The sequence below is a fragment of the Oncorhynchus nerka genome, linkage group LG14, assembly GCF_034236695.1.
Source record: "Oncorhynchus nerka isolate Pitt River linkage group LG14, Oner_Uvic_2.0, whole genome shotgun sequence".
In the NCBI taxonomy this organism is placed as follows: domain Eukaryota; kingdom Metazoa; phylum Chordata; class Actinopteri; order Salmoniformes; family Salmonidae; genus Oncorhynchus; species Oncorhynchus nerka.
In genome coordinates this window covers 80741448-80885626 of record NC_088409.1, presented here as the reverse complement: position 1 = coordinate 80885626, position 144179 = coordinate 80741448, and the positions used below count along the sequence as shown (strand labels likewise).

The following is a 144179-nucleotide window of genomic DNA, read 5'->3' as shown; positions in this document are numbered from 1 at the left end:
ATACCAGTATTAAACACCACCAACTAACCCTCCACCTCTATACCACTATTAAACACCACCAACTAACCCTCCACCTCTATACCACTATTAAACACCACCAACTAACCTCCACCTCTATACCACTATTAAACACCACCAACTAACCCTCCACCTCTATACCAGTATTAAACACCACCAACTAACCCTCCACCTCTATACCAGTATTAAACACCACCAACTAACCCTCCACCTCTATACCACTATTAAACACCACCAACAACCTCCACCCTATACCTATACCAGTATTAAACACCACCAACTAACCCTCCACCTCTATACCAGTATTAAACACCACCAACTAACCCTCCACTCTATACCACTATACCACCAACTAACCCTCCACCTCTATACCACTATTAAACACCACCAACTAACCCTCCACCTCTATACCAGTATTAAACACCACCAACTAACCCTCCACCTCTATACCAGTATTAAACACCACCAACTAACCCTCCACCTCTATACCACTATTAAACACCACCAACTAACCCTCCACCTCTATACCACTATTAAACACCACCAACTAACCCTCCACCTCTATACCAGTATTAAACACCACCAACTAACCCTCCACCTCTATACCACTATTAAACACCACCAACTAACCCTCCACCTCTATACCACTATTAAACACCACCAACTAACCCTCCACCTCTATACCAGTATTAAACACCACCAACTAACCCTCCACCTCTATACCAGTATTAAACACACTATTAAACACCACCAACTAACCCTCCACCTCTATACCACTATTAAACACCACCAACTAACCCTCCACCTCTATACCACTATTAAACACCACCAACTAACCCTCCACCTCTATACCACTATTAAACACCACCAACTAACCCTCCACCTCTATACCAGTATTAAACACCACCAACTAACCCTCCACCTCTATACCACTATTAAACACCACCAACTAACCCTCCACCTCTATACCACCACCATTAAACACCACCAACTAACACCACCAACTAACCCTCCACTCTATACCACTATTAAACACCACCAACTAACCCTCCACCTCTATACCACTATTAAACACCACCAACTAACCCTCCACCTCTATACCACTATTAAACACCACCAACTAACCCTCCACCTCTATACCACTATTAAACACCACCAACTAACCCTCCACCTCTATACCACTATTAAACACCACCAACTAACCCTCCACCTCTATACCACTATTAAACACCACCAACTAACCCTCCACCTCTATACCACTATTAAACACCACCAACTAACCCTCCACCTCTATACCACTATTAAACACCACCAACTAACCCTCCACCTCTATACCACTATTAAACACCACCAACTAACCCTCCACCTCTATACCCTATTAAACACCACCAACTAACCCTCCACCTCTATACCAGTATTTAAACACCCTCCACCAACTAACCCTCCACTCTCTAGTATTAAACACCACCAACTAACCCTCCACCTCTATACCACTATTAAACACCACCAACTAACCCTCCACCTCTATACCACTATTAAACACCACCAACTAACCCTCCACCTCTATACCACTATTAAACACCACCAACTAACCCTCCACCTCTAACCCTCCACCTCTATACCAGTATTAAACACCACCAACTAACCCTCCACCTCTATACCAGTATTAAACACCACCAACTAACCCTCCTAACCTCCTTATACCAGTATTAAACACCACCAACTAACCCTCCACCTCTATACCAGTATTAAACACCACCAACTAACCCTCCACCTCTATACCAGTATTAAACACCACCAACTAACCCTCCACCTCTATACCACTATTAAACACCACCAACTAACCCTCCACCTCTATACCACTATTAAACACCACCAACTAACCCTCCACCTCTATACCACTATTAAACACCACCAACTAACCCTCCACCTCTATACCACTATTAAACACCACCAACTAACCCTCCACCTCTATACCACTATTAAACACCACCAACTAACCCTCCACCTCTATACCAGTATTAAACACCACCAACTAACCCTCCACCTCTATACCAGTATTAAACACCACCAACTAACCGTCCACCTCTATACCAGTATTAAACACCACCAACTAACGACTCCACCTCTATACCACCAACTAACCGTCCACCTCTATACCAGTATTAAACACCACCAACTAACAACTCCACCTCTATACCAGTATTAAACACCACCAACTAACCCTCCACCTCTATACCAGTATTAAACACCACCAACTAACGACTCCACCTCTATACCACTATTAAACACCACCAACTAACCCTCCACCTCTATACCAGTATTAAACACCACCAACTAACCCTCCACCTCTATACCAGTATTAAACACCACCAACTAACCCTCCACCTCTATACCACTATTAAACACCACCAACTAACCCTCCACCTCTATATCACTATTAAACACCACCAACTAACGACTCCACCTCTATACCAGTATTAAACACCACCAACTAACCCTCCACCTCTATACCAGTATTGAACACCACCAACTAACGACTCCACCTCTATACCACTATTAAACACCACCAACTAACCCTCCACCTCTATACCACTATTAAACACCACCAACTAACCTTCCACCTCTATACCACTATTAAACACCACCAACTAACCCTCCACCTCTATACCACTATTAAACACCACCAACTAACGACTCCACCTCTATACCAGTATTAAACACCACCAACTAACCCTCCACCTCTATACCACTATTAAACACCACCAACTAACCCTCCACCTCTATACCACTATTAAACACCACCAACTAACCCTCCACCTCTATACCAGTATTAAACACCACCAACTAACCCTCCACCTCTATACCACCAACTAACCCTCCACCTCTATACCACTATTAAACACCACCAACTAACCCTCCACCTCTATACCAGTATTAAACACCACCAACTAACCCTCCACCTCTATACCACTATTAAACACCACCAACTAACCCTCCACCTCTATACCACTATTAAACACCACCAACTAACCCTCCACCTCTATACCACTATTAAACACCACCAACTAACCCTCCACCTCTATACCAGTATTAAACACCACCAACTAACCCTCCACCTCTATACCACTATTAAACACCACCAACTAACCCTCCACCTCTATACCACTATTAAACACCACCAACTAACCCTCCACCTCTATACCACTATTAAACACCACCAACTAACCCTCCACCTCTATACCACTATTAAACACCACCAACTAACCCTCCACCTCTATACCAGTATTAAACACCACCAACTAACCCTCCACCTCTATACCACTATTAAACACCACCAACTAACCCTCCACCTCTATACCACTATTAAACACCACCAACTAACCCTCCACCTCTATACCACTATTAAACACCACCAACTAACCCTCCACCTCTATACCAGTATTAAACACCACCAACTAACCCTCCACCTCTATACCACTATTAAACACCACCAACTAACCCTCCACCTCTATACCAGTATTAAACACCACCAACTAACCCTCCACTATACCACTATTAAACACCACCAACTAACCCTCCACCTCTATACCAGTATTAAACACCACCAACTAACCCTCCACCTCTATACCACTATTAAACACCACCAACTAACCCTATCTATACCACTATTAAACACCACCAACTAACCCTCCACCTCTATACCACTATTAAACACCACCAACTAACCCTCCACCTCTATACCACCACTATTAAACACCACCAACTAACCCTCCACCTCTATACCAGTATTAAACACCACCAACTAACCCTCCACCTCTATACCACTATTAAACACCACAACTAACCTCCACCTTATCTATACCACTATTAAACACCACCAACTAACCCTCCACCTCTATACCAGTATTAAACACCACCAACTAAACCTATACCACTATTAAACACCACCAACTAACCCTCCACCTCTATACCAGTATTAAACACCACCAACTAACCCTCCACCTCTATACCAGTATTAAACACCACCAACTAACCCTCCACCTCTATACCACTATTAAACACCACCAACTAACCCTCCACCTCTATACCAGTATTAAACACCACCAACTAACCCTCCACCTCTATACCACTATTAAACACCACCAACTAACCCTCCACCTCTATACCACTATTAAACACCACCAACTAACCCTCCACCTCTATACCACTATTAAACACCACCAACTAACCCTCCACCTCTATACCACTATTAAACACCACCAACTAACCCTCCACCTCTATACCACTATTAAACACCACCAACTAACCCTCCACCTCTATACCAGTATTAAACACACCAACCAACCCTCCACCTCTAAATACCACCAACTAACCCTCCACCTCTATACCACTATTAAACACCACCAACTAACCCTCCACCTCTATACCAGTATTAAACACCACCAACTAACCCTCCACCTCTATACCAGTATTAAACACCACCAACTAACCCTCCACCTCTATACCAGTATTAAACACCACCAACTAACCCTCCACCTCTATACCACTATTAAACACCACCAACTAACCCTCCACCTCTATACCACTATTAAACACCACCAAACCTCCACCTCTATACCACTATTAAACACCACCAACTAACCCTCCACCTCTATACCACTATTAAACACCACCAACTAACCCTCCACCTCTATACCACTATTAAACACCACCAACTAACCCTCCACCTCTATACCACTATTAAACACCACCAACTAACCCTCCACCTCTATACCAGTATTAAACACCACCAACTAACCCTCCACCTCTATACCAGTATTAAAACACCAACCAACTACCACCAACCCTCCACCTCTATACCACTATTAAACACCACCAACTAACCCTCCACCTCTATACCAGTATTAAACACCACCAACTAACGACTCCACCTCTATACCAGTATTAAACACCACCAACTAACCCTCCACCTCTATACCAGTATTAAACACCACCAACTAACCCTCCACCTCTATACCAGTATTAAACACCACCAACTAACCCTCCACCTCTATACCACTATTAAACACCACCAACTAACCCTCCACCTCTATACCACTATTAAACACCACCAACTAACCCTCCACCTCTATACCACTATTAAACACCACCAACTAACCCTCCACTCTATACCACTATTAAACACCACCAACTAACCCTCCACCTCTATACCACTATTAAACACCACCAACTAACCCTCCACCTCTATACCAGTATTAAACACCACCAACTAACCCTCCACCTCTATACCAGTATTAAACACCACCAACTAACCCTCCACCTCTATACCAGTATTAAACACCACCAACTAACCCTCCACCTCTATACCACCAACTAACCTCCACCTCTATACCAGTATTAAACACCACCAACTAACGACTCCACCTCTATACCAGTATTAAACACCACCAATAACCTCCACCTCTATACCAGTATTAAACACCACCAACTAACCCTCCACCTCTATACCACTATTAAACACCACCAACTAACCTCCACCTCTATACCACTATTAAACACCACCAACTAACCCTCCACCTCTATACCACTATTAAAAACTAACTCCACCAACATGGTATTAAACACCACCAACTAACCCTCCACCTCTATACCACTATTAAACACCACCAACTAACCCTCCACCTCTATACCAGTATTAAACACCACCAACTAAACCTCCACCTCTATACCAGTATTAAACACCACCAACTAACCCTCCACCTCTATACCATTATTAAACACCACCAACTAACCCTCCACCTCTATACCAGTATTAAACACCACCAACTAACCTCCACCTCCTATTAAACACCACCAACTAACCCTCCACCTCTATACCACTATTAAACACCACCAACTAACCTAAACCTCTATACCAGTATTAAACACCACCAACTAACCCTCCACCTCTATACCACTATTAAACACCACCAACTAACCCTCCACCTCTATACCAGTATTAAACACCACCAACTAACCCTCCACCTCTATACCACTATTAAACACCACCAACTAACCCTCCACCTCTATACCACTATTAAACACCACCAACCAACCCTCCACCTCTATACCAGTATTAAACACCACCAACTAACCCTCCACCTCTATACCAGTATTAAACACCAACTAAACTAACCCTCCACCTCTATACCACTATTAAACACCACCAACTAACCTCCACCTCTATACCACTATTAAACACCACCAACTCCAACCCTCCACCTCTATACCAGTATTAAACACCACCAACTAACCCTCCACCCTATACAGTATTACCACCAACTAACCTCCACCTCTATACCAGTATTAAACACCACCAACTAACCCTCCACCTCTATACCACTATTAAACACCACCAACTAACCCTCCACCTCTATACCACTATTAAACACCACCAACTAACCCTCCACCTCTATACCACTATTAAACACCACCAACTAACCCTCCACCTCTATACCAGTATTAAACTACCAATAAACACCACCAACTAACCCTCCACTATACCAGTATTAAACACCACCAATTAAACACCACCAACTAACCCTCCACCTCTATACCACTATTAAACACCACCAACTAACCCTCCACTCTATACAGTATTAAACACCACCAACTAACCCTCCACCTCTATACCAGTATTAAACACCACCAACTAACCCTCCACCTCTATACCACTATTAAACACCACCAACTAACCCCTCCACCTCTATACCACTATTAAACACCACCAACTAACCCTCCACCTCTATACCAGTATTAAAACACCACCAACTAACCCTCCACCTCTATACCACTATTAAACACCACCAACTAACCCTCCACCTCTATACCACTATTAAACACCACCAACTAACCCTCCACCTCTATACCAGTATTAAACACCACCAACTAACCCTCCACCTCTATACCACTATTAAACACCACCAACTAACCCTCCACCTCTATACCAGTATTAAACACCACCAACTAACCCTCCACCTCTATACCACTATTAAACACCACCAACTAACCCTCCACCTCTATACCAGTATTAAACACCACCAACTAACCCTCCACCTCTATACCACTATTAAACACCACCAACTAACCCTCCACCTCTATACCAGTATTAAACACCACCAACTAACCCTCCACCTCTATACCAGTATTAAACACCACCAACTAACCCTCCACCTCTATACCACTATTAAACACCACCAACTAACCCTCCACCTCTATACCACTATTAAACACCACCAACTAACCCTCCACCTCTATACCAGTATTAAACACCACCAACTAACCCTCCACCTCTATACCAGTATTAAACACCACCAACTAACCTCCACCTCTATACCAGTATTAAACACCACCAACTAACCCTCCACCTCTATACCACTATTAAACACCACCAACTAACCCTCCACCTCTATACCACTATTAAACACCACCAACTAACCCTCCACCTCTATACCACTATTAAACACCACCAACTAACCCTCCACCTCTATACCACTATTAAACACCACCAACTAACCCTCCACCTCTATACCACTATTAAACACCACCAACTAACCCTCCACCTCTATACCAGTATTAAACACCACCAACTAACCCTCCACCTCTATACCACTATTAAACACCACCCAACTCCAACTCTATCCACCATACCCACTATACCACTATTAAACACCACCAACTAACCCTCCACCTCTATACCAGTATTAAACACCACCAACTAACCCTCCACCTCTATACCACTATTAAACACCACCAACTAACCCTCCACCTCTATACCAGTATTAAACACCACCAACTAACCCTCCACCTCTATACCACTATTAAACACCACCAACTAACCCTCCACCTCTATACCACTATTAAACACCACCAACTAACCCTCCACCTCTATACCAGTATTAAACACCACCAACTAACCCTCCACCTCTATACCAGTATTAAACACCACCAACTAACCCTCCACCTCTATACCACTATTAAAACACCACCAACTAACCCCTCCACCTCTATACCACTATTAAACACCACCAACTAACCCTCCACCTCTATACCAGTATTAAACACCACCAACTAACCCTCCACCTCTATACCACTATTAAACACCACCAACTAACCCTCCACCTCTATACCACTATTAAACACCACCAACTAACCCTCCACCTCTATACCAGTATTAAACACCACCAACTAACCCTCCACCTCTATACCACTATTAAACACCACCAACTAACCCTCCACCTCTATACCACTATTAAACACCACCAACTAACCCTCCACCTCTATACCAGTATTAAACACCACCAACTAACCCTCCACCTCTATACCACTATTAAACACCACCAACTAACCCTCCACCTCTATACCAGTATTAAACACCACCAACTAACCCTCCACCTCTATACCAGTATTAAACACCACCAACTAACCCTCCACCTCTATACCACTATTAAACACCACCAACTAACCCTCCACCTCTATACCACTATTAAACACCACCAACTAACCCTCCACCTCTATACCAGTATTAAACACCACCAACTAACCCTCCACCTCTATACCACTATTAAACACCACCAACTAACCCTCCACCTCTATACCAGTATTAAACACCACCAACTAACCCTCCACCTCTATACCAGTATTAAACACCACCAACTAACCCTCCACCTCTATACCTATTAAACACCACCAACCACCAACTAACCCTCCACCTCTATACCACTATTAAACACCACCAACTAACCCTCCACCTCTATACCAGTATTAAACACCACCAACTAACCCCTCCACCTCTATACCACTATTAAACACCACCAACTAACCCTCCACCTCTATACCACTATTAAACACCACCAACTAACCCTCCACCTCTATACCAGTATTAAACACCACCAACTAACCCTCCACCTCTATACCACTATTAAACACCACCAACTAACCCTCCACCTCTATACCACTATTAAACACCACCAACTAACCCTCCACCTCTATACCACTATTAAACACCACCAACTAACCCTCCACCTCTATACCAGTATTAAACACCACCAACTAACCCTCCACCTCTATACCACTATTAAACACCACCAACTAACCCTCCACCTCTATACCACTATTAAACACCACCAACTAACCCTCCACCTCTATACCACTATTAAACACCACCAACTAACCCTCCACCTCTATACCACTATTAAACACCACCAACTAACCCTCCACCTCTATACCAGTATTAAACACCACCAACTAACCCTCCACCTCTATACCACTATTAAACACCACCAACTAACCCTCCACCTCTATACCAGTATTAAACACCACCAACTAACCCTCCACCTCTATACCTACCAGTATTAAACACCACCAACTAACCCTCCACCTCTATACCACTATTAAACACCACCAACTAACCCTCCACCTCTATACCAGTATTAAACACCACCAACTAACCCTCCACTCTATACCACTATTAAACACCACCAACTAACCCTCCACCTCTATACCAGTATTAAACACCACCAACTAACCCTCCACCTCTATACCACTATTAAACACCACCAACTAACCCTCCACCTCTATACCACTATTAAACACCACCAACTAACCCTCCACCTCTATACCAGTATTACCTCTATTAAACACCACCAACTAACCCTCCACCTCTATACCACTATTAAACACCACCAACTAACCCTCCACCTCTATACCAGTATTAAACACCACCAACTAACCCTCCACCTCTATACCAGTATTAAACACCACCAACTAACCCTCCACCTCTATACCAGTATTAAACACCACCAACTAACCTCCACCTCTATACCAGTATTAAACACCACCAACTAACTCTATACCCCTATTAAACTCCACCTCTATACCTATACCAACTAACCTCCACCTCTATACCAGTATTAAACACCACCAACTAACCCTCCACCTCTATACCAGTATTAAACACCACCAACTAACGACTCCACCTCTATACCAGTATTAAACACCACCAACTAACCCTCCACCTCTATACCACTATTAAACACCACCAACTAACCCTCCACCTCTATACCAGTATTAAACACCACCAACTAACCCTCCACCTCTATACCACTATTAAACACCACCAACTAACCCCTCCACCTCTATACCACTATTAAACACCACCAACTAACCCTCCACCTCTATACCAGTATTAAACACCACCAACTAACCTCCACCTCTATACCAGTATTAAACACCACCAACTAACCCTCCACCTCTATACCACTATTAAACACCACCAACTAACCCTCCACCTCTATACCACTATTAAACACCACCAACTAACCCTCCACCTCTATACCAGTATTAAACACCACCAACTAACCTCCACCTCTATACCAGTATTAAACACCACCAACTAACCCTCCACCTCTATACCACTATTAAACACCACCAACTAACCCTCCACCTCTATACCACTATTAAACACCACCAACTAACCCTCCACCTCTATACCACTATTAAACACCACCAACTAACCCTCCACCTCTATACCACTATTAAACACCACCAACTAACCCTCCACCTCTATACCACTATTAAACACCACCAACTAACCCTCCACCTCTATACCACTATTAAACACCACCAACTAACCCTCCACCTCTATACCAGTATTAAACACCACCAACTAACCCTCCACCTCTATACCAGTATTAAACACCACCAACTAACCCTCCACCTCTATACCACCAACCAAACCTCCATTAAACACCACCAACTAACCCTCCACCTCTATACCAGTATTAAACACCACCAACTAACCCTCCACCTCTATACCACTATTAAACACCACCAACTAACCCTCCACCTCTATACCAGTATTAAACACCACCAACTAACCCTCCACCTCTATACCACTATTAAACACCACCAACTAACCCTCCACCTCTATACCAGTATTAAACACCACCAACTAACCCTCCACCTCTATACCACTATTAAACACCACCAACTAACCCTCCACCTCTATACCACTATTAAAAACACCACCTATACCAGTATTAAACACCACCAACTAACCCTCCACCTCTATACCACTATTAAACACCACCAACTAACCCTCCACCTCTATACCAGTATTAAACACCACCAACTAACCCTCCACCTCTATACCCTATACTATTAAACACCACCAACTAACCCTCCACCTCTATACCAGTATTAAACACCACCAACTAACCTCCACCTCTATACCACTATTAAACACCACCAACTAACCCTCCACCTCTATACCAGTATTAAACACCACCAACTAACCCTCCACCTCTATACCACTATTAAACACCACCAACTAACCCTCCACCTCTATACCAGTATTAAACACCACCAACTAACCCTCCACTACCAGTATAAACACCACCAACTAACCCTCCACCTCTATACCACTATTAAACACCACCAACTAACCCTCCACCTCTATACCAGTATTAAACACCACCAACTAACCCTCCACCTCTATACCAGTATTAAACACCACCAACTAACCCTCCACCTCTATACCAGTATTAAACACCACCAACTAACCCTCCACCTCTATACCACTATTAAACACCACCAACTAACCCTCCACCTCTATACCAGTATTAAACACCACCAACTAAACTATACCACCAACTAACCCTCCACCTCTATACCACTATTAAACACCACCAACTAACCCTCCACCTCTATACCAGTATTAAACACCACCAACTAACCCTCCACCTCTATACCAGTATTAAACACCACCAACTAACCCTCCACCTCTATACCAGTATTAAACACCACCAACTAACCCTCCACCTCTATACCACTATTAAACACCACCAACTAACCCTCCACCTCTATACCACTATTAAACACCACCAACTAACCCTCCACCTCTATACCACTATTAAACACCACCAACTAACCCTCCACCTCTATACCACTATTAAACACCACCAACTAACCCTCCACCTCTATACCACTATTAAACACCACCAACTAACCCTCCACCTCTATACCACTATTAAACACCACCAACTAACCCTCCACCTCTATACCAGTATTAAACACCACCAACTAACCCTCCACCTCTATACCAGTATTAAACACCACCAATCCACCTCTATACCAGTATTAAACACCACCAACTAACGACTCCACCTCTATACCACCAACTAACCGTCCACCTCTATACCAGTATTAAACACCACCAACTAACGACTCCACCTCTATACCAGTATTAAACACCACCAACTAACGACTCCACCTCTATACCAGTATTAAACACCACCAACTAACGACTCCACCTCTATACCACTATTAAACACCACCAACTAACCCTCCACCTCTATACCAGTATTAAACACCACCAACTAACCCTCCACCTCTATACCAGTATTAAACACCACCAACTAACCCTCCACCTCTATACCACTATTAAACACCACCAACTAACCCTCCACCTCTATATCACTATTAAACACCACCAACTAACGACTCCACCTCTATACCAGTATTAAACACCACCAACTAACCCTCCACCTCTATACCAGTATTGAACACCACCAACTAACCCTCCACCTCTATACCACTATTAAACACCACCAACTAACCCTCCACCTCTATACCACTATTAAACACCACCAACTAACGACTCCACCTCTATACCAGTATTAAACACCACCAACTAACCCTCCACCTCTATACCAGTATTGAACACCACCAACTAACCCTCCACCTCTATACCACTATTAAACACCACCAACTAACCCTCCACCTCTATACCACTATTAAACACCACCAACTAACCTCCACTCTATACCACTATTAAACACCACCAACTAACCCTCCACCTCTATACCACTATTAAACACCACCAACTAACCCTCCACCTCTATACCACTATTAAACACCACCAACTAACCCTCCACCTCTATACCAGTATTAAACACCACCAACTAACCCTCCACCTCTATACCACTATTAAACACCACCAACTAACCCTCCACCTCTATACCACTATTAAACACCACCAACTAACCCTCCACCTCTATACCACTATTAAACACCACCAACTAACCCTCCACCTCTATACCAGTATTAAACACCACCAACTAACCCTCCACCTCTATACCACTATTAAACACCACCAACTAACCCTCCACCTCTATACCAGTATTAAACACCACCAACTAACCCTCCACCTCTATACCACTATTAAACACCACCAACTAACCCTCCACCTCTATACCACTATTAAACACCACCAACTAACCCTCCACCTCTATACCACTATTAAACACCACCAACTAACCCTCCACCTCTATACCAGTATTAAACACCACCAACTAACCCTCCACCTCTATACCAGTATTAAACACCACCAACTAACCCTCCACCTCTATACCACTATTAAACACCACCAACTAACCCTCCACCTCTATACCACTATTAAACACCACCAACTAACCCTCCACCTCTATACCACTATTAAACACCACCAACTAACCCTCCACCTCTATACCAGTATTAAACACCACCAACTAACCCTCCACCTCTATACCAGTATTAAACACCACCAACTAACCCTCCACCTCTATACCAGTATTAAACACCACCAACTAACCCTCCACCTCTATACCACTATTAAACACCACCAACTAACCCTCCACCTCTATACCAGTATTAAACACCACCAACTAACCCTCCACCTCTATACCAGTATTAAACACCACCAACTAACCCTCCACCTCTATACCAGTATTAAACACCACCAACTAACCCTCCACCTCTATACCAGTATTAAACACCACCAACTCCCTCCAACTATACCTCCACCTCCAATACCACTATTAAACACCACCAACTAACCCTCCACCTCTATACCAGTATTAAACACCACCAACTAACCCTCCACCTCTATACCACTATTAAACACCACCAACTAACCCTCCACCTCTATACCACTATTAAACACCACCAACTAACCCTCCACCTCTATACCAGTATTAAACACCACCAACTAACCCTCCACCTCTATACCACTATTAAACACCACCAACTAACCCTCCACCTCTATACCACTATTAAACACCACCAACTAACCTCCACTATTAACCAACTAACCCTCCACCTCTATACCACTATTAAACACCACCAACTAACCCTCCACCTCTATACCAGTATTAAACACCACCAACTAACCCTCCACCTCTATACCACTATTAAACACCACCAACTAACCTCCACCTCTATACCACTATTAAACACCACCAACTAACCCTCCACCTCTATACCAGTATTAAACACCACCAACTAACCCTCCACCTCTATACCAGTATTAAACACCACCAACTAACCCTCCACCTCTATACCACTATTAAACACCACCAACTAACCCTCCACCTCTATACCAGTATTAAACACCACCAACTAACCCTCCACCTCTATACCACTATTAAACACCACCAACTAACCCTCCACCTCTATACCACTATTAAACACCACCAACTAACCCTCCACCTCTATACCACTATTAAACACCACCAACTAACCCTCCACCTCTATACCACTATTAAACACCACCAACTAACCCTCCACCTCTATACCAGTATTAAACACCACCAACTAACCTCCACCTCTATACCAGTATTAAACACCACCAACTAACCCTCCACCTCTATACCACTATTAAACACCACCAACTAACCCTCCACCTCTATACCACTATTAAACACCACCAACTAACCCTCCACCTCTATACCAGTATTAAACACCACCAACTAACCCTCCACCTCTATACCACTATTAAACACCACAACTAACCCTCCACCTCTATACCACTATTAAACACCACCAACTAACCCTCCACCTCTATACCACTATTAAACACCACCAACTAACCCTCCACCTCTATACCAGTATTAAACACCACCAACTAACCCTCCACCTCTATACCACTATTAAACACCACCAACTAACCCTCCACCTCTATACCACTATTAAACACCACCAACTAACCCTCCACCTCTATACCAGTATTAAACACCACCAACTAACCCTCCACCTCTATACCAGTATTAAACACCACCAACTAACCCTCCACCTCTATACCAGTATTAAACACCACCAACTAACCCTCCACCTCTATACCACTATTAAACACCACCAACTAACCCTCCACCTCTATACCACTATTAAACACCACCAACTAACCCTCCACCTCTATACCAGTATTAAACACCACCAACTAACCCTCCACCTCTATACCACTATTAAACACCACCAACTAACCCTCCACCTCTATACCAGTATTAAACACCACCAACTAACCCTCCACCTCTATACCAGTATTAAACACCACCAACTAACCCTCCACCTCTATACCACTATTAAACACCACCAACTAACCCTCCACCTCTATACCACTATTAAACACCACCAACTAACCCTCCACCTCTATACCACTATTAAACACCACCAACTAACCCTCCACCTCTATACCACTATTAAACACCACCAACTAACCCTCCACCTCTATACCACTATTAAACACCACCAACTAACCCTCCACCTCTATACCACTATTAAACACCACCAACTAACCCTCCACTCTATACCACTATTAAACACCACCAACTAACCCTCCACCTCTATACCACTATTAAACACCACCAACTAACCCTCCACCTCTATACCAGTATTAAACACCACCAACTAACCCTCCACCTCTATACCAGTATTAAACACCACCAACTAACCCTCCACCTCTATACCACTATTAAACACCACCAACTAACCCTCCACCTCTATACCAGTATTAAACACCACCAACTAACCTCCACCTCTATACCAGTATTAAACACCACCAACTAACCCTCCACCTCTATACCACTATTAAACACCACCAACTAACCCTCCACCTCTATACCACTATTAAACACCACCAACTAACCTCCACCTCTATACCAGTATTACACCACCAACTTAACCTCTAAACACCACCAACTAACCCTCCACCTCTATACCAGTATTAAACACCACCAACTAACCCTCCACCTCTATACCAGTATTAAACACCACCAACTAACCCTCCACCTCTATACCACTATTAAACACCACCAACTAACCCTCCACCTCTATACCACTATTAAACACCACCAACTAACCCTCCACCTCTATACCACTATTAAACACCACCAACTAACCCTCCACCTCTATACCACTATTAAACACCACCAACTAACCCTCCACCTCTATACCACTATTAAACACCACCAACTAACCCTCCACCTCTATACCACTATTAAACACCACCAACTAACCCTCCACCTCTATACCACTATTAAACACCACCAACTAACCCTCCACCTCTATACCAGTATTAAACACCACCAACTAACCCTCCACCTCTATACCAGTATTAAACACCACCAACTAACCCTCCACCTCTATACCAGTATTAAACACCACCAACTAACCCTCCACCTCTATACCAGTATTAAACACCACCAACTAACCCTCCATTAAATTAACCACCAACTAACCCTCCACCTCTATACCAGTATTAAACACCACCAACTAACCCTCCACCTCTATACCAGTATTAAACACCACCAACTAACCCTCCACCTCTATACCAGTATTAAACACCACCAACTAACCCTCCACCTCTATACCAGTATTAAACACCACCAACTAACCTCCACCTCTATACCACTATTAAACACCACCAATTAAACCCTCCACCTCTATACCACTATTAAACACCACCAACTAACCCTCCACCAACCCTATACCACTATTAAACACCACCAACTAACCCTCCACCTCTATACCACTATTAAACACCACCAACTAACCCTCCACCTCTATACCAGTATTAAACACCACCAACTAACCCTCCACCTCTATACCACTATTAAACACCACCAACTAACCCTCCACCTCTATACCAGTATTAAACACCACCAACTAACCCTCCACCTCTATACCAGTATTAAACACCACCAACTAACCCTCCACCTCTATACCACTATTAAACACCACCAACTAACCCTCCACCTCTATACCACTATTAAACACCACCAACTAACCCTCCACCTCTATACCACTATTAAACACCACCAACTAACCCTCCACCTCTATACCACTATTAAACACCACCAACTAACCCTCCACCTCTATACCACTATTAAACACCACCAACTAACCCTCCACCTCTATACCAGTATTAAACACCACCAACTAACCCTCCACCTCTATACCAGTATTAAACACCACCAACTAACGACTCCACCTCTATACCAGTATTAAACACCACCAACTAACCCTCCACCTCTATACCAGTATTAAACACCACCAACTAACCTCCACCTCTATACCAGTATTAAACACCACCAACTAACCTCCACCTCTATACCACTATTAAACACCACCAACTAACCTCCACCTCTATACCAGTATTAAACACCACCAACTAACCTCCACCCTATACCACTATTAAACACCACCAACTAACCTTTCCACCTCTATACCAGTATTAAACACCACCAACTAACCCTCCACCTCTATACCACTATTAAACACCACCAACTAACTCCACCTCTATACCACTATTAAACACCACCAACTAAACTATTAAACACCACCAACTAACCCTCCACCTCTATACCACTATTAAACACCACCAACTAACCCTCCACCTCTATACCAGTATTAAACACCACCAACTAACCCTCCACCTCTATACCACTATTAAACACCACCAACTAACCCTCCACCTCTATACCACTATTAAACACCACCAACTAACCCTCCACCTCTATACCAGTATTAAACACCACCAACTAACCCTCCACCTCTATACCAGTATTGAACACCACCAACTAACGACTCCACCTCTATACCACTATTAAACACCACCAACTAACCCTCCACCTCTATACCACTATTAAACACCACCAACTAACCCTCCACCTCTATACCAGTATTAAACACCACCAACTAACCCCCCTCCACTATACCAGTATTAAACACCACCAACTAACCTCCACCTCTATACCACTATTAAACACCACCAACTAACCCTCCACCTCTATACCACTATTAAACACCACCAACTAACCCTCCAACCCTATTAAACACCACCAACTAACCCTCCACCTCTATACCAGTATTAAACACCACCAACTAACCCTCCACCTCTATACCAGTATTAAACACCACCAACTAACCTCCACCTCTATACCAGTATTAAACACCACCAACTAACCCTCCACCTCTATACCACTATTAAACACCACCAACTAACCCTCCACCTCTATACCACTATTAAACACCACCAACTAACCCTCCACCTCTATACCACTATTAAACACCACCAACTAACCCTCCACCTCTATACCACTATTAAACACCACCAACTAACCCTCCACCTCTATACCACTATTAAACACCACCAACTAACCCTCCACCTCTATACCAGTATTAAACACCACCAACTAACCCTCCACCTCTATACCACTATTAAACACCACCAACTAACCCTCCACCTCTATACCACTATTAAACACCACCAACTAACCCTCCACCTCTATACCAGTATTAAACACCACCAACTAACCCTCCACCTCTATACCAGTATTAAACACCACCAACTAACCCTCCACCTCTATACCACTATTAAACACCACCAACTAACCCTCCACCTCTATACCAGTATTAAACACCACCAACTAACCCTCCACCTCTATACCAGTATTAAACACCACCAACTAACCCTCCACCTCTATACCAGTATTAAACACCACCAACTAACCCTCCACCTCTATACCAGTATTAAACACCACCAACTAACCCTCCACCTCTATACCAGTATTAAACACCACCAACTAACCCTCCACCTCTATACCACTATTAAACACCACCAACTAACCCTCCACCTCTATACCATATTAAACACCACCAACTAACCCTCCACCTCTATAAACTATTAAACACCACCAACTAACCCTCCACCTCTATACCACTATTAAACACCACCAACTAACCCTCCACCTCTATACCACTATTAAACACCACCAACTAACCCTCCACCTCTATACCAGTATTAAACACCACCAACTAACCTCCACCTCTATACCACTATTAAACACCACCAACTAACCCTCCACCTCTATACCACTATTAAACACCACCAACTAACCCTCCAACTATACCACTATTAAACACCACCAACTAACCCTCCACTCTATACCACTATTAAACACCACCAACTAACCTCCACTCTATACCAGTATTAAACACCACCAACTAACCCTCCACCTCTATACCACTATTAAACACCACCAACTAACCCTCCACCTCTATACCACTATTAAACACCACCAACTAACCTCCACCTCCACCACCTCTATACCTATACCACTATTAAACACCACCAACTAACCCTCCACCTCTATACCAGTATTAAACACCACCAACTAACCCTCCACCTCTATACCAGTATTAAACACCACCAACTAACCCTCCACCTCTATACCACTATTAAACACCACCAACTAACCCTCCACCTCTATACCAGTATTAAACACCACCAACTAACCCTCCACCTCTATACCAGTATTAAACACCACCAACTAACTCTATACCTCCACCTCTATACCACTATTAAACACCACCAAACTAACCCTCCACCTCTATACCACTATTAAACACCACCAACTAACCCTCCACCCTAAACACCACCAACTAACCCACCTCTATAACTATTAAACACCACCAACTAACCCTCCACCTCTATACCACTATTAAACACCACCAACTAACCCTCCACCTCTATACCAGTATTAAACACCACCAACTAACCCTCCACCTCTATACCAGTATTAAACACCACCAACTAACCCTCCACCTCTATACCAGTATTAAACACCACCAACTAACCCTCCACCTCTATACCACTATTAAACACCACCAACTAACCCTCCACCTCTATACCACTATTAAACACCACCAACTAACCCTCCACCTCTATACCACTATTAAACACCACCAACTAACCCTCCACCTCTATACCACTATTAAACACCACCAACTAACCCTCCACCTCTATACCACTATTAAACACCACCAACTAACCCTCCACCTCTATACCAGTATTAAACACCACCAACTAACCCTCCACCTCTATACCAGTATTAAACACCACCAACTAACCGTCCACCTCTATACCAGTATTAAACACCACCAACTAACGACTCCACCTCTATACCACCAACTAACCGTCCACCTCTATACCAGTATTAAACACCACCAACTAACGACTCCACCTCTATACCAGTATTAAACACCACCAACTAACGACTCCACCTCTATACCAGTATTAAACACCACCAACTAACCCTCCACCTCTATACCAGTATTAAACACCACCAACTAACCCTCCACCTCTATACCAGTATTAAACACCACCAACTAACCCTCCACCTCTATACCAGTATTAAACACCACCAACTAACCCTCCACCTCTATACCACTATTAAACACCACCAACTAACCCTCCACCTCTATACCACTATTAAACACCACCAACTAACCCTCCACCTCTATACCACTATTAAACACCACCAACTAACCCTCCACCTCTATACCAGTATTAAACACCACCAACTAACCCTCCACCTCTATACACCAGTATTAAACACCACCAACTAACCCTCCACCTCTATACCACTATTAAACACCACCAACTAACCCTCCACCTCTATACCACTATTAAACACCACCAACTAACCCTCCACCTCTATACCACTATTAAACACCACCAACTAACCCTCCACCTCTATACCAGTATTAAACACCACCAACTAACCCTCCACCTCTATACCACTATTAAACACCACCAACTAACCCTCCACCTCTATACCAGTATTAAACACCACCAACTAACCCTCCACCTCTATACCACTATTAAACACCACCAACTAACCCTCCACCTCTATACCACTATTAAACACCACCAACTAACCCTCCACCTCTATACCAGTATTAAACACCACCAACTAACCCTCCACCTCTATACCAGTATTAAACACCACCAACTAACTATACCTCCACCTCTATACCAGTATTAAACACCACCAACTAACCCTCCACCTCTATACCACTATTAAACACCACCAACTAACCCTCCACCTCTATACCACTATTAAACACCACCAACTAACCCTCCACTCTATCTATTAAACACCACCAACTAACCCTCCACTCTATACCAGTATTAAACACCACCTAAACTATACCACTATTAAACACCACCAACTAACCCTCCACCTCTATACCACTATTAAACACCACCAACTAACCCTCCACCTCTATACCAGTATTAAACACCACCAACTAACCCTCCACCTCTATACCACTATTAAACACCACCAACTAACCCTCCACCTCTATACCACTATTAAACACCACCAACTAACCCTCCACCTCTATACCACTATTAAACACCACCAACTAACCCTCCACCTCTATACCAGTATTAAACACCACCAACTAACCCTCCACCTCTATACCACTATTAAACACCACCAACTAACCCTCCACCTCTATACCAGTATTAAACACCACCAACTAACCCTCCACCTCTATACCAGTATTAAACACCACCAACTAACCCTCCACCTCTATACCAGTATTAAACACCACCAACTAACCCTCCACCTCTATACCACTATTAAACACCACCAACTAACCCTCCACCTCTATACCAGTATTAAACACCACCAACTAACCCTCCACCTCTATACCAGTATTAAACACCACCAACTAACCCTCCACCTCTATACCACTATTAAACACCACCAACTAACCCTCCACCTCTATACCACTATTAAACACCACCAACTAACCCTCCACCTCTATACCACTATTAAACACCACCAACTAACCCTCCACCTCTATACCAGTATTAAACACCACCAACTAACCCTCCACCTCTATACCACTATTAAACACCACCAACTAACCCTCCACCTCTATACCACTATTAAACACCACCAACTAACCCTCCACCTCTATACCACTATTAAACACCACCAACTAACCCTCCACCTCTATACCACTATTAAACACCACCAACTAACCCTCCACCTCTATACCACTATTAAACACCACCAACTAACCCTCCACCTCTATACCAGTATTAAACACCACCAACTAACCCTCCACCTCTATACCAGTATTAAACACCACCAACTAACCCTCCACCTCTATACCAGTATTAAACACCACCAACTAACCCTCCACTCTATCTATTACCACCAACTAACCCTCCACCTCTATACCAGTATTAAACACCACCAACTAACCCCTCCACCTCTATACCAGTATTAAACACCACAACAACTAACCACTCCACCTCTATACCAGTATTAAACACCACCAACTAACCCTCCACCTCTATACCACTATTAAACACCACCAACTAACCCTCCACCTCTATACCAGTATTAAACACCACCAACTAACCCTCCACCTCTATACCAGTATTAAACACCACCAACTAACCCTCCACCTCTATACCACTATTAAACACCACCAACTAACCCTCCAACTCTATATCACTATTAAACACCACCAACTAACGACTCCACCTCTATACCAGTATTAAACACCACCAACTAACCCTCCACCTCTATACCAGTATTGAACACCACCAACTAACGCCTCCACCTCTATACCACTATTAAACACCACCAACTAACCCTCCACCTCTATACCACTATTAAACACCACCAACTAACCCTCCACCTCTATACCACTATTAAACACCACCAACTAACCCTCCACCTCTATACCACTATTAAACACCACCAACTAACCCTCCACCTCTATACCACTATTAAACACCACCAACTAACCCTCCACCTCTATACCACTATTAAACACCACCAACTAACCCTCCACCTCTATACCACTATTAAACACCACCAACTAACCCTCCACCTCTATACCAGTAATAAACACCACCAACTAAACCTCTATACCAGTATTAAACACCACCAACTAACCCTCCACCTCTATACCAGTATTAAACACCACCAACTAACCCTCCACCTCTATACCAGTATTAAACACCACCAACTAACCCTCCACCTCTATACCAGTATTAAACACCACCAACTAACCCTCCACAATGGCCGTAGACTCTATACCACTATTAAACACCACCAACTAACCCTCCACCTCTATACCACTATTAAACACCACCAACTAACCCTCCACCTCTATACCACTATTAAACACCACCAACTAACCCTCCACCTCTATACCACTATTAAACACCACCAACTAACCCTCCACCTCTATACCACTATTAAACACCACCAACTAACCCTCCACCTCTATACCACTATTAAACACCACCAACTAACCCTCCACCTCTATACCAGTATTAAACACCACCAACTAACCCTCCACCTCTATACCAGTATTAAACACCACCAACTAACCCTCCACCTCTATACCAGTATTAAACACCACCAACTAACCCTCCACTCTATACCTATTAACCACCAACTAACCGTCCACCTCTATACCAGTATTAAACACCACCAACTAACCCTCCACCTCTATACCAGTATTAAACACCACCAACTAACGACTCCACCTCTATACCAGTATTAAACACCACCAACTAACCCTCCACCTCTATACCACTATTAAACACCACCAACTAACCCTCCACCTCTATACCAGTATTAAACACCACCAACTAACCCTCCACCTCTATACCAGTATTAAACACCACCAACTAACCCTCCACCTCTATACCACTATTAAACACCACCAACTAACCCTCCACCTCTATACCACTATTAAACACCACCAACTAACCCTCCACCTCTATACCAGTATTAAACACCACCAACTAACCCTCCACCTCTATACCAGTATTAAACACCACCAACTAACCCTCCACCTCTATACCACTATTAAACACCACCAACTAACCCTCCACCTCTATACCACTATTAAACACCACCAACTAACCCTCCACCTCTATACCACTATTAAACACCACCAACTAACCCTCCACCTCTATATCACTATTAAACACCACCAACTAACGACTCCACCTCTATACCAGTATTAAACACCACCAACTAACCCTCCACCTCTATACCACTATTAAACACCACCAACTAACCCTCCACCTCTATACCACTATTAAACACCACCAACTAACCCTCCACCTCTATACCACTATTAAACACCACCAACTAACCCTCCACCTCTATACCAGTATTAAACACCACCAACTAACCCTCCACCTCTATACCACTATTAAACACCACCAACTAACCCTCCACCTCTATACCACTATTAAACACCACCAACTAACCCTCCACCTCTATACCAGTATTAAACACCACCAACTAACCCTCCACCTCTATACCACTATTAAACACCACCAACTAACCCTCCACCTCTATACCAGTATTAAACACCACCAACTAACCCTCCACCTCTATACCACTATTAAACACCACCAACTAACCCTCCACCTCTATACCAGTATTAAACACCACCAACTAACCCTCCACCTCTATACCAGTATTAAACACCACCAACTAACCCTCCACCTCTATACCACTATTAAACACCACCAACTAACCCTCCACCTCTATACCACTATTAAACACCACCAACTAACCCTCCACCTCTATACCAGTATTAAACACCACCAACTAACCCTCCACCTCTATACCAGTATTAAACACCACCAACTAACCCTCCACCTCTATACCACTATTAAACACCACCAACTAACCCTCCACCTCTATACCACTATTAAACACCACCAACTAACCCTCCACCTCTATACCACTATTAAACACCACCAACTAACCTCCACCTCTATACCACTATTAAACACCACCAACTAACCCTCCACCTCTATACCACTATTAAACACCACCAACTAACCCTCCACCTCTATACCAGTATTAAACACCACCAACTAACCCTCCACCTCTATACCACTATTAAACACCACCAACTAACCCTCCACCTCTATACCACTATTAAACACCACCAACTAACCCTCCACCTCTATACCACTATTAAACACCACCAACTAACCCTCCACCTCTATACCAGTATTAAACACCACCAACTAACCCTCCACCTCTATACCACTATTAAACACCACCAACTAACCCTCCACCTCTATACCACTATTAAACACCACCAACTAACCCTCCACCTCTATACCACTATTAAACACCACCAACTAACCCTCCACCTCTATACCAGTATTAAACACCACCAACTAACCCTCCACCTCTATACCACTATTAAACACCACCAACTAACCCTCCACCTCTATACCACTATTAAACACCACCAACTAACCCTCCACCTCTATACCACTATTAAACACCACCAACTAACCCTCCTATCCACCACCAATAACCACTATTAAATTAAACCACCAACTAACCCTCCACCTCTATACCACTATTAAACACCACCAACTAACCCTCCACCTCTATACCAGTATTAAACACCACCAACTAACCCTCCACCTCTATACCACTATTAAACACCACCAACTAACCCTCCACCTCTATACCAGTATTAAACACCACCAACTAACCCTCCACCTCTATACCAGTATTAAACACCACCAACTAACCTCCACCTCTATACCAGTATTAAACACCACCAACTAACCCTCCACCTCTATACCAGTATTAAACACCACCAACTAACCCTCCACCTCTATACCACTATTAAACACCACCAACTAACCCTCCACCTCTATACCAGTATTAAACACCACCAACTAACCCTCCACTCTATCTATTAAACACCACCAACTAACCCTCCACCTCTATACCACTATTAAACACCACCAACTAACCCTCCACCTCTATACCAGTATTAAACACCACCAACTAACCCTCCACCTCTATACCAGTATTAAACACCACCAACTAACCCTCCACCTCTATATACCAGTATTAAACACCACCAACTAACCCTCCACCTCTATACCACTATTAAACACCACCAACTAACCCTCCACCTCTATACCACTATTAAACACCACCAACTAACCTCCACCTCTATACCACTATTAAACACCACCAACTAACCCTCCACCTCTATACCACTATTAAACACCACCAACTAACCCTCCAACTCTATATCACTATTAAACACCACCAACTAACGACTCCACCTCTATACCAGTATTAAACACCACCAACTAACCCTCCACCTCTATACCAGTATTGAACACCACCAACTAACGCCTCCACCTCTATACCAGTATTAAACACCACCAACTAACAACTATTACCACCAACTAACGACTCCACCTCTATACCAGTATTAAACACCACCAACTAACCCTCCACCTCTATACCAGTATTGAACACCACCAACTAACGACTCCACCTCTATACCACTATTAAACACCACCAACTAACCCTCCACCTCTATACCACTATTAAACACCACCAACTAACCCTCCACCTCTATACCACTATTAAACACCACCAACTAACCCTCCACCTCTATACCAGTATTAAACACCACCAACTAACCCTCCACCTCTATACCACTATTAAACACCACCAACTAACCCTCCACCTCTATACCACTATTAAACACCACCAACTAACCCTCCACCTCTATACCAGTATCTATACCAGTAATAAAAACACCACCAACTAACCCTCCACCTCTATACCACTATTAAACACCACCAACTAACCCTCCACCTCTATACCACTATTAAACACCACCAACTAACCCTCCACCTCTATACCACTATTAAACACCACCAACTAACCCTCCACCTCTATACCACTATTAAACACCACCAACTAACCCTCCACCTCTATACCACTATTAAACACCACCAACTAACCCTCCACCTCTATACCACTATTAAACACCACCAACTAACCCTCCACCTCTATACCAGTATTAAACACCACCAACTAACCCTCCACCTCTATACCAGTATTAAACACCACCAACTAACCCTCCACCTCTATACCACTATTAAACACCACCAACTAACCCTCCACCTCTATACCAGTATTAAACACCACCAACTAACCCTCCACCTCTATACCACTATTAAACACCACCAACTAACCCTCCACCTCTATACCAGTATTAAACACCACCAACTAACCCTCCACCTCTATACCAGTATTAAACACCACCAACTAACCCTCCACCTCTATACCACTATTAAACACCACCAACTAACCCTCCACCTCTATACCAGTATTAAACACCACCAACTAACCCTCCACCTCTATACCAGTATTAAACACCACCAACTAACCCTCCACCTCTATACCACTATTAAACACCACCAACTAACCCTCCACCTCTATACAGTATTAAACTATTAAACTAACTCCACCATACCAGTATTAAACACCTCCAACTAACCCTCCACCTCTATACCACTATTAAAACACCAACCAACACTATTAACCCTCCACCTCTATACCACTATTAAACACCACCAACTAACTATTAAAAACACCACCAACTCCACCTCTATACCACTATTAAACACCACCAACTAACCCTCCACCTCTATACCAGTATTAAACACCACCAACTAACCCTCCACCTCTATACCACTATTAAACACCACCAACTAACCCTCCAACTCTATATCACTATTAAACACCACCAACTAACGACTCCACCTCTATACCAGTATTAAACACCACCAACTAACCCTCCACCTCTATACCACTATTAAACACCACCAACTAACCCTCCACCTCTATACCACTATTAAACACCACCAACTAACCCTCCACCTCTATACCAGTATTAAACACCACCAACTAACCCTCCACCTCTATACCACTATTAAACACCACCAACTAACCCTCCACCTCTATACCAGTATTAAACACCACCAACTAACCCTCCACCTCTATACCAGTATTAAACACCACCAACTAACCCTCCACCTCTATACCAGTATTAAACACCACCAACTAACCCTCCACCTCTATACCACTATTAAACACCACCAACTAACCCTCCACCTCTATACCAGTATTAAACACCACCAACTAACCCTCCACCTCTATACCAGTATTAAACACCACCAACTAACCCTCCACCTCTATACCACTATTAAACACCACCAACTAACCCTCCACCTCTATACCACTATTAAGTATTAAACACCACCAACTAACCCTCCACCTCTATACCAGTATTAAACACCACCAACTAACCCTCCACCTCTATACCAGTATTAAACACCACCAACTAACCCTCCACCTCTATACCACTATTAAACACCACCAACTAACCCTCCACCTCTATACCACTATTAAACACCACCAACTAACCCTCCACCTCTATACCAGTATTAAACACCACCAACTAACCCTCCACCTCTATACCACTATTAAACACCACCAACTAACCCTCCACCTCTATACCACTATTAAACACCACCAACTAACCCTCCACCTCTATACCACTATTAAACACCACCAACTAACCCTCCACCTCTATACCAGTATTAAACACCACCAACTAACCCTCCACCTCTATACCAGTATTAAACACCACCAACTAACCCTCCACCTCTATACCAGTATTAAACACCACCAACTAACCTCCACCTCTATACCAGTATACCAGTATTAAACACCACCAACTAACCCTCCACCTCTATACCAGTATTAAACACCACCAACTAACCCTCCACCTCTATACCACTATTAAACACCACCAACTAACCCTCCACCCTATACCAGTATTAAACACCACCAACTAACCCTCCACCTCTATACCACTATTAAACACCACCAACTAACCCTCCACCTCTATACCACTATTAAACACCACCAACTAACCCTCCACCTCTATACCACTATTAAACACCACCAACTAACCCTCCACCTCTATACCAGTATTAAACACCACCAACTAACCCTCCACCTCTATACCACTATTAAACACCACCAACTAACCCTCCACCTCTATACCACTATTAAACACCACCAACTAACCCTCCACCTCTATACCACTATTAAACACCACCAACTAACCCTCCACCTCTATACCACTATTAAACACCACCAACTAACCCTCCACCTCTATACCACTATTAAACACCACCAACTAACCCTCCACCTCTATACCACTATTAAACACCACCAACTAACCCTCCACCTCTATACCAGTATTAAACACCACCAACTAACCCTCCACCTCTATACCACTATTAAACACCACCAACTAACCCTCCACCTCTATACCAGTATTAAACACCACCAACTAACCCTCCACCTCTATACCAGTATTAAACACCACCAACTAACCCTCCACCTCTATACCAGTATTAAACACCACCAACTAACCCTCCACCTCTATACCAGTATTAAACACCACCAACTAACCCTCCACCTCTATACCACTATTAAACACCACCAACTAACCCTCCACCTCTATCTATTAAACACCACCAACTAACCCTCCACCTCTATACCAGTATTAAACACCACCAACTAACCCTCCACCTCTATACCACTATTAAACACCACCAACTAACCCTCCACCTCTATACCACTATTAAACACCACCAACTAACCCTCCACCTCTATACCACTATTAAACACCACCAACTAACCCTCCACCTCTATACCAGTATTAAACACCACCAACTAACCCTCCACCTCTATACCAGTATTAAACACCACCAACTAACCCTCCACCTCTATACCACTATTAAACACCACCAACTAACCCTCCACTCTATACCACTATTCCACCAACTAACCCTCCACCTCTATACCACTATTAAACACCACCAACTAACCCTCCACCTCTATACCACTATTAAACACCACCAACTACCAAAAACCCTCCACTCTATACCACTATTAAACACCACCAACTAACCCTCCACCTCTATACCACTATTAAACACCACCAACTAACCCTCCACCTCTATACCAGTATTAAACACCACCAACTAACCCTCCACCTCTATACCACTATTAAACACCACCAACTAACCCTCCACCTCTATACCACTATTAAACACCACCAACTAACCCTCCACCTCTATACCACTATTAAACACCACCAACTAACCCTCCACCTCTATACCACTATTAAACACCACCAACTAACCCTCCACCTCTATACCACTATTAAACACCACCAACTAACCCTCCACCTCTATACCACTATTAAACACCACCAACTAACCCTCCACCTCTATACCACTATTAAACACCACCAACTAACCCTCCACCTCTATACCACTATTAAACACCACCAACTAACCCTCCACCTCTATACCAGTATTAAACACCACCAACTAACCCTCCACCTCTATACCACTATTAAACACCACCAACTAACCCTCCACCTCTATACCAGTATTAAACACCACCAACTAACCCTCCACCTCTATACCACTATTAAACACCACCAACTAACCCTCCACCTCTATACCACTATTAAACACCACCAACTAACCCTCCACCTCTATACCACTATTAAACACCACCAACTAACCCTCCACCTCTATACCACTATTAAACACCACCAACTAACCCTCCACCTCTATACCAGTATTAAACACCACCAACTAACCCTCCACCTCTATACCACTATTAAACACCACCAACTAACCCTCCACCTCTATACCAGTATTAAACACCACCAACTAACCCTCCCCCTCTATACCACTATTAAACACCACCAACTAACGACTCCACCTCTATACCACTATTAAACACAACTAAACTAATCCACCTCTATACCACTATTTCATACCAACTAACCATCCACCTCTATACCACCAACTAACTATTTATACCACTATTTCATACCAACTAACCATCCACCTCTATACCACTATTTCATACCAACTATCTATACCACTATTTCATACCAACTAACCCTCCACCTCTATACCACTATTAAACACCACCAACTAACCCTCCACCTCTATACCAGTATTAAACACCACCAACTAACCCTCCACCTCTATACCACTATTAAACACCACCAACTAACCGTCCACCTCTATACCAGTATTAAACACCACCAACTAACCCTCCCCCTCTATACCAGTATTAAACACCACCAACTAACGACTCCACCTCTATACCACCAACTAACCCTCCACCTCTATACCACTATTTCATACCAACTAACCATCCACCTCTATACCACTATTTCATACCAACTAACCCTCCACCTCTATACCACTATTTCATACCAACTAACCCTCCACCTCTATACCACTATTTCATACCAACTAACCCTCCACCTCTATACCAGTATTAAACACCACCAACTAACCCTCCACCTCTATACCACTATTAAACACCACCAACTAACCCTCCACCTCTATACCACTATTAAACACCACCAACTAACCCTCCACCTCTATACCAGTATTAAACACCACCAACTAACCCTCCACCTCTATACCACTATTTCATACCAACTAACCCTCCACCTCTATACCACTATTTCATACCAACTAACCCTCCACCTCTATACCACTATTTCATACCAACTAACCCTCCACCTCTATACCAGTATTAAACACCACCAACTAACCCTCCACCTCTATACCAGTATTAAACACCACCAACTAACCCTCCACCTCTATACCACTATTAAACACCACCAACTAACCCTCCACCTCTATACCACTATTAAACACCACCAACTAACCCTCCACCTCTATACCAGTATTAAACACCACCAACTAACCCTCCACCTCTATACCAGTATTAAACACCACCAACTAACCCTCCACCTCTATACCACTATTTCATACCAACTAACCCTCCACCTCTATACCACTATTTCATACCAACTATCCTTCCATCTGTAGACCACTATTTAATCAAATAAAAATCACCACCCCATTCCACTACTTTGACCCTAACTGATCCTACACCAGGCCAATGGCTTGAAAGGACAGGACTCTTTCGTTCAACACACCTTGTAACTCTTCTGCAGTAAAAACTTGTACACCCAAGTTCTTCTCTGCAACTGCCACCACAACATATTTTATATGATTTACCTTCCATTTCTGCGGTACAGTTGATAACCATGGTAATGAATGCTCAGATGCCAACCTTACTGAAGCACAAATTTGTATCACTATGTATCAGCCTAGGCCTACCCTTGACCCATCATCCTCTTCTCTCTTCACTGCCTCAGCATACAACACCTTCTGTTCTACTCTGACCCTGGCAACCTCAACCCGTTTCTCGCACCGGGCACTTCTGATCCCCAGCAACATGGGCACCCCCACAATTGACAAAGTTTTTCCACAGATACTGCACATTCCTTTGTCCCATGCCCTCATACACACTTCTCACATCTTGGAATCTCCCTCCTACACACTGTTTCAACATGACCATAAGCTTGGCATCTGAAACACCTTAGTGGGTTCGGCACAAATGCTCTCGGGATAACTGACATATCCTAACATGACTTTATCAGGTAAAGGCTGCTTCAAATCTCAAAAGGACAATGTCTTCTCAGTTTCAACACCGGGTCTGTGTCACACCAAACTGTGGGCGTCACAGACACAGGGAATTTTTTATTTTATCCACCTCAACGCCACCCCGGTAAGGCTCGGACTCAGAGGTCTTCACCACACCTGTCACCACAGGTAATTCATTCTCACTCAGTCAGGTTCAATTTCTGAGCCATCAGAGACAGAAGGATACATTTTGTACTTCAACATCTTCTCCTTCTTCCTCGCTGTCCATAATCACGTCTATCTGTTCATGCTCATGCCGTGCCTTCGTCCGCTATACTGCTTTCGGGAACACACACAAAGATGGCCTTTCTTCAATACCCATCTTATCTCAATTTAATAGTCTGCCTATCTCTATCCTGTCCATGCTCACAAAACTTTAGTTCACATGACTCTTGTGCTTCATTGGCAGAATGAGGCGAGGATACTCCTCCATTCGCCTACTAATTAATTGACACTCTCCTCAACCACTAGATCACTTGAGTCGTTTCCAGGTCACGGAGGAGAGGGGATGAAGGAGTCGAGGAGAATACTGTCTTTTTCGCAAATGAGAATCTCCCAGTCGAATGCACATCAAAAGGTACTTTTCAATAATAGAAGGTACCCTTTACATAATATGAATTTACTTTATAGAAAGTAAAAATATAGTTTTGTATATTTGATTGAGACAACAGAAAGGATGTTTATTTAAAAAATAAAAAGTATTGGAAACAAACAGAGTTTAATGCCTATCAAAACATGGGTTTGAGTGGCTAAATTAAGTCAGTGACTTGGAGTGTAACTTTCCAATCTTAAATTGAACATGCAAAATCACCAATAACATGAATTCAAAATGAAATGTACTCCATTTAATATACACATTTGACATTCAGGGTCATTTAAAAAAAAAGGTAGCAAATCATCTAGAAAGGATAATTGAAACAATGGAATGTCTCATTGGCAGAACACTATTATGGACCATAATAAAAGTCAAATCAAATGCAAACATTTAAAAGAAATAGCATCATAATATGTCCACAAATACAAGTCTTTGAGTATGACAGTGTGTATGTTGTTTGTGTGGAAGTGTGGTATAGGTGTGCTTGCATGTGAGCAAGGAAGTGTGTGCTGTGTAAATTAAAAATGTATTATTTTGAAGCTCGGAAGGCACATTCCAGTGAAAGGGATATCTGCAGGCAGGAAAGGCTCAAGGCTGATTGACCTGGCCGATGAAGAGGATTGTACCTGAGGACCAAGGAAACAAGTCATTCTACAGAAAATAGAAGAAAATTAACATAGTCAACATATCAATAAGAAAGAAAAACAAAGACAGAATATGACCAGAGATCAGAATTTGACCTGACATGCGTCCCGATTTATGTCATGTCAATTACACAACAACTAGTGATCTTTGCCAAAGAGGATGCCAGTCTTTAGAATATACTCTAATGGCTTCAAAAAGTAATAGAAAAATGAGAGATTGACAGAGAGACAGCATGATGTACCTGTTGGGTTGTGCCGAATGAGGAAGAGGAAGGGTCGGTCTACGATGATCCAAGGTGGAGAAGACCTGGCCATTAAGATGGCAGCTGGAGAAAAATTAGAAATACAAATGAAAACACTTAAGTCTTCAAACTGCCTGATCTCTAATATTCAGAGAGAATATCCACACAGAATCAAAATCCAATTCACACACACTAAACTAAATACAAACAGAAACAAAAATGACTAAACCAACAACCACTCACTCGTAACAGCTGCTGCTTTAGTTCCATCCTCATTGATCTCAATCTTGGCTTTCTGTAGAGCTTTAGATATATACACAGGCTCTGTACCTAAGGGAAAAGTTGGATGACAAAATATTAGTGCTGTAAAGTTCCATTGATTAAAAACAATGTCTCACTAGGTGGCGCTAAAGGACAACCCAATTATTATGCACACTAATTCTGATCCATTATTTAAGGAAGCCTGCAGAAGATGTTAGTAGTAAAGAACATCTTATGCTTTATCGGCACTTCACACCAGACAGTTAGTCATGAATCATGGCTATTTGGAGATCTCACTGCAGTAAACAGTCCACAATCCTTTCATATATTAGCTCCAGTCATTGTTGTGTCAAGTCAGACAGACCAATGATTGATACACTGTCAGAAAGAAGACATTACAGTTCTATGTGATATTTGATTTATGATCCCAGTGCCACTCACTGAGGTGTCTGAAGTCGGCTTTGCCCTCATCAAATAGGATCGTTATCCCCAGGGCTGAGAGGGAGGCTTGCAGGTCCACTTCGGCCTCAGCAGTAAACCTACACACACACACACACACAATGAGCCTTTCCTTCAACAATTAGTGAAGACTTTTCATACACATAACAAATAGAAAGATTGCACAATGTTGTACCTAGGAGTTAGTCATTTATGTGTGACATTTGATGAGTGTTAGCAGGTGACAGGAAGTGCTTCCTGCCAATAAAAGAGCTAGGAGTGGGTGTGTCTTGTCTTTGACCTGACCCTGCAACAATACCTGGAAGTTACCTGGTCATTGGGATGCAACATTACAGACACGCTTCTCTGTCATGTAGTGGGCAATAACGTCAGCTCTATACAATATATTTTTTACCTGCAATGTGTTTAGAACATTGCTGGATGTCATAAGGTGAAAGCACCAATTTGTAAGTCGCTCTGGATAAGAGCGTCTGCTAAATGACTTAAATGTAAATGTAAAAATTGCACCCTCCTGTACAGGATTCTGGGTAAGGGTTTTTGAACCAGTGAGTGGGTTGTGTTTGGGTCTTACTTGGGCAGCAGCAGGCGGACCTTCCTCTGGTGCAACAGCTTGGTCCAGCTCTGTACCGTGGCTGTGCTGATGTGAGCGATGACATCACCTAGGGGCGTGTCCTCCTCCGATGGCAGGGCGATCAGCATGCTTATGCTGTTGCCGTGATACGGTAGTTCGATGACCTTATAATTCAGCCCTTGGGGTGTGCTGGCCAGACCTAGGAGATGAGGGGTCAGGGGTGAGGGGTATCCATACAGTAGGCTAAGAAGTGTTACTGTATTCATGGTCCACCTGAAATTCTGACATTAATCAACACCTTTGAGGATAGTCATCTTGTGAATAAATACTATATCTCTTATCTATAGTGACATTAATATGTTTGTTTTCTAGTCTAGTTTGGCTTTAGTTGCATAATGAGAAGGATGGAGTTTGTTGGTTCCCAGAAAAATCTGTGGTGGGATGTGGCTAGACAAAGACGCCAAAACCACAGTGATACCGATCCAACAACACAATCATTGACAGGACTATATACAGTCATACTGTGAAACAGCCATAAAACAAGTCATCAAAGCTGAACTCCACATGTTGTCATAAAGCAACAATGTTTCCCATTATTCACAAATATCAAAAGTGATTTAATGTGTCATTTTTGTCTGAGAAGTATACTTGCCTAATGTGTTAAATGTGTTGTTCTGTAACATTTTCTCTGTAAATAGAGGATGGAAATGATTCCCAAGAGCAATGTTTTACTGCAGTAATTTTATTCAAGAGGTTTTCCCAATTTATTCTCAGAAATTAACTAGGTACGTCGGGGAAATAATCCTAGACCGTCCAGAGAGTAGCTATTCTGTGCTAAAACTGTAAGGCATTGATAAATACCCAACTCGACTACTCTTAGGCCGACATGACAAACTCACGTCACATAAATGGCTAAACTACAGTCAAGATGGAATTATGTGGTCTACAGCAGACAGTATATCATTTCACACACAGGTCAGAATATTAGCCCAGTGAGCAGGTCAGAATATTAGCCCAGTGAGCAGGTCAGAATATTAGCCCAGTGAGCAGGTCAGAATATTAGCCCAGTGAGCAGGTCAGAATATTAGCCCAGTGAGCAGGACAGAATATTAGCCCAGTGAGCAGGTCAGAATATTAGCCCAGTGAGCAGGTCAGAATATTAGCCCAGTGAGCAGGTCAGAATATTAGCCCAGTGAGCAGGTCAGAATATTAGCCCAGTGAGCAGGTCAGAATATTAGCCCAGTGAGCAGGACAGAATATTAGCCCAGTGAGCAGGACAGAATATTAGCCCAGTGAGCAGGTCAGAATATTAGCCCAGTGAGCAGGTCAGAATATAGCCCAGTGAGCAGGTTAGCAGTGAGCAGGTCAGAATATTGCCCAGTGAGCAGGTCAGAATATTAGCCCAGTGAGCAGGTCAGAATATTAGCCCAGTGAGCAGGTCAGAATATTAGCCCAGTGAGCAGGTCAGAATATTAGCCCAGTGAGCAGGTCAGAATATTAGCCCAGTGAGCAGCACAGAATATTAGCCCAGTGAGCAGGACAGAATATTAGCCCAGTGAGCAGGACAGAATATTAGCCCAGTGAGCAGGACAGAATATTAGCCCAGTGAGCAGGACAGAAGGGTTCAGAGTGTCTTAGGTCTCAGAGCAGAACTCACCAATTTTGAAGACCGACAGCTGGGACATCATGGGGACCTTGTATGAATTGCCATCTCCTGCGTTGAAGGTTCTCATCTTGGTGTTTTCTGTCTGGAAGCGGGACTTCCATAGGCCTTTAAAGTAGATGGCGTTGACGGCCACCAGGCGGGTCAAAGCGCCATCCAACATGTCTGCCTTGACCAGAGTGGGGATGTGGCCTGTAAATGAGAACACAACAGTCAGAAAAATGTATCATTCCAACACCAGTGACACACTGACCAAAATAAACCTTCAAGTTAGTGACTTCTATTTAATGTAAAATCATCACAATACCTAGTTAAATAAAATCTGGTTCTACATGAATGTAGCTTAATTACATACCATTAGAGATTTATGGTCATGTTTTAATTGACTGTCCAACAGTAACTTTGAATCCATTTGGAGTCTCACCTTTGGTCTGGTTGTTGACCCAGATGTTGATTGTGGCTGCAGCCGCCTGGGTTTCAGTGAAATCCAAGGTCCGGCTCTCACACTGGAAGTTGGCCCTGTTGGAGGACATGAAAGCCTCCTCCATAGGGAAGCCCTGTTGGGAGAACATAGCGTTGGCGATAGTCACGATGTCCTGGTTGGACTTGGCCGTCAGCATCTTGTGGAGCTTTTTCAACATCTTATAAGGGCCTGGAAAGAAGAATTGGGGAATTTTAATGCAATATGTTGTGATTCTCTGAAAACAGTGTCGTTCCTCGGGGAAGGAGTATGACTGGAAGTAAACAGGTACAGTAGCATACGCTCGTGTACCTGTAGACTTCCAGTCATTGCGTTAAACTAGTTAGCATTGGCTCACAAAACTACCACGCAGAGACATAAAAATGGTATCCATGAGTTCATCGGACTGTGGGCAAGTAGAAAAGTGGCTTAATTGCCAGAATCTCACAGTAATCCTTTAATAAGAGACACTGGATGAGGCTATGAAAGGACTAGTATTAAGGGAGTTTTACCATTCTTCTTGTAGCGGAGTGCTGTGAGGAGCTGCCTGCGGGTCTCTCCGTGGGCGCCTGGCAGCAGCATACCCAGGATGGATGCCACGCCATGGGGGGAGAGCACCACGTTCTCCTGGGGTCTGGAGCGGGCCACCTGCTGGAACACCTGGAGACCCAGGTCGGAGCCACGTTCGCCATAGGATGGGGTGGAGGGGGCCTGGGAGATCACCCCCCGGTGGCCACCCAGGGTCACCAGCACACACATGCACAGTAACGAGGGGAGGCCCATCTCAGGTCTCACTCACTGATTGATTGACCCACCTGGAAGAGGGGGAGAGAGAGTAATGGAAGTCATTTGCATGTAGGATTATGACTCACTGTTGTTCACCACAATCCAAACAGAGAGCAGTCTAGCATGTCCTTCTTCCTTATGGTTTTGACAGGAGCTACAAGGTCCTGTGCCCCTATGGCACTGGCTTCAGTATCACCATTGTCAAGTGAAGTGTTAGCCATGCTGTCTAAACATGACTAATAGACACTGTCAGGCCCCAAGACCAGCACCAAGTAGTGCACTACTTATCCTGTTATTGGCACCTTATTGCCAGTCTCTCTATAGTTCATATAAAGTCAGATAACATTTTTAGGAGACCACATTAGCTCTAGCCTCCTTCCTGTGGAAATACTGGCTTTATGAATTCAATTATGCAACAGCTTGCAATAAAACCCAGACAGCCATTGTCTCAGTGCAGAATGAGAAACAGATGTGGTGGGTTAATTATATTATTAAAAAATAGTGGTCTAAGGCACTACATCTCAGTGCTAGAGGTATCACTACAGACCCTGGTTTGATTCCCGGCTGTATCACAACCGGCCGTGATTGGAAATCCCATAGGGCGGTGCACAATTGGCCCAGCATTGTCCAGGTTAGGGTTTGGCCAGGGTAGACTGTCATTGTAAATAAGAATTTGTTCTTAACTGACTTGCCTAATTAAATATAGGTTAAATAAACATAATTAAAACAATTGTAAAGAGTTTGTCTCTGCACAATGGCCTACAGTATATCAACTAAGTTACCATGCTAATCTTTGGAATTCTCTGATGTTCCTTAGGATCTTTAATCCTCTTCACAGTTACTTTATTCTGAAACTGTTAGTGAAAAAAAAGTAGGCTACTGACAGATACAGGAGAAGATAACCCAACACCAAGCCAAATCTTGTCTCAGTCACTCAGTCATAGCCTCCTGCAGCAGAGGAATTTAAGGGTGGTGACAACACACCCCTGCCTCTCCTCCACAAGTTAATTAAACTAACTCCAGTTCAGACATGTACACACTGTAAACTCCTTCAGAGCTGTGTATGTTGGCTAGGAAAATGTAGGCTAAAGCCTGCCTTACTGTAGGCTATTCAAAACAATTGGTTACAAAAATGAAGGATGCTAGTCTGGAAATTTGATTAAAGAAATGAGATGACAAGCAGCCTACTAAATCACCTTGTCATTTACTTTGAGAAACACTATCCATGACTGAAACAAAAAACAAGTATAATTCTGCATTTCAGTTATGGAAATGGGTGTAGGCTTTGCTAACAGTACAGTAACCGTGAAGTCGAGAGAATGAGGATATGACCCAAGTGTTGACCAATAATGATCATTGTTTACAAAGTAGCTATTTAGAATACATCCACTTTGAAGAGTCGCACTAGAAGTTGAATCCATCCTGGCTGGCAACAATGTAGCCTCACATCACTCATCTCTCTCTAACTAACTATACAAAGAACATAATACGTAGGCTAGCCTGAAACATAGTTACATTGCCATATCCTATATACATTTTTAAAGTGTATACCGCGTCTCCATGTGGAGATAGTAGATCCTTACTTGAATAGTTGGGATTTAAAACGGTCCAAAAACGTTATTTGCGCATACAACGTCTCCGGTTAGTAACTCAATACAAATACAACACCAGCCTCTCGAGTTACCAGAAGAGTGAATAGCAAGGCACAAGGTCTCCTTCGATGTTTGTCCCAAAGGTAAAGATTCTGTCTGACACTTAGATTATAATATGGAGGGTTTTGGTGAGTTGAACTCCGCCCTCCCGACAGTGAAACTCGATTCGGGAAAAAACAACGCAGAAAGTGACAACTTGCAAGTGTTTAATACTACTACTATATTAGTAGCCTGCTGTCAACAGGAAGTGACAAAGAATATGTCACGCAACATCGAAAAGTCCTTGTTATTTAACGGTTAAAAATAACTGTCTTATAACTGTTAGCCACCATTTGTGATTTAAAATGGTTCATGTATTTAATTTAGCTTTGTGTATGTGATAGGTGGTGGGTGCCCTATTTAAAAAATGTGCTTAATTGCCTTTACTCATTTTTGTTAATGCACACCCAAGGGAGTGGTGTGTTCTCACCCAGCAATGACATGTCAGACCCAGAAGAGCGTGTTTGTAACATAAAGTTATAAGTAGCCAACTCAAACTTCACCTCTCCCCCACTCAATATGGAGACATTGGAAGACAGCTTGTATTGTAAGTCAATTTCCCCCCGTGGCCCCTGTATGGGTCCCCCAGATAACTGTTGGCAGGACAAAAGGAACACCCAGTGCCTCTGTTCACCTGTGTGCTGCCCAAACACACACACACAAACACACACACACACATACACATGCAGGAGGGGCCCTGCCCTGGCTCAGTTATACCCCCTCCACCATAATAAAAATACATGATTATTTAAGTGTTAGTGAATGTATGGAGAATTGAGTTACAGGAGATTAAATAAGAGGGAAGGTACATGTAATCAAGAGGCAGTGTGCTCAATAAGGGGAGTGGGAGTATGAGGTTATGAAAGCAGGTGAGGGAGGCATCATGTCCTGCTCAAAGGCTGCTGAAACTAGAAGCAGAGCAGATCCTGCAGACTGCACAGTCATGTATGCTGATAACAGATGCTGAACTGTTGGTTATATCTACAGTAAATCAAATCCAATCAAATTTATTTATATAGCCCTTCGTACATCAGCTGATATCTCAAAGTGCTGTACAGAAACCCAGCCTAAAACCCCAAACAGCAAGCAATGCAGGTGTAGAAGTATTTGTCATGTACAAGGGGACAACATTACATTTGTCACGTTCTGACCTTAGTTCCTTTGTTATGTCTTTGTTTTAGTTTGGTCAGGGTGTGGGTAAGGGTGGGTAGTCAGTAGATATTGGAGCCCTTTCTGTCCTTCCCTTTAATAGACCCGTACTGTATATTTACAGGTGTTATTAGAGCCATCTCTGTCCTTCCCCTTTAATAGACCCTTACTCTATATCTACAGTAGATATTGGAGCCCTTTCTGTCCTTCCCTTTAATAGACCCGTACTGTATATTTACAGGTGTTATTAGAGCCATCTCTGTCCTTCCCCTTTAATAGACCCTTACTCTATATCTACAGTAGATATTGGAGCCCTTTCTGTCCTTCCCTTTAATCGACCTGTACTGTATATTTACAGGCGTTATTAGAACCATCTCTGTCCTTCCCCTTTAATAGACCCTTACTCTATATCTACAGTAAATATTGGAGCCCTTTCTGTCCTTCCCTTTAATCGACCTGTACTGTATATTTACAGGCGTTATTAGAACCATCTCTGTCCTTCCCCTTTAATAGACCCTTACTCTATATCTACAATAAATATTGGAGCCCTCTCTGTCCTCCGCTTTAATAGACCCCGGAGACATAGCCTTTGCTTCTCTGCCCAGGTGGAGACTTCTAAACAGCTTGGAAAATTCCAGACAATTACGTCATGGCTTTAGAAGCTTCTGATAAGCTAATTGACATCATTGGAGTCAATTGGAGGTGTACCTATGGATGTATTTCAAGGCCTACCTTCAAACTCAGTGCCTCTTTGCTTGACATCATGGGAAAAACAGCTATGTTAGGATCAGGAGGAAGGGAGGAATTTTGCAGTATCACTGGATCTCAAGCTCTTAAGTACCACATATTCACATACATTCTTGTCCAGGGAAAATATGGTCAGGATGATATACTGTAACAGGCCTTCTGCTGTAGAGTGACTATTTACAGAATGTTTGTGTTTGACACATCATCTTCTGGTCTTTATGGTGGACATAATCATAGTTCTCTTTCTGACATAGTGCCAAGAGAGAGAGCATCTGACAGTCAGACATTGTGAAGTGCACTGACTATCTGGGGAAAAAAACTATTCAGAATGATTGGGAAATACACTTTATTTTGAAAGAATGTACTGTGAGATCCAAGTAAAATCAAATCACATTATCTGATTTATCTTACTTTGTGTTATTTTAGTTGTATTTGTCATGTACAAGGGGACAACATTACATTTGTCACGTTCTGACCTTAGTTCCTTTGTTATGTCTTTGTTTTAGTTTGGTCAGGGTGTGGGTAAGGGTGGGTAGTCTATGTTCTTTTTTCTATGTTGTGTTTATGTGTTTGGCCTGGTATGGTTTTCAATCAGAGGCAGGTGTCGTTCGTTGTCTCTGATTGAGAATCATACTTAGGCAGCCTTTTCCCACCTGTGTTTTGTGGGTGATCATTTTTCCGTGTCAGTGTTTGTTCCACACAGGACTGTGTCGGTTTTCATTTATTGCTCTTGTTCCTTTTGTTTTCTGTGTCCAGTGTTATTTTATTAAAATATATTATGGACACTTACCACGCTACGTTTTGGTCCTCTTCTCCTTCATCCCACGACAGCCGTTACAACATTGATATAATCAATAGTCATTCAATTCTCATAGCACAATCACTATTATACAGCTGTGGTAATTTTCTTGTTGTACACTACTGTTCAAAAGTTTAGGGTCAGTTAGAAATATCCTTGTTTTTCATGAAAACATACATAGGAAATATAGTCAAGTTGTTGACAAGGTTAGAAATAATCATTGTCTTTTAAACTTTGCTTTAGTCAAAGAATCCTCAATTTGCAGCAGTCACAGCCTTGCAGACCTTTGGCTTCTAGTTGTCAATTTGTTGAGGTAATCTGAAGAGATTTCACCCCATGCTTCCTGATGCACCTCCCACAAGTTGGATTGGCTTGATGGGCACTACTTTTTTTTATACTTAGTTTTTATTGTAGGAACATAAAGGAACAACAAAAAAAGATCTGGCAGTTACAGTGCACGTCATACCTTCATCATATTAGTTGCATTGACATCTTTGAATTAGACCTTTTTCAAGTACGAAACCCATTTTTCCCAGTATTCCTGACCTCTCTCTTGTGTTCTTAAAGCAAAGGTCATACGCTCCATGTGTTGTATTTCTTTTACAATGTCTATCCATTGTGTCACTGAGGGAGGGTCTTTTTGTAGCCATTTCCAATTGATAGCCTTTTTACTGGCTGTTGATGTGCACTTCTTATGTACCATATGGTCAAGCTGCTCCCACAACAGCTCAATAGAGTTGAGATCCGGTGACTGTGCTGGCCACTCCATTAACACAGAATACCAGCTAAATAGTTCTTGCATAGTTTGGAGCTGTGCTTTGGGTCATTGTCCTGTTGTAGGAGGAAATTGGCTCCAATTAAGTGGCACCCGCAAGGTATGGCATGGCATTGCAAAACGGAGTGCTAGCCTTCCTTCTTCAAGATCCCTTTACCCTGTACAAATCTCCCACATTACCACGACCAAAGCACCCCCAGAACCATCACATTGCCTCCACCATGCTTCACAGATGGCGTCAAGCACTCCTCCAGCATCTTTTCATTTTTTACTGCGTCTCACGAATGTTCTTCTTTGTGATCCGAACACCTCAAACTTAGATTAGTGTGTCCATAGCACTTTTTTCCAATCTTCCTCTGTCCAGTGTCTGTGTTCTTTTGGCCATCTTAATCTTTTATTTTTATTGGCCAGTCTGAGATATGGCTTTTTCTTTGCAACTCTGCCTAGAAGGCCAGCATCCCGGAGTCGCCTCTTCACTGTTGATGTTGAGACTGGTGTTAACCCGGAGTTACCTCTGCTGCAGTGGATAACTTCATTAGAGTTACCAGCCTCAGATTGCAGAACAAATACATGCTTCAGAGTTCAAGTAACAGACAGTCAACATCAACTGTTCAGAGGAGATTACGTGAATCAGGCCTTCATGGTCAAATTGGTGCAAAGAAACCACTACTAAAAGACACCAATAATAAGAAGAGACTTGCTTTGGCCAATAAACACGAACACTGGACATTTGACGGGTGGAAATCTGTCCTTTGGTCTGATGAGTGCCACTTTGAGATTTTTGGATCCAACTGCTGTGTCTATGTGAGACACAGAATAGGTAAACAGATGATCTCCGCATGTGTGGTTGCCACCTTGAAGCATGGAAGAGGAGGTGTTATGGTGTGGGGGTGCTTTGCTGGTGACACTGTCAGTGATTTATTTAGAATTCAAGGCACACTTAACCAGCATTCTGAAGCGATATGCCATTCCATTGGGTTTGCACTTAGTGGGACTATCATTTGTTTCTCAACAGGACAATGACACAACACACCTCCAGGCTGTGTAAGGGCTATTTTACCAAGAAGAAGAGTGATGGAGTGCTGCATCAGATGACCTGGCCTCCACAATCACCGACCTCAACCCAATTGAGATGGTTTGGGATGAGTTGGACCGCAGAGTGAAGGAAAAGCAGCCAGCAAGTTCTCAGCATATGTGGGAACTCCTTCAAGACTGTTGGAAAAGCATTCCAGGGGAAGCTGGTTGAGAGAATGCCAGGAGTGTGCAAAGCTGTCAAGGCAAAGAGTGGCTACTTTGAATAATCTAAAATATGTTTTGATTTGTTTAACACTTTTTTGATTCCTTGTATTATTTCATAGTTGTCACGCCCTGACCTTAGAGATCCTTGTTATTCTCTATGTTTGCTTAGATCAGAGTGTGATTTGGGTGGGCATTGTTTCTGATTGGGGATCATACTTAGGCAGCCCTTTTTCCCTCCTTCAGTGTGGGATCTTGCATGTAGTTTGCACGACAAAGCTTTTTGTTCATTGTATTGTTTATTGTTTTTTTCTTGATGGAACATTTAAATAAAAGAATGTATGCCTACTACGCTGCACCTTGGTCACCTTCCGACGACAAACGTTACAATAGTTTTGATGTCTTCACTGTTATTCTACAATGTAGAAAATAGTACAAATAAAGAGAAACCCTTGAATGACTAGGTGTCCAAACTTTTGACTGGTTCTGTATATCCCCAGAGAGAGGCTCTACCCCTTCCCCCTCAACACTCCACACCCCTTCTCCCCCAACCCCCGCTCCAGCCACTCTCCCCCTTCACCTCCCCTGCCGTGGTGTCCGCTATAAGATGTGTCCCTGAGGTCCTGAAGGTTGGCGTTGTAGGTGAGGTCTTTAAAACAGGGCTTAAGAAGGTGGATCATGGTTCTGAGGCTAACAAAAGCAGTGAAGCAGTAGTACGGCTCTCCAAAAGAGCCAATGAACATCACCCCACACAGTCTTAATGGTGCAGCTGGTGTACAACACACGCAGCAATGACACAAACATAATGGTTACTTACTGTGGGTGGAAGTCTGTAGAATCTCATTGACTACTGCTATGTATCTCCTTCACTGGTATCATACAGAGCTATACATTTCTACTAAGTATGCTAAACAGCTAAGGTAAACCTGAGTTCTTTAGTTAGTTACATATTTACTACAACTGGGTTCTACACAGGAAGTCTATATTTGTATCTCTGCTATATTAAGTTAATACATGGAAAAAGAGGAACCTTATAAACATTGTTTCATAAGATTACATAATTTCCTTCCTATTTTATGAGCCACACATTGCTTCAATGGTTAGATTACCCCCCCCCCCCCTAATCTGCTTTGATCCCTATTCAAATTCCTCAGTGGTACCAGAACCCCCAGGCCCTATCCATCCCTCTGGGTGCTGGAGTCTACCAATCACTTTATTAGTGTGTTGTTCTGTGGAGACCATACAACAAAACCCCTTTTAAAGCAGCCCTCTGCTCTGAGGGAAGGAAACTGGAGCCTGTTTGAACATGAAGACTCTTTTGTTCCTTATTGGTAATCGCACTCACATCTCCACCAGCAACAGCCCACAGAGTGAATCACCATGGTGACCACAACAAACCTCTGGGGAAATGGTCAGATAGCCCATCTCTAAGCTCTGGTTATGAGAGGGTGCACAGTTTCGGATAGGTGTGCATGAAAGCCCAGTGAACTGGCAGGAGAGCCTATTTTCTAGGCCACAACCCTGGGCCTCTCACATTGGAACAATGGCGGTTTTATTTCCTCCCTTGGGCTTCAGCTTTGAGCTACCTGTCCCATTTCACCCCCAAACTATCCTAACCCTCACTCAAAATAGTTCCTCTCATAGGTCAACCAGGCTCCTTATACCCTGAAATGATACTGTCCACAAACCTCTCTTACCTCCAAATAGTCTATTGTTTTTGTCGTATTGGACTGTGTTCATAATGTTGTCTGCCAGGGCATCTAGGATATACGCCGGTCCTTCTCTGACTGGATCTGCAGTTTGGAACATAAGCTGAGAGACTGAGAGCTGTGTGTTACAGAGACCGAGGGCCACTGCTGATGACAATATAGACATTAGACATCAGCTAGAAAATAAACAAATTCATTGGACCAGGGCCGAAGCAAAAATGACTGGGAGTGAATGGTAGCAGTGCCATCAAAGTGTAAAATGAACACAATCACATTGAATTTCAGCTAACTACTCAGCAAATGCATAGCATAATGGTTTTACTGTCATTCTATTCATATTACACCCTAACCCAGGCAATTTACCAGGTAAACTCATGGGTACACTCGCAATGGCTGCCTGGTATTGTGATAATAATTTCCATGGTAAAATGTTCATTCAAATGATGTTAACTGATGTGGCTCACACAATGGAATGTAACTTCTATAATGTCAGTTGAGTTGAATCAACAAATCACAGCACTTATTGATAGGTACACTTCCTGCTTTTACTTCCTGCTTTGCTCCCCGCAGTCCACCCATTATGCCATCATTGACTTGAATGGGGAATTCCGTTCTATTCATTCTATTTCTATGGCAGCACATGCAGTCAGGAGCAGAGGAGGAGAAAATGTGCCTCTTAATTATAAATACACTACCGTTCAAAAGTTTGGGGTCACTTAGAAATGTCCTTGTTTTTGAAAGAAAATGACATTTTTTGTCCATTAAAATAACATAAAATTGATCAGAAATACAGTGTAGACATTGGTAATGTTGTAAATGACTATTGTAGCTGGAAACGGCTGATTTTTAATGGCATATCTACATAGGCGCACCGAGGCTCATTAACAGCAACCATCACTCCTGTGTTCCAATGGCACGTTGTGTTAGCTAATCCAAGTTTATCATTTTAAAAGGCTAATTGATCATTAGAAAACCCTTATGCAATTATGTTATGGCTTTAGAAGCTTTTGATAGGCTAATTGACATCATTGAGTCAATTGGAGGTGTACCTGTGGATGTATTTCAAGGCCTACCTTCAAACTCAGCGCCTCTGCTTGACATCATGGGAAAATCAAAAGAAATCATTCAAGACCTCATAGAAAAAATTGTAGACCTCCACAAGTCTGGTTCATCCTTGGGAGCAATTTCCAAACACCTGAAGGTACCACGTTCATCTGTACAAACAATAGTACGCAAGTATAAACACCATGGGACCACGCAGTCGTCATAGAACATTGTGAAAAACATAACTGTTTGGCAATAAATACTATTGTTATGTTTGAAGGAAAAGGGGGAGGCTTGCAAGCTGAAGATCACCATCCCAAAGGGAATCACGGGGGTGGCAGCATCATGTTGTGGGGGTGCTTTGCTGCAGAAGGGTCTTGTGCACTTCACAAAATAGATGACATCATGAGGGAGGATAAGTATGTGGATATATTGAAGCAACATCTCAAGACATCAGTCAGGAAGTTAAAGCTTGGTCGCAAATGGGTCTTCCAAATGGACAATGGCTCCAAGCATACTTCCAAAGTTGTGGCAAAATGGCTAAAGGACAACAAAGTCAAGGTATTGGAGTGGCCATCACAAAGCCCTGACCTCAATCCCATAGAACATTCGTGGGCAGAACTGAAAAAGCGTGTGCGAGCAAGGAGGCCTACAAACCTGACTCAGTTATACCAGCTCTGTCAGGAGGAATGGGCCAAAATTCACCCAACGTAATGTGGGAAGTTTGTGGAAGGCTACCTGAAACGTTTGACCCAAGTTAAACAATTTAAAGGTAATGCTACCAAATACTAATTGAGTGTATGTAAACGTCTGACCCACTGGGAATGTGATGAAAAGAATAAAAGCTGAAATAAATCATTCTCTCTACTATTATTCTGACATTTCACATTCTTAAAATAAAGTGGGTATCCTAACTGACCTAAGACAGGGAATTTTTACTAGGATTAAATGTCAGGAATTGGGAATTTTTACTAGGATTAAATGTCAGGAATTGTGAAAAACTGAGTTTAATTGTATTTGTCCAAGGTGTATGTAAACGTCCGACTTAAACTTTATACACACACACGAACACACATGTAAAGCTATTCTAACAGCTATTTTGGTGACCACGGTCATTTGGCTGGCAATTATCATCATCCAAAAGCCCTAGTGTGAGGAACTGTTGTCCAAGTCACAGAGGGTTGTTGTTGTTTGTGTTGTTTGAGTCACCGCCCACAACAGGCCCGGTACCAGCCTCGGGTTTTGAGGTCACATGTTGACTTTGGAGATGACCCATGACAGAGCGCCCCAGACGCTGTCTTTCAGAGGTAGCTGGTGGTTAGAAAACTGGACAGACGGTGACATGGCCTACATGTGTATATTTCTGTGTGTGCGCTTGTACAGTGTGGTCAGGGTGCTGCCCAGACAAATGCATGGTGTGTGTGTTAGTCTGACATCAGTAACCAGACTAATAAAGCAGTCTCAGCCCACCCGTTCACCATATAAAATGACCATACAGTCACTATGACAACCAGGAACAAGCACATAGAGAACATGCAGTAATAAGAGACTGCCCATTAAGCCAAATACCAATGTAACTAAGGACAGCACACACACACCCACATTTGATTCAAATCCTTTCACTGCCATGTCTACAAACACACCAAGAAATTCTACAACAGCGATAAAGATAAGAGTGAAAGAAAAATAAAGAGGTAAAATAAAGAGAACGAGAACATGACGTAAAATGGGAATGAAAGTGTAAAAAAATGTTTAAAAAACAGGGAAAGCAAATTAGAGTCATGAGGTGAGCTAGGAGGGAGATGGGAAGATGGAGAGGGAATGATAAGAGGGATAGGGAAGGATAAGAGGGAGAGAGAAGGATAAGAGGGATAGGGAAGGATAAGAGGGAGAGGGAAGGATAAGATGGAGAGGGAATGATAAGAGGGAGAGGGAAGGATAAGAGGGATAGGGAAGGATAAGAGGGAGAGGGAAGGATAAGAGGGATAGGGAAGGATAAGAGGGAGAAAGAAGGATAAGAGGGAGAGGGAAGGATAAGAGGGAGAGGGAAGGATAAGAGGCAGAGGGAAGAATAAAAGGGAGAGGGAAGGAGAAGAGGGAGGGGGAAGGATAAGAGGGAGGAGGAAGGAGACGAGGGAGGGATGGATTAAGAGGGAGGAGGAAGGATATGAGGGAAGGATAAGAAGGAGGGGGAAGGATAAGAGGGAGGGATTTTTTAAATTTTTTTATTTCACCTTTATTTAACCAGGTAGGCCGGTTGAGAACAAGTTCTCATTTACAACTGCGACCTGGCCAAGATATAGCAAAGCAGCGCGACAAAAACAACACAGAGTTACACATGGGATAAACAAACATACAGTCAATAACACAATAGAAGATCTGTATACAGTGTGTGCAAATTAAGTAAGGAGGTAAGGCAATAAATAGGCCATAGTGGTGAAGTAATTACAATTTATCAATTAACACTGGAGTGATAGATGTGCAGATGAGAATGTGCAAGTAGAAATACTGGTGTGCAAAAGAGCAGAAAAAGAAAAAACAAATATGGGGATAAGGTAGGTAGTAGGTTGGATGGGCTATTTACGGATGGGCTATTTACAGATGGGCTGTGTACAGCTGCAGCGATCGGTAAGCTGCTCTGACAGCTAATGCTTGAAGTTAGTGAGGCAGATAAGTCTCCAACTTCAGTGATTTTTGCAATTCATTCCAGTCATTGGCAGCAGAGAACTGGAAGGAAAGGCGGCCAAAGGAGGTGTTGGCTTTGGGGATGACCAGTGAAATAAACCTGCTGGAGTGTGTGCTGTGGGTGGGTGTTGCTATGGTGACCCGTGAGCTGAAATAAGGCAGAGCTTTACCTAGCAAAGACTTATAGATGACCCGGAGCCAATGGGTATGGCGGCGAATATGTAGCAAGGACCAGCCAACGAGAGCATACAGGTCGCAATGGTGGGTAGTATATGGGGCTTTGGTGACAAAACGGATGGCACTGTGATAGACTGTTACAGGAATTAAATTCCTCTGTTTTAATAACCAATTAAAATTAATCACTCTGTCAATTCATAAGAGGTTGTAAGACCCTTATTGGTATAAAATGGACAGAGACCAGCCTTTGAAATCAACCAGCTGCGTTTATTCTCGTGAGTACTGCCCATTACACATTTTACCACAGGTTATAAACTGAAAATGACGTCATTAGTGTCAGTACTAGCCCATGTCATCTCCGCTGTAGTACAATGGCTGTATGGTTCTCACATGTCTCTCCCTATTTAAGATAATATATGACCGAGCCAAGGTCATGCTTGTGTAGATAAGCCTTCTAGCCAGACTGGCTATAAGTTCATTCATTTCTACCATGGTACAGACAGTCATTGTTCTAATTCTTGATTATATTTACACACATTATATTCAGTACTAGGATTAAAAAGAAAATTCATACATATACAGTAAAATAATAGTATTCTGATTAGTACATATACAGTAACATAATAGTATTCTGATTAGTACATATACAGTAACATAATAGTATTCTGATTAGTCAGTCCTGATTGAAATGTATACATAATTAATCATCATTGATAAAAATTCCCTTAACATAGACTCCATCCAATTTGCTGAGTAGAGTGTTGGAGGCTATTTTGTGAATGACGTCGCCGAAGTCAAGGAATGATGAAGGAGCAGCATGAGGGAAGGCTTTGTTGCGAAATAGGAAGCCGATTCTTGATTTCATTTTGGATTGGAGATGCTCGATATGAGTCTGGAAGGAGAGTTTACAGTCTAGCCAGACACCTAGGTATTTATAGTTGTCCACATATTTTAAGTCAGAACTGTCCAGAATAGTGATGCTAGGCGGGCAGGCAGGTGCGGGCAGCGATCGGTTGAAGAGCATGCATTTAGTTTTACTAATGTTTAAGAGCAGTTGGAGGCCATGGAAGGAGAGTTGTATGGCATCAAAGCTCGTCTGGATGTTTGTTAACACAGAGTCCAAAGAAGGGCCAGATGTATACAGAATGGTGTCGTCTGCGTAGAGGTGGATCAAAGAATCATCCGCAGCAAGAGCAACATAATTGATATATACAGAGAAAAGAGTCGGCCCGAGAATTGAACCCTGTGGCACCCCCATAGAGATTGCCAGAGGTCCGGACAACAGGCCCTCTGATTTGATCATTAGAGAAAAAAATGCTGTTGAGTCTAATAAGAATACATTGATTGACAGAGTAGAAAGCCTGCACAGTACTGTATTTATCGATGCTGGTTGTGATATCGTTTAGGACCTTGAGCATGGCTGAGGTACACCCGTGACCAGCTCTGAAACCGGATTGCATAGCGGAGAAGGTACGGTGGGGTTCGAGATGGTCGGTGATCTGTTTGTTCACTTGGCTTTTCGAAGACTTTAGAAAGGCAGGGCAGGATGGATATAGGTCTGTAACAGTTTGGGTCTAGAGTGTCTCCCCCTTTGAAGAGGGGGATGACCACGGCCGCTTTCCAATCTTTAGGAATCTCAGAAATACGAGAGAGAGTTGAACAGACTAGTAATAGAGGTTGCGACAATGGCGGCGGATAATTTTAGGAAGAGAGGGTCCAGATTGTCAAGCCCGGCTGATTTGCAGGGATCCAGATTCTGCAGCTTTTTCATGACATCAGCTGTCTGCATTTGTGTGAAAGAGAAGCGGGGAGGGCTAGGGCCAGTTGCTGCGGGGGGTGCAGAGCTGTTGGCCGGTGTTGGGGTAACGAGGTGGAAAGCGTGACCAGCCGTAGAGAAATGCTTATTGAAATTCTCGATTATCGTGGATTTATTGGTGGTGACAGTGTTTCCTAGCCTCAGTGTAGTAATGCAAAATTCTGTTTGAAAAAGCTAGCCTTTGCTTTCATAACTGACTGTGTATATTGTTTCCTGACTTCCCTGAAAAGTTGCATATCGCGGGGACTATTCGAAGCTAGTGCAGTGCGCCACATGATGTTTTCGTGCTGGTCAGGGGCAGTCAAGTCTGGAGTGAACCAAGGGCTATATCTGTTCTTAGTTCTGAATTCTTCGAAAGGGGTGTGCTTTTTTAAGATGGTGAGGAAGGCACTTTTGAAGAACAACCAGGCATCCTCTATTGACGGGATGAGGTCAGTATCCTTCCAGGATACCCGGGCCAGGTCGATTAGAAAGGCCTGCTCGCAGAAGTGTTTTAGGGAGCATTTGACAGTGATGAGGGGTGGTCGTTTGACCGCGGACCCATAACGGACGCAGGCAATGAGGCAGTGACCTCTGAGATCCTGGTTGAAAACAGCAGAGGTGTATTTAGAGGGCATGTTGGTCAGGATGATATCTATGAGGGTGCCCATGTTTACGGATTTGGAGTTGTACCTGGTAGGTTCCTTGATAATTTGTGTGAGATTGAGGGCATCTAGCTTAGATTGTAGGACAGCCGGGGTGTTAAGCATATCCAAGTTTAGGTCACCTAACAGTTCTGAAGATAGATGGGGGGCAATCAATAGTGAGAGACTTATTTCTGAAGAGATGGATTTTTAAAAGTAGTAGCTCAAACTGTTTGGGCATAGACTTGGATAGTAGGACAGAACTCTGCAGGCTCTCTCTACAGTAGATTGCAACTCCGCCCCCTTTACCAGTTCTATCTTGACGGAAAATGTTGTAATTGGGGATGGAAATTTCAGAATTTTTGGTGGCCTTCCTAAGCCAGGATTCAGACACGGCTAGGATATCAGGGTTTGCGGAGTATGCTAAAGCAGTGAATAAAGCAAACATAAGGAGGAGGCTTCTGTTGTTAACATGCATGTTAACATGCACCCAAGGCTTTTCCTGTTACAGAAGTCAACAAATGAGAGTGCCTGGGGACACACAGGGCCTGGGTTAACCTCTACATCACCAGAGGAACAGAGGAAGAGTAGGATAAGGGTACGGCTAAAGGCTATAAGAACTGGTCGCCTAGTGCGTTCGGAACAGAGAGTAAAAGAAGCAGACTTCTGGGCGTGGTAGGATAGATTCAGAGCATAATGCACAGACAAGGGCATGGTAGGGTGCGAGTACAGTGGAGGTAAACCTAGGCATTGGGTGACGATGAGAGAGGCTGCATCTCTGGAAGCGCCAGTTTGGCCAGGTGCGGTCTCTGCATATGTGCGGGGTGGGGCAAGGGAGCTAACCGAGACATGTAGAGCGGGACTAGGGGCTCCGCAGCAAAACAAAACAATGAGAGCTACCCTAAACAACCGTATACAAGGCATATTGACAGAGGGAGGCATAAAGCAATCACAGGTGTTGATTGGGAGGGCTAAGACAACAACGGGTAACTGGCGATGAATGGGCAGAAAGGGTCAGTTAGCTACAAACAGGGCCTGAGTTTGAGGCTGGGGCCGATAGATAAACAAAATGAAGTACCGTGTTAATGAACAGTCCAGCAGGCATCAGCTGTGTAGCCGAGTGATCATAGGGTCCAATAAGCAGCAATGGACGAAACAGGGAGCCCCGCGGCAGTCGTCACTACACTAGGCGAGCGGGAGACACGGCGCTCAGAGTGCTAGCAAGTCGTGATGGATCGGCAGGGCTCCATGTCGACAAAGGGTCCAGGCCAATTGGAAAGAGAGGTGTTGTAGTTGGTGTACTTTGTTTGTTAGCCGGGGGAATGGGCCTAGCTCGAGGCTAACTGGTGCTTGCTTCTGGACAAGGATGATAGCCACTCGGTAGCAGCTAGCTAGCTGTGATGATCCGGTGGAATGGTCCAGAGCAGTCCGATATGCTCCGGGTTGATATCGCGCTGTGCAGACTGGCAGATATTATCCGGGCTATCTGAGCTAAAGTGGCTGGTGTCTGTGCTAAAGGTAAAGACTGCTAGCAGTGGCAAACAATGACTAAATAGCTAGTAGCTAGCTTCTGATGGAGGTTCCAGTTATAAGGTAAAAAAAAATAGCATATCTGCACCATGTTGGGTGAGGTGGGTTGCAGGAAGGTATATTTAATTTGAACATGGAAAAAGAGATTGAAATGTATACCGAAAAAAAAAGAAAAAGCTGAATATTTACATGGGACAATAACGGGACAAAAACAAACACGTCTTGCTGCTACGCCATCTTGGATTGAAAGGGAGAGGGAAGGATAACAGGCAAGGATAAGACGGAAGGATAGGAGGGAGAGGGAAGGATAAGAGTTAAAGATAAGAGAGAGGCGGAGGGATAAGAGGGAGGGGAAGGATAAGAGGGAGGGGGAAGGATGAGAGGGAAGAATAAGATGGAGAGGGACTGAATGAAGATGTGGAGAGTGATTCCTTTGTCTGCCTGGAGCACCAATGCCTTTCAGAGAGATTCTAAGAGACAGGAGCGGATGCCATGGCATTCCGACGGATTCTAGAGCGTGTTCGACATTCTGATATCTCAAGCTGCCAATGGAGACCTTGAAGGTCTAGAGGGGTGAGCTGAAACCAGACCCCATCACAGACCAGCACCATCAACACACACTCTTAGGACAGGGCAGCTAGGAGAGGAGTGACTGGATCATTTCCTGGCACTTGACCCCAATTTAATAACACAAGTGGTTGTGCTCAGCCACACCACACACCTGTTCTGTGGTATTCCTTGTCATTCTGTACTATGTAGTGATTTTTCTTACTAGAACTCTTCTGTAATGTACCAGAGAGATGAGAATGACTGAGTGAGGGAGTGAATATGCTTGTGTGCTACAGTATATTGTGAGAGGTGGAGGGAGGGAGAAGCAGGGAAAAGAGGAGTGGTGTAGTACTTGAAGTCTTTGGTGATATTGTTGGGGTCTGATGCACTCCTGCAGGGTGTCAAAAGCCTTCTTTAGAAGGCACTCTGGTTTCTATGAAGACATGGTAACTGTTCCAACACAGAGCCAGTAAGGCATCTCATAACATAGAATGAGTGGATTGTATATATATATATATAACAGCCTCCCAATGTTATACTTAAACAGTGTGTAGGAGTATTGTTCAAATAACCTGAACCTTATTTAGAATATCATAGTGTTCAGAGTTAAACGAGTTTTCCAAGTGTCTCAGTCTCGGCATGGATACGGGCCAGCTCCATTAGTGGTTACCCCAATAATAACCTCATTATTTCAACCTTTATGACTTTGTAAAAAATTATCATCTTTACAGTGGAGAAAGTGAGCCTTGTTTAGACAAGCAAGTGAAAGCACTTAAGGGTAAAAAAACACTCACTAAACCACAATGACTTGATGCTTGTTGGGAAATAGAAACTTGCGTGGACTGGGAGAATTATGACATCAGTGCAGTGTTCCCAACTGAGCTTCTGTGTTTGTGTGTGTTGGTTGATCTTGAAATGTTCCCAGTCTCATCAAAAGAGATCAGTGTGTTTTTATAGATGTCCATGTTCCAAAACACTGTTGCCTTGGTGACACCCTTGTAGTCTTCCTCAATAAACCAGTGAGACAATAGAAGAGAGAAAAGAGAAAGCCAAAGACAACTACCTAGAGAGGACCCTTCACTCTTCCCCATCCACCCACATTCCTCTATCTGCCCTCCAGGGTATAACACTGGCCATTATCCTCAACTCTAATACACATAGTGACCAGTGGAGGCTGCTGAGGGGAGGACGGCTCATACTAATGGCTGGAATGGTATCAACCGTGGTTTCCAGCCATCATTATGAGTCATCCTTCCCTCAGCAGCCTCCACTGATAGTGACAGACTCATTTCCAGTTCATTATTCCATAGCAAGGATATCACTGGGATCTACATTCAGCAAGGTGAAACATTCCAAACACTGAGATCTCCTGAATACTCGCCGGCAGGTAAAGGGCAAGTCCAGGAAACTACGGGCCAATCCAGACTCAACCTTTTGTTATGACTCTCAGCTGTTTATTGAGTGATATACTTACATTAATTTCAGACAAATGTTAAAATGGTTAAGGGACACCCTCCTCCAGGTATCTTGTAATGCCCTGATACTTCCCCAGGCAGAGTGACACACTGGTCATGGAGAGAAAGAGCGATGGGGAGATGGACAAGCCTGAGTACAAGTCAAATTAGAGTGAGAATATACAGATGACAGAGAAAAAGGAGGATTACTGTGTGTGTGTTATTATTACCTGAGAAGTTGACCGTGGTGTGGAGAGGCTCGCTGCTTGCCACAGCAGAATAAATCAGGTGGGAGTACTTGAGTCAGGACCGGGCTGCCAGCGTGCCTAGGTACGATCCCGCCGAATGCCACCCACTTGCTGTTGGTCAAGCCCCGTTGTTTGGTGATGACAGCGCGGAAGTGAGCCAGGTCAGCCAGAGCTTGTTGACTGCTGAGAAACCATAGATTATCTGTGCTCATGTCACTGTAAGGGACAAGACAGACAAGGGGTTAATCAAGTCAGGAGGATGCCAGTCTGAGAGCCTCACTCAGCACTTAGTTGACTATTTATATACTCTGCATGCAATGCCACGTCAATCAATCCCACCAGTTTATTTGAACTAGCCAGATACAAATAATAACAGATATCCATCAGTAAAATTATGTTCAGATTGAGAGAGCACAGGACACTTTGGACAGTGGGCTCACCTTTCAATGGAACACTGCTACCTAGCGGTCAATTTGATGTAGAACAGCCACCATAATAAAGTGATGGAAGCGCAATATACATTCCTAGGTCAAATCTAAACATACATAAAAAACAATCAATAAACTTACGCCGTGGGATAACTGTCGCCGTAGAAACTGTGGTCTACGATAAGATAGTGGGCGCCGAGCTTCTTGGTATAAGGAATCCAGGCCGAACCGGGGTTCATGGTAATCCATTCGACATTGATTGGACCCTCTCCGCCCTCCGCCAATCACCACCAATCCCCCAGCTCTGTAGTGCATCTCACTCACGAGGAATTTCTGGCAATGTATTAAACAATATGTTGTGTTATGCATGAACTAACACACGTGATCACACCTAGACAGTAGACTTAACATCTCACTGGTAATTGATCTCTCCATATACTGCAGTGCAAATAAGAATATAATGAAATGTCAGAACTGACTTGATTCCACACTCGACTGTCTGCACCTTTAAAGTTGTCCAGTTTTTGGGTAATCCATTGCTGCTGAAAGACAGGTTTGCCTTTCCCTCCTGGACATCATTAGAAGATGAAGATCTTTCTCTTTTTTTCTGTTACCTTTAAAAAAAACATCACCAAGGACACACAGACATGCAAAAGTTAAAACTATGAGAGCTTCAAAAGCCATGTTGACGGGCTGGGAAAACGAAGAGGAAATACCATAGAAAACTTTTCAAGTACTCTTATGGAAATAGAAAGGCACGTGATATTTGTAAAATGGTATAGAATCAGTTTGATCCCCTCTGTCGAAGATGCTTGGACCTTCTTTTTTTATATTTTCAGTGGTATTGTTAACAAACATGCCCCCATAAAGAAAATGAGAATTAAAAACAGGTTCAGCCCCTGGTTTGACCGTGATCTTGCAGAGTTACTCCACCTCAAGAATTGCATTTGGTGAAAGGCTTGGTACACGCATACTCAGGCTGACTGGCTTTCGTTCAGGAAAATGAGAAATAAGTGCACTCAGGCTATCCTGAAGGCCAAAGTCAGTTACTTTAAGGAGCAGTTCTCTCTCTGTGGGTCTAACCCCAAGAAGTTCTGGAAAACGTTTAAAGACCTGGAGAATAAACCCTCCACACAGCTGCCCATGTCCCTTAAAGTTGATGATGTGGTTGTTACTGACAAGAAGCACATGGCTGAGCTCTTTAATCACCACTTCATTAAGTCAGGATTCCTATTTGACTCAGCCATGCCTCCTTGCCCGTCCAATATTTCCTCATCTCCCACACCTTCTAATGCGACTGTCCCCGATGCTTCTCCCTCTTTTTCCCCTGCTTCGCTACAAAGTTTCTCCCTGCAGGCAGTCACTGAGTCTGAGGTGCTAGAGGAGCTCCCGAAACTTGACCCCCAAAAAACATCTGGGTCAGATGGTTTAGACACTTTCTTCTTTAAGGTTGCTGTCCCTATCATCGCCAAGCCTATCTCTGACCTTAACCTGTCTCTCTTTTCTGGGGAGGTTCCCATTGCTTGGAAGGCAGCCACGGGTTCGTCCTTTATTTAAAGGAGGAGATCAAGCTGATCCTAACTGTTATAGGCCTATTTCTATTTTTGCCCTGTTTATCAAAAGTGTTGGAAAAACTTGTCAATAATCAACTGACTGGCTTTCTTGATGTCTATAGTATTCCCTCCGGTATGCAATTTGGTTTCCGCTCAGGTTATGAATGTGTCACTGCAAACTTAAAGGTCCTCATTGACGTCACCATTGCCCTTGATTTTAAGCAATGTTGTACTGCTATTTTTATGGACTTGGCCAAAGCTTTTGATACGGTAGACCATTCCATTCTTGTGGGCCGGCAAAGAAATATTGGTGTCTCTGAGGGGTCTTTGCCCTGGTTTGCTAACTACCTCTCTCAAAGAGTGCAGTGTAAAAAGTCAGAAAATCTGCTATCACAACGGTAGTACGCTAAAATGACAAAATACATCAAATCAAATTGTATTGGTCACATACACATGGTTAGCAGATGTGCGAGTGTAGCGAAATGCTTGTGCTTCTAGTTCCGATCGTGCAGTAATATCTAACAAGGAATCTAACAATTTCACAACAACTACCTTACACACAGTGTAAAGGAATGAATAAGAATATGTACATATAAATATATGGATGAGCGATGGCTGTGCGGCATAGGCAAGATGCAGTAGATGGTATAGAATACAGTATATACAGTTGAAGTCGGAAGTTTACATACACCTTAGCCAAATACATTTAAACTCAGTTTTTCACAATTAATGACATTTAATCAAATAAAAAAATCCCTGTCTTAGGTCAGTTAGGATAACCACTTCATTTTAAGAATGTGAAATGTCAGAATAATAGTAGAGAGAATGATTTATTTCAGCTTTTATTTATTTCATCACATTCCCAGTGGGTCAGAAGTATACATACACTCAATTAGTATTCGGTAACATTCCCTTTAAATTGTTTAACTTGGGTCAAATGTTTTGGGTAGCCTTCCACAAGCTTCCCACAATAAGTTGGGTGAATTTTGGCCCATTCCTCCTGACAGAGCTGGTATAACTGAGTCAGGTTTGTAGGCCTCCTTGCTCGCACACGCTTTTTCAGTTCTGCTCACAAACTTTCTATTGGATTGAGGTCAGGGCTTTGTGATGGCCACTCCAATACCTTGACTTTGTTGTCCTTAAGCCATTTTGCCACAACTTTGGAAGTATGCTTGGGGTCATTGTCCATTTGGAAGACCCATTTGCGACCAAGCTTTAACTTCCTGACTGATGTCTTGAGATGTTGCTTCAATAAATCCATGTAATTTTCCTCCTCATGATGCCGTCTATTTTGTGAAGTGCACCAGACCCTCCTACAGCAAAGCACCCCCACAACATGATGCTGCCACCCTCGTGCTTCACGGTTGGGATGGTGTTCTTCAGCTTGCAAGCTTCCCCCTTTATACTCCAAACATAACGATGGTCATTATGACCAAACAGTTCTATTTCTGTTTCATCAGACTAGAGGACATTTCTCCAGAAAGAATGATCTTTGTCCCCATGTGCAGTTGCAAACCGTAGTCTGGCTTTTTATGGGGGTTTTGGAGCAGTGGCTTCTTCCTTGCTGAGTGGTCTTTCAGGTTATGTCGATATAGGACTCATTTTACTGTGGCTATAGATACTTTTGTACTTGTTTCCTCCAGCATCTTTATGAGGTCCTTTGGTGTTGTTCTGGGATTGATTTGCACTTTTCGCAAGAAAGTACATTCATCTCTAGAAGACAGAACACGCCTCCTTCCTGAGTGGAATGACGGCTGCGTGGTCCCATGGTGTTTGTACTTGCATACTATTGTTTGTACAGATGAACTTGGTTCTTTCAGGCATTTGGAAATTGCTCCCAAGGATGAACCAGACTTCTGGAGGTCTACAATTTTTTTGCTGAGGTCTTGGCTGATTTCTTTTGATTTTCCCATGACTTCAAGGAAAGAGGCACTGAGTTTGAAGGTAGGCCTTGAAATACATCCACAGGTGCACCTCCAATTGACTCAAATTATGTCAATTAGCCTTTCTGAAGCTTCTAAAGCCATAACATGATTTTGGGGAATTTTCCAAGCTCTGAAAAGGAACTGTCAACTTAGTGTATGCAAACTTCTGACCCACTGGAATTGTGATGCAGTGAATTATAAGTGAAATAATCTGTCTGTAAACAATTGTTTGAAAAATGGCTTGTGTCATGCACAAAGTAGATGTCCTTACCGACTTGCCGAAACAATAGTTTGTTAACAAGACATTTCTGGAGTGGTTGAAAAACGAGTTTTAATGACTCCAACCTAAATGTATGTAAACTTCCGACTTCAACTGTACATATGAGATGAGTAATGTAGGGTATGTAAACATTATATAAAGTGACATTGTTTAAAGTGACTAGTGATAAATGTATTATATCTCATTTTTATTATTAAAGTGGCTGGAGTTTAACAGTCTGAGGGCCTTGAGATAGAAGCTGTTTTTCAGTCTTTCGGTCCCACCTGTACTGACCTCGCCTTCTGGATGATAACTGGGTGAACATTCAGTGGCTCGGGTGGTTGTTTTCCTTGATTATCTTTTTGGCCTTGTGACATCGGGTGGTGTAGGTGTCCTGGAGGGCAGGCAGTTTGCCCCCGGTGATGCGTTGTGCAGACCTCACTACCCTCTGGAGAACCTTATGGTTGTGGGCGGAGAAGTTGCCGTACCAGTCGGTGATACAGCCCGCCAGGATGCTCTCGATTGTGCATCTGTAGAAGTTTGTGAGTGTTTTCGGGGACAAGACACATTTATTCAGCCTCCTGAGGTTGAAGAGGCGCTGTTGCGCCTTCTTCACCATGCTGTCTGTGTGGGTGGACCATTTCAGTTTGTCCGTGATGTGTATGCCGAGGAACTTCAAACTTTACACCTTCTCTACTACTGTCCCGTCAATGTGGGTTGGGGGGTGCGCACTCTGCAGTTTTCTGAAGTCCACGATCATCTCCTTTGTTTTGTTGATGTTGAGTGTGAGGATATTTTCCTGACACCACACTCCGAGGGCCCTCACCTCCTTCCTGTAGACTGTCTGGTCGTTGTTGGTAATCAAGCCTACCATTGTAGTGTCATCTGCAAACTTGATGATTGACTTGGAGGAGTGTATGGCCACGCAGTCATGGGTGAACAGTGAGTACAGGAAAGGGCTGAGAACACACCCTTGTGGGGCCCCAGTGTTGAGGATCAGCAGGGTGGAGACGTTGTTTCCTACCCTCACCACCTGGGGGCGGCCCGTCAGAAAGTTAATGACCCAGTTGCACAGGGCAGGGTCTCGAGCTTAATGACGGGTTTGAAGGGTACTATGGTGTTAAATGCTGAGCTGTAATCAATGAACAGAATTCTTACATAGGTATTCCTCTTGTCCAGATGGGTTAGGGCAGTCTGCAGTGTGATTGCGATTGCATAGTCTGTTGACCTATTGGGGCGGTAAGCAAATTGTAGTGGGTCTAGGGTGTCAGGTAGGGTGTTGGTGATATAATCCTTGACTAGTCTCTCAAAGTACTTCAGGATGACGGAAGTGAGTGCTACAGTGCGATAGTCGTTTAGCTCAGTTACCTTTGCTTTCTTGGGAACAGGCACAATGGTGACCCTCTTGAAGCATGTGGGAACAGCAGACTGGGATAGGGATTGATTGAATATGTCCGCAAACACACCAGCCAGATGGTCTGCACATGCTCTGAGGACTCGGCTAGGGATGCCGTCTGTCATCGTTTAATTGCTTTACTCATGTTGGCTGCGGTGAAGGAGAGCCCGCAGGTTTTGGTAGCGGGCCGTGTCAGTGGCACTGTATTGTCCTCAAAGCGAGCAAAGAAGTTGCTTAGTTTGTCTGGGAGCAAGAGCTCAGGCAGTAGGAAGTGCTGTCATTCATTTATATGCAGATGATACAGTCTTATACTCAGCTGGCCCCTCCCTGGATTTTGTGTTAAATGTTCTACAACAAAGCTTTCAATGCTTTCTTAATATCAAACAAGCTTTCTCTACCCTTAGCCTTGTTCTGAACACCTCCAAAACAAAGGTCATGTGGTTTGGTAAGTACAAGTACCCCATACAAGTACTTGGGAGTATGGCTAGACGGTACACTGTCCTTCTCTCAGCACATATCAAAGCTGTAGGCTAAGGTTAAATCTACACTTGGTTTTCTCTATCGTAATCGCTCCTCTTTCACTTCAGCTGCCAAACTAACCTTGATTCAGATGACCATCCTACCCATGCTAGATTACGGGGACATAATTTATAGATCAGCAGGTAAGGGTGCTCTCGAGCAGCTAGATGTTCTTTACCATTCTGCCATCAGGTTTGCCACCAATGCTCCTTATAGGACACATCACTGCACTCTATACTCCTCTTTAAACTGGTCGTCTCTGTAAACCCGTTGCAAGACCCCGTTGCAATACCCCCCCCCAACACACACTATCTGAGATATCTACTGCAGCCCTCATCCTCCACATACAACACCCGTTCTGCCAGTCACATTCTGTTAAAGGTCCCCAAAGCACACACATCCCTGGGTCACTCCTCTTTTCAGTTCGCTGCAGCTAGCATGAGCTACAACAAACTCAAACTGGACAGTTTTATCTCAATCTCTTCATTCAAAGACTCAATCATGGACATTCTTACTGACAGTTGTGGCTGCATTGCGTGATGTATTGTTGTCTCTACCTTCTTGCCCTTTGTGCTGTTGTCTGTGCCCAATAATGTTTGTACCATGTTTTGTGCTGCTACCATGTTGTATTGTCATGTGTTGCTGCCTTGCTATCTTGCTGTCTTAGGTATCTCTTTATGTAGTGTTGTCTCTCTTGTCATGATGTCAGATGTGTGTTTTGTCCAATATTTATTTGTTATTTAATATTGATTTTTTAAATCCCAACTCCCATCCCCGCAGGAGGTCTTTTGCCTTTTGGTAGGCCGTCATTGTAAATAAGAATGTGTTGTTAACTGACTTGCCTAGTTAAATACATTTTAAAAAATCACGCGAAAGCTTTTACTTCTTTGTGTATGTGTTGTAGTGGAAATGTCCTGTATTACCAAATCATGAGAGCAAACCACACACCACAGAGTTATCATAAAGTCCATCTTTAATTATATGAGCTCCATCACAACCCTGTGACTCTCAGATCAATTCAGTGTCTATAAATTAATTCTCTGAGAGTGCTTACACATTGCAACAGATCCTTTATAGCAAAGCCACTCCCCCTAGTTGACATGACAAATAACAGATCTTAAGAACATTATACAAAGAAAGATTTTACTTGAGAGAGAGGAGTATCCCATCGCCAGACAGTATTTAGTTATAAATTATCATTCAGTTTGGGCTCCTAAACGAAGCTCTTATCTCGTTCTTGGTACAAAATAGTACCAAGATATTACCTCACCCAATGGTATATATCAATTGTCATTTTAGACACTCCCATCCCAAATACAATTTATCCTGGACAAGCTCACGGAGAGGAGAGTGAGCCTCTAGGTCAAGATAAGGGCAACCTCAGAGGGAACATAGAATGGTTCCAGACACTGCCATCCTCCTCTCCCCGATGGGAAAAGTAGGGAGTGACTGGCACACAGACATTGTGAAGCCAAGAGATAATTGGTTCCCCCTCAATCATCCTTTCACATGGTTTAAAAGATATGTTTACATATGAAGACAAGCTTGACCTCTCCCCTTTCTGTGGCCCAAGTAACTGAACCCTGACAGAGAACAGATAACTGCAAACGGCCAACACTATAGTACAACAAAATACATTCTAAATGACAAGTATCTCACAAGCATATTATGAAAATAAAACATCTTATCTATGTTACCCAACTAATTCTGATTCTGCCACGACAGTGTCAACATTGGATAGTCTGAGTGCTGCCATATATCGTCTTGGGGTTAGGTTAGGGATCGGTGCAATATTATTCCTGCATAGCAGGTGGCAGTAGAACACAACTGTTCTTGAAGAGAGGAAGCAGTGTACCCGGTCTCCGGTTGTTCAGTGTATCCGTAGCCGAATTCCGTGAAACTGCAACCATGGAGGAGGCAAAAAATAAAGAGAAAAAGCAGTCCGAAAAGACAGAGTTAAAGGAGACTAAGCCCACAGGGAAAGACAAGGATAAAAAAGATGAGCAAGAACTGGTGAGTTGGGACACTTCTCAACATCTTGAACAAGGGAAGCAGAGTAGCGTTTTTGCCTGAGTCACTCACTGCATGTTTGAACAGGCCGAAAGCGTTGTCATTCAAAAGAATAGCGAACTGTTTGAGTCCCCTTTAATGGAAAAGTATGACATGGCTGGCTAAGTACGAGATGCCAACAATTACGATTATTATGTCCGACTGAAAGCGAGCTATAAAACTACCTAACGTTAGCATACCTAATGTTGACGTTAGCTTGCTAGCCTAGGGTAACAGTAGGAGCTGGCTGTGCTAGCTAACGTTAACTAACAATTGCTAATGACAGGCCAGAAAGTAACTACCGAAATGTAAAATAAAATTTAGCTAAGTATATAGCTAGCCAAGTTAAAATAATGTAACGTTAACCAGCTAAACAATGTTAGTGTTGCAATGTAAACAACCACAATCAAAATAGCTAACGTTGGCTCTCTGTTCGCTAATGTTGTTAGCTAACTAGCAAACAGTTAGAAAACTTGTTAGCTACCACAGTACAGTCACAGTTTAGTTATACCAATCTTTGGTATAGACAGTAACGTTAGCTAGCTACTAGTGACTTTGGAAGTGTAGCAACCTGCCTGTGGTTCAGATTGTCTCGTTGAGACAGCGTAGCTAGCTAGATTTGACATGATCAGTGATCTTTGATTGCGAGGTGGCTTTAGTTTTTTCGTGTTTGTTTGTTTGTTTAGTTAACTAGCTATTTACATGGAGGGAGTTGTATAACTTATTAGCGAGTACATTAACAATAGCCCATTTTAAACACCATAACAATGTAGGCAAGGTTACATGCATAGTTATCATGGCAACCCTACCATCAGTCGACAATTGTATAGGACCGGTGTACGACAAAATGCTCCCAATATCTAGCTGTTAGCAAATTGCACAGCCTTTTATTGCGAATAATTCCCTGTTGGAAGACCTGTTATTTTTTTGACTGTTTACTGTGCAGGGTTCAGTTATTCAATTGCCCAACATTGCATATTGAATCTGTCATACTGTAATGTCAGTTCCTCTTGTCTCTCTCCAGTCTGATGAGGACAAACAGCTGCAAGAAGAGCTGGAGATGATGGTGGAGAGGCTTGGTGTGAGTACCACTACCACAAGAACTGCCGAGTACCACAATAACTACCAAACCTAAAGTCTGCTTTGCTTTAGACACTGGGACTATACTGCCCTACCAAGCAAAAAGGCTGTAACTAACAAATTTTCTACCAAATGAGCAATATAATTTTTGCTACATTAAATACATGCTTAATCATGTGGACAAGTATCCTGCCTCTATTGTGTTTTGGAGAAAATGGGGGTCATGTTAGCAGTAACTGCATAAAGTTACTGTGAAAGCAAGGTAAATAAAAGCTATTTTTCTTCAATTCCACGCTATGAGAAGTTACTGCCTTTTTGCTTGGTAGGGCAATATAGCTTTTTCAATTCTTATGTATTATACTGTACATAAGGCGTTAGTGGAGAGTCAGTCATTTACATACACTGCGTGAACTTTGGTAGCTATGCATATGAAACAACTTTCTTTGTACACCCCCCTGCCCCCTTTCTCTCTCACCCACCCACAGGAGACAGACACGTCTCTGTACCGGCCTGCTCTAGAGGAGCTGCGCAGGCAGATCCGCTCCTCCACCACCTCCATGACCTCTGTGCCCAAGCCCCTGAAGTTCCTGCGGCCACATTATGGCAAGCTCAAAGAGATCTACGAGGGCATGGTGCCTGGCGAGAACAAGGTGGGAACACCGATTCTATGTCCTTGCTAAATAGCTAACTGTTCAGTGGGGAAAACAGGAGGAAGGAATGGCAAGACTGTCTCAACCACTGTATTGCTTCCTTTCCCTGTCTGCTTTTACTTTATAACCACTGTGCAAAACATTTGGATGGATTTATTTTACAATGTTACTGGAGATACAGAAAAGAAAAACAAGGATATATACCTAGTATTTTGGACATCGTAATTCTGGATGGAACTGGGGATTCATGTTCAGAAGGACCGATCATAACTGTAATTATGGATACGTCTAGCTAACTCATGTCTTTTTGTTTTTGCAGAGTTTCTGTGCGGACGTGGTGTCGGTCTTGGCCATGACAATGAGTGGGGAGCGGGAGTGTCTGAAGTACCGTCTGCTGGGCTCCCAGGAGGAGCTGGCGTCCTGGGGACATGAATACGTCAGGTAGGATACGGGACGCCATTTGAAACGGCTAACATATGGGTGAATCCTACCTTCTACTTAAGTCGAATTTTCACTTTGTCATGCATTGATACCAATGGAAGACTAAGTAAAAATGGGACTTATTTGCCTCATTCATTCCATGCCTGGCAGCAGTAGGCAGTTTGTGTGGTCTGACCTAGGGCTGTGACAATGCCAGTATTTCAACAAACAAAAAAATTAATGGAAAAAATTAAAACACGACGCAGACCGATCTGCTGTGTGTAAAATATTGTGTGCTATAGCTTGGAAAATAAACACATGTGACTCTGGATGACAACATAAGGATGTTTGTTTCCAACATTTGGGCTGTTTTCCTAAAGAAGTTCAATCTTTTATTTTCTTTCAGCGATACTTACGAGTATCGTCCCGGCCCTAGTCTTCTACCCTAAACTCTGGTGTGTTTGTGTGTAGGCACCTGGCGGGCGAGGTGGCCAAGGAGTGGCAGGAGGTTGAGGAGAGTGATAAGACGCAGCAGGAGACTTTGCTGAAGCTGGTGAAGGAGATTGTGCCCTACAACATGGCCCACAACGCTGAGCACGAGGCCTGTGACCTGCTGATGGAGGTCGAGAAGCTGGAGATGCTGGAGCTCTACATAGATGATAATGCATATGCCAAGGTCTGCCTCTACCTCACCAGGTGAGTGGACAACACACACCTTACCATGTGAGGGGCAAACATACACATGTTCAAACACATGTACCACAGTCTGCCTCAACATACCTGTAGTGTGCCAACAGCAGCCTGAAGAGACAAAAGGTTGTTCCTCTCATCAGTATTCCCTAATCCCTCTGTCATCCTCTCTCTCTATGCCAGCTGTGTGAGCTACGTCCCTGAGCCAGAGAACTCTGCCCTGTTGAAGTGTTCCCTTAACATCTTCAGGAAGTTTAACCGTTACCCAGAGGCCCTGAGGCTGGCCCTGATGCTCAACGACGTGGAACTGGTGGAGAACATCTTCACCTCCTGCAAAGACATGTACAGACTGCCACAACACACTCACTGCACTCTCACACTTAATTATCTCACAGCAAAACTTTCGAAAGAAGTGCTACCTACAGGTAACTGCCAACATGAAAGAAACACTTGAGTAAATGAGGGCTACAAAGGATACTGAACAAAAATATAAATTCAATACAATTTCATCATTTTTACTGAGTTCATTTAAGGAAGTCAGTCAATTGAAATAAATAAATTAGGCTCTAATCTATTTCACATGACTGGGCAGGGGCGAAGCCATGGGTGTGCTTGGGAGGGCATGTGCCCACCCACTGGGGAGCCAGGCCCAGCCAATCAGAATGAGTTGTTCCTCACAAAAGGGCTTTATTACAGACAGAAATACTCTTCAGTTTCATCAGCTGTCGTGGTGGCTGGTTGTGGAGGTCCTGGGCTGGTGTGGTTATACATGGTCTGCGGTTGTGAGGCCGGTTGGACGTACTGACAAATTCTCTAAAACAACGGAGGTGGCTTATAGTAAAATGGTTAATCTCTGGCAACAACTCTGGTGGACATTCCTGCAGTTATCATGCCAATTGAACATGTCTCAAAATTTGAGACATCTGTGGCATTGTGTTGTGATGACTGCACATTTTAATGTCCTTTTATTTTCCCAAGCACAAGGTACACTTGTGTAATGATCATGCTGTTTAATCAGCTTCCTGATATGCCACGCCTGTCAAGTGAATGGATTATCTTGGCAAAGGAGAAATGCTCACTAACAGGGAAATAAAGACAATTGTGTACAAAAGTTGAGAAATAAGATTGTGCACATGGAACATTTCTGGGATCTTTTATTTCAGGTCATGAAACATGGGACCAACACTTTACATGTTGCGTATTATAATTTTGTTCAGTATATATTGAAAGCAGGTGCTTCCACACAGGTGTGGTTCCAAAGTTAATTAAGCAATTAAAACATTTCATCATGCTTAGGGTTGCCTATTGTTTTGGCTACCATGGCTAGAAGAGAGCTGTGACTTTGAAAGAGGGGTCTCAAAGGAGCATACGGTGTTTAAAGGGGTGTGTGTCTCAGTCATCAGATCTCAACCAATTGAACATTTTCTTTGAGATTCTAGAGCGGTGCCTGAGATGGTGTTTTCCACCGCCGTCAACAAAACCCCAAATGTTAGATTTTTGTTGTTGTTGAAGAATGGTGTCGCATCCCTTCTATAGAGTTCCAGACACGTGTCAAATCTAGGCCAAGGCGTATTGAAGCTGTTCTGGCAGCTCGTGGTGGCCCAACTCCCAATTAGGAAACTTTATGTTGGTGTTTCCTTTATTTTAGCAGTTCCCTGTACAACCTATAGTGGTAAACAGTATTTTATTTCTAATCGTTATTCACATTTTCTACTGACAGTCATTGGGAATGCATTCAGCAGTGTTTTCCATAGGTAATGATGTGCATGAAGAGTTGATGGTTTAGTGGGTGTTTTCCTGTAGTGTGATCCAGAAGGAGATGGCCTTCATGCTGGGCCGACATGGCATGTTCCTGGAGCTCAACGAGGACGTGGAGGACTACGAGGACCTGACGGAGATCATGTCCAACGTCCAGCTCAACAGCAACTTCCTGGCCCTGGCCCGAGAGGTGAGGAGAGAAAGAGGGAAGATGGGTAGACTACTAGAGAGAGTGGAGGGGGTTGTAAGAGTGAGTGTTTAGAGCAGGACTGAGGAGTGGGTCACTGTTGAAGTCAGTGGATGGAGTGTGACTGACAGTGGGGGCTGAGTGTATGTTAGAGAAAAGGTTTTTAGAGTAGGGCTAAGGAGAGGGGAATATGACCTGTAGAGATGAGTTAGAGGACTGTGCTCTATTTAATATTTTTGAGGGGGAAATGGAGGAGACTTGAAGAAGGTACCAAGAGGAGAGTGAAAGAGTGGGGTAGGGGTCATGTGGGAGAATAATGGTACATAGAGTGAGAGAACAAATGAGGCTAGAGGATAATGAATGGCTGGTATCGTGAATAAACCAATTAGTGAAAGGCATTTAAGCCTGTTAGTGGCTATGACTCAGCACCAGGCAGCTAGTAACGTACTGTTCCCTTTCTTTACAGTTGGACATCATGGAACCCAAAGTCCCAGATGACATCTACAAAACCCACCTGGAGAACAACAGTGAGTTCAGCACCTTCACTTCAGCAGCTCACTAATGTCCTGGTTGTGTTCTATCACACTCCTCTATCCTCATCCTCCTTTTCATCATGCCATTGTCTGTCTGTCAGGGTTTGGAGGAAGTGGTTCCCAGGTGGACTCTGCTCGTATGAACCTGGCCTCCTCATTTGTCAACGGCTTCGTCAACGCAGGGTTTGGACAGGACAAGCTTCTCACAGACGACGGCAACAAATGGCTGTACAAGAACAAAGACCATGGTGAGGGAAACCACACACACACACAGCCTCACATCCCCGTCTTCAAATGGGCCTCGTGGTTCACATTTGTGGGGGTTTGACTGAAAATTGGTTCATGTTTGGTGTTTCGACAGTGAGTACCAGTCTCATGAATCTAGGATGCTTAGCAGCAACTTAATGTATTGCCTTCATTGCTAATTCTTAATTTCAAGCATAGTAACAAAAATAATATATTGCTGTTGTGTAAATGTTGCTAATTCTGTGTTTATCTCCAGGTATGCTGAGTGCTGCAGCCTCTCTGGGGATGATCCTGCTGTGGGATGTGGATGGTGGTCTGACACAGATAGACAAGTACCTCTACTCCTCAGAAGACTACATTAAGGTCAGCACACACACACTCAGCCTCTTACCAAACACCCTGCATTAAAACCTCCTCACCACAACCTTCACAGCATCCAGAAAAGCCCTAAACATCCTATTCATGTAGATATGTCTCCCCCTCTCTTTCTCTTCTCTCTCTCCCTGTAGTCGGGCGCCCTCCTGGCTTGTGGCATAGTAAACTCTGGGGTGAGGAATGAGTGTGACCCGGCCCTGGCCCTGCTGTCAGACTACGTCCTCCACAACAGCAATGTCATGCGGATAGGAGCCATCTTCGGGTAAGGAGAGAAGGAAATGCGTGTTTAGTCCCAAATCAACCCCTAGCCCCTACTGCCTGACACCTCTTGTACATTAAAGATTTGTATTGAGGTTTGTTTAGTCCATTAGCACAGTGTAATCTCTGCCTGTGAAAAGTTCTTGTTTAGGTGGGGTTTGACCCTGACTTTTCTCCTCTATCCCCAGCCTGGGCCTGGCATATGCTGGCTCGAACCGTGAGGACGTCCTCTCTCTGCTGCTGCCTGTCATGGTAGACTCCAAGTCCAGCATGGAGGTACTGTGTGTGTAGTTCCACAGTTTGTCTTCTTAAGTCTATTACACATCCACACTCATTAAACCCAGCTCACTGTCCCATGTTATGTGTCTTGTCACACACTCTCAGGTGGCAGGTGTGACGGCGCTGGCGTGCGGTATGATCGCGGTGGGCTCGTGCAACGGTGACGTCACCTCCACCATCGTCCAGTCCATCATGGAGAAGAGTGAGCTGGAGCTGAAAGACACATACGCCCGCTGGCTGCCCCTGGGCCTGGGCCTCAACCACCTGGGTAAAGGGGAGGCCATTGAGACCACCCTGGCAGCGCTGCAGGTGGTGCCTGAGCCCTTCCGCAGCTTCGCTAACACGCTGGTGGACGTATGTGCCTATGCAGGTCAGTCTCATCGCTCCAGAGTTATCATTTTGTCTCCAATTTTCTGTTAAAATTTGTATTTTATTTACATATTTATTTATACAGGTGATCTCATTGAGATTTACAAGTGATGGCTTTCCTGTATTTATCTCTCTCGGTTTCTCTCCATGCTAGGTTCTGGTAATGTACTGAAGGTGCAGCAGCTGCTCCACATCTGCAGTGAGCACTATGAAGCCAAAGAGAAGGAGGAAGAAAAAGACAAGAAGGATAAGAAGGATAAAGACAAGAAAGAGAGTGCAGCTGACATGGGCTCCCACCAGGTATGCCAGGTGCTTTAAGAGTGTTGGGCCAGTAACCAAAACGTCGCTGGTTTGAATAGGTGAAAAATCTGTTGGTGGCCTTGAGCAAGGCACTTAACCCTAATTGCTCCTGTAAGCCACTCTGGATAAGAGTGCCTGCTAAATGACGACAAATGTAAAATACAATCTAATGAGGGGTTTGAATTGAGATTTGATATTGAACTAATCTGCTCTCTGCTTCCCCCTCCCAGGGTGTGGCTGTCCTGGGTATTGCACTCATTGCTATGGGAGAAGAGATTGGCTCAGAGATGGCACTACGGGCATTTGGACACCTGGTCAGTATAACCTCTGTCTTGTTCACTCCATTTGGCTTCAACACATTTTCAGGACATGTTGGGGGTTGATTTAGCCCCTGTCTCTTTGGCTCAATCCAAACATCCTACATCGAACTGTTTTTCTCTTCATCTCTCCATTGTCTTGCCTTCTCTCCATCTCACTCACTCTCCTAGTTGCGGTATGGAGAGCCTACTCTAAGGCGTGCGGTACCTCTGGCCTTGGCCCTGATCTCTGTGTCGAATCCTCGCCTCAACATCCTGGACACACTCAGCAAGTTTTCCCACGATGCTGACCCAGAGGTCTCCCACAACTCCATCTTTGCCATGGGCATGGTAGGCAGCGGTGAGTGGGCCCCAATCAGTCAGTGTCTTCATTATTATATTGAGACGTTCAAAGTTATTTAGATTTGCCTCACTAAGTTATTACAATGTTCCCCTGTAATTATTCCTTGTCCTTGAATAAGAAAAAGACCTATAACTGTGAATTCACTGTGCCAGATGACATCAAAGTATGAGACCTTCTCCATTGACTGCGACTCAAGCTGTGATTGGTTTCCATGACGACTCACGGCTCCATCTCGCTCTCTCTGCAGGAACAAACAATGCCCGCCTGGCTGCCATGCTGAGGCAGCTGGCTCAGTACCATGCCAAAGACCCCAACAACCTCTTTATGGTCCGACTTGCACAGGTGGGTTGCAGGTGCCGCTCTGGCACTCTAACCTATGTGTTAGAGGGGGAGAGTCTGTGTCTCCTAACCCTTGCTCTGTGCCATGTCTACAGGGTCTGACTCACCTGGGTAAAGGGACATTGACACTGTGTCCATACCACAGTGACAGGCAGCTGATGAGTCAGGTGGCTGTGGCAGGACTACTCACTGTCCTAGTCTCCTTCCTCGATGTCAAGAACAGTAAGCCCTTTTTCCTCATTACTCTTCACCACTCATTTTATTTACTTCTTTCCCCCTCTGTTTTTCCACATCTGATTGTTTAGGATTGGGGTGAAGTCCATTTATGTTGAGTAATTTGAGGAAGTGACCTGAATTTCAATGTATGGATGGAAAATTCCACTTAAAAAAACAACAATTAGCAATTGTTCAACTCCTGAATGGCATTGGCCCTTGCCCAGCTAGTTCCACTACCTTCCTTTCATGTTGGGTAGTAAGTCTTCTAAATGCCTTGACCCAGTTCTAAATATTTGTCTGTTTGTGTTGCCCCCTGCTGTTTCCTGTGTGTGCTGCAGTAATCCTGGGGAAGTCTCACTACGTTCTCTATGGCCTGGTGGCTGCCATGCAGCCCCGTATGCTGGTCACATTCGACGAGGAGCTGAGGCCGCTGCCCGTGTCCGTCAGGGTGGGACAGGTAAGGACTGCTGCTCACACTATGCTCTTAATAAGAGCCTGGAGGATTAACTTCATATTCAAAATACAATGCTAGTTGAGGATGTAGCCTAGATGGTGTGATGAAGGCCAAAACGTCAGCACGATGTGACGTGATGCTTTGCAAGTGAAATGTACTGGAGATTTTAATTTTAATAATGGTTGAACATCTCCAATGCCATGTAATGTCTAGATGTGCAAGTGCTTTTCACTCTCAGGATGAAATGCTATAAGATGATGGCAGAGTGGATTCGACCTCATGGTTTATGTATGTAATTGGTCGATAGGCGGTGGACGTGGTTGGTCAGGCCGGTAAGCCCAAAGCCATCACAGGTTTCCAGACCCACACCACGCCGGTGCTCCTGGCCCATGGAGAGAGGGCAGAGCTGGCCACAGAGGAGTATCTCCCCGTCACCCCCATCCTGGAGGGCTTCGTCATCCTCCGCAAGAACCCCAACTACGATGCTTAGATTGCCCCCTACTGTCCTCCCCTGGTACCCACCCTACTCTCCTTAGTGGTCCCTCATTGGTAGCAGGGGTAGCCCTCCCTGGCTCATTTACACCTCATGTTTTAGTACTTTATTCCATGTCTGAAAAGAGCCAGGAAGGCCTACCCCTCTTTCGCTTGTCAACAGCTTCTCTCCATCCTGTGAAAATATGGGTGTGTTCTGGGTGGCCAAACTGACTGGAGCAGGGAGTGGAAAATGGGACCTCATTCACTGTTTAAATTAGTATACTCTTTGATCTAGGATCAGTTCCACAAATGTATTACGCCATCTCTTTCAGGCTCCACAATAACTGATCTAGGGTCAGCCATCAGGAAGGAAGTCTTCAGCCCCCCTAATTGGTCTTTAGACAAATCACATCAGATATTTTTCAGAGCTGATCTGATTTAGCGAAAAAAGATCTGAATTGGGCTGATGAACAACATAAGCTCAGTCTGCATCAATACTACAACCAGTTTCTCTTTCCCCACCCATGATAACCTCCTTAGAGCATGGAAAATGTGTCTTCATCATCCAGTTTTTTAAAATGTTGTTTTGTTACAGTACTGTAAAAAAGGTTAAAATAAAAGTTTCAGATCCACTTGGTGGAGTTGTCTATCACCAGGTCTGTTTGTCATATGAGGGACAAGTTTCTGAAAGATCTGTCATTATTTATGATGCTTTATAACAGCCTGCAGATCTGGATGGCTAATTATGAAACTGGGCAGGGGCAAGGAGGAACTGAGGTGACACTGGTCATGAACCCTCACTGCAGCAAAGGTATGAATAATTGCTGGACTGCTGGATGTTGCAGACAATGGACACATTTGAAATACACATGTAATGAAAGAATGCATATTAAACACACACATCTTGATAAACTGTTTAGACTGCACAGTCAAGAGTCTGGCTACGCCCATTCAAGTAAAATCAACCGGCTAGTTTGTTTTGTGTGTGTAAATGAATAAGTTTAATATTAGTTTGTGGTTCAGTAGTACATCGTTACCTAAAACGTGTAGCTAAAATCACACCGGCGTCCCTGTCACATGACTGATTAAACCGGAATTTGACTACCGGCTTCCGGGACAGTCCATTCCGTCCGACTGCGGACTGAAGGAGAGAAAGGTAAATGTTAAGGTTTCCAACTATATTCTTAGCTAGTTCAGAACTGTGAGAAACCAATTGACAATCAGCATTCATCCGCGCTTTTTAATGGACTTTAAACCCAGTAGATCGATCTGGGGGATAGAGTAGAGCTCCTTTTCCAGACTGATTTTTCCTCTGCTAGCCCGACCAACCCCCACCCCAAAAAGGGATAGGACACCCCCTTCCTAAATCTTAGGAGGTTATAAACGTTAGCTTACGAAATAGGCAGAAGGTTTCGAAATTTTGAATCACTTTATTAGCTAGCCTATATCCTTCAACATTAAACAAATTTATGGTAAGAATTATTCTATATGCAGCCGGCTTTGGTATTGATTTGAGGTAGTAGCAAGCTAACTTCAGTTGGATTTGTTAACGTTATGAGAAACTGTCCTATGCTTTTCTCGGTTTGTGGGTGAATGATTGCTTGTTTTCGGTAACAAATGTCATGGCATATGTTAGTTTATTCTTGAGGAATGGACATTGAACCCAATCGTTAAAGAATTATAGTTGACGTACCGGTAGTTAGCTGGTACTGGTTAAGGATGCTGCATTTTGTCGCCTTCCAGTCCGCATGGTTGTGTTGTAGCCAGTGTTATCTAGCTGTGTGGTGCTTTCTAGACAACTGGGAACTCAGAAAAAGAGGTCAAGTCATGACGCCAATGCTCTTCAGGTCGGAAAGTCTTAGCCCTAGAAAGTATCCGACTGGATGATTGTTTATAATGGGGTTTCTCAGTTGGGGCTCTTTTTTTTAGTTCCCTGTTGTAATTGAACACGCCAAAGTAGTTTATTTCCGAGTTCCCAGTTGTTTTGAACGTGGCATATAGTCCACATGTATGTGGCGTGTGTAATTTGACAGAGGGATGTGATATTATGGGATCTCAGTTAACTGAGAATACATACTGCTTATGTATGGCCAATGTGGTAGGATCCACATTGGCAAGTTCGGTCCTTGGATCCCATGCGTCATGTTCAGAGGATGACACAGCATGCTACCCTGCGGTTGAAATGGCACTGATGCTGATCCGTTTACTGGTAGTAGTTGCCACAGACGTTGGTTTCCATCTTTTCATTCTTAATCTTTTCGGTATTTGGGAGACCGCTTGCTAGCTGAGGAACGCTCAACTTCGTTCACATATCGGCCTCGATATAAGAGAACGGAGTGGAACGTTCATCACCAACTACCTGCTTGCCTGCATGTAATCATATGCACTTTCGGGTTTGCTGTAAGCGTTGACAATCAAACTAAGCTGAAAACAGTCAAATTAGAGAATCTAAATCCGTTAAGAGAATAGAGGAGAACAAGAAGCCGGCTTCTGCGTGTGCACTGTGCAACACTTACTACGCGCGCTAAAGCCTGAAAACCAACCACGTGGTAACTCAAGTTGGCTTGGGAAAGCGCTGGTTGCAACTAGCTAGTTAACACAGCCACAAAGTCAGAATTGGCTATATCGTTAAGAAAAATGTAACACATCTTAGTTTTTGGTCTTAATATAAGGCTAGAGGTTAGCACTGTGGTTAGGGTAAATTGTATAAATAGGTGGTGTTTATAACTTTGTGGCTGTGGTAACTAGTGACGAGCTAAAAAGCTGTTTGAACAACATGGCGCCGCACAGCGTAGCCATCCTACACGCCTTTTCGTTTCAAGTTATCGGAACTTTGCAGAACTGAGGGTTTGAAAGTTATCCACTATCCGTAGCCTACATGCATGTAGTTAGCAATATTACTGTGTGTATTGTGACAGTCGTCAGGTCTGCTTTTTTTTGTTGTCCTGTGAATTTGTAACTGCATGTTGTGCTTGAATGAAAAATGACCGGTGTGTGGCTTGTACATTACTGCTAAGAGGATCATGTAGCGTAGGAAATAATTAATTTGCCATTCGCTCAGGATGCCCGACAAGTTGTCTTTCTGTTGTAGTAACATCTGCATGAGAGAAGCGATTGCCGATATACGGCGTTTACGGACAAGTGAATTTGGATGAGAACCTGCGCTCAAAATGGATGCCGATTCAGAGTAGCTCATGAGCCTTGAGTCAGGCGAGCCATGATCCCAGATGTGCCCCATTATTAGTACTCAACCAAATGCCTTTTGTTTGAATAGCTTTGTCTTTCATGTTGAATTCGTGGGATTGTGATAATCAGTAACCAATAACTGCTTTAGCCTGCCAAGTGTGCCACCATTGTAATTTAGTAATGTAACCATTATTTAACTAGGTAAGCCAGTAAGAACAAATTCTTATTTACAATGACAGGCAAACCCAGACGACGCCGGGCCAATTGTGTGATACTGCCTGGATTTGACTGTAGAGATGCCTCTTGCACTGAGATGCAGTGCCTTAGACCACTGTGCCACTTGGGGGTACACACCTGTCTGGTCCTGGGTGAAAAGGGTTAGGAAGTCCTGATGTAGAAAATGAGATCACCTGCCTGTGATTTGAATGTTGTTGATAATCCAAATCCAATGTACAGAGAACACTGGAATTCAATTCTGCCCAACAAATGTACAGTTCTTTATCACGTTTGAAATGCTCTCTGGGATGGGATCTGGCTGATGAGTAGTGATACGAATGAGGTCATTGTAGCAAGAATTTTAGGGCAAGACAGACTACAACAATCCAGAGCTAATTGTCCCCCGTAAGGCTTGTTATATATTAAGCTATGGTTTACATAGAAACATGATGTGACTGATGTCTTGTTTCCTTCCTTGCCATCACATACACATTTCTTTGTGTGGCACTGCCATAGGCCTATTGACCTGGCTGATACTGTAAAAGTTTAAAGCATGTATAACTCATAGCAGATGTTTCAAAGGTCGTGCAAGCTAGTGTGTTTGTGCCTATCCATCCAGGCAGTACAGTTCCTTTAAAGCTGACTATCACGTACGCTAAATTGTCTGAGAATCGGAGGCTGGCAATTCAATCGTTAAGCATGTGACATGTCAATGCCACTGTTTAGTAATTGCCTGAACCACTCTTGGGGGTTGAGACTGCATAACAAAACACTGTGAACTTACCCTGACGCTACCGTTTACATAGACGCACAGCTTGAATTATCCACTAGTGCATAGTTACACACGCAAACAAACACTTTTTCAGCCTTGTCAAGGCGACAGTGCTGTGCTCCCACCCTCACTAGGTCATAGTGTCATGTTGGGGTTATGCATCGGTCTCTGTTGAACTTGAACGACCCCACACCCACTTATCCCGTTCTCTCTACTTCCTGTCAGGCCAGCTCAGATGACTGGGCCTGGTTGGTGTGGTCTTGGCTGAGGTTCACATATCTCCCTCCAACCCCCGGTCCCTTGGGCTACCCTGCCAAGTCAGTTCTGCACTGCAGCACTATCGCTGCGGGAGTAGGATACTCTTACTGAGTTGGTTTAGTATATGCGCACACACACACTTAATTAATGCTGCCAGAATAGTAGGTGAATGAGCTACAGTGCCTTTGGAAGGTATTCAGACCCCTTGACCTTTTCCACAGTTTGTTACATTACAGCTTTATTCTGAAATGTATTAATTTAAACAATTCCTCAGCAATCTACACACAATACCCCATAATTGACAATGTGAAAAGCTTCTTTTTTTTTTTTTTTAGAAAAACAGATTTATTATTTACATAAGTATTCAGACCCTTTGCCATGAGACTTGAAATTGAGCTCGGGTGCATCCTGTTTCCATTGATCATCTTTGAGATGTTTTGATTGGAGTCCACCTGTGTTAATTTCAATTGATTGGACATAATTTGGAAAGGCGCACATCTGTCTATATAAGGCCCCACAGCTGACAGTGCATGTCTGCGCAAATACCAAGCCATGACGTCAAAGGAACTGTCCGTTTGGATATATGCTCCTAAAAACCAATGAGGAGATTTGAGAGGCAGGACTGGCAGCGCATTGAGCGTCACAAATAGAACCAAGTTATATTTTAGCGCCCGGCTATTCATTCAAACAGCACTTTCATGTGTTTTGCCAGCAGCTCTTCGTTGTGCGTCAAGCATTGCGCTGTTTATGACTTCAAGCCTATCAACTCCCGAAATTAGGCTGGTGTAACCGATGTGAAATGGCTAGCTAGTTAGCGGGGTGCGCGCTAATTACGTTTCAAACGTCACTCGCTCTGAGACTTGGAGTGGTTATTCCCCTTGCTCTGCATGGGTAATGCTGCTTCGAGGGTGGCTGCTGTCGTTGTGTTCCTGTTTCGAGCCCAGGTAGGAGCGGGACGGAAGCTATACTGTTACACTGGCAATACTAAAGTGCCTATAAGAATAGTCAAAGGTTAATGAAATGCAAATGGTATAGAGAGAAATAGTCCTATAATTCATATAATAACTACAACCTAGAACTTCTTACCTGGGAATATTGAAGACTCATGTTAAAAGGAACCACCAGCTTTCATATGTTCTCATGTTCTGAGCAAGGAACTGAAACGTTAGCTTTCTTACATGGCACATATTACACTTACTTTCTTCTCCAACACTTTGTTTTTGCATTATTTAAACCAAATTGAACATGTTTCATTATTTATTTGATGCTAAATTGATTTTATTGATGTATTATATTAAGTTAAAATAAGGGTTCATTCAGTATTGTTGTAATTGTCATTATTACAAACAAAAAAAATGGTCAGATTAATCGGTATCGGGCGTTGAAGAATCATAATCGGTCGACCTCTAGTCTGAATTTTTATGTAAATGTGATATTTCAGTTAAAAGATATATATATATAAAGTAGCAAAAATGTTTAAACCTGTTTTTGCTTTTTCATTGTGGGGTATTGTGTGTAAATAAAAAAAAATGTAACTAATCAATTTTAGAGTAAGGCTGTAACGTAACGAAGTGTGGAGGAAGTCAAGGGGTCTGAATACTTTCCGAAGGCACTGTATATGGTCATCAGGGAACTCAACTGTAGCCTTCATGTATGTGAAGTGCTCCCCATCCATACCTTTCTGAGGGAACAGCTTTAGGTCTGCTATGGGGTGTGTCCCAGGGTTCCCCTTTGGAGAACATGGGTCTCTCCCCACAGGGTGAAGCAGTCTTTCATTGGCTGTCTTGCTGTCAGGGTGAGCACAGGGAGACCCTCTAAAGGGGTCTATGCAACAGAAGCCAATGTAGGTCTGTTTACATCACTATATAGTTCTATGTACATTTTTGCAGCTGAACTTTTGGAACTTGGTGTAAACGGACCTCCGTTTGCATAGACTGTGGAGAAACCTTTGTGTGGACATGACACTCCGGGGCTATAATCTCACTCTGTTTCTGACCTTAATTAACCAGCACCTCCTTTTTAGAGACATTGCCATTTCCCTTCCAACTCCCCCACCGTTCTAAGGGTGTGGTAGTGTCAGTGGAAAATGTCCTAAGTTTGCTGTTCCGACAGTCAATCTATATTTTGTTGAAGGTGCTGGGTTTGTCTAGTGTGCTTTTCTTCTCCTCTGTCTAACAGTCAGTTTTTCTGTTTTGGCTTCTTTCACCTGACAGAAGTGTAATTTCCGTTTATAAAACATGATTTGGGGCTTTTCCCCACTGCTCTTTGTGTGGCAGGGCAGTCTGCGTTTACTGTTACTTTAGGAGTAAACAATGTTGGGTTTTACCCCGGGGCCATCGGGACAATAGTAAGGATGGAGAGGATATTTGTTTCTTGCTTGAGGCCAATTTTGTTGTTTGAGTCACTCGGATAGCATAAGCCATGGCAAAATGTGTAGAATTGCTGGAAATCTGCTTTAAAACTGAATGTTCTCTCAAGCCCCATGGCGAGATGTGTAAAATTGCAAGAAATTAGCTTGACAAAAGGTAATATTTTGTGACTGCGGCCAACAGGAAGGCCTAAAATGTTCGGTCAGCGACCGCTCCATTGGCCACGCCCCCACCCCACCTACCACCTAAGCCCTATTTTTTTTAAACTCTAGTCTGCTATACCTGTGCCAAAACGCTTGTATTTTTCATCCTATTGCTTGTTCTTTTTTATATAGTGAGCCAACATGTTTTCAACACTTGATTTATTTCCATGACTGATAAACTAATTTTCTCTTGATCTCTAGTCTCTGGAGCAGACATATTGTATGTTTAGAACATCAACTTGCAATAAAAAATCGCAATAGCGTACATATAGAATCACAGTTTTGTATTGGCACCTAAATGTCATATCGCGAGGTCCTGGCAATTCCCAGCTCTAGACAATATGCCTGTCTCTTGGAGAATATGATTGTATCCCCTGTGTACCAAACCATTGGACTCATAACTGAGATGACAATCTTACCTTTCACCCTCTCTCTCTCTGATAGGTTGATCAGACAGACGACCACCACGTTGGCACACCACATCCTTGCTCCCGTTCCTGGGACTAAACACGGTTCAACGTGTGAGTGCTGATCAACAAAGCCTAAACACCATTCTCTTGGTCTCTCGCTCTCTTCTAGTTCATCACTGAATTTTTTTCTCTTCACCTCCTCCACTCTGTTATTCCTCCTCTCAGATTTCCGTGCATGTCCGAGTGCACCCATGCAGAACCACATGAAATGAATAAAGCACCACAGTCTATAACGCGACCCCACCCTGCCCTCTCCCCTGGACTCCAGCTAGTAAGGGTAATCTACTGTCTGTTTAGATTGAAGCTTCAATCTTGTCTTGTGGTTTGTCCAATCGGTAACCATATTGTTGATCATGGTCTCTCCCCTCTTTTTCTCTCCCTTTCACAGCCCATCTTCCCTCCTGGACAGCCCCCCTCTGTTGTCTTTGCCACCCCACCTTCACAAATGAACCCAGCGCCACAGCCCCGACAGGTACACATGTTCGTCACCCCACAGCTTCACCTCTTGACATTACTTATTATTTCCGCTGTCAGATGCTTCTCCGTAGTGCAGTATCTTAATCCATTGGTAGGAATGTAGATTATGCTACATGCCAACTCTTCACTCTTTCCTACAACTAAGCTCTCCTGTTGATTCCATCTCATACTGTTTTTAGCGCCCAGTGTGTGTACGTTCCACCCTCCAACCTGTCAACGTTACTGCTGGAAGGCAAAATCAGTATGTCAGATCTCAGATGAGACTTGTATTGTGTTCTGAGTCCTCTTGTTAATCCCTGCTCCCTGCCTTCCTATCTGTGTGTGGTTTTGTAGGAAGGTTGTATCCGCTGCTCTCCAGCTGTTGTCCTATGTGGGTTTAACCTCTGACCTGTGACGTATCTTGTTCTACTTTTCTAGTTCGCCCCCGTGCCCCGTGCTTTACACCAACAGGTACTAACAGTCTGATTTGGGTGGGCTGGGTTGGAATTGTGGGCACTGTGGAGTTCTCTTCACTTGCATTTCCTGTCTTCCTGAACTGTTTCTGAGCACTGCATGTTCTAAAACCAACTCATGTTTAATATGGGAGGCCAAAAGATTGAATCTGCCGTAGGATCCTATTCAGAAAGTATTCTGGGATGTCTTGTCTCTGAGGACCGCATTCATTGGGAACTAGATGTCGACCGATTAATCGGAATGACCGATTAATTAGGGCCAATTTCAAGTTTTCATAACAATCGGAAATCTGTTATTTTGGGCGCTGATTTAAAAAAAAATATATATAGATTTTCAAGTGTTTATTTTGTATTTTTATACCTTTTATTTAACTAGGCAAGTCAGTTAAGAACACATTCTTATTTTCAATGACTGCCTAGGAGCGGTGGGTTAACTACCTTGTTCAGGGGCAGAAGGACAGATTTTCACCTTGTCAGCTCAGGGGATCCAATCTTGCAACCGTACAGTTAACTAGTCCAACGCTCTAACCATTGCACTCCACGAGTAGCCTGCTTGTTACGCGAATGCAGTAGAAGCCAAGGTAAATTGCTAGTTGGCATTAAACTGATCTTATAAAAAACAATCGATCATAATCACTAGTTATAACTACTAATCCAGTTTAGCAGGCAATATTAACCAGGTGAAATTATGTAATTTCTTTTGCAGAGTCAGGGTATATGCAACAGTTTGGGCTGCCTGGCTCATTGTGAACTAATTTCCCAGAATTTCACATAATTATGACATACATTGAAGGTTGTGCAATGTAACAGGAATATTTAGACGTAGGGATGCCACCCGTTAGATAAAATACCAAACGGTTCCGTATTTCACTGAAATAATAAACGTTTTGTTTTCGAAATGTTAATTTACGGATTCAACTATATTAATGACCTAAGGCTCATATTTCTGTGTGTTATTATGTTATAATTAAGTCTGATTTGATAGAGCAGTCTGACTGAGCAGCAGCAGGCCCGTAATCATTCATTCAAACAGCACTTTCGTGCGTTTTGCCAGCAGCTCTTCGCAAAAACATCGCTGTTTTTCTGTCTTCAAGCCTATCAGCCTAATGGCTGGTATAACCAATGTGAAATGGCTATCTAGTTAGCTGGGTGTGCGCTAATACCGTTTCAAATGTCACTCGCTTTTAGATTTGGAGTAGTTATTCCCCCCGCTGCAAGGGCCGAAGGCTTTTGTGGAGCGATGGGTAACGATGCTTCGAGTATGGCTGTTGTCAATGTTTTCTTGGTTCGAGCTCAGGTAGGGGCGAGGAGGGGGACGGAAGCTATACTGTTACATTGGCAATACTATAGTGCCTATAAGAACATCCAATAGTCAAAGGTTAATGAAATACAAATGGTATAGAGAGAAATAGTCCTATAATAACTACAACTTCATGTTAAAAAGAAACCACCAGCTATAATATGTTCTCATGTTCTGAGCAAAGAACTGAAACGTTAGCTTTCTTACATGGCACATATTGCACTTTTACTTTCTTCTCCAACACTTTGTTTTTGCATTATTTAAACCAAAATGAACATTATTTATTTGAGGCTAAATTGATTTTATTGATGTATTATATTAAGTCAAGTGTTCATTCAGTGTTGTTGTAATTATCATTATTACAAATACATTTTTTTTATCGGCCGATTAACCGGTATCTGTCCTTTTTGGTCCTCCAATAATCGGTATCGGCGTTGAAAAATCATAATTGGTCTACCTCTATTGGGAACTTATAGTGTTCACACATACCAGGGTTTCCGTTAGCTAGTAATGGCAGAAACAACAATAAATTCAATTTATGTCCAGCAGAAGATAGTAATGCTTTTTTGCTTATTCATTGATGGAAATATATTTGACTGGTCATGCTTTTCGGTCTATAGGTTAGTTTCCAGAATTTAGATTGCGTCATCTGTGAATCTTTTGGGGCGGTATGCAAATTTGAGTGGGTCTAGGGCAGTGGTTCCCAAACTTTTTATAGTCCCGTACCTCTTCAAACATTCCACCTCCAGCTGCGTACCCCTTCTAGCACCAGGGTCAGCACACTCTCAAATGTTATTTTTTGCCATCATTGTAAGCCTGTCACACACACACACACACTATACAATACATTTATTAAACATAAGAGTGAGGGAGTTTGTCACAACCCAGCTCATGGGAAGTGACAAAGAGCTCTTATAGGACCAGGACACAAATAATAATATAATAATCAATAACTTTGCTCTTTATTTAGCCATCTTACATATAAAACCTTATTTGTTCATCGGAAATTGTGAATAGGGGCGGCAGGTAGCCAAGTGGTTAACCTCTTCCTTCTACCCTCTACTTTTTTGAACATTCTGTTAAAAATCGCGCAACATTTCAGCGCCCTGCTACTCATGCCAGGAATATAGTATATGCATTTGCTTAGTCTGTGTGGATAGAAAACACTCAGACGTTTATAAAACTGGTTAAATCACTGCTGTGGCTTTACCAGAACGGCATTTACATCGAAAAGCACAGGAAAAACTGATCACTGAAAATGGGAAAATATATCCATGCGCTACTTGAACCCATTGATAAAGGTGAACCACAATTAATTGACTGAGGTTGCAGTACCTACAGCTTCCACACGGTGTCTAGAGTCTTGTCATTTCCCTTCGAGTTTTTTCTTGGTCAAACACATGCAGGGCACCGTATTTCCTTAGGTCTAGGACCGGATATTTTCGTTGAGTTTCTAGCCGGACATTTTTCCAGACGGACAGCTAATGATCTTTACATCGCCTCCTGATGAATTTTATCGCTTATTAACGTTTACTAATACCTAAAGTTGCATTACAAACGTATTTCAAGTGTTTTGTGAAAGTTTATCGTCGACTTTTTGAATTTTAAAAATGACGTTACGTTTTGAAACAATGTTTTTTTCGTTTATCACACAGTCTACATATAACCATATCTTGGCTTTATATGGGCCGATTTAATCGAAATAAAGACCCAATAGTGTTTATGGGACATCTAGGAGTGCCAACAAAGAAGATGGTGAAAGGTAATGACTGTTTTCTATTTTATTGTGCGGTTTGTGTAACGCCGAAATGCTAATTATTTTGTTTACGTCCCCTGCGGGTCTTTTGGGGTGTTACATGCTATCAGATAATAGCTTCTCATGCTTTCGCCGAAAAGCATTTTAAAAATCTGACTTGTTGCCTGGATTCACAACGAGTGTAGCTTTAATTCGATACCCTGCATGTGTATTTTAATGAACGTTTGAGTTTTAACTAATACTATTAGCATTTAGCGTAGCGCATTTGCATTTCCAGAGCTCTAGTTGGGACGCAAGCGTCCCGAGTAGAAGCAAGAGGTTAACAGCGCGATTTGACATTTTGCTTGTTTGATGGTTCGTCTGAGGGCATAGCGGGATTTATTATAGGCATTCAGATTAGTATCCCGCTCCTTAAAAGTGGCAGCTTTAGCTTGATGCGTATGTTGCCTGAAGTCCATGGCTTTTGGTTGGGATATGTACGTACGGTCACTGTGGGGACGATGTCATCGATGCACTTTTTGATGATGCTGGTGACTGAGGTGGTGTACTCCTCAATGCCATTGGATGAATCCGAGAACACATTCCAGTCTGTGCTAGAAAAACAGTCCTGTAGCGTAGCATCCGCGTCATCTGACCACTTCCGTGTTGAGCGATTTTAAATAAAATGTTAACTAGGCAAGTCAGTTAACCTCATAGTCCGACCCATCCCGGATCCGGTATCGTGACTACAGCCTCAAGCTCATTACCATAACGCAACGTTAGCGATTTCTAAAAATTGCAAATGAAATGAAATAAATATGCCTGCTCTCAAGCTTATCCTTTTCTTAACAACACTGTCATCTCAGATTTTCAAAATATGCTTTTGAACCAGAGAAAATCAATCATTTGTGTAAGAGTGTTGATAGCTAGCTTAGCATTTAGCGTAGCATTTAGCACGCAACATATTCACAAAAACCAGCAAAGGAATCAAATAAAATAATTTACCTTTGAAGAACTTCAGATGTTTCAATGAGGAGACTCTCAGTTACATAGCAGATGTCCAGTTTTTCCTGAAAGATTCTTTGTGTAGGACAAATCGCTCCGTTTTGTTACTATGCATTTGGCTACCGAAACTAACCGAAAATTCAGTCACCTACACGTCAAACTTTTTTCCGAATTAACTCCATAATATCGACTGAAACATGGCAAACGTTGTTTGAATCAATCCTCAAGGTGTTTTGTCATATATCTCTTCATTGAAATGCCGTTCGTGGAAGCATGCTTTCTTGTCAGAATCCCATGGAAAAATACCAGTAGCTGAGTTTTGCGCACCAATTTCCACTCAGGACACCGTGCAGACACTTGGCAATTGTAGTCTCTTATGGTCAATCTTCCAATGATATGCTTGCAAATACGTCACAATGCTCCAGACCCCTTGGGGAAACGATAGAAAGGGTCGGCTCATTCCTGTCGCATTCACAGCCATATAAGGAGATCATGGAAAACGTAGCTTCGGAAATCCTGTTCATTTCCTGGTTGCAGAAACATCTTGGTTTTGTTCTAGGGCACTCACAGTGAAAATCTTTGCAGTTCTGGAAACGTCAGTGTTTTCTTTCCAAAGCTATCAATTCCATGCATAGTCGAGCATCTTTTCGTGACAAAATATTGCGCTTAAAACGGGCACGTCTTTTTATCCAAAAATGAAATACTGCCCCTAGAGTCGTAAGAGGTTAAGAACACATGCTTATTTACAATGACTGCCTATGAGCAGTGGGTTAACTGCCTTGTTCAGGGACAGAACGACAGATTTTGTACTTTGTCTGCTCAGGGATTTGATCTAACAACCTTTCAGTTGCTGGCCCAACGCTTTAACCACTAGGCTACCTGCCGCCCCTGCTTTAGTGTTTGCTTGTAAGCAGGAATTCATCTGGTTGCACATGTGACATTGTTGAAGGAATTTAATTCCTCTGTTTTAATTCCCAATCAAAATTAAACACTCTGTCAATGCATAAGGGTAAGGGTAAGACCCTTATTTTATAAGAATGGACAGAGCCCCGGTCTTAAAAGTCAAGTAACAGCCTTTAATTCAAGAGAGTACTGAGTTCATACACATTTTACCACAGGTTATAAACTGAAAATGACGTCAGAGTTTTCTAAATGTTCCGTCGCTTCTTGACACTGGTAGAAAGGCCCTATAGTTCTCAAGCCTTCCCTCGCCTAGAGCCAAGGTCAGTCAGTGTAGATAAGCATTCTAGACAGTCTGGAGATAGTTCATTCATTTGTACCAAGGAACAGACCGTCATTGTTCTAAACTCTTGACTATATTATATTCAATACTGGGAGCAAGAGAGAAAATTCATACATGTACAGTAACATAATAGTATTCGGATTAGTCAGTCCTGATTGAAATGTATACATAATTAGTCATTGATTAAAAAAATCCCTTAACAGACATGCTGGTAAAAATTTGGTAAATCTGATTTAAGTTTACCTGCATTAAAGTCCCCAACCACTAGGAGCGCCGCTTCTGGGTGAGCATTTTCTTATTTGCTTATGGCCTTATAGAGTTGGTTGAGTGGTGTATCGGTCTGTGGTGGTAAATAGACGGTTATGAATAATATAGATAACTCTTCGTAGATAGTGTGGTCTACAGCTTATCATAAGGTACTCTACCTCAGGCGAGCAATACCTCGAGACTTCTTTATTATTAGACGTCGAGCACCAGCTGTTATTGACAAAAAGACACACTCTCGTCTTACCAGACATAGCTTCTCTGTTCGGCCGGTGCATTAAAAATCCCTCCAGCTCTATATTATCCATATAGTCGTTCAGCCACGGCTCGGTGAAACATAAGATATTACAGTTCTTAATGTCTCATTGCGAGGGTAGTCGTAGGTCATCCATTTTATTTTCCAGTAATTGCATGTTAGCAAGTAGAATTTATGGCATTGGGAGTTCTCGCTCATCTACAGATTATCAAAAGACAGCTTGATCTGCATCCTCTTTCCCTCCGTCTTTTCTTCACGCAAATGACTGGGATCTGGGCCTGTTCCCGGGAGAGCAGTATATCTTACTCGTCGGACTCGTTAAAGGATAAAGCTTATTCCAGTTCTTGGTGAGTCATCCCAGTTCTGATGTCCAGAAGTTATTTTCAGTCATAAGAGATGGTAGCAGCAACATTATGTACAAAATAAGTTACAAACAAACAAAATAGCATAATTGTTTACGGGCATGTAAAACATCAGCCATCCTCTTTGGCTTGCGAGGTTACACGTGGTCTGCGGTTGTGAGGCCGGTTGGACGTACTGCCAAATTCTCTGAAACGATGTTGGAGGTGGCTTAAGGTAGAGAAATTAGCATTCAGTTCTCTGGCAACAGCTCTGGTGGACATTCTTGCAGTCAGCATGCCAATTGCACGCTGCCTCAATTTGAGACATCTGTAGCATTGTGTTGTGACAACTGCACATTTTAGTGGCCGTTTATTGTCCCCGGCACATGGTGCACCTGTGTAATGATCATGCTGTTTAATCAGCTTCTTGATATGCCACACCTGACATGTGGATGGATTATCTTGGCAAAGGAAAAATGCTCACTAACAGGGATGTGAACACCGTTATCTGCAAAATTGAGGAGAGAAGCTTTTTGTGCACATGTAAAATGTCTGGGGTCTTTTATTTCAGCTCATGTATCATGGACCAAACTTTATATGTTGTTTATATTTTTGTTGGGTATATTGAGGCATGCCTTATCTTGCTTCAGAGTAGCCTATTAGAGATTTCAAACGTTCTAATATTTTCATCTGTCATGTGAAACTGCTTGCATGTGTAGTGCCCTTTTCACAACTGTTTTCCGACTAATTGCATTATGGAACAAACCTTCGCGTGTTGCCTACTGCCCTGTGCTCATTGCTGCGCTTATAATGTGAAGAAATAAGTTTATCAACATTAAGTGATACATTCTGAACTGTTGCTTCAGACTCATTTATTTCTAATTCAGTAGCCTAGGCCTACTGGTTGTATGGATTTGTGATCTATCACCCCACAACTGTCCCGAGTCGTCTGTTTTTGAATAGGCTACTTATTTCGAGACAAGCTGACCAATAGAATAGGTTGCCTAAACCTTTTTTCTGTAGTAGATTGACATAGGCTCGTGATTCTGCTGTTCGTTACTTGTGGACAGTTATTCTGCCATGTCAAAGTGCACATCAGAATTCGATAAGGACCGCACATCATTGCATTCTCAACTTGCATGTTCTGTTAACATGAATTACCGTAATCGCAATGAGATTTTTAATTTCATTCAAATGTTTCCTGTGAAATGTCCAGAGCCACATTTTCTTAACGGAAACCCTGACACGCACACACAGACTCCGTGCTCTATGTTAGCTTTGCACATGGACAGTTACTCACACACCTGCATATTTAATGGACTAGGGATGTGTCCTGCATTTTGCATGCTGCTTGTTAATTCACTGCTGGGTGGTGGGGGTAGGCTCTGCTTTCTGTCAACTTAACTGACTGCCGCTCTCACTCCCTCTCGTTCCACCTCTCTCTCCCTCCCCTCTCACCCCCCCTCTCGCTTGCGCGTGTGTGTGTTCACGTGGTGTCTGGGCGATGTGCTGCTGAAGGGAGGATTCAGGTCACTGCAGGTAACGCTTAGACTCCTGGAAAGAGGTCTGTCTAGTTGTTCCTGCCTGTGGTCCTGTCGTCATCATTTTGGCTTCCGTTTTGCTTGAAGAGTCATCGCAATGTAAATGAAGCAACACAGAACATTCTAGTAATATTTGTTTTTTAGCAGTTTGGGTTCTGCCTTTTTGAACAGGCTGTTAAAGTGCCAGAATAGCTTGTTGAAATTGTTTTTGTATTAACTGGCAAGGGGAAATATAATAGCCCTTTTAAAGTTGGGTTGAATTTTATTGTTGAGCGTTTTTACAAAAGAGGAGACTTATGGACATGTGACACTTCAATAACTTGCCCCGCTCTTCTCTCCTACTGCCTCATCTTCTCTTCTCTCCAGCCGTACTACAGCCGTTCCAGTCTGCACAGCAATGCCCCCAGGGTGCCCCCCAGCAGCACGCCGAGGCCCGTGGCGCCCACACACGTCTACCAGCCGGGCCAACAGATGATGATGATCCCCTCACAGCGGATCCCCTTCCCCAACCAACAAGGCCCCGCCTACTTCATACCCGGACAGGTAAACACAGCCCCACCCCTTCCTACAGGGTTCTCCATCTTTACTAGGGGCCACTCTCATTCTCTTTACTCAGACATTCACTATAACTTTTGGGACTGTTCCATTGGTTCCCATCCGCCAGGCAAGCTCAATCAAGTGCCGCTATGGTATTTGGGAAGAAAATAAATGCTATTTGGAAGTAGGTCTGGTAGCAACTAACAATGCAGTTCCCCTTCCTGTCTGTGAGGGATGCCCCACATGGCCTGCCTTCCCCTGGTGACCTGAGTCAGACAGATTCAGCTGAGTCTGGCCTCTGCTCTATGGAGCCAGTGTTGGGACAAAAGCCCCTTTCCCCTCCCCCTGGCCATGGCCAGGTGATCAGCTGACCCTCCAGTTCCTTCCTGATTGTGCAGTGACTAAAACACCACAGAGAGAGAGAGCAGGATGGGTGTTACTGTGTGTGTTTGAAGAAGAGGTGTATGTTAGACGTTAGGAGAGGTAGGCCTGCCACAGCTGGTTGGTCATCAAAACCACACTAAAGTGTGTGTGGGACAAAGAAAGGTAGAGGTGTGTCTGTCTGAATGAGTTATATCAAGTACTAGTTGGCAGACTGTCTTAACACCTTTTCCATCTTACTCGTTGTTCTGTAGTTGAGCTTTAGCTTGCCTTGAATCCTCTGGGCTCGGGGAACACTCTACAATGTACGTTTAGGTCTTATATTTAAACCATTCTGACATGTCTCTCTCCCTCAGTACCGGTCAACGTACGTGGCCACCCCCCAGCAGTACCCGGTCCCGCCGGGCACCCCAGGCTTCTACCCAGGCACCAGCCCAGCTGAATATGGTACTTATGGTAAGAGGCTCTGCTTAGGGCCTCACCTGCCGATACCCACCTTTACCCAACACCACAGGCCTCAGCTTTACACCGCTCTCTCCTGGACACACTGAAAACAGGGATGTCAATTCCTGAGATTAATTTTAAAGTATTTTCAACCGAATTTCAATTGACTGAATTGAAGAGAAATGGAATTCAACCCTGATACACAGGTCAAATTCCAAACCTGTTACTTATTTCGGCACAATAAGTTATTCCCAACAGTGTGCTCTCTTCCAAAATCCCTAATGTCACTGTTCAGTTTGTCCAGGACGAAGGCCTCTGAGCTGGTGATTCAGATTTTGACTGCCCTCTAGTGGTATGTACAGGGGCTATAGAAAGCTCACTGGTTGTCCTGAAAACCAGCTTGGTGACCCTGCTCTCAAGCCTGTGAGCTATGTAGGGTCTGTACAGTTCAGCAGTGACCTGGTCAGAGCAGTCCATTTATGGTGTCTACTTTAGAAAATGTTGACATGTGTTGCTCCAACATGCTTAAATATAAATATGAGGTCTGTTATACTCACAGACATAATTCATAACAGTTTTCGAAACTTCAGAGTGTTTTCTATCCAAATCTACTAATTATATGCATATCTTAGCTTCTGGGCCTGAGTAGCAGGCAGTTTACTCTGAGCACCGTACTTATCCAAGCTACTCAATACTGCCCCCCATCCATAAGAAGTTAACAAGATGTCTGATTGTAAATAAGGTTTTGAGAGCTGGGGGAGTTGTGTGTTTGTGTGTGGATATAAATATAGCAAAAAAAGAAACGTCCCTTTTTCAGGACCCTGTCTTTCAAAGATAATTCGAAAAAAATCCAAATAACATCACAGCTCTTCATTGTAAAGGGCTTAAACACCGTTTCCCATGCTTGTTCAATGAACCATAAACAATTAATGAACATGCACCTGTGGAACAGTCGTTAAGATTCTAACAGCTTACAGACTGTAGGCAATCAAGGTCACAGTTATGAAAACTTAGGACACTAAAGAGGCCTTTCTACTGACTCTGAAAAACACCAAAAGAAAGATGCCCAGGGTCCCTGCTCACCTACATGAACATGCCTTAGGCATGCTGCAAATAGGCATGAAGCCTGCAGATGTGGCCAGGGCAGTAAATAGCAATGTCCGTACTGTGAGACGCCTAAGACAGCGCTACAGGGCGGACAGCTGATCGCCCTCGCAGTGGCAGACCACGTGTAACACCTGCACAGGATCGGTACAGCCGAACATCACACCTGCGGGACAGGTACAGGGTGGCAACAACAACTACCTGAGTTAAACCAGGAACGCACAATCCTTCCAGCAGTGCTCAGACTGTCTGCAATAGGCTGAGAGAGACTGGACTGAGGGCTTGTAGCCTGTTTTAAGGCAGGTCCTCACCAGACATCACCGGCAACAACGTCGCCTATGGGCACAAACCCACCGTCGCTGGACCAAACAGGACTGGCAAAACGTGCTCTTCATTGACAAGTCGCGGTTTTGTCTCACCAGGGGTGATGGTCGGATTCGCGTGTATCGTTGAAGGAATGAGCGTTACACCGAGACCTGTACTCTGGAGCGGGATCGATTTGGAGGTGGAGGGTCCGTCATGGTCTGGGACGGTGTGTCACAGCATCATCGGACTGAGCTTGTTGTCATTGCAGGCAATCTCAACGCTGTGTGTTACAGGGAAGACATCCTCCTCCCTTATGTGGTACCCTTCCTGCAGACTCATCCTGACATGACCCTCCAGCATGACAACACTGTGCGTTACAGGGAAGGCATCCTCCTCCCTCATGTGGTACCCTTCCTGTAGGCTCATCCTGACATGACCCTCCAGCATGACAACGCTGTGTGTTACAGGGAAGACATCCTCCTCCCTCATGTGGTACCCTTCCTGTAGGCTCATCCTGACATGACCCTCCAGCATGACAATGCCACCAGCCATACTGCTCGTTCTGTGCGTGATTTCCTGCAAGACAGGAATGTCAGAGTTCTGCCATAGCCAGTGAAGAGCCCGGATCTCAATCCCATTGAGCACATCTGGGACCTGTTGGATCAGAGGGTGAGGGCTAAGGCCATTCCCCCCCAGAAATGTCCTGAAACTTGCAGGTGCCTTGGTGGAAGAGTGGGGTAACATCTCACAGCAAGAACTGGCAAATCTGGTGCAGTCCATGAGGAGAAGATGCACTGTACAACTTAGTATCTGGTGTGGCCACCAGCTGCATTGACTGACCCCCCATTGTTCAGGGGCACATTATTCCATTTCTGTTAGTCACATGTCTGTGGAACTAGGTCTCTTGAATCTAGTTATGTTCAAAGAAATATTTACACATGCTAAGTTTGCTGAAAATAAATGCAGTTGACAGTGAGAGGACATTTTCTTTTTTTGTTGAGTTTCTGTGCATATCATGTTTCTGTGTAAGAGAGGGGTGTGTGTGCTTTATAGATCTGGTCAGATGCCATTGTAGAGCTGTTTTTAGGCTGCAGGCTATACATCTTTCTTCCCTCTGAGCTAGATCATTTGGAAGAGTGAACTTTTCTCCCCCTCGTGGTGCCAGTCTAATAGAATTAAGTAGCTTGGAGGGTGAAGTAGGGTCACACTCATACAAACACACATTCAGAGGCCCATATTTGCATGCTCACACGTGCACACAATCCAATAGTCACGTGCGCTCTCAATGCCTCACAAAGTTACTGATGCTCATGCACTCACATACTGTACTCGCACGTGGCAAACACTTGACGACACTAACATGTTGTCTCATTGACTCCGTTTGTCTGGGCCTCTGGAGCCATGGACAGACTGACCAACGTGCACAGAGACTCTTGACTGCTCTGAGTGCTCAAAACACAAAAGCAGATAGCCTAGTGGTTGGAGCGTTGGGCCAGTAACCGAGAGGTTGCTAGATGGAATCCCCAAGCTGTTAAGGTAAAAACCCCTGAACAAGGCAGTTAACTGACTGTTCCTAGGCCGTCATTGTAAATAAGAATTTGTTCTTAACTGACTTTCCTAGTTAAATAAAATAAATAAATACCGGCAGTCATGACCACATTCAAATTCCACGTGACTGTTAAGTCACGGTAACTAGGCTTCTCCAAAACTGTGGACTGATGGTCATTAGTATCCTACCAAACTTGCTAATGGCCAGTTGCTAATGGCCTTGTTGCTTAAATAGAGCACTGAGTACAAGGCCCAATGGGGTGTGGTATATGGACAATATACCACGACTAAGGGCTGTTCTTATGCACAAAGCAACCTTGATACAGTCCTTAGCTGTGGTGTATTCGCCATATCCCACAAACCCAAGAGGTGCCTTATTGCAATTATAAACTGCTTACCAACGTAATTAGAACAGTAAAAATAAATGTTTTGTCATAACTGTGGTATACAGTCTTATATGAACTGGGTGGTTTGAGCCCTGAATGCTGATTGGCTAACAGGTATGACAACATGTATTTATACTGCTCTAATTACTTTGGTAATAGCAATAAGGCACCTCGGGGTGTTTTGGTATATGGCCAATATACCATGGCTAAGGGCTGTGTCCAGGCTCTCTGCATTGCGTCGTGCATAAGAACAGCCCTTAACTGTGGTTTATTGGCCATACACCACACCCCCTTGGGCCTTATTGCTTAAATAGACCACGGCTGTCAGCCAATCAGCGTTCATGGCTCAAACCACCCAGTTTATAATGTCACTCTGACATCAATGCAATTGAAAATCAAACCAAACACTTGAGAGCCCTGGCATTGAGTTTGAGGTGAATAGGATCACATGTTGTGCAGGGAGAGGCATCTCATAGGTGGCATGAGAATGAAGCAGGGGAGAAGCTTCCTCCATTGACTATTCAAGTGTGTACAGATAACATATAATTTTCCTCCTATTCCAACAGGTGCATGATAATGGCCCAGTCTAAATCAACTAATTTCACAAACATTATTTTGTACATGAGAATATTATCACTTGTGAATGAATCCCAGCATTTGTAGTCGAAAAGGCAAGTCAGTCTCCTATAACCTAGCCCATAGTCCTATATGTTTTGATAAGGTTGGTATCACAACTAAAGTGGCCAAATATTTCCAAACGTAGCCTATAGGTCTCGGACCCCTGAAACAGGGTTGGAGAGCCAATAGCCTACAGAGCCCAGTGAAACGGTGTCTTATAAGCCCAGTCATTGCGCAGTCGCATGTTGAAGAGTTTTAACTGGCCACTATTTAAAAGAGCATCCCAGCTTTAGTGTGCTGTTATATTTATTGCTCACTTATGACATTTTAAGCACATTAATTTGCTTCACAACCAGTGTAGTCTTCCTGCCATATTAAAACCTAACCGAGGGAAGCTCGTCCTCCATTTGCTTTTCGAGTGCAGGCTATGGATGACGTATTTTTTTGGTGTGCCATTCTCAATAAAAAATAATTAATATTTATTAGTAGGGTACATGTAAAGACCACAGCCCAAATTGTGACTCTGCAGTGAGGCTGCTGAGACTTGCTTCACTCTGCTTTAGGTACAGTCATCACCGTAGGATATGTTTGTATGGTCTATTATTGACCCTCTTGGAGTTGTTCTTTAAGGAATTCGTATGGTTGTTGCATCTTTATCAGACTCGTCATAAGGTTGTCATGGGGTGTGTGTGTGTCACATGTCATTAGGTCAGTCTGACACATGACCCTCCTCTTCACTGGTCATGTGACAATGAGAGGAGAACTTGGCTTCAGCACCACACTCTTAACAGTCTAGCCTTGATGAGACTGCAACATGTTTTATTTTATTTAACCAGACTTGATTTGAGAAAATTGGGGGACACATACAGCTGTGCTCTGATTGCATCTTTCAGTGTGAATAAGATACGTGTTTGTTTGGGCCCTCTGTTGGTGAACTAGTAGGTTAACTCTGGCATCAATACAGAGCGTGAGCAAGCGCATGCAGTACCAGTCAAAAGTTTGGACACACCTACTCATTCAAGGGTTTTTCTTTCTTTTTACTATTTTCTACATTGTAGAGTAATAGTGAAGACAAGAAATAACACACATGGAATCATGTAGTAACCAAAAAAGTCTTAAACAAATAAAAATGTAATATTTAAGATTCTTCAAAGTAGCCACCCTTTGCCTTGACAGCTTTGCACAATCTTGGCATTCCCTCAACCAGCTTCATCAGGCATTCACCTGGAATGCATTTCAATTAACAGGTGTGCCTTGTTAATTTGTGGAATTTCTTTCCTTAATGCATTTGAGCCAATCAGTTGTTATGACAAGGTAGGGGTGGTATACAGAAGATAGCCCTATTTGGTAAAAGACCAAGTCCATATTATGGCAAGAACAGCTCAAATAAGCAAAGAGAAATGACAGTCCATCATTACTTTAAGACATGAAGGTCAGTTAATGTGGAAAATAACTTTGAATGTTTCTTCAAGTGCAGTTGCAAAGCCCTATGTTGAAATAGGAAAGGAAGACCCAGAGTTATTTCTGCTGCAGAGGATAAGTTCATTAGTTACCAGCCTTTGATTGCAGCCCAAATAAATGCTTCAGAGTTCAAGTAAAAGACACATCTCGACATCAACTGTTCAGAGGAGACTGCGAGAATCAGGCCTTCATGGTCAAATTGCTGCCAAGAAACCACTAAGTCAAATCAAATTGTATTGGTCACATACACATGGTTAGCAGATGTTAATGTGAGTGTAGTGAAATGCTTGTGCTTCTAGTTCTGACTATGCGGTATATCTAACAAGTAATCTAAGAAATTCACAACTACCTTATACACACATGTAAAGTGATGAATAAGAATATGTACATATAAATATATAGGTGAGCGATGGCCGTGCGGCATAGGCAAGATGCAGTAGATGGTATAGAGTACAGTATATACATAGGCAAGATGCAGTAGATGGTATAGAGTACAGTATATACATAGGCAAGATGCAGTAGATGGTATAGAGTACAGTATATACATAGGCAAGATGCAGTAGATGGTATAGAGTACAGTATATACATAGGCAAGATGCAGTAGATGGTATAGAGTACAGTATATACATAGGCAAGATGCAGTAGATGGTATAGAGTACAGTATATACATAGGCAAGATGCAGTAGATGGTATAGAATAAAGTATATACAAATCCTACATTACTCATCTCATATGTAAACATTATTAAAGTGCCGTTATTAAAGTGGTCAGAGATTTAAGTCTGTATGTTGGCAGCAGCCTCTTAGTGATGGCTGTATAACAGTCTGATGGCCTTGAGATGGAAGCTGTTTTTCAGTCTCTCGGTCCCAGCTTTGGTGCACCTGTACTGACCCCGCCTTCTGGATGATAGCGGGGTAAACAGTCAGTGACTCGGGTGGTTGTTGTCCTTGATGATCTTTTTGTCCTTCTTGTGACATTGGGTGGTGTAAGTGTCCTGGAGGGCAGGTAGTTTGCCCCCGGTGATGCTTTGTGCAGACCGCTCTACCCTCTGGAGAGCCTAGCGGTTGAGGGCGGTGCAGTTGCCGTACCAGGCGGTGGTACAGCCCGACAGGATGCTCTCGATTGTGCATCTGTAAAAGTTTGTCAGGGTTTTGGGTGACAAGCCAAATTTCTTCAGTCTCCTGAGGTTGAAGAGGCGCTATTGCGCCGCCTTCACCTCGCTGTTTGTGTGGGTGGACCATTTCAGTTTGTCCATGATGTGTACACAGAGGAACTTAAATTTCCACCTTCTCTACTACTGTCCCGTCTCTGGATGGTGGGTTGCTCCCTCTGTTTCTTGAAGTCCACGTTGGATAGACCTGAGCATGTGCGTTTCCTGTTTGAGTTTCTGTCTATTGGCTGGGAGCAAAAATAGAGTCATGTTGAGATTTGCTGAATTACAGGGCGGGGGAGGGCTTTGTATGCATCGCGGAAGTTGGAGTAGTAATGATCCAGAATGCTACCATCTCGTGTCGTGCATTCAAAATGCTGATAAAATTTTGGAAGTCTTGTTCTCATGTTAGCTTTGTTAAAATCCCCAGCTACAATAAATGCAGCCTCAGGATGTATGGTTTCCAGTTTACATAGTCCAGAGAAGTTATTTGAGCTTTGAGCAGTTTTGAGGGCAAAGCACAGCTGTAGACTGAGAGTAGGAGGACTTCAGATAAAGGGGTAAGACGATACCCTCTTCTCCCCCGTGTTGTCCTCTCTCACTCTGGCTGCCATTGAGATGGGGAACCGTGCATTTAGGATGAGCTCCCAGCATAGCTGAGGGTAACTATGTGCTGCTGTCTGGTTAGTCTCCTTTTAACCCCACTCTCCCTCCCTCTACTCCCCCATCCTCTCCCTCCCTCTCGTCGTGACTCATATCTCAAGCTCTTATTTACTGGGATGGGAGTCTTTCCAAGAAAGTCCTGTTCCCTTTGCTTTCTCTTTTCCTGCATGTTCCACCTCTATCCTTCTCTCCCTCCCTCCGTCTCAGTACTCGGTGTGGGTTTTGACTATATTTAGTCAGTGCTTTTCTTGGTCAACAATGCAGACTCTGTAATGTGAGTTAGACTGAAATGTGTGCTGAGAGCTACTCACAGGCAGATAAACCAGTTCCTTGAGGTTTTATTTCTGGGAGAGAAGAGGATACCAGTTTCAGAGAGCAGGAGGAGACTGGTTCACACTGTATCTGAGGCCCTTGGAAGGCCAGGTCTGGTAAGACCAATTCACTTTGGAGGACTCATGGATTTCTGAATATGGAGTCTTTGAATTTGTGATCTCTCTGTGAATGTGGGAGAGGGCATGGTGATTGGTGCTCTGGGTTTAGAGGGGGGAAGGATTGGTGGTGGACAGGCAAATCAATGAGGGAGTGCTCCTGATCCTATGGTCTACTTTAGTGTCTTCTGGTCCAGGAACAACCCCAAGCACTTAACGTGGATCTGAAGATGCCTAGCGGATAGGATTTGTCTGTAGACTTAGCCCCTGTGTCTGGAACACTAGAAAAGTGATTTGTGGTAACAACCTTCATTACAGGACCATGTCATTATAACAGAGGAAACCATTGTGCCTATTTCCTGAAGTAACCTAGACTTTTATCCTTTGTTCAGGCAGGATGAATACTGGAGACATAAAATATGCTTTAGCTTTGTGAACTTGTAAGGAGCTCCAACTATTTATTAGGAGCTGATTGGTCCGTCTCAGTCAATACATTTTACTGTAGAGAACGACCAATATGGATTTTGTGTGCCCATACTGATGTTCGGGGGGTCAAGGAGGCTGTCAGATCTTTTAGGCCGATATTCAATGTCATAAAATGTTCCATACATTAATGCATCAAGTTTGACTTAGTTTTTACCAATCTAACTACAGAACCTAATGGTTATTTTTATTTGAATGGGAAATCTCTTGGTAAGATGGGTAAAATAAGATGTTAGAGTCCTACTCACAATACAGGTGAATGCATATTCAATAGGAGTGTGTGCATGCATTTAGTTACTGAGCTTGAATAGTGGTGTCAATGGTGCTACAAATGACATTACATTCTGTTTGCCTTCCATTTGGGACTTACAGTGCCTTCAAAAATGATTCATACTCGTTGATTTCAGCCTGATGTCAAAATAGATTTCTCACCCATCTACACACAATGACAAAGTGAAAACATGTTTTTAGAAATTTGGGCAAATTTATTGACAATAAAATATAGAAATGTTCTTATTTACATAAGTATTCACACCCTTGAGTCAGTACTTTGTAGAAGCTCCTTTGGCAGCAATTACAGCTGTAAGTCTCTAAGAGCTTTCCACACCTGGATTGTGCAACATTTGCCCATTTATTCTTCTCAAAATTCTTCAAGCTCTGTCAAATTGATTGTTGATCATTGCTAGACAACAATTTTCAGGTCTTACCATAGATTGAAATCAAAACTGTAACTCAGCCACTCTGGCCACTGCCTTCTTGGTAAGCAACTCCAGTGTAGATTTGGCCTTATGTTTCAGGTTATTGTCCTGCTGAAAGGTGAATTTATCTCCAAGTGTCTGGTGGAAAGTAGACTGAACAAGGTGTTCCTCTAGGATTTTGCTATGCTTAGGTCCATTCAGTTTTTTTATCCCAAAAAACTCCAGTCCTTAACAATTACAAGCTTGAAAATATAGAGTGATATAGAAAATATAGAGTGGTACTCGCTAATGTGTTATATTGGATTTGCCCCAAACATAACACTGTTCAGAACAAAAAGTGAATTGCTTTGTCACATTTCTTGCAATATTACTTTAGTGCCTTGTTGCAAACAGGATGCATGTTTGGGAATATTTATTCTGTACTGGCATCCTCCTTTCCACTCTGTCCATTAGGTTAGTAACAGTGAAAAGGCGACTCCGGGATACTGGCCTTCTAGGCAGAGTTCCTGTGTCTGTTCGTTTGCCCTGCTTAATCCTTTTTATACTCTTTATATTCTGGTTCGAGCCAGTTTGCGCTGTTCTGTGAAGGGAGTAGTACACAGCGTTGTACGAGATCTTCAGTTTCTTGGCAATTTCTCACATGGAATAGCCTTCATTTCTCAGACCAAGAAATGACTGACGAGTTTATGAAGAAAGGTCATTGTTTCTGGCCATTTTGAGCCTGTAATCGAACCCACAAATGCTGATTTTCTTTTTTCTTTTTTTTTCTTTTCTTTCACCTTTTATTCAACCAGGTAGGCCTGTTGAGAACAAGTTCTCATTTACAACTGTGACCTGGCCAAGATGAAGCAAAGCAGTGCGACCAAAACAACAGTGTTACACATGGGATAAACAAACATACAATAGAAAAATCTATATACAGTGTCTGCAAATATAGTAAGATTAGGCAGGTAAGGCAATAAGTAGGCCATAGTGGTGAAATAATTACAAAGTAGCAATTAAACACGAGTGATAAATTTGCAGAAGATGAATGTGCAAGTAGAGATAACGGGGTGCAAAGGAGCAAAAAAATGAATAACAATTTGGGGATTAGGTAGTTGGGTGGGCTATTTACAGATGGGGTGTGAACAGGTGCAATGATCGGTAAGCTACTCTTGACAGCTGATGTTTAGGTTAGTGAGGGAGATATAAGGCTTCAGTGATAAAAAATAGACATTGCAATGTGTTCCAATCATTAGCAGCAGAGAACTGGAAGGAAAGGCTGCTAAAGGAAGAATTGGCTTTGGAGGTGACCAGTGAAATATACCTGCTGGAGCACGTGCTACGGGTGAGTGCCGCTATGGTGACCAGTGAGCTGAGATAAGACTGGGGCTTTACCTAGCAAAGACTTGTAGATGACCTGGAGCCGGTGGGTTTGGCGACGAATATGAAGCGAGGACCAGCCAACAAGAGCATACAGGTCGCAATGGTGGGTAAGTGTATGGGGCTTTGGCGACAAAACGGATGGCACTGTGATAGACTACATCCAATTTGCTGAGTAGAGTGACGGCTATTTTGTAAATGACATTGCCGAAGTCAAGGATCGGTAGGATGGTCAGTTTTACGAGGGTGTGTTTGGCAGCATGAGTGAAGGAGGCTTTGTTGTGAAATAGGAAGCCGATTCTAGATTTCATTTTGGATTGGAGATGCTTAATGTGAGTTTGGAAGGAGAGTTTACAGTCTAACCAGACACCTAGGAATATGTGAACAACTTCAAATACCTAAGTCAGAACTGTCCAGCGTAGTGATGCTAGACGGGCGGGCAGGTGCGGGCAGCGATATGTTGAAGCGCATGCATTTAGTTTAACTTGCATTTAAGAGCAGTTGAAGGCCACAGAAGGAGAGTTGTATGGCATTGTAACTCGTCTGGAGGTTCGTTAACAGTGTCCAAAGAAGGGCCAGATGTATACAGAATGTTGTCGTCTGTGCAGAGGTGGATTAGAGAATCACCCGCAGCAAGAGCGACATCAATGATGTATACCGTGAAAAGAGTTGGCCTGAGAATTGAACCCTGTGGCACCCCCCCACAGAGACTGCCAGAGGTCCGGACAACAGGCCCTCCGATTTGACACACGGAACTCTCAGAGTAGTAGTTGGTGAACCAGGCGAGGCAGTCATTTGAGAATCCAAGGCTGTTGAGTCTGCCGATAAGAATGCGGTGAATGACAATCGAACGCCTTAGCCAGGTCGTTGATGACGGCTGCACAGTATTGTCATTTATCATTGGCGGTTATGATATTGTTTAGGACTTTGAGCGTGGTTGAGGTGCACCCATGACCCACTCGGAAACCAGATTGCATAGCGGAGAAGGTATGGTGGGATTCGAAATGGTCGGTGATCTGTTTAACTTGGCTATCGAATACTTTAGAAAGGCAGGGTAGGATAGATCTGTCTGTAGCAGTTTGGGTCTAGAGTGTCTCCCCCTTTGAAGAGGGGGATGACCACGGCAGCTTTCCAAACTTTTGGGGATCTCGGACAATACGAAAGAGGTTGAACAGGCTAGTAATAGGGTTTGCAACAATTGCGAAGGATAATTTTAGGAACAGAGGGTCCAGATTGTCTAGCCCAGCCTATTTGTAGGGGTCCAGATTTTGCAGCTCTTTCAGACAGTCTTTCCTAGCCTCAGTGCCGTGGGCAGTTGGGAGGGGGTGCTCTTATTCTCCTTGGACTTTAGTGTCCCAGAACCTTTTGGAGTTGCTACTACAGGATGTAAGTTTCTGTTAGGAATGCAAAGGCTTGCTTTTTCAAACTGCCTGTGTATATTGGTTCCTAACTTCCCTGAAAAGTTGCATATCACGGGGGCTATTCGATGCTAATGCAGTACGCCACAGCATGTTTTTGTGCTGGTCAAGCGCAGTCAAGTCTGGAGTGAACCCAGGGCAAAATCGGTTCTTAGTTCTACTTTTTTTTAAATGCTGAGCTCTAGTCAATGAACAGAATTCTTGCATAGGTATTCCTATTGTCCAGGTGGGATAGGGCAGTGTGATGGCAATTTAATCACCTGTGGACCTATTGGTGCAGTAAGCAAATTAAAGTGGGTCTAGGGTGACTGCTAAGGTGGAGGTGACATGATCCTTGACTAGCCTCTCAAAGCACTTCATGATGACAGAACTGAGTGCTATGGGGTGATAGTAATTTAGTTAAGCTACCTTTGCCTTCTTGGGTACAGTAACGATGGTGGCCATATTGAAGCGTGTGTGTATATACAGTTGGAGTTAAGCTTACATACACCTTAGCCAAATAGATTTAAACTTATTTTTTCACAAATCCTGACATTTACTTCCAGTAAAAATTCCCTCTTATGTCAGTTAGGATTAGAGGTCGACCAATTAATCGGAAAGGCCAATTTCAAGTTTTCATAATCGGAAATCAGTATTTTTGGACACCGATTTAAAAATATATATATATATTTTTATACACCTTTATTTAACTAGGCAAGTCAGTTAAGAATACATCCTTATTTTCAATGACGACCTAGGAACGGTGGGTTAACTGCCTTGTTCAGGGGCAGAACGACAGATTTTCACCTTGTCAGCTCGGCAGATTCAATCTTGCATCTAGTCCAACGCTTTAACCACCTGCCTCTCATTGCCCTCCACGAGGAGACTGCCTGTCACGCAAATGCAGTAAGCCAAGGTAAGTTGCTAGCTAGCATTAAACTTATCTTATAAAAAAAAAAAATCAATCATAATCACGAGTTAACTACACATGGTTGATGATATTACCAGTTTATCTAGCGTGTCCTGCGTTGCATATAATCGATGCGGTGCGTATCGTTGCTCCAATGTGTACCTAACCATGAACATCAATGACTTTCTTAAAATCAATACACAGAAGTATATATTTTTAAACCTGTATATTTAGCTAAAAGAAATCCAGGTTAGCAGGCAATATTAACCAGGCGAAATTGTCACTTCTCTTGCGTTCATTGCACGCAGAGTCAGTGTATATGCAACAGTTTGGGCCGCCTAATTTGCCAGACTTTTACGTAATTATGACAACATTGAAGGTTGTGCAATGTAACAGGAATATTTAGACTAATGGATGCCACCCCTTAGATAAAATGATAGATTCCGGATTTGACCATATTAATGACCTACGGCTCATATTTCTGTGTTATTATGTTATAACTAAGTCTATAATTTGATAGAGCAGTCTGACTGAGCGGTGGTATGCAGCAGCAGGCTCGTAAGCATTCATCCAAACAGCACTTTCATGTGTTTTGCCAGCAGCTCTTCGTTGTGCGTCAAGCATTGCGCTGTTTATGACTTCAAGCCTATCAACTCCCGAAATTAGGCTGGTGTAACCGATGTGAAATGGCTAGCTAGTTAGCGGGGTGTGCGCTAATAGTGTTTAAAATGTCACTCGCTCTGAGACTTGGAGTGGTTATTCCCCTTGCTCTGCATGGGTAACGCTGCTTCGAGGGTGGCTGTTGTCGTTGTGTTCCTGGTTCGAGCCCAGGTAGGAGCGGGACGGAAGCTATACTGTTACACTGGCAATATTAAAGTGCCTATAAGAACATCCAATAGTCAAAGGTTAATGCAATACAAATGGTATAGAGAGAAATAGTCCTATAATTCCTATAATAAAGACAACTTAAAACTTCTTACCTGGGAATATTGAAGACTCATGTTGAAAGGAACAACCAGCTTTCATATGTTCTCATGTTCTGAGCAAGGAACGTAAACGTTAGCTTTCTTACATGACACACATTGCACTTTTTTACTTTCTTCTCCAACACTTTGTTTTTGCATTATTTAAACGAAATTGAACATGTTTCATTATTTGAGGCTAAATTGATTTTATTGATGTATAATATAAATTTTAAATAAGTGTTCATTCAGTATTGTTGTAATTGTCATTATTACAAAAAAAAATGATTTAAAAAAGTGATTTTAATTTCAGCTTTTTAGTTCTTTCATCACATTCCCAGTGGGTCAGAAGTTTACATACACTCAATTAGTATTTGGTAGTATTTCCTTTATATTGTTTAACTCGCGTCAAACGTTTCAGGTAGCCTTCCACAAGCTTCCCACAATAAGTTGGGTGAATTTTGGCCCATTCCTCCTGACAGAGCTGGTGTAATTGAGTCAGGTTTGTAGGCCTCTTTGCTCACACATGGTAATTCAGTTCTGCCCACAAATGTTCTATAGGATTGAGGTCAGGGCTTTGTGATGGCCACTCAAATACCTTGACTTTGTTGTCCTTTGCCACAACTTTGGAAATATGCTTGGGGTCATTGTCCATTTGGAAGATCCATTTGCGACCAAGCTTTAACTTCCTGACTGATATCTTGAGATGTTGCTTCAATATATCCATGTAATTTGTTAGCGCTCGGGACTATTTTTTTCATAATTTTGTTAAAAATCGTGCAAAATTTCAAAGTCCTGCTACTCATGCCAGGAATATAGTATATGCATATGATTAGTATGTGTGGATAGAAAACACTCTGAAGTTTCTAAAACTGGTTAAATCACGGCTGTGACTATAACAGAATGTGTGTATTGTGAAAAAGCCCAAGGAAAACTGATCACCAAAAAGGGAGAAAAAAAATCAATGCGCCAGTTGCCTGTATTGTCTATGGCACAGCAAAATAGATGGCTCCCAGTTTACAAGTCCTACAGCTTCCGACAGATGTCGCCAGTCTTGGCAATTGCCTGGAGGTTGTTCCTTGGTCAAATGAAGAAGAGACACCCCATGTCATCCGGTATACGACAGGATGTTTTGGAAGAGAGATTTTCGACCATGATTTGAAGACGTGGAGCTATTGAATACACATCGCCCCGTGATCAATTTGATAGATTATTAACGTTTACTAATACCTAAAGTAGGATTACAAAAGTAGTTTGAAGTGTTTTGTCAAAGTTTATAGGCAACTTTTTTTAATAAAAAAAAATTACGTTGCGTTTTGAAACTGAGTTTTTTTTCCTGGATCACGGTCTTCATAAATGGACATTTTGTTTATATATGGACCGATTTTAATCGAAAAAAAGACCCAATAGTGATGTTTATGGGACATATAGGAGTGCCAACAAAGAAGCTCGTCAAAGGTAATGAATGTTTTAAATTTTATTTCTGCGTTTTGTGTAGCGCCGGCTATGCTAATTATCCCCTTCAGGTATTTCGGGGTGTTGCATGCTATCAGATAATAGCTTCTCATGCTTTTGCCGAAAAGCATTTTAAAAATCTGACTTGTTGGCTAGATTCACAACGAGTGTAGCTTTAATTCAGTACCTTGCATGTGTGTTTTAATGAACGTTTGAGTTTTAACGAGTGCTATTAGCATTTGGCGTGGCGCATTTGCATTTCCTGTTGGCTGGGTGGGACGCAGACGTCTCAGGTGGCATTAAGAAGGTTCTTAACTGACTTGCCTAGTTAAAGAAAGGTAAAAAAATATATATAAAAAAGAATAGCCTTGCTAGCAGCAGGCAAACTTGTCACGGAAATCAGAAAAGCAATCAAATTAAATTGTTTACCTTTGAACTTCGGATGTTTTCACTCACGAGACTCCCAGGTAGACAGCCTATGTTCATTTTTTCCCAAAATATTATTTTTGTAGGTGAAATAGCTCCGTTTGTTTTTCACGTTTGGCTGAGAAATCGCCCGGAAATTGCGGTCACCACAACGCCGAAAAATATTCCAAATTGGCTCCATAATATCGACAGAAACATGGCAAACGTTGTTTAGAATCCATCCTCAAGGTGTTTTTGTAATATTTATTCGATAATATATCCGTCGGGACAATTCCTTTTTCTCTAGGACCGATTGGAGTAATGGCTACCTCTGCACTTTACGCGAGCCACCGTGTGACCACTTATGCAATGTGCCCCCATAAGGCTATTCTTCAACAGAAATGCGTAAAACTATGTCACAATGCTGTAGACACCTTGGGGAATATGTAGAAAGCGTAAGCTCGTTGATGGTACATTCACAGCCATATAGGGAGTCATTGGAACGCAGCGCTTTCAAAACCTGGGGCACTTCCGGATTGGATTTTTCTCAGGCTTTCGCCTGCAACATCAGTTCTGTTATACTCACAGACTATATCTTTACAGTTTTGGAAACGTTAGAAAACACTATCCAAAGCTGTCAATTATATGCATATCCTAACATCTTTTCCTGCAAAATATCCCGTTGAAAACGAGAACGTTTCTTTCCCAAAAATGAAAATACTGCCCCCTAACACCAAGAGGTTAAGCAACAATAGAAAGAGGTGGTGTAAATATTATGAAAGGTGTGTGTGTGTGTGTGTGTATATATATATATGTGTCATAGGCCCTATTATATTTTAAAATCAAATTCCCTAGCCTATACTAGTATCTTTGTAGGCCGTATGTGTAGCACCATAATGGCATGTTCTGTTTTGCTTAGTCATGGTTTAATGATGCATCTTTCCAGTCCATATAGTACAGTAATACAGTTTACACATTCAAAGATTAGCCTACTGGCTACTTTCATTTATTTACCCAAGAGAGCATATAGCGAGCTACGTTAATGTGCCTATGTCATGTATTGGATAACTGCACAATCCTTTGGGCTTTGTCTCATTAAATGTCTTTAATGTAGGGCTCATGAAATGTATTTTAATATATTGCTCATCAGGCTCAGATAACATCAGGTTTGAGTTTCCATGCTAATCAAATCCAAACGTTTGTGTGCTTTATACTTTTAGAATGAGATTTCCGGTTTTGGTGTGAAGTACCGGGTTACCCAGGTGAAAGGGGATTTATTCTCAGGCTGCAACATTTTGTAAAATATTCGACCCCTAGTCCATGCAACTTATGTGACTTGTTAAGCAAATGTTTATTTAAGCTTGACAAAAGGGGTTGAATACCTATTGACTCAAGACGTTTCAGCTTTTCATATTTTATTAATTTCTCTATAAAAATTTTTTTTTTATATGTTTAAAGCATAATTCCGCATTATGGGGTGTGTGTGTGTAGGCCAGTAATGACAAAAAGTCTATGTTTTGTTATTATTGATGCGCTAGTCATTCTCTGTGTTCGGGCGATTCTTTTTTTTAATTCAGCTGTCAGGACACCACTCTAAACTACTCCGCTGCCAGGATGAAATTTGAAATAACTTAATTGGCAAATTAATTTCAAGAAATGGGCATGTTGTAACTGAATCCTACTGCTACAATTGGATGGAGCGAGGCTGTAGCAACGCTCCCTTTTAATATCTCTCGCCATCTCTCACATCACTTGTTGCTGTTTACTGCTAATATGAGAGATGGCTCAATGGCGATGAAATTTGCTGCCAAGCCATACATGTGTGTAATATCTAGCAAGGAGAACAAGAGTAGAAAAGAAGAATAAACGGCGATCCACGTTCTGACATGTATATCTGACCGTAATTTGAGAAGCGAGAACTAGGGGTGCACGATATATCAGTAAGCTAATCAGAACCGGACAATATTGGCTTAAAATCCCGGCATCGGCCCGACGTCTAGTTTAGCGCTGATGTGCAAATCCGATGTCGAAGCGGACCTATATAATGTAGGTAGATGACTTGATGACGCCGCGAAAAATACATCGCTACACGTGCAACACAGCATTCCTAACCTAGCCCACAATGTCTGCTGTGTGGGTCTATTTTGAAGTTGCAAAGGAAGATTAAAAAGGCCATATGCAACGTTTGTGTTGCTATTATTTCCTGAGGGGAGAAAGTGAAATCCTTCAATACCACAAACCTAATTGCTTTTGTTGAAAGTGCATCACCCCCAGACGTTCAGCGACTACTTAGAATAATAGCAGAAAAAATGAAGCTCACACTTCAAATAACTAAACAAGTTCAAGTCGAACAGTCATTTGAACGAGTAAGAACATTTCAGCGAGACAACTTGAAGGCGAAATCCATTAACGCCAAGATATTGGAATTTATTGCCCTTGACAATTTTTAAATGTTTTATTTCACCTTTATTTAACCAGGTAGGCTAGTTGAGAACAAGTTCTCATTTACAACTGCGACCTGACAATCAACCGTTCTGTCGTGGATGATGGCTTTCACCATCTGGTCGAGCACCTTGAGCCCCGGTACACACTACCAAGTAGGCGCTATTTTTCAGATCTAGCCCTACCGGACTTACACAGTATTGTTGAAACGCACATCCATGGGCGTCACTGCTATTAGCTTCACAACTGACATTTGGACCAGCGATATCAGCCCCATAAGCATGCTGTCTGACAGCACAGTGGGTCGACAAGGATTTCGTACTGAGGAAAACCATATTGCATACTCAAGACAGCTGGTTCTCATACTGCTGCCATTGCAATGGCATTTGAGAACATGTTTGAAACTTGGAAACATGAACACACTTCTAGCTCCATTCAAACAACTGACTGGAGAAATAAGCTCATCAACTGCGTCTGCAGCAGACATGACACCCTCTGTCATTGCATTGAAACGCCTGTTCAAAAAACTGCCAGCACAGACCGTGGGGTTAACTTGCAAAAGTACTCTACTAGAGGCTGTGAACAAGCGATTCGGTGGCATTCTCTCTGAGCCTCTTTACTGTGTCGCCACCATACTCTATGCTTGGTACAAGGACAGCTACCTCGATGCAGACAAACATGGTTTACGTGAAATGTGAGACTGCTGGATCGGATGGAAACGGACAGAGTGACAGTGTGCACTGAAGAAGAGAGGCCACAGACAGACAGAGCTGAAACTTCACTACTTGACATGTATGATGAAATCCTGGTTGAGAATGAAACGACTGAACAAATTAACAAAACACAGCATATAAGTGAAAGAAATTGTTTTACTGGTGACGGGGACATACGTAAATGCCAATATGTCTCTGTAATAAAGCCCTATTGTGTGGAAAAGGTCACACTGATTGGCTGGGCCTGGCTCCCAATATTTTAGGGCCGAATGAAATTATTTGAACTGACTGATTTCCTTATAGGAACTGTATCTCAGCGATATCTTTGAAATTGAATCATGTTGCATTTTTATATTCAGTATAATTGTATGCTAATTTAAATGTTTGGGACGTCTCTTTTTCCACAGCAGGGGCATACTACCCGGCCCAACAGCAGTACACGTCCTCCTTGCCGGCTGCTCCGGTTATCATGAACCCTCCCCCCCAGCAGCAGCAACTACCTCCACAGCAACAGATCCAGCCCAAAAGGGAGCGCAAACAGGTACAGGTAAACTCATCACCCCACCTCTACCTGTTATACACCACCTATATATATATATACAGTGCCTTGCGAAAGTATTCGGCCCCCTTGAACTTTGCGACCTTTTGCCACATTTCAGGCTTCAAAAATAAAGATATAAAACTGTATTTTTTTGTGAAGAATCAACAACAAGTGGGACACAATCATGAAGTGGAACGACATTTATTGGATATTTCAAACTTTTTTAACAAATCAAAAACTGAAAAATTGGGCGTGCAAAATTATTCAGCCCCCTTAAGTTAATACTTTGTAGCGCCACCTTTTGCTGCGATTACAGCTGTAAGTCGCTTGGGGTATGTCTCTATCAGTTTTGCACATCGAGAGACTGACATTTTTTCCCATTCCTCCTTGCAAAACAGCTCGAGCTCAGTGAGGTTGGATGGAGAGCATTTGTGAACAGCAGTTTTCACTTCTTTCCACAGATTCTCGATTGGATTCAGGTCTGGACTTTGACTTGGCCATTCTAACACCTGGATATGTTTATTTTGAACCATTCCATTGTAGATTTTGCTTTATGTTTTGGATCATTGTCTTGTTGGAAGACAAATCTCCGTCCCAGTCTCAGGTCTTTTGCAGACTCCATCAGGTTTTCTTCCAGAATGGTCCTGTATTTGGCTCCATCTTCCCATCAATTTTAACCATCTTCCCTGTCCCTGCTGAAGAAAAGCAGACCCAAACCATGATGCTGCCACCACCATGTTTGACAGTGGGGATGGTGTGTTCAGGGTGATGGGCTGTGTTGCTTTTACGCCAAACATAACGTTTTGCATTGTTGCCAAAAAGTTCAATTTTGGTTTCATCTGACCAGAGCACCTTCTTCCACATGTTTGGTGTGTCTCCCAGGTGGCTTGTGGCAAACTTTAAACGACACTTTTTATGGATATCTTTAAGAAATGGCTTTCTTCTTGCCACTCTTCCATAAAGGCCAGATTTGTGCAATATACGACTGATTGTTGTCCTATGGACAGAGTCTCCCACCTCAGCTGTAGATCTCTGCAGTTCATCGAGTGATCATGGGCCTCTTGGCAGCATCTCTGATCAGTCTTCTCCTTGTATGAGCTGAAAGTTTAGAGGGACGGCCAGGTCTTGGTAGATTTGCAGTGGTCTGATACTCCTTCCATTTCAATATTATCGCTTGCACAGTGCTCCTTGGGATGTTTAAAGCTTGGGAAATCTTTTTGTATCCAAATCCGGCTTTAAACTTCTTCACAACAGTATCTCGGACCTGCCTGGTATGTTCCTTGTTCTTCATGATGCTCTCTGCGCTTTTAACGGACCTCTGAGACTATCACAGTGCAGGTGCATTTATACGGAGACTTGATTACACACAGGTGGATTGTATTTATCATCATTAGTCATTTAGGTCAACATTGGATCATTCAGAGATCCTCACTGAACTTCTGGAGAGAGTTTGCTGCACTGAAAGTAAAGGGGCTGAATAATTTTGCACACCCAATTTTTCAGTTTTTGTATGTTAAAAAAGTTTGAAATATCCAATAAATATCGTTCCACTTCATGATTGTGTCCCACTTGTTGTTGATTCTTCACAAAAAAATACAGTTTTATATCTTTATGTTTGAAGCCTGAAATGTGGCAAAAGGTCGCAAAGTTCAAGGGGGCCGAATACTTTCGCAAGGCACTGTGTGTATATATATATATATACATACTCATCACCCCACCTCTACAATACTGCTTTTTTACTGCTTTCATATTGTTTTATTGAACAGATAGGAGGAGCACCAGGTCAGTGAGTTGGATTGGAACCCGTGCCTACTCTGGTAGTCGGTGCGTTGGATTGGAACCCGTGCCCACTCTGGTAGTCGGTGCGTTGGATTGGAACCCGTGCCCACTCTGGTAGTCGGTGCGTTGGATTGGAACCCGTGCCCACTCTGGTAGTCGGTGCGTTGGATTGGAACCCGTGCCCACTCTGGTAGTCGGTGCGTTGCATTGGAACCCGTGCCCACTCTGGTATGCCAGGGTCAGTGGCACTAACTGCAGGACCTCAGGCCAGCCCACGTAACACCTCTACTTAGGTAGACAATCGGGTATCCTCATCCCAGAATGGACAGGTAACAGAACTGGAAACCCCAAGAGATGTTAAGGGCCTGATGTTATACAGTCAATCTTCCCCATCAACCAGAGCAGCGTTTAAATATTTCAGTGATTCTCCCTAAAGGAAGTGAAGGACTGTGCCAATAAAGGGTGTCTATTTTTTTTAAACAAGCATAGTTTCAGTCAGTAAGGTGTCCAACACGGATGCCTTTTCCCCATCATCCACTGTGAAGGTTTAACAGTGCAGTTTTGGTCTACAGCTACTGTGTCTTCCTGTCTGACCTACGCTCATAAAGGTGGATGTGACAGGACTTGGGCTTGTGTGATGATGATTAACACTGATGTGGGTAGTGTTGCAATCTGTCCAGGGAAGATTCTAGATGGGCCTATTCCTCATGATTTATGTTCAGTCAGTGATTTGAATTAGATAACTAACACTAAACTGCTGTGACTCGAGCATGTTCTTTAGGGCTGTAGTACTGATGTGCCTCTTCTCTGGCTGTTGGTGCAGGTGTCCTCAGCTCGTCTGTATTCATCTGGTCTATTAGTGATGCGGGAATGATAGTTACATCATTTATTATTTATCGAGGGAAGTCAGTTTAGGAAAGAAATCGTATTTACAATGATTGACTGCGCTGGGCCAATTGTGCGCCTCCCTATGGGACTCCTGATCACGACCGGTTGTGATACACCCTGGGATTGAACCATCTGTTGTGATGCCTCTAGCACTGCGATGCAGCGCCTTAGACCGCTGTACCACTCAAGGAACCCCATATCACAATATTGTTTTGGATGATATTATATTGATAATTTGTTGACTCAAAGTAACTTTGTAAAATAAATGTGTACTTTTGCCGACACTACTGTACTTTTCACCCTATAGCTTGGGAGGTGTTTAGTCCCAGGTTCCTTAGCTTAGTGATGAGCTTTGAGGTTACTATGGGTTTGAACGCTGAGCTGTAGTCAATTAATATTCTCACATAGGTGTTCCTTTTGTCCAGGTGGGAAAGGGCAGTGTGGAGTGCAATAGAGATTGCATCATCTGTGGATCTGTTTGGGCGGTATGCAAATTGGAGTGGGTAAAGGGTTTCTGGGGCTAATGGTGTTGAGCCATTACCAGCCTTTCAAAGCACGTCATGGTTACGGACTTCATTGCTACTGGTCTGTAGTCATTTAGGCAGGTTGCCTTTGTGTTCTTGGGCACAGGGTCTATGGTGGTCGGCTTGAAATATGTTGGTATTACAGACTCAATCCAGGACATGTTGAAAATGTCAGTGAAGGCACCTGCCAGTTGGTCAGCACATGCCCGGAGCACACGTCCTGGCAATCTGTCTGGCCCCGCAGCCTTGTGTATGTTGACCTGTTTAAAGGTCTTAATCACGTCGGCTACGGAGAGCGTGATCACACAGTCGTCCAGAACAGCTGATGCATGCATGCCTCAGTGTTGCTTGCATGCCTCAGTGTTGCTTGCCTCGAAGCGCGCATAGAAGTGATTTAGCTCATCTGGTAGGCTTGTGTCACTGGGCAGCTCGCGGCTGTGCTTACCTTTTGTAGTCTGTAATAGTTTGCAAGCCCTGCCACATCTGACGAGCATCGGAGCCGGTGTAGTATGATTCAATCTTAGCCCTGTATTGACGCTTTGCCAGTTTGATGGTTCGGCGCAGGGCATAGCGGGATTTCTTGTAAGCTTCCGGGTTAGAGTCCCGCTCCTTGAGTGGCAGCTCTCCCCTTTAGCTCAGTGCGACTGTTGCCTGTAATCCATGGCTTCTGGTTGGGGTATGTACGTACAGTCACTGTGGGGACGACGTCCTCAATGCACTTATTGATAAAGCCAGTGACTGATGTGGTGTTCTCCTCAATGTCATCGGAAGAATCGCGGAACATGTTCCAGTCTGTGATAGCAAAACAGTCCTGTAGTTTAGCATCTGCTTCATCTGACCACTTATTTTTTTTATAGACCAAGTCACTGGTGCTTCCTGCTTTAATTTTTCCTTGTAAGCAGGATTCAGGAGGAAAGAGTTGTGGTTGGATTTACCAAATGGAGGGCGAGGGAGAGATTTGTACGCGTCTCTGTGTGTGGAGTATAGGTGGTCTAGAATTCTTTTCCCTCTGGTTGCACATTTAACATGTTGATAGAGATTTTGTAGAACTGATTTCAGTTTCCCTGCATTAAAGTCTCCGGCCACTAGGAGCGCCGCCTCTGGGTGAGTGATTTCCTGTTTGCTTATTTCCTTATACAGTTGACTGAGTGCGGTCTTAGTGCCAGAATATGTTTGTGGTGGTAAATAAACAGCCACGAAAAGTATAGCTGAGAACTCTCTCTGGGCAAGTAGTCTGGCCTGCAATTTATCACAATATACTCTACTTCAGGCGAGCAAAATCTAGAGACTTCTTTAGAGTTCGTGCACCAGCTGTTGTTTACAAATATGCACAGACCCCCCCCCACCCCTCGTCTTACCGGGGTGTGCTGTTCTATCCTGCCGGTGCAGCGTGTATCCCGCTAGCTGAATATCCATGTCGTCATTCAACCACGATTCCGTGACACACAGGATATTACAGTTTTTGACTCGAAGCGAGGCGACTATCTCTATCGGCACCATCTTTTGTCCTGCCCATTAACCCTCTGAATGGCACACATACACAATCCATGTCTCAATTGTCCCGAGGCTTATAAAAATACTTCTTTAACCTGTCTCCTCCCCTTCATCTACACTAATGGGAATGGATTTAACAGGTGACATCAATAAGAGATCATAGCTTTCACCTGGATTCACTTGGTCGCTATCATGGAATGAGAAGGTGTTCCTAATGTTTTCTACACAGTGTGTAGTGAGCAATTATGTTTGAAACGTGAAATCAGTCAGTCAGTCGTGGCCAAAAGTTTTGAGAATGACACAAATATAAATTTTCAGTCTGCTGCCTCCGTGTCTTTAGATATTTTCGTCAGATGTTACTATGGAATACTGAAGTATAATTACAGGCATTTCATAAGTGTCAAAGGCTTTTATTGACAATTACATGAAGTTTATGCAGAGTCAATATTGCAGTGTTGACCCTTCTTTTTCAAGACCTCTGCAATCTGCCCTGGCATGCTGTCAATTAACTTCTGGGCCACATCCTGACTGATAGCAGCCCATTCTTGCATAATCAATGCTTGGAGTTTGTCAGAATTTGTGGGGGTTTTGTTTGTCCACCCACCTCTTGAGGATTGACCACAAGTTCTCAATGGGATTCAGGTCTGGGGAGTTTCCTGGCCATGGACCCAAAATATAGATGTTTTGTTCCCCGAGCCACTTAGTTATCACTTTTGCCTTATGGCAAGGTGCTCCATCATGCTGGAAAAGGCATTGTTCGTCACCAAACTGTTCCTGGATGGTTGGGAGAAGTTGCTCTCGGAGGATGTGTTGGTACCATTCTTTATTCATGGCTGTGTTCTTAGGCAAAATTGTGAGTTAGCCCACTCTCTTGGCTGAGAAGCAACCCCACACATTGTCTCAGGATGCTTTACTGTTGGCATTACACATGACTGATGGTAGCGCTCAACTCTCCGGACAAGCTTTTTTCCGGATGCCCAAAACAATCAGAAAGGGGATTCATCAGAGAAAATGACTTTACCCCGGTCCTCAGCAGTCCAATCCCTGTCCCTTTTGCAGAATATCAGTCTGTCCCTGATGTTTTTCCTGGAGAGAAATGGCTTCTTTGCTGCCCTTCTTGACACCAGGCCATCCTCAAAGTCTTCGCTTCAGTGCATGCAGATGCACTCACACCTGCCTGCTGCCATTCCTGAGCAAGCTCTGTACTGGTGATGCCCCGATCCCGCAGCTGAATCAACTTTAGGAGACGCTTGCTGGACTTTCTTGGGCGCCCTGAAGCCTTCTTCACAACAATTGAACCGCTCTCCTTGAAGTTCCTGATGATCTGATAAATGGTTGATTTAGGTGCAATCTTACTGGCAGCAATATCCTTGCCTGTGAAGCCCTTTTTGTGCAAAGCAATGATGGCGGCAGGTGTTCCCTTCCAGGTAACCATTGTTTACAGGAAGAACAATGATTCCAAGCACCACCCTCCTTTTTGAAGCTTTCAGTCTGTTTTTCGAACCCAATCAGCATGACAGAGTGATCTCCAGCCTTGTCCTTGTCAACACACACCTGTGAGAGAATCACTGACATGTCACCTGGTCCTTTTGTGGCAGGGCTGAAATGCAGTGGAAATGTTTTTGGGGGATTCAGTTCGTTTGCATGGCAAAGAGGGACATTGCAGTTAATTGCAATTCATCTAATCACTCTTCATAACGTTCTGGAGTATATGCAAATTGCCGTCATATAAACTGAGGCAGCAGACTTTGTGGAAATGTATATTTGTCATTCTCAACTTTTGGCCACGACTGTATATATAATCGTGATAATCGCAATTCGTATTGTATCAGTACCTAAGTATTGTCATAATATTGTATTGTGAGGTCCCTGGCAATTCCCAGTCCTACTGTCTATGGTGGACTTGGCTGGTCTGGTTTCTTAGTACCTCAATGGCAGACTACTGATCAAGTTTTCCTTTTGTTCTACTGCACTCTGTTGGACTGAACTGATTTGTCCCTGTGCTCATCTGACTAAAGTGGACCTGGCTGATCAGGATAGACTGTGCTCTATGGTAGACTGATCTAGTCTGCAGCGCATCTGTTTTCTACGATGTGCCAGGTTTATCGAATTGAGTATCTGTGTTCAGTATATCTGTGCTCTGTATGGTACGGTGGGTCTGGCTGATTTATCACTGGCTGTGGGAGCATGCAGCTGGCTGTGGTTGCTGTGGTGGACTTTGGCCGGCCAAGCTGTCCTGTCCCACGCTGCTCAAGGTCCTTCAGAGACTCTCCCAGTCCCACTAGGAGGATGGTAGACGGGGGGACTGGAGAGGAAGCGCTGCAGCGGAACGCCCCGCAGTGAGTCATGCTTCAGCCAGTCTGTCTGAGTCATGCTGTGTCTTTCTATATGGTTTCAAACATGTCTGCTGGTATTCTGGCAAAAGAGTATGAAGTGTAAAGTTGTTTTTCAGCCGCGCTAAGCAGACTACTTAGTCGTAGCTGTGTTGTAATTGTATCTATTTTTTATTTTGTTAACTACTGCCTTCAAGCAGTGCATTGGCCTGTATTTTCCTCCTCTGCTCTCCATAAAAAATGGTCTCCTCACTCTCTCTGGTCTCTGGGTAGAGGAAGGGGGAGTGAAAGGACATGTCAGCACATAGCTCAGCTCCACGTGGCTTCCATTCTCCTCCCCCTCTGAGCCTGAAGCACAATGGCTGACCTATCTCCTCCCCTTCTCTCTCTCGCTGTCTCTGCTGCTGCTTCTGTGGCATTCCCCGTCTCCCCTCTTCCATCCACTGCCCCTCCCTCTCCCCCAGGAAGAGGCTGAAATATTTAGGAGTGATTGTGTGCACAGAATGACAGAAAAGCAGCTGAGAGAGAACATTTATTTTGTATTTATACATTTTTTGGCACTAGCCTGATCTTATTGGCCGAGTTTTATATTTTTTAAATATATTTTTCTCCCTGAAATCCCTCTTCCCTCTCCCCCTCTCTTTGGCCCCTTTTGACTCTGTAGTTTGGTGGGCGGGGTCGCTTGCATTCCAGTGCTGCAGCTCCACACGGCCAGTCACTCTGGCTTCTATCGCTCGCTCTATACGTGTGTGCGCGAGCTGGGAACGAGGTTCTGCCCTGTTGGCTTTGCTCACTGAGTTGTTAAGGGAGTAGGCTACGTGCGTGTTCCCAGGCCGACAGCTCAACTCCGGCCCCAGGATGAGAGAGGCCTGCTAAGGACTCTGGAGCCTGTCCGTGTGCCAGGTAAATGACTCTACCAGCGGGGGACTGTGCTGTCTCACGCCTGTTGCTAACAACTCTTAGTGTGTGACAGGGAGAGAGGAGAGTTTGTGATAGAAAACATGTGGCTCTGTGTAAGGGCACGCCTTGTGAGTAATCCGTTTTTCAGAAGTTAGAGGGAGTACTGTACGATGTGCTTTTAAATAACATCAAATCTGTTTAGTTTTCTTGGTGTAGTTTGAGTGATCATATGGAGAGAGAAAAGAAAACGCACTGGAATTTGTTCACTTAGCTGAAGTTAAGTTTGTCAAATTTTGTTGGGTAAGAATTCGCTAAAACAAGGCAGCAGTCCATGTAGACATCTTTTTGTCATGCTGCATAGCTGTTGTGGGGCCGGTGTTTCTTGTGTCAGTATGTGAGAAATGTAGCTCTGCTGAATGAGAAGACGCTGCTAGGCCACAGTACAACAAGACTTTTGGAAACGGGGCCTAGCATCATAGAAAGCAGTTGTGACGGCTCTTCTCTTCAGCTTTCTCCTCCCTCTCTCTCCTTTACTCTCGCTCTTTCTCTCGCTTTTGCTCTCCCTCCTTTAGAAAGTGAATGAACCAAGAGCAAATAAGTTTTTCTTTAAGGCTCTCACGCATTCTCTTGCTCCTGTTTTCTATATTGGTATTCTTGTATGCCTCACTGTTGTCTTGTGTCCTCTCTATAGATCACAATACGAGACCCTAACCAGGGTGGTAGAGACATCACTGAGGAGATTATGTCAGGGGGCACTCGCAGTGGCACCACCCCCACACCCCCACAGGTGAGCGACGACTCTTCAGAGGTGAGCTACCGTACCCTTGTCTCCAACCATCATCCCTTTACACAACTTTAGCTACTATGCAGTCACGTAGCTGTCCAATATGAAAAGAAAATGTCTGCCCATCCATTGTTTCTAACCTGGCATAAGGCTGTCATATGGTTGTGTCCACTCGCATTCCCTAATGTTTGGGTGTTGTTCTGTCCCTCCTTTAGTCATCTGGATCAGAGGGCCCAGCTGTTGCCCAGGCCAACGGTGAGAACGTGACACCTGTCATGGTCAGACCAGGTGAGTTGGCCGAGGGGTCAGGTGATCTTGAAAGATGTAGCTGGCTGTCTCTGATTGGTTCACATTCAGTACATAGAAGTAATTTTTTGTGAATTTGAATAAATCACATAGACAAAATGCTCCGTTGGAAAGGTCCCATGCATTTTGACCATCCAATAACGGATTGATAATAAGTGGGTAATTATCAAAAGATGATCAAGTGACGAGGGTAAATTTTAACATTAGTATGGTACTGTTGACCACATCCTCAAGCATCTCTTTTCCTCGTCAGATGACAGAGGGAAACCTGCAGCCACACTCATCACTGGCCCCCCAGCCCTGTCTAAAACCCCTGAACTGGTCAAGACTGCCCCTACAGAGGTCAAACTCCCAGACACGGGCAGTAAATCCCCTTCCTTACCCCAGGACCTACCCATACCCCCGCGGGTAACTACCACCCTCCACACTACTGCCTCTGGCACCCCCCCACCCTCAACTAGTCCCATTGCAGACATGATGGACGCACCAGCCCCGGCCGCTGCTCCAGCCCTATCTGCCCCTAAAGTGCCTGCTTACCCTGCACCCCTACCTGAACCCCGCCCCACTCCTGCAGCTGAGGAGCAGCCCTCAGCCACCAAGGAGGCGCGGGAGGAGGTAAAGGAGAAAGAGATTAAAGAGGTAACGGAGGCTAGAGAAGTGACTACATCATCTAAACCTGAGCCTTCCCTTGCTCCAGTGACCAACCCTAGCAGCAGCACTAACGGTGTGTCTGCCACCCAGCCACTCCCAGAGGAGGAGCCAGTAGCCCTGTCCATCACCATGCCCTCCCTCCAGGCAGCAGAACCCCTGCTGGAGTCTCCCGTCGCCCAGCAAGAGGAGCTCCGTCTGCCCAACGGCTTGCCGCTCCCCAGCTCCCAGGACCCTGAGAAGGTTTCTGCAGAGTTGTCTGAGTGTGACCTCAGCCCCATCGCTGAGCCTGAGGTGACCCCATTACAGAGGGAGGCACCCGCGCATGTCGCCGCCACGGCAAAGCCCGACCCCGTCGTCCAGGCAGCCGTTGCCCCCGTGGTCCTAGCTGACACTGCTATTACTACAGAGGTAACCCCTCGCCAAATTGAAGACGAGATGGACTCTCCACCATCACAGCGCGCCATCCCACCCGGGGAGAATTCTATGCAAGGTCTGTATCAGTCTGACTCTCACTATTTCTCTCTATCTAGATCAGGTTTTCCCAAACTTGGGCAATGCCGTCGGGGACGCCAAATAAAAATGTGATTTAAAAATAAAAAAAACGGGGCTAGACATTTGTTTTGTTTTCTTCTCGTTTCACTGCCAAAAATAAAGTAAAACCATCTAGTGTTCAGCAAAATAACATGTCAAATACAGGTAGCCCAGTCAAATAATTAACATCCAATCACATTAACCGTTACTCTCTCGCGGGAATTCCACTAACTGTCTGTATGTAGCCAAATGTAGCTGCTGCTCATGTTGGTATCTATACTGATGGTGCAAAAGCCATGACAGAGAGACATAGTGGAGTGGTAACGCCCGTGCAAGCAGTTGCTCCCGACGACACTTGGGTACACAGCAGCATCCACCGAAAGGCTCCTGCTGCCAAGGGAATGCCTGACAACTTGATAGATGTTTTGGACACTACAGGGACAATGTCAAATGTGAAGCACCTGAGTGAGTTGGGAGCGCAATTACGCAGGTACTTTCCTGAAATGGATGACACAAACAACTGGATTTATTTTCCCTTTCATGCCCTGCCTCCAGTCCACTTGCCGATATCTGAACAAGAGAGCCTCATCGAAATTCTCTGAAAATTTAATCAGAAGCGACTGACAGATTTCTGAGTATCCTGCCTTGGCAAACTGTGCTGTTAAGACGCTGATGCACTTTGCAACCATGTACCTATGTGAGAGTGGATTCTCGGCCCTCACTAGCATGAAAACTAAATACAGGCACAGACTGTGTGGAATTTGTTTTAAGACTGACATTCTCTCCAATACAACCCAGCACTGCAGAGTTATGTGCATCCTTTCATGCACACTCTTCTCATTAACCTGTGGTGGTTTATTTCACCATTTTTGATTAACAAATAAGGTTTTATATGTAAGATGGTTAAATAAAGAGCAAAATGATTTATTATTATTATTTGTTCCCTGGTTCTATAAGAGCTCTTTGTCACAACCTGGGTCATGGGAAGTGACAAACTCACACTCATTCTTATGTTTAATACATTTATTGTATAGTGTGTGTGGCAGGTTTACAATGATGGCAAAAAACATTTGAAAGTGCGCTGACCCTGGTACCTGAGGGGGTACGCAGCTGGAGGTTGAATGTTTGAAGGGGTACAGGACTATAAAAGGTTTGGGGACCACTGATCTAGATCGATCGGTCTGTCATTCAACCACATTGTCTTTCTTAATTCCTAACCCTACCCCTTGGCACTTTGTGAAGATAAGACATTGGCTAAGATGATCTGCCCCCTGAGGCGCTGCAGTCTGACTGTCTGTCGAGCATGTGTCATGAGGGGCAGAGAGTGACAGGGTTGTGTCTACACTGAGGACACAGAATAGTGGGTACTTGGAATGATAATAGCGCCAACAGAAAGCCATTAAAATAAAACTTTGGAGAGGTGGCAATGTGGTAACCTCTCCACTTTGATTTCTGAGTTTGTGTGTTGGATTGGTATTGAGTGTCAGTCTATAGAGGTTTAGTCTGACTGTGTTGGTGGTGTTCTGCTTGTAGCTGCTGTTTCTGTGCCTAAGAAGAAGAGGAAGATGAAGGATCTGAACAGGAAGGAGGCTGTTGGAGACCTCCTGGATGCCTTTAAGGAGGTCTGTTCACACAAACTACCCACTCCATTCATATCAAATACACCACCCACTCTGTTCATATCAAATACACCACCCACTCTATTCATATCAAATACATCACCCACTCCATTCATATCAAATACACCACCCACTCCGTTCATATCAAATACACCACCCACTCCGTTCATATCAAATACACCACCCACTCCGTTCATATCAAATACACCACCCACTCCGTTCATATCAAATACACCACCCACTCCGTTCATATCAAATACACCACCCACTCCGTTCATATCAAATACACCACCCACTCCGTTCATATCAAATACGCCACCCACCCGTTCATATCAAACACGCCACCCACCCGTTCATATCAAATACGCCACCCACTCCGTTCATATCAAATACGCCACCCACTCCGTTCATATCAAATACGCCACCCACTCCGTTCATATCAAATACGCCACCCACTCCGTTCATATCAAATACGCCACCCACTCCGTTCATATCAAATACGCCACCCACTCCGTTCATATCAAATACGCCACCCACTCCGTTCATATCAAACACGCCACCCACTCCGTTCATATCAAACACGCCACCCACTCCGTTCATATCAAACACGCCACCCACTCCGTTCATATCAAACACGCCACCCACCGTTCATATCAAACACGCCACCCACTCCGTTCATATCAAACACGCCACCCACTCCGTTCATATCAAACACGCCACCCACTCCGTTCATATCAAACACGCCACCCACTCCGTTCATATCAAACACGCCACCCACTCCGTTCATATCAAATACGCCACCCACTCCGTTCATATCAAATACGCCACCCACTCCGTTCATATCAAACACGCCACCCACTCCGTTCATATCAAAGTATTAAGAATGCCTGGTTTTATCGACTAATACTCTTTCCTCTACCGCCCCTCTTTTTCCCTCTGTCTCTCCCCCTATCCGTTCCCACCCTGTTTCTCGCACACTCTCCTCCTCTGACACTCTCTCGCGCACCCCCCTCTCGCTCGCTCTCGCACCCCCTTCTCTTCTCTCCCCCTTTCCAGGAGCAGGTAGTGCAGAGCCCGCCAGAGCAGGCCACACCCACTTCTGCCTCTGACACAGAGGAGCCCCGCCCAGCCACCACCCCTGCCGTCACAGAGGTAGATGAGACGTGGGAGGAGAAGGAGGACAAGCTGGATGCAGAGAACATTGAACCCAAGCCCGGGGATCTGAAGTACCAGTACAAAGAGGGTGGGTTCTGAACCTTGGCCCTAAGAGGCTGTGTAACATTTATATACTTACTTAGAAATGTTATTATCTACACCTGATCTCACAGGGTCTGCCTTTACTGTCAGTCAAGAGGATGCAAAGTTTAACTTTTTGGGAAATGCTTTGTCAGAGCATGGGTCCTAAAGTCCCATTTGACATCAATGTATGATTTTATTTTTAAGTGAAACTGAGCGATACTCAGTTCAGATGCCAGACTAAATACACCAACTCTACCAACCTAGACTATACCGATGAAAAGTCACATTATATAATGTGATTCCTCTATCATTCCTTGTTCCTTCTCTCCTCCAGAACAATGTAGGCTTATAGACCCAGAGGAGAAGAAGAGGTATGACAGGGACTTCCTGCTGGGCTTCCAGTTCATCAGTGCTGCCATGTCCAAGCCTGAGGGCCTGCCTCAGATCAATGATGTGGTGCTGGACAAGGTACAGTACAACTCTGTCCTCTGCTGGACTGGAGGAACAACCACACGCTCCATTCGATAATTGTATTTATTCAGATGGACCACTTTATTCACCAGTTATTTATTTTGTCGTTCTTTGTATCCATCATTCTCGCTCTCTTCCTGGTACTACTTCTCCCTCTCTCTTCCTGGTACTACTTCTCGCTCTCTCTTCCTGGTACTACTTCTCGCTCTCTCTTCCTGGTACTACTTCTCGCTCTCTCTTCCTGGTACTACTTCTCGCTCTCTCTTCCTGGTACTACTTCTCGCTCTCTCTTCCTGGTACTACTTCTCCCTTTCTCTTCCTGGTACTACTTCTCCCTTTCTCTTCCTGGTACTACTTCTCCCTTTCTCTTCCTGGTACTACTTCTCCCTTTCTCTTCCTGGTACTACTTCTCCCTCTCTCTTCCTGGTACTACTTCTCGCTCTCTCTTCCTGGTACTACTTCTCGCTCTCTCTTCCTGGTACTACTTCTCGCTCTCTCTTCCTGGTACTACTTCTCGCTCTCTCTTCCTGGTACTACTTCGCTCTCTCTTCCTGGTACTACTTCTCGCTCTCTCTTCCTGGTACTACTTCTCCCTTTCTCTTCCTGGTACTACTTCTCCCTTTCTCTTCCTGGTACTACTTCTCCCTTTCTCTTCCTGATACTACTTCTCCCTCTCTCTTCCTGGTACTACTTCTCCCTCTCTCTTCCTGGTACTACTTCTCTCTCTCTCTCTCTCTCTCTTCCTGGTACTACTTCTCTCTCTCTCTTCCTGGTACTACTTCTCTCTCTCTCTCTCTTCCTGGTACTACTTCTCTCTCTCTCTCTTCCTGGTACTACTTCTCTCTCTCTCTCTCTTCCTGGTACTACTTCTCTCTCTCTCTCTCTTCCTGGTACTACTTCTCTCTCTCTCTTCCTGGTACTACTCTCCTCTCTCTCTTCCTGGTACTACTTCTCTCTCTCTCTCTTCCTGGTACTACTTCTCTCTCTCTCTCTCTCTTCCTGGTACTACTTCTCTCTCTCTCTCTCTCTTCCTGGTACTACTTCTCTCTCTCTCTCTCTCTCTTCTTCCTGGTACTACTTCTCTCTCTCTCTCTCTCTCTTCCTGGTACTACTTCTCTCTCTCTCTCTCTCTCTTCCTGGTACTACTTCTCTCTCTCTCTCTCTCTTCCTGGTACTACTTCTTCTCTCTCTCTCTCTCTCTCTTCCTGGTACTACTTCTCTCTCTCTCTCTCTCTCTCTTCCTGATACTACTCTCTCTCTCTCTCTCTTCCTGGTACTACTCTCTCTCTCTCTCTCTTTTCCTGGTACTACTTCTCTCTCTCTCTCTCTCTCTCTCTCTCTCTCTCTTCCTGGTACTACTTATCTCTCTCTCTCTCTCTCTCTCTCTCTCTCTCTCTTCCTGGTACTACTTCTTTCTCTCTCTCTCTCTCTCTCCCTTCCTGGTACTACTTCTCTCTCTCTCTCTCTCTCTCTCCCTTCCTGGTACTACTTCTCTCTCTCTCTCTCTCTCTCTCTTCCTGGTACTACTTCTCTCTCTCTCTCTCTCTCTCTCTTCCTGGTACTACTTCTCTCTCTCTCTCTCTCTCTCTCTTCCTGGTACTACTTCTCTCTCTCTCTCTCTCTCTCTCTCTCTTCCTGGTACTACTTCTCTCTCTCTCTCTCTCCCTCTCTCCCTCTCTCCCTCCCTACTTCTCTCTCTCGCTCTCTCTCTCTTCCTACTTCTCTCTCTCTCTTTCTCTCTCTCTCTTCCTACTTCTCTCTCTCTCCAGGCGAATAAGGCCCCTCTCCGCCAGTTGGACCCCAGCCGTTTGCCGGGGATGAACATGGGCACTGACTTCACGCCCTCATTTGCCAACCTGGGCAGGCCTGGAATGGCGGGAGGAGGAGGAGGTGGTGGTGGAGGAGGTGGACACAGAGGACCAGTGAGTTAGCATGGGAAACTAGCTGTCAATCTTCTCAGACTACACTCTGATTCTGAAATTCAGGGTAGATATTAAAACAATGTGGACTGAATTTCTTTTCCTTCCCTCCTCTCCTCCAGCCCTCTGGTATGGGTGGTGGAGGACCGCGTCGCTCCCAACAGGGTCAGCGTAAGGAGCCCAGGAGGATCATCAACATCTCTTCGTCTCTGACGGAAGACGTGAAACTCAACAAGGCTGAGGATGCCTGGAAGCCCGCTGTCAAGAAGGCTGCCAGTGGGCAAGCGGCTCCTGAGGAGGAGAGCGACAACCCAGAACAGGCCAAGACCCATGAGCTGTTTAAGAGGGTCCGTAGTATCCTGAACAAGCTGACCCCTCAGATGTTCCAACAGCTGATGAAGCAGGTCAAGGAGCTGACCATCGATACAGAGGAGAGGCTGAAGGGAGTGATAGATCTGATCTTTGAGAAGGCCATCTCTGAACCCAACTTCTCCGTGGCCTACGCCAACATGTGCCGCTGCCTTATGGGGGTGAGTGACTCTGAAGGGTGTGTGTACGGCTAGTGTGCTGGTCTTGTTCCGGTGATGACCTCTGTTCCTTGCCATGTGTCTGGGCCGCTGACTTGTGGAGTGATGCCACTACACTCATCACGTTAACACTCATGTTTTGTGACGTCTGCAAAGCTCTCCAGCCGTGGCCTAAATGCTTGTGTTTTTCTGTTCCTCTCGTCAGCTCAAAGTCCCCACTACAGACAAGCCGGGAGTCACTGTGAATTTCCGCAAGCTGCTTCTGAACCGTTGTCAGAAGGAGTTTGAGAAGGACAAGGACGATGATGTCATCTTTGAGAAAAAGCAAGAAGAGCTGGACGCTGCAGCCATGGTACGAGCTGGGCGCTGAGTGATCAATTCAAATGTCTCTCACTTTTTGAATAGGTTTTGGTTTCTGTAGGAGTTAGCTGACCATCTATCTGCTATTCCTCCCCCTGTTCCATCACTTCCTGTCTGAAGGAGGAGAAGGATCGCCTGAAGGCGGAGTTGGAGGAGGCCAAAGACATTGCACGGCGGCGGTCGCTAGGCAACATAAAGTTCATCGGTGAGCTGTTCAAGCTCAAGATGCTGACGGAGGCCATCATGCACGACTGCATCGTCAAGCTGCTGAAGAACCACGATGAGGAGTCACTAGAGTGCCTCTGTAGACTCTTGTCAACTATAGGCAAGGACCTGGACTTTGAAAAGGCGAAGGTAACGCTGAACCAGTGTCTCACACACACCAACCCCTGCATCCTTTAGAACACTTACACCAAATTATTTCTAAGAAACATAGATTTACACACTAACCTGCCTGTCTTTCTGTAGCCTCGTATGGACCAGTACTTTGTCCAGATGGACAGGATCATCAAGGAGAAGAAGACCTCTTCCAGAATCCGCTTCATGCTGCAGGACGTACTGGACCTCAGGAGGGTAATACCTCGTCACACACACCACCCACCAGTGTCTGGGGAATGCTTCAGCCCCCTCACCTAAATCTTTTGGTCATCTATATCTAAACTGACTGACCCTTGTCCTGTGGTTGGTATGTATCTAAGCTTATCAGTAAACACTATGGGTCAAACTACCATAGACATTATAGTCTCCCCTAACCCCACATCATCTCTGACCTCTAGTCTCACTTCCTTTACAAGCCCTCTCTATGCATACATGTGTCAGTCTACACCCCCGCAGCCAATCCCATCTCCAAACTACTGTAACCCCTCCCTCCTCTCCATGTGATTCACCACCTAGATGTTTACCACCCTTCTAAATGAATGTGTCAGTCTACACCCCCGCAGCCAATCCCATCTCCAAACTACTGTAACCCCTCCCTCCTCTCCATGTGATTCACCACCTAGATGTTTACCACCCTTCTAAATGAATGTGTCAGTCTACACCCCCGCAGCCAATCCCATCTCCAAACTACTGTAACCCCTCCCTCCTCTCCATGTGATTCACCACCTAGATGTTTACCACCCTTCTAAATGAATGTCAGTCTGCACCCCTGCAGCCAATCCCATCTCCAAACTACTGTAACCCCTCCCTCCTCTCCATGTGATTCACCACCTAGATGTTTACCACCCTTCTAAATGAATGTGTCCCTTGATGTTCTCACAAAGAACACTCAAAGTTATACAAGTAACTCAAAAATGCTACACAGTTTGCTGATCGCGCAAAACAAATATTAGTTATTGATCCTGGAAGAGATTCTCTGAGGAGCTTGATTGCAAGAAGCTAACCACTTAGCTAGATAACTTAGCACTAAGTTAGCAAACCAAGTGCACAACTGCAGAGAATTTAGCACATTTTATACACTTAACTTAATAGTTATAAGATATCTAGCTGGCAAACATTTAGTTGTGAATTCCCTACTGCAACTAGTTCACCTGGCGTGGGCTGCATTTACTCCCAGGACTACATGTTAGCTTTATACTGATCTCGTCGTTACATTATGATCTTCTCAATTGCACTGCAGGCATTCACTTAAAAAGTAGCTACAAATATTCCAATTAATTAACTTAAAATAAATAGTTTCAGTGGTATTGACAGTATTGGGGGAAAAAACATTCCGTGGATATTTCCTAATACCCTGGTGTGTGTGTGTATATATATATATATATATATATATATATATATATATATATATTATACAGCCCAAACATAATGCCTAGGACTCACTAGGCTTTGGGGTTCACAAACTCACATGTCTTACTTTGTTTGAAAACGACTAGTTACTAAGGACATACAGGTATAATGATCTGTAGCCTAGGCCTCTAAGGTCTAGATGTGCATGTATTTGTACTGTGCTATTAGCTGTGTTTGTCTGAATTTTCCCATAATGCAGTTTACTGGAAAACATCAATGCTAGACTGTTCTACTGGAACTAATTTAGTCTCCAGGGCCCTTTCTGGAGAAATGCCTGCAGAGCCTCGATGTGTTTGTCTGTCTGTGACAGTGCTGTGATGTCCTTCCACTGTCTGATCCCTGAACAACAGGCCATGTAGGTGTGTGTGTTGGAACCCATGTTCAGGCAGGGTTCCAACACGTTCACCACAAAATTAGTAATAGGATCTTTATGGTTCCAGACCCAGTAATTGTCTTACCAAAGCAGCAGTTGAGATGTTTCATAAGAGCTGACCAGTTGCACTCAGTCAGCACACTGGCCCCTGTTTTGCCAGTAAACGGCACTCTGGTTTGTTTCCTTTCTCTGGAAAAGCTGACAGCGGTGTCAAGGTAGGGCAAGACATCTCTCTTTTTATAGCATAGTTGTCAAATGACCCATTGATCTCCGAATATAAGGGACTTATGCCTCAGAGATATGGAGTGATAAGAGTACGCCAGACTTTTTCATCTAACTCCATTCCTCAGTTAAAGTATACTACTGTACTGACTCCCCCTCTCAGAATACGTGGGTCCCCAGGAGAGGAGAGCAGGGCCCCAAGACCATAGACCAGATCCACAAGGAGGCAGAGCTGGAGGAGCACAGGGAGGTTCTCAAGGTGCAGCAGCAACTCCTCAACCAGAACACCCGGGGAGGACGTGGTGGTGGAGGAGGAGGTAGAGATCAGGGGAACCGCGGGGGCCAACACCCCCAGTCGGGCCAGAGGAGTCAGCCCCAGGACGAGGGCTGGAACACAGTTCCCATCTCCACCAAGAGCAGACCCATCGACACCAGCCGACTCAGCAAGATCACTAAGGTCAGTGATACATCATGCTGTGGATTCTCAGCCACATATCGTGGACCCATACTCAGGACTGAAACACCCTCCACTTGTAGTCTAGCACCCACCTCCTTAACCTTCAACCCCATTGCGAAGTTCTATCATCCCAACCATTCCCAACTCTTCTGATCTGTTGAACTGAAACCCCAAACCCACTCCCTCTGTAGTATGGCACACACTTCTTAACCTTTAACCTCCATTTAGAGTTATGGCCCTACCATTCCTGACTCCTCCAAACTTCTTACTTATGTAACTTGAAACCTCAGACCTTTCTCAGATCTCAAGATGTTTTGCCTCCAACAATTCTGCTAGTTTCTTTCCTCAACAGTAACGTTTCTAACCTCTCTGTCTCTGCAGCCTGGGGCTTTGGACTTCAACAACCAGCTGCTGGCGCCCCAGCTCGGGGGTAAGGGCATGTGGGGCAGTTGGGGCAAGGGCAGCAGTGGGGGCACCACCGGAGCCAAACCCACCGGGGAAGCCAGTAAGTCCACTTACCAATACACGCACCACCGAAAAAATCTACTCTGACTATTTTAAAACAAACTGTGTTTGTGTTCATAGCCCCAGAGTCAGGAGGCCGCCCAGCCACCAGCACCCTTAACAGGTTCTCAGCCCTGCAGCCACAGCAGCCCTCCTCCTCAGGGCCCTCACAGGACTCGGACAGAAGAGTTCCTCTAAGGTCAGCACCACTGAGCCGGTACAACAGACTACACCTGTCCTTTACATAGCTCTCTCTATCTGGGAGGTTTTCTATGTGTCAGAGTTACTGATTTGAATATATACAACGGGTGGGTCTAGTGCTGATTGGTTAAAACCGCATTCCAGCCTGTGTCTATTCCACAAGTTGCCACCGGGTAAATCTACGACGTTAAAATGCCTATTTACTCTGTTCCATCTGACTGCGCAATCCACTGTTTTATCAGCCCAGCCAAGTAATCTCCACTATAAAACGTATCTAGACATTATCTCACATTTTATTCTGGCTGCACTTTTTGACATGAGAGTAAGTTAGCCGTAGTTGGCTAGCTAGCAAGCAAGGGATAAGAATGTTGCCAGCCAGCATGGCAATGGAACATTTAGAACGAATGACTGGGTCGTGTCCATAAATACAGAACAAAAATACTGAACGAATGGGCCGCGTCTTTAGCAACCCTAGATTTGTGTCGGGACTATATCTTGTGGAAGGATGAAATGGTATGAATAAATTAATCAAATTAAAGTTTTTAATGACTATGTCAATCATTATTTGAATATGTTGGTAACCCGTTGTATAAAAGTGATAATGCCCTCAAAGCCGCTGTTTGGAGGATATATTGTCACGGTTTGCCGGCCCGGTGTGTGTGTGTGTGTGTGTGTGTGTGTGTGTGTGCGCGCGTGTGTGTGTATAGTGGGGCAAAAAAGTATTTAGTCAGCCACCAATTGTGCAAGTTCTCCCACTTAAAAAGATGAGGCCTGTAATTTTCATCATAGGTACACTTATACGATGACAGACAAAATGAGAGAAAAAATCCAGAAAATCACATTTGTAGGATTTTTTATAAATTTATTTGCAAATTATGGTGGAAAATAATTATTTGGTCACCTACAAACAAGCAAGATTTCTGGTTCTCACAGACCTGTAACTTCTTCTTTAAGAGGCTCCTCTGTCCTCCACTCTTACCTGTATTAATGGCACCTGTTTGAACTTGTTATCAGTATAAAAGACACCTGTCCACAACCTCAAACAGTCACACTCCAAACTCCACTATGGCCAAGACCAAAGAGCTGTCAAAGGACACCAGAAACAAAATTGTAGACCTGCACCAGGCTGGGAAGACTGAATCTGCAATAGGTAAGCAGCTTGGTTTGAAGAAATCAACTGTGGGAGAAATAATTAGGAAATAGAAGACATACAAGACCACTGATAATCTCCCTCGATCTGTGGCTCCACGCAAGATCTCACCCTGTGGGGTCAAAATGATCACAAGAACAGTGAGCAAAAATCCCAGAACCACACGGGGGGACCTAGTGAATGACCTGCAGAGAGCTGGGACCAAAGTAACAAAGCCTACCATCAGTAACACACTACGCCGCCAGGGACTCAAATCCTGCAGTGCCAGACGTGTCCCCCTGCTTAAGCCAGTACATGTCCAGGCCCGTCTGAAGTTTGCTAGAGAGCATTTGGATGATCCAGAAGAAGATTGGGAGAATGTCATATGGTCAGATGAAACCAAAATAGGACTTCTTGGTAAACTCAACTCGTCGTGTTTGGAGGACAAAGAATGCTGAGTTGCATCCACAGAACACCATACCTACTGTGAAGCATGGGGGTGGAAACATCATGCTTTGGGGTTGTTTTTCTGCAAAGGGACCATGACGACTGATCCGTGTATAGGAAAGAATGAATTGGGCCATGTATCGTGAGATTTTGAGTGAGAACCTCCTTCCATCAGCAAGGGCATTGAAGATGAAACGTGGCTGGGTCTTTCACTACGACAATGATCCCAAACACACCGTCCAGGCAATGGAGTGGCTTCGAAAGAACCATTTCAAGGTCCTGGAGTGGCCTAGCCAGTCTCCAGATCTCAACCCCATAAAAAATCTTTGGAGGGAGTTGAAAGTCCGTGTTGCCCAGCAACAGCCCCAAAACATCACTGCTCTACAGGAGATCTGCATGGAGGAATGGGCCAAAATACCAGCAACAGTGTGTGAAAACCTTGTGAAGACATTTGACCTCTGTCATTGCCAACAAAGGGTATATAACAAAGTATTGAGAGACACTTTTGTTATTGACCATATACTTGCTTTCCACCATAATTTGCTAATAAATTCATAAAAAATCCTACAATGTGATTTTCTGGATTTTCCCCCCCTCATTTTGTCTGTCATAGTTGAAGTGTACCTATGATGAAAATAAAGGAGTGGTTCTGCAGGTGGTGACCACCGACCACTTCTCAATTCCTATGCTTCCTGGCCCTCATACCACCCTCATGGAGTCTGTTTCTGACCATTTGAGAAGACACATGCACATTTGAGGCCTGCTGGAGGTCATTTTGCAGGGCTCTGGCAGTGCTCCTCCTTGCACAAAGGCAGAGGTAGCGGTCCTTCTGCTGGGTTGTTGCCCTCCTACGGCCTCCTCCACGTCTCCTGAAGTACTGGCCTGTCTCCTGGTAGCGCTTCCATGCTCTGGACACTACGCTGACAGACACAGCAAACCTTCTTGCCACAGCTCTCATTGATGTGCCATCCTGGATGAGCTGCACTACCTGAGCCACTTGTGTGGGTTGTAGACTCCGTCTCATGCTACCACTAGAGTGAAAGCACCGCCAGCATTCAAAAGTGACCAAAACATCAGCCAGGAAGCATAGGAACTGAGAAGTGGTCTGTGGCTATCACCTGCAGAACCACTCCTTTTATTGGGGGTGTCTTGCTAATTGCCTATAATTTCCACCTGTTGTCTATTCCATTTGCACAACAGCATGTGAAATTTATTGTCAATCAGTGTTTGTTCCGAAGTGGACAGTTTGATTTCACAGAAGTGTGATTGACTTGGAGTTACATTGTGTTGTTTAAGTGTTCCCTTTATTTTAGTGTGTGTGTGTATACATCTGTCTATTTATGTGTGTCTGTGTTTATATGTGTGTATATATATGTGTATGTGTGTGTATACATCTGTGTCTATTTATCTGTGTGTGTGTATACATGTGTCTCTATATACATATACATGTGTCTCTATATACATATACATGTGTCTCTATATACGTATGTGTGTGTGCGTATTTGCGTGTGTGTATGGGTATGTATACATGTCTATGTGTGTCTGTGTTTATATATATATATATATATATATATTTGTGTGTCTATATACATACATGTGTATATATACGTACGTGTATGTGTATATACATATGTGTGTTTATGTGTGTGTGTTTTATATATATATATATACTCTCACACCAAACACCGGCTTCTCGGGCATTATCACTTAATTGGACCATCACCACAGGGCAGAAGGCTAATGATTGGTTCATATGAATCAAGGTCTTGTGACTCTTTGCGTCTACCCCCCTAAACACAAACAGGAACAGCTCGAGCCGGGACCGTGGCAGCGACAAATTTGAGCGTCTTGACCGTGGCAGCAACGACCGCTTCGGCCGGCGGGACGACAGGAACCCGGTCACCAAGCGGAGCTTTAGTAGGGAGACGGAGGAGCACAGCAGAGAGAAGGAGCACCGCGGCCCTTCTGATCCCATACGCCGCGTTGCCAGCATGACCGACGACCGGGGCACCAGAGACCGAGCTAGGAGCAAAGATAATGGTACGAAAAACTTTGTCAGGCAAGGATTTGTCAGGCAGACATTTTGAGAGTAACTTCTGTGTGACATTCTCTCTCTGTTTGGGCCACAGTGAAGAGGGAAGCTGCTGCAACACCTCCTGCCCAGACCAAACCTTCATTGAGGGAAGAAGAGCTGGAGAAGAAGGCCACAGCTATCATAGAGGAGTACCTACACATCAACGACATGAAGGTACATCACACTTATACCCATGCAGATCATTGGTGGGACCTACACATCAAACGACAGGAAGGTACATCACACTTATACCCATGCAGATCATTGGTGGGACCTACACATCAACAACATGAAGGTACATCACACTTATACCCATGCAGATCATTGGTGAGACCTACACATCAACAACATGAAGGTACATCACACTTATACCCATGCAGATCATTGGTGGGACCTACACATCAACGACATGAAGGTACATCACACTTATACCCATGCAGATCATTGGTGGGACCTACACATCAACGACATGAAGGTACATCACACTTATACCCATGCAGATCATTGGTGAGACCTACACATCAACAACATGAAGGTACATCACACTTATACCCATGCAGATCATTGGTGAGACCTACACATCAAACGACAGGAAGGTACATCACACTTATACCCATGCAGATCATTGGTGGGACCTACACATCAAACGACAGGAAGGTACATCACACTTATACCCATGCAGAGCATTGGTGAGACCTACACATCAACGACATGAAGGTACATCACACTTATACCCATGCAGATCATTGGTGGGACCTATACATCAACGACATGAAGGTACATCACACTTATACCCATGCAGATCATTGGTGGGACCTACACATCAACGACATGAAGGTACATCACACTTATACCCATGCAGATCATTGGTGGGACCTACACATCAACGACATGAAGGTACATCACACTTATACCCATGCAGATCATTGGTGGGACCTACACATCAACGACATGAAGGTACATCACACTTATACCCATGCAGATCATTGGTGAGACCTACACATCAACGACATGAAGGTACATCACACTTATACCCATGCAGATCATTGGTGAGACCTACACATCAACAACATGAAGGTACATCACACTTATACCCATGCAGATCATTGGTGGGACCTACACATCAACGACATGAAGGTACATCACACTTATACCCATGCAGATCATTGGTGAGACCTACACATCAACGACATGAAGGTACATCACACTTATACCCATGCAGATCATTGGTGGGACCTACACATCAATGACACACAGTTGAATGATACAAACTGTAGCTAGTTGGCAACGTGGTGTTATTGAACATGGCTTTCCATGTAAATGATATACAACAAACTGTTTTACCTGTTTTTACTGAAACACGGCCCTACTTTAGAGGAGTAAAACTAACCTTTTTAATCCTGTTTGTTTCCCCTCTGGCGCTATAGGAGGCGCTGCAGTGTGTAGTGGAGATGAACAGCACCCGGCTGCTCTTTGTGTTTGTACGGAGCGGTCTGGAGTCTACTCTGGAGCGCAGCCCCATCGCCAGAGAACGCACCGGCCTGCTGCTGCACCAGCTGTACAAGGCAGGCACCCTGCCCACAGAGCAGTACTACAGAGGGTCAGTCACCTCAGAGTTTTCTACCTATGAAACAGCACTGCATACCAATGACTTGTGAAACATTGAAATTGTGAAAAGGGTGGAAGTGGACCACAAATATATTAGCCTTATTCTTGAATAGAAAAAAGTTAAGTTATCTGATAAATCTGAGGGATTGATTTTGAGTGTGTGTGTCAACAGGCTTCAGGCGATACTGGAGGTGGCGGAAGACATGGCCATAGACATCCCCCACATCTGGCTCTACCTGGCTGAGCTCATCACCCCTATGCTCCATGAAGGAGGCATCCCCATGGGACCGCTCTTCAAGTCAGTCCCAGGCTTCATTCTAGGCCTCTACTAATAATAACTCTATTCAATCAGTCAGTATCCTCTATATTAAGAATTGAATTGATCACTCTGCAGGGAGATATCCAAGCCCCTGGTTCCTCAGGGGACGGCTGGAGTTCTGCTGGCCCAGATCCTCACCCTACTCTGCAGAGGAATGGTACGTGCTTTGATTGTGCTTTGTTTTCATAACTATCCATCCAGGCATCTAGATGACCATTGATGTTTGAATCCAATGCAAATGTCATGTTTGTGGATCCAAAGTGTTTGAAATGGAACCACTTGTATCTGTCTACCTCAGAGCCATAAAAAGGCAGGCGCCATGTGGAGGGAGGCGGGGCTTAGCTGGAAAGACTTTCTGCCGGAGGACGAGGACGTCAACAAGTTTGTGACAGAAAAAGTAAGCGGTCAGAGATCATGACCCTGTAAGGATTGAAAGGAGCTGCACCATTTAGTATTGACCTTAAACTGCACTGAGAGACAAAAATGAAAGAATAGTCAATTATTAAAGGTAGACTCAGCAAAATAACTTCGCTCTCACACAGTCACAATATCTGTGCATCTGAGCCAGTGGACCAAAACAGCTGGGAATTATAGTCAGGAGACCAACACAGCTGGGAATTATAGTCAGGAGACCAAAACAGCTGGGAATTACAGCCAGGGGACCAAAACAGCTGGGAATTACAGCCAGGGGACCAACACAGCTGGGAATTACAGCCAGGGGACCAACACAGCTGGGAATTACAGCCAGCCAGCTGGGAATTACAGCCAGGGGACCAACACAGCTGGGAATTACAGCCAGGGGACCAACACAGCTGGGAAGTACAGCCAGGGGACCAACACAGCTGGGAATTAGCCAGCCAGCTGGGGACCAACACAGCTGGGAAGTACAGCCAGGGGACCAACACAGCTGGGAAGTACAGCCAGGGGACCAACACAGCTGGGAAGTACAGCCAGGGGACCAACACAGCTGGGAAGTACAGCCAGGGGACCAACACAGCTGGGAAGTACAGCCAGGGGACCAACACAGCTGGGAAGTACAGCCAGGGGACCAACACAGCTGGGAAGTACAGCCAGGGGACCAACACAGCTGGGAAGTACAGCCAGGGGACCAACACAGCTGGGAAGTACAGCCAGGGGACCAACACAGCTGGGAATTACAGCCAGGGGACCAACACAGCTGGGAATTACAGCCAGGGGACCAACACAGCTGGGAATTACAGCCAGGGGACCAACACAGCTGGGAATTACAGCCAGGGGACCAACACAGCTGGGAATTACAGCCAGGGGACCAACACAGCTACAGCCAGGGGACCAACACAGCGAATTACAGCCAGGGGACCAACACAGCTGGGAAGCTTACAGCCAGGGGACCAACACAGCTGGGAATTACAGCCAGGGGACCAAGCTGGGAATTACAGCCAGGGGACCAACACAGCTGGGAATTACAGCCAGGGGACCAACACAGCTGGGAATTACAGCCAGGGGACCAACACAGCTGGGAATTACAGCCAGGGGACCAACACAGCTGGGAATTACAGCCAGGGGACCAACACAGCTGGGAATTACAGCCAGGGGACCAACACAGCTGGGAAGTACAGCCAGGGGACCAACACAGCTGGGAAGTACAGCCAGGGGACCAACACAGCTGGGAAGTACAGCCAGGGGACCAACACAGCTGGGAAGTACAGCCAGGGGACCAACACAGCTGGGAAGTTGAGCCTCACGCTTTAACACTTAGTAGTTGCGAAACATTTGCCCACTATCCTGTTATTTTCTGCATCTACGTCATATGGCTGAGTCTACCTTTTAGATCAATCAAATGTGTTCCTCTTACTTGCATCCACAGTTTCCCAAAGTGCTTTGAGGGCTTTCCAGACAGGAAGCGACAGCAGAGTTGCCCATTCATTTTCAATGGAGCTAGGCAGACAACGTTATTCTAGGCCTGGTGATCTGCGGTGCTTGTGCACGTGAAAGCCGCTCAGCCGAGGTGGAGAAAATAGGAATCTGCTCTATTTTGGCTAACTTTGCTCCGCCCCATCGCCTCCTGTCTGGAAGCCCTTAACAGTAATAATGGGAAGTTTCACTCTCTTGCTGTGTGTTCCCTCTGAATGCAGAATGTGGAGTTCACCCTGGGAGGAGGAGGAGATGATGAGAAGAGCAGTAAGAAAAAGCTGAGCTCAGAGGAGCTGAACAAACAGCTGGATAGACTCATACAGGACAAGGCTGACAACCAGAGGATCTGCGATTGGGTCGAGGTATGATGTGAGTGGGAGTGTCCCATCACCCAATTCATATTTCGCTTTGCTATTGGTTCCTTGTGCAGTAGTTTATATATATATATATATATGTTTATTTATATATATATAATATATATATATATATATATATTTTAGTTAGTTAGTTAGTTGCATTAGTCCCTACTGTATATTCCACAGCTCAACCCCACTGATATGTTGTGACTGTGCCTTCCCTCTTTAGGCTAACCTGGACGAGACACAGATATCCTCCAACGTGTTTGTCAGAGCAGTCATGACAGCCATCTGCCAGTCGGCCATCCTGTGTGAGTTTCCCCATCTTTATTGCTATCACCTCTCAATCCAACACTATCAGGACTCCTCCACTCGAATACCCCTTTCACAGAACTTAGCAGGGCCGTACCGTTGCTGGAAAGGACAAGGTAGAAGGAATATATCCAACACAGCACATTGTGGTTCAGATCACTTCAAACGCATCACCGTGATGTTGTGGCCGGTGACACTTTGCTTTTTGAAAGTCCAATATCTTGAAAACATGACTGCTGACATGCAAACATAGTGGACTAATATTTATTACAAAAATAGAAAATAGCAAAGATAGTTTTTGACCCCTCAATCTCTGCCCCCAGGTGAGAACCCTTACAAGTTGGATGCGAAGGTGATCACCCGGAGGGCCAAGCTGCTCCACAAGTACCTGAAGGATGAGCAGAAGGAGCTACAGGCTCTCTACGCCTTGCAGGCCCTCATGGTGGAGATGGAGCAGCCTGCCAGTGAGTGAGATACAGAATGACTTCAGTCCCTCTCCTCTGTGTCACATCTCTTTGGCAGTTTTTTACATGAAGACTCTCAGATTTGTCCTGTGTTTGTCTCCCAATGTTAGCCTTTATCTTTTTTCCATAGGGGTTATTTGACAGAGGGGTGTGGTTGACCAATTTGTCTCCTAGATGAGTTATTTGTGTGTACATTGTGTATTGAAATCCTTTCTCTTACATTGTTGACATGCTCTCTTCCTCTTTCCTTGTAGACCTGCTGCGGATGTTCTTTGACACGCTGTACGACGAAGACGTGATCAAAGAGCAGGCCTTCTACAAGTGGGAGTCCAGCAAGGACCCCGCTGAGATGCAGGGCAAGGGTGTGGCCCTGAAGTCAGTCACTGCCTTCTTTACTTGGCTCCGTGAGGCCGAGGACGAGGAGTCTGACAACAGCTAGGACCTGCTCACCGGTGCCCCCTGGACTCTGGGAGGACTTGGAGGAATAATTATTCAGGAGCTGTCGATAATTATTCAGGAGCATGGAGCTGTTAGAATCAATCAAATCCTTCTGCATTAAAAAATAAAGTAAAAGCGAGGGAAATAATCAGCTGGGAGATTCTACTACATATCGAAACATGCAACCCTTTTATTTTCTATCTTTTGCGCTGCCGAATGTCTTTGAACTAAGTTGAGAAACTAATTGCGAGAGAATGATAAGCTTTACAACAAGCGGTAGGGATGGCTGTTTACTTCAGGGTTTTTTGAGGTTTTAGCCCTTGTTTTAAAGGCGTCACGTTGCCGTAGCAACACTTCATGATGTTTAGCAAAACAATAAAACAAAATCCCCAACAGATGACGAACTAATAAAGGCTGCTCATATATATTTTTGATTACATCATATATTGTGTTGAATGAGGCATGATGGCCATGTCATATGTATGATTCTATAAGACTGTCAGCGGTTAGCTATTTTTGATTGGAGTGTTTCTTTTATATAAAAGAAATATATATAAAGAAAAGTGGACATTCTGGAGCTCACGGTCTTTGGACGTTCCAGTCAGTCTTTGTGAGACTCCTTTGAACTTCATGTCTATGGACTCTGCTGGGGGTCACTGCTTCCTTATGGCCATGCCGGCCAACCCCCATTTGTCCTCTTTTCTCCTAGACTGGGGGTTTGGAAAGGGAGAACGGCCTTGCAAGGATAGGGATTTTTTAAAAGAGAAAATCATAATTTAAAACTTGAAAGGTATATATAGAAATCAACTTTAAAAAATAATTTCAAGAAGATAAAGAATGTTCACAGTACGTATCCTACGGCCTAGTGGAAATGCATTTCAGGAGTTTTGGTTTTTATTTTTCAAAAAAAGAAGTGCTATTGTCAAGCCTTGTATTTTTTTTTCAGAAACAGTGGCAGTTCTATGTATTTATATTTTTCTCTGTTAGCAGAAGGTGCTTGTAATTATCCACCTGAAGTCATTGATTGCAACTTAATTGAATATTTTGTAAATACATTTTTGATTTACTTTATGAAGTATTTAATTAAGAAAATGAATGCATCCTTTTCATATCCGAAACTGGAAAAGATAATAAAGAACATTGCAAATAAGAACACTGAGGAGGATATATTTTTTTGTATCCAGAGAGAGGAAGATTTCAAAATGTTTTGCCCCAACATGTCCTCACTTGGTTGCCCCATACAAAGAAACAAAGCCTCTGTTGTACTTAATTGTCTTGTGGAATGAGTAAGCTGACTGGGCATTGGCTGAGACTTACACAATTTTTATACGAGAATGCGGCACCACCGCTGAGAAATTGTATTTGCGTTTTCATTGTCTCCGCTTCTAAAGTTCTCCGATCTAAGGAGTTGTATATTCTGACCGTTCTCTTTTGTGCAGAAGTTCCATCTGTGTAGATGGGGCTCAGCCCACCACTGAAAAGGAGCCTGGGTTTTTTTATTTTGTAAATATTTTATTTTATTTTTTGGTGGGGCTGAGAAGGACCTGGTTAATGGGATGGGGCTGTAGTTTTGAATGTATTGTTAAGTAGGGGTTTTGAGATGTAGGTTCACTAAACAATCATTTAAAAAAAGCTAAGATGTAAGCACTCTCATACCCTAGTTAGTAATGGAATGTCTTAAGGCACTGCATTTCTGTGCTAGAGGCTTCACTACAGACCCTGGTTCAATTCAAGGCTGTATCACAACCAGCCATGATTTGAAGTCACATAGGGTGGCGCTCAATTGGCCCAGTGTCGTTATAGTTTGGCCGGGGTAGGCCGTCATTGTAACTTAGAATTTGTCCTTAACTGGCTTGCCTAGTTAAATTTAAAAAATGACAGATGTGGAAAAGGTGTCAGCCACAGGCCAAGTTCCTGGGAGGGCTGAGTGCCAAGGCTGTCTGTAAACCGTGTAACAGCAACGAGGTCACCTCCATACTGCGCTCGGTCAGATGCAGGTACTGTACAACCACGAGCCACATCCCACCATGACTGTCCTAAGTAACAAACTCATTCAAACTGCAACTGTGAGCATATCTTGGATTTAACTATGAGCAAGATTGATAGAGCTAAATTTCTACACGCTGTGCTTCTGTTGGTCTCCTTTCTCTACTCTCATCCCTCGATCCCTTCCTGTCTGACCTTATGTCCAGTACTCCTCTCCACTCAGGTAAGACTTGATTTTGTGAAAGGATACAACTCTCCACGGTGAGTTACGCCCACTGAGCCGGTATTTGTGCAGTGAGTGACGAGGCCAGACAACAGGGCTGTACTGACCTGGCCTACCAGATGGTCCATAACATCCCTGACATAGAAGTACAGTAGGCTTACACAATTTCATCCTTCAACACACTCAACAACCCTTCCTATCCACTTAATTTGAAGCCTTTCAATTTGATGATCAAATGGAATAGCAGAATTTTGTCTTCTGTGATCAACATAAATCCATCCTCTACCTTGGTAGTGGAGGCACAAATCGTCTCCGGCCGCTCTATATTTAATCCTGTTTAGTCTGTTAACCCTTTGACCACTCCAGATAGTTGACAGAGCAGATTTGGCAGCTCGTATAGCTAGATTCCCTTTCCTTAGGAAACATTCAAATTCATGCCATCTGCAATACACTACCTATAATGAAGACAGCATTCAACCTCATGCCCTCTTTAATACACTACTTATGAGGACATTGAACCTCATGCCCTCTTTAATACACTACTTATGAGGACATTGAACCTCATGCCCTCTTTAATACACTACTTATGAGGACATTGAACCTCACGCCCTCTTCAATACACTACTTATGAGGACATTGAACCTCATGCCCTCTTTAATACACTACTTATGAGGACATTGAACCTCACGCCCTCTTCAATACACTACTTATGAGGACATTGAACCTCACGCCCTCTTCAATACACTACTTATGAGGACATTGAACCTCACGCCCTCTTCAATACACTACTTATGAGGACATTGAACCTCACGCCCTCTTCAATACACTACTTATGAGGACATTGAACCTCCTGCCCTCTTTAATACACTACTTATGAGGACATTGAACCTCATGCCCTCTTTAATACACTACTTATGAGGACATTGAACCTCATGCCCTCTTTAATACACTACTTATGAGGACATTGAACCTCATGCCCTCTTCAATACACTACTTATGAGGACATTGAACCTCACGCCCTCTTCAATACACTACTTATGAGGACATTGAACCTCACGCCCTCTTCAATACACTACTGAGGACATTGAATACACTACTTATGAGGACATTGAACCTCACGCCCTCTTCAATACACTACTTATGAGGACATTGAACCTCATGCCCTCTTTAATACACTACTTATGAGGACATTGAACCTCATGCCCTCTTTAATACACTACTTATGAGGACATTGAACCTCACGCCCTCTTTAATACACTACTTATGAGGACATTCAACCTCACGCCCTCTTTAATACACTACTTATGAGGACATTGAACCTCATGCCCTCTTTAATACACTACTTATGAGGACATTGAACCTCATGCCCTCTTCAATACACTACTTATGAGGACATTGAACCTCATGCCCTCTTTAATACACTACTTATGAGGACATTGAACCTCATGCCCTCTTTAATACACTACTTATGAGGACATTGAACCTCATGCCCTCTTTAATACACTACTTATGAGGACATTGAACCTCATGCCCTCTTTAATACACTACTTATGAGGACATTGAACCTCATGCCCTCTTCAATACACTACTTATGAGGACATTGAACCTCATGCCCTCTTTAATACACTACTTATGAGGACATTGAACCTCATGCCCTCTTAATACACTACTTATGAGGACATTGAACCTCATGCCCTCTTTAATACACTACTTATGAGGACATTGAACCTCATGCCCTCTTTAATACACTACTTATGAGGACATTGAACCTCACGCCCTCTTTAATACACTACTTACAGTGCATTTGGAAAGTATTCAGACCCCTTCACTTTTTCCACATTTTGTTAAATTACAGCCTTGTTCTAAAATGGATTCAAATGTTTTTCCTCATCAATCTACACCCAATATTGACAAAGCAAAAGCAGGTAAATTGTTTTTGAAAATTTATTAAAAATGAAATATTACATTTACATAAGTATTCAGACCCTTTACTCAGTACTTTGCTGAAGCACCTTTGGCAGTGATTACAGCCTCAAGTCTTCTTGGGTATGACACTACAAGCTTGGCACACCTGTATTTGGGGAGTTTTCCCATTCTTCTCTGCGGATCTTCTCAAGCTCTGCCAGGTTGGATGGGGAGTGTTGCTTCACAGCTATTTTGAGGTCTCCAGAGAGGTTAGATCAGATTCATTCCAGGCTCTTGCTGGGCCACTCAAGGACATTCAGAGACTTGTCCCGAAGCCACTCCTGTGTGGTCTTGGCTGTGTGCTTAGGGTCGTTGGCCTGTTTGAAGGTGAACCTTGACCCCAATCTGAGGTCCGGAACGCTCTGGAACAAGTTTTCATCGAGGATCTCTGTACTTTGTTAAATTCATCTTTCCCTCGAACCTGACTGGTCTCCCAGTCCCCGCCGCTGAAACACATCCCCACAGCATGACGCTGCCGCCACCATGCTTCACCATAGGGATGGTATTGGCCAGGTGATGAGCGGTCCCAGGTTTCCTCCAGACGTAACGCTTGGCATTCAGGCCGAAGAGATCATATTGTTTCTCATGGTCTGAGTCCTTTAGGTGTCTTATGGCAAACTCCAA

General features: G+C 43.8%; 3 protein-coding genes, 2 non-coding genes and 1 pseudogene across 14 annotated transcripts; 4 read left to right on the top strand and 2 right to left on the bottom strand.

Annotated features, from left to right (window-relative positions):
• Positions 1–33482: 33482 nt before the first annotated feature.
• LOC115141959 (glia-derived nexin-like) lies at positions 33483–40112 on the bottom strand. Of its 2 annotated transcripts, none has more exons than XM_029681392.2 (9): positions 40025–40112; positions 38067–38369; positions 37519–37746; positions 37089–37286; positions 35432–35630; positions 34843–34940; positions 34384–34470; positions 34141–34224; positions 33483–33880 (listed from the first exon to the last, which is right to left on the bottom strand). In XM_029681392.2, exons 2-9 carry the CDS (start codon positions 38335–38337, stop codon positions 33843–33845), a joined length of 1203 nt encoding a protein of 400 aa, XP_029537252.1. In that variant the 5' UTR covers positions 38338–38369; positions 40025–40112; the 3' UTR covers positions 33483–33842. The 2 variants fall into 2 exon arrangements, with proteins under 2 accessions (XP_029537252.1, XP_029537251.1); XM_029681391.2 differs by having other exon boundaries at positions 39924–40067.
• Positions 40113–45246: 5134 nt separating this feature from the next.
• LOC135575066 (putative serine protease F56F10.1) lies at positions 45247–57684 on the bottom strand (annotated as a pseudogene).
• Positions 57685–64482: 6798 nt separating this feature from the next.
• Positions 64483–74641, top strand: LOC115141958 (26S proteasome non-ATPase regulatory subunit 2-like). Its single transcript, XM_029681390.2, has 20 exons — positions 64483–64665; positions 65726–65782; positions 66267–66431; positions 66751–66872; positions 67323–67547; positions 67725–67883; positions 69345–69489; positions 69953–70013; positions 70121–70267; positions 70522–70628; positions 70775–70902; positions 71087–71174; positions 71283–71547; positions 71701–71846; positions 72077–72160; positions 72335–72503; positions 72754–72848; positions 72941–73067; positions 73400–73518; positions 73823–74641. Exons 1-20 carry the CDS (start codon positions 64561–64563, stop codon positions 74003–74005), a joined length of 2697 nt encoding a protein of 898 aa, XP_029537250.1. The 5' UTR covers positions 64483–64560; the 3' UTR covers positions 74006–74641.
• Positions 74642–75076: 435 nt separating this feature from the next.
• LOC115141957 (eukaryotic translation initiation factor 4 gamma 1-like) lies at positions 75077–140534 on the top strand. Of its 9 annotated transcripts, none has more exons than XM_029681385.2 (32): positions 75077–75145; positions 81438–81514; positions 81629–81740; positions 81852–81935; positions 82358–82390; positions 90444–90620; positions 91352–91451; positions 110338–110477; positions 119081–119197; positions 119389–119461; positions 119733–120620; positions 122195–122283; positions 123337–123523; positions 123854–123987; positions 125760–125912; positions 126032–126439; positions 126642–126788; positions 126917–127150; positions 127265–127369; positions 129343–129636; positions 130018–130141; positions 130222–130339; positions 133722–133957; positions 134047–134165; positions 135419–135591; positions 135772–135897; positions 135994–136075; positions 136217–136315; positions 138033–138173; positions 138397–138478; positions 138803–138943; positions 139198–140534. In XM_029681385.2, the coding sequence occupies exons 3-32, from the start codon at positions 81639–81641 to the stop codon at positions 139380–139382; spliced, it is 5091 nt and encodes a 1696-aa protein (XP_029537245.2). In that variant the 5' UTR covers positions 75077–75145; positions 81438–81514; positions 81629–81638; the 3' UTR covers positions 139383–140534. The 9 variants fall into 9 exon arrangements, with proteins under 9 accessions (XP_029537245.2, XP_064856552.1, XP_064856553.1 ...); XM_065000480.1 differs by having other exon boundaries at positions 130222–130357; XM_065000485.1 differs by lacking the exon at positions 75077–75145 and adding an exon at positions 75354–75461 and having other exon boundaries at positions 81629–81734; positions 130222–130357.
• LOC115142282 (small nucleolar RNA SNORA17) lies at positions 121925–122054 on the top strand. Its single transcript, XR_003865488.1, has one exon. It is a non-coding gene; the product is annotated as a small nucleolar RNA SNORA17 (small nucleolar RNA).
• Positions 126486–126539, top strand: LOC115142283 (small nucleolar RNA SNORD66). Its single transcript, XR_003865489.1, has one exon. It is a non-coding gene; the product is annotated as a small nucleolar RNA SNORD66 (small nucleolar RNA).
• Positions 140535–144179: the final 3645 nt, after the last annotated feature.

Coding starts and splice junctions, on each gene's coding strand:
- LOC115141959 (XM_029681392.2), bottom strand. CDS start 38,337: ATGGGCCTCCCCTCGTTACTGTGCATGTGTGTGCTGGTGACCCTGGGT. Junction 35,631..37,088: donor GCTGTCGGTCTTCAAAATTG/GTGAGTTCTGCT, acceptor CTCATCTCCTAG/GTCTGGCCAGCACACCCCAA. Junction 34,471..34,842: donor AGCCGACTTCAGACACCTCA/GTGAGTGGCACT, acceptor CTTTTCCCTTAG/GTACAGAGCCTGTGTATATA.
- LOC115141958 (XM_029681390.2), top strand. CDS start 64,561: ATGGAGGAGGCAAAAAATAAAGAGAAAAAGCAGTCCGAAAAGACAGAG. Junction 71,548..71,700: donor GGACGTATGTGCCTATGCAG/GTCAGTCTCATC, acceptor TCTCCATGCTAG/GTTCTGGTAATGTACTGAAG. Junction 72,161..72,334: donor TACGGGCATTTGGACACCTG/GTCAGTATAACC, acceptor TCACTCTCCTAG/TTGCGGTATGGAGAGCCTAC.
- LOC115141957 (XM_065000480.1), top strand. CDS start 81,639: ATGTCCGAGTGCACCCATGCAGAACCACATGAAATGAATAAAGCACCA. Junction 110,478..119,080: donor GGGAGCGCAAACAGGTACAG/GTAAACTCATCA, acceptor TCCTCTCTATAG/ATCACAATACGAGACCCTAA. Junction 123,524..123,853: donor GAAGTACCAGTACAAAGAGG/GTGGGTTCTGAA, acceptor TCTCTCCTCCAG/AACAATGTAGGCTTATAGAC.